The 113,489-nt window shown below is 36.1% G+C and overlaps 1 protein-coding gene and 16 non-coding genes across 17 annotated transcripts; 16 read left to right on the top strand and 1 right to left on the bottom strand.

Moving 5' to 3' along the window:
• Nucleotides 1–17,986: 17,986 nt before the first annotated feature.
• On the top strand, nucleotides 17,987–18,058 carry Trnap-ugg. The gene has a single exon. It is a non-coding gene; the product is annotated as a tRNA-Pro (tRNA).
• Nucleotides 18,059–18,154: 96 nt separating this feature from the next.
• Trnap-ugg lies at nucleotides 18,155–18,226 on the top strand. Its single transcript has one exon. It is a non-coding gene; the product is annotated as a tRNA-Pro (tRNA).
• Nucleotides 18,227–18,322: 96 nt separating this feature from the next.
• Nucleotides 18,323–18,394, top strand: Trnap-ugg. Its single transcript has one exon. It is a non-coding gene; the product is annotated as a tRNA-Pro (tRNA).
• A 96-nt stretch (nucleotides 18,395–18,490) lies between these two features.
• Nucleotides 18,491–18,562, top strand: Trnap-ugg. The gene has a single exon. It is a non-coding gene; the product is annotated as a tRNA-Pro (tRNA).
• Nucleotides 18,563–18,658: 96 nt separating this feature from the next.
• Nucleotides 18,659–18,730, top strand: Trnap-ugg. Its single transcript has one exon. It is a non-coding gene; the product is annotated as a tRNA-Pro (tRNA).
• Nucleotides 18,731–18,826: 96 nt separating this feature from the next.
• On the top strand, nucleotides 18,827–18,898 carry Trnap-ugg. The gene has a single exon. It is a non-coding gene; the product is annotated as a tRNA-Pro (tRNA).
• A 96-nt stretch (nucleotides 18,899–18,994) lies between these two features.
• Trnap-ugg lies at nucleotides 18,995–19,066 on the top strand. The gene has a single exon. It is a non-coding gene; the product is annotated as a tRNA-Pro (tRNA).
• A 96-nt stretch (nucleotides 19,067–19,162) lies between these two features.
• Trnap-ugg lies at nucleotides 19,163–19,234 on the top strand. Its single transcript has one exon. It is a non-coding gene; the product is annotated as a tRNA-Pro (tRNA).
• Nucleotides 19,235–19,330: 96 nt separating this feature from the next.
• Nucleotides 19,331–19,402, top strand: Trnap-ugg. Its single transcript has one exon. It is a non-coding gene; the product is annotated as a tRNA-Pro (tRNA).
• A 96-nt stretch (nucleotides 19,403–19,498) lies between these two features.
• Nucleotides 19,499–19,570, top strand: Trnap-ugg. The gene has a single exon. It is a non-coding gene; the product is annotated as a tRNA-Pro (tRNA).
• Nucleotides 19,571–19,666: 96 nt separating this feature from the next.
• On the top strand, nucleotides 19,667–19,738 carry Trnap-ugg. The gene has a single exon. It is a non-coding gene; the product is annotated as a tRNA-Pro (tRNA).
• Nucleotides 19,739–19,834: 96 nt separating this feature from the next.
• Nucleotides 19,835–19,906, top strand: Trnap-ugg. Its single transcript has one exon. It is a non-coding gene; the product is annotated as a tRNA-Pro (tRNA).
• A 95-nt stretch (nucleotides 19,907–20,001) lies between these two features.
• Trnap-ugg lies at nucleotides 20,002–20,073 on the top strand. Its single transcript has one exon. It is a non-coding gene; the product is annotated as a tRNA-Pro (tRNA).
• Nucleotides 20,074–42,600: 22,527 nt separating this feature from the next.
• On the bottom strand, nucleotides 42,601–42,673 carry Trnar-ucg. Its single transcript has one exon. It is a non-coding gene; the product is annotated as a tRNA-Arg (tRNA).
• Nucleotides 42,674–43,284: 611 nt separating this feature from the next.
• On the top strand, nucleotides 43,285–43,357 carry Trnar-ucg. The gene has a single exon. It is a non-coding gene; the product is annotated as a tRNA-Arg (tRNA).
• Nucleotides 43,358–63,061: 19,704 nt separating this feature from the next.
• Nucleotides 63,062–63,134, top strand: Trnar-ucg. The gene has a single exon. It is a non-coding gene; the product is annotated as a tRNA-Arg (tRNA).
• A 26,274-nt stretch (nucleotides 63,135–89,408) lies between these two features.
• On the top strand, nucleotides 89,409–90,110 carry LOC123675483 (40S ribosomal protein S2-like; the record flags this gene model as incomplete). Its single annotated transcript, XM_045610841.1, has 1 exon — nucleotides 89,409–90,110. A coding segment is annotated over one exon (702 nt), but the record flags the coding sequence as incomplete, so codon positions are not given.
• Between the last annotated feature and the right edge of the window lie 23,379 nt (nucleotides 90,111–113,489).

Here is a 113,489-nt window from a genome sequence, read left to right as displayed (position 1 = left end):
AATTCATATCCTTTCATTATTTTCACTGATGCTGAAGGTAATTCGATTGACTTTTCAATAATTCCATACAATTGACCTTTTTTGTTAGTACGTCCGAAAAAATTTAAAAAAATACCAGAATGGGCTATAGCTCACAATATGTATCAGGTTTTGTCAGCTGAGCATTTTTTGAGGTCAGAATCAGGATATGAAGCGAAGCAGGAACTCTTGACCCGGAAAAGGAAACTTCCAGCTATGACCTTTTATTTTTCCATAAGAACAAGGAACTCTTCAGTAAATACATGTATACTAAGACCAGATATGAGACAAGAACGCAGGAATATAGGTATCCAAAGTATATGTTAACATCACCGAAACAATTGAGATATAGATGCATAAAACTCTATAATAATTCACCATCTAGCATACAGAAAATGGAGAACCATAAACGATTCAAAAAGGAACTATACAAATTTTTGGTTGATTTGGAACCATACACATTAAAAGATTACGATGTAGATAACTAAAATCTTTAGCACCTGACACTATTTCATTTTTTTTTGTGTTGTAACATAAAGTGATTTGAAATAAAGACTATTATTATTATTACATCCATCTCCTTGAATAGAGACATAATAAAGAGAAAACCTGAGGTCGGATATGTGCGAATAACCATAGGTCTGCTACACAATTCTGGCAGGTAAGACTTTGGAGATGTAACCCAAAAATACTGTTTGGGTGTACTTCTTGCTTATGAGACCGATAATAACTTATGCTGCAAAAGTCTGACATCCGAAGAAGGTTAGAACTCCACGAGAAGAGTCCTCGATAGAACATTAAGATTAGCCTGTTTTGTCACCATTGGAGCTATGAGAACGTGTCCAACTAGGGAATTGGAGATCATTATAGACCTCACATCTCATGATCTTGTGATAGATGGATCAGTCCATGAAGCTATTTTAAAACTATCCGGGGAAGGTACCGGCAATGAGGGTATGAGGAATCAGAGAGCCTGGTCCTATCTGACCTTACCAGTGAAGAGATGGCGCTGGAGTATTCGGATCTGCCACCAATTGCCCAATACACACCACATTCACATAGTAAGCTTTCAATAGAATTCCATTTGAAAGGCGTACTTTTTCAACGACCACGAACAATCCTAAGTCGATTTAATAAAATACACAAAATTTTTCTAAGGAGATTGAAACCTCGAACTTTCTCTGAAGGATCAACGATTAGACTTTTGTTGAAGACATTACAAGAACTCCATTCGAAACGCCAAATTTCCTTGTAATTTTCATTAGAATGCAGGAAGGTATTAATCCATGAAGGTTTTCGTGACTTTAATCTGGCAGTTCTAAATAGTATCTAGGAGGTAAGGTACAATTGGAAATAAGTTCGGGTAGAAATGAAATTTTTTGAAGATTTCTTGACTGAGTGCTGTCTAAGAATATGAGGACGAAGTATATGTGATAGCACTGGTAACCAATGTGAAGGTGTAGATCTATATTTCTACTGATAATTCTCATAGAAACATTAAGCTGTCCATCAATTTTATGAACATGAGCACTATTGAACCAAACAGAACAACATCATTCAGCAGCAGAAAAAATCAAGGCCAAAGCTGCCATACGAAGACTGATGACATCAGAACCCCATGAAAAACCAGCTAATGTTTGAAGGAATTTTCCAAGTGGACCTTGAAATTCTAAGAAGAATCAAGTTTAACTTCAAGATATTTGGAATTAGGATGACACAAAGATATCAACTCAAGCACATGATACATCTGGCAGTCAAATCATTGCGAATCTAATGTTCCATCTTGAATTAACGCTATCCACCTAGCGGAAAACCCGCATTTCCGGTTCTCAATCTCGACGACATCTGATCCGAAGCGTTGGAAAAGAGAGCACGTGAAAAACCCGCGGAAAAATTCCCGAAAAAAAGCGTACATTCGCGCGGCTTATCGAATAATTAAAATCAAAAGAAATTAATTGCTTCGGGCGGAACACAGCCTTCCTCCTAATTGTTTTTCATAATCACGGACTCTTTTTAGGGACAAAAGAAAAGAGCAACCCTTTGATGTGTGGGTAAACAGAAGGAAAAACTGATAAATATGAACTATGCCCCGTTCGTTCCGCTTCCCTCTGATGTTGAAGCTCCTGCTTTAATTAAAAAAAAAGAAGAAAAACCAGGCGAAGAATCGATCTCCGAAAGGTATGCGTATTGAAATTACATGATTTGGAAGAAATTAATTGCTAGCGAGTGGATTTGACTCGTCAAAAGAACATTTGGCTTTGCCTTTGGGATTTTTATATTTTTCAGTTACCTCGCATAGATCTCGCAATGAAAGAACCCCCGGATGAACGTGAAAAGACGTCTGAAGTAGAGTTACTAATTGATACAGGAAATTTTCATGCGGTAAAATGCCTTGCGGCAGGGAGATTCTTCAATGGATTTATGTCGGGAAGATTGTGGATGTTCGCTCATTATGCATACTGGATTGCTGGTATGTATGTGCTCCTCATCCAACTAATATGTTTCCTACTTTTTCAGACACGTCTAGCTGTACTGCACATGGCCTGTCTGCCTTCAGCATTCAAGTGGGCTGATTGTCTCATTCGAAATTATCCATTCGAATCAATTTTCTCCAGCTTCTCTGGGTCTGCAAAGGGTAAACCTGAAGAGCAATGGAGTATGTTTTCCATGATTTTTGTCGATTTGAATTAATGTTATTGGTATAAAACTACATATACCCAATATGGTTTTCCTAAAAACCGTGAAGATGTCGATGCAGTTGTGAAATTTGTAAAATATGTCATGTTTCGAGAGAGGACTTCTCAATTTGTCACTGTTCGTGACTTACCCTAGGCATTCGAATGTGTGCAGCATGTTCCACTTTTGGGTAAGCTGATGAGATATGGATTCGATGGAGGAAGTATAAAGTCATAACATCATATTTGAGAGGTCATAGTCAGTATTGATATTGTAATGGGTGTTTTTTACGAAAGTTTGATATCAGAATAGGTGTCTATCAGGGATCCATTATAGGTCCTTTACTTTTTCTGATTTAGAAGATTATTCACCGCGAGGCCGTTTATGGAAAACTAATCATTTTGTATTGAAAATTTGCATTTTGTGTTTGGGACAATTCCTCGAAATATTCTCAAACCTCTACATCTTCCGGTTATACCGTAAACAGAGAACTACTTCCTTATTTCAAATGGCACACCCGGTATATAATTGCATCATTAGATAGCTCATTTGATGACAATTTCAGCTATAATATACTTTGATATGAACTAAACGGTTCATGAGTTAATGTGATTCTTATGAAAAATATGATTGCAACCAGGACGAGAACATTTTTTTTCAATATTTTCGCAGAAAAAGTTTTTTCGAAAAAACCTATTTTATTTTTGGGATTCCTTATCATTATAAGGGTGTTTTCTGTTTAGACAAAGAATGTACAGGGTTTGTATCAGAAGATCATGAAAAAATGAAATTCATCAAAACTCAAGATTTTCAAATCCATTCACAAGAGCTGATATTGATATATTGAATAACCTTCATCAAGTAGACTCAATAAACTTATATATTTTGAAGTAATCATTTATTGATTAAGAGTCATCATCAACCAAAGGATAAATTCAAAATTTCTAAAATTTTATTTCAATTGTAAATGTCGATTTGTATATGTAATCCACGAGAATATCAAGAAAGAAATGTATGAGTACCTAATGTAATTGTTTTCTCTGCGAATCCTCACTAGAGAAACAGTTACGTTTAGTTCGTTTGAAGTTCCTCAATTGCAATTTTTTTGAAGTAGATATACAAGTGGTGAGTTGGTTAACTCAGTAATTTTTTTGAACAATAAGACACTGCTGAAGAAAAATTGTTTCAATAAATACAAAAATACTGAAACGTACGTCTGTCTAGAAGTCAATTTGGTTATTCAATTTGTCAACCGTTTACTCAATTTGTACAGTTTTAGTTATTTTGAATTTTCTTTTGATTGGTTATCAATTTTGTCCACTTTAGAATTGGAATTTAATTTCAAGACAAAAATAAATCGAATATATGATAAAGATATATTATTGTAAAGGGAGTGACAACTTTTTGATATTCAACTGTACTGTATATAACCAAAGAACATAGTTCCATCAAGATGGCTCAAATTCACACAGGTCCAACCTATCTTTGTCATGCCTTAGTGAAACTTTTCAAAGAAAATTCCAGGAGAAATGACATTCCTTGCCCCCCTGCAGAATTGATTTAACGCCTATGTACTTTCAACCTTGAGAGTTTTCTAAAATCTATAGTTTATCTCAGTGAAGTAATTTCGCTTTACAAGATAAAACCAAAGATTCGTCATGAAATGGGGACATACTTGCCAAGTCGTCATCAGGAGTTTTAGTGTTAGATTGGATGGGTGTCGTAAATGTGTCGTAAGACATTTGGACGAAATTATTTCCGAAATATGAGTTCACAAGTAATGACCAGTATTTTCGACACTCATTTTTTTTGTTTGCTTTTAAATGAAATTTCTTTTGAGATACTTAGTGATACGCGCCCTGGAAAGCAAGAATATAATATTCTATCATCGAAGAATGGTATGAACAGTAAAAAATTTTTCATGTATAATATTCTTCATTATTATCATAATTTTATCTTTAGTGTTTCTAGTACTTGAGTTCACGATTTTTCCGGTAATCTACACGAACTTCGTAACTTGACTTCGACTCCACCGCAGAAATCGGCCAAGGAAACCAATCTCGGCCCTCCTACCCATACTCGTAAATTAATAAAATAAACTATCATTAGAGGCGTAATTTCGGGGACGATCGGAGGTCGAAATCGCCAATAACCGCCCAGGCGTAGGATTCATAATTCCCAATATCCGGGGACAAGCCAAGATACGTAACGACGTCCAGCGCCGATATTGAACAGAGGATATTACTTCGGACGAAACCCCCGGACGTCGTAAAGATGCCGGTTTAGAGCATTAGCGGGATTTTTACGGGATTTCGCCCTGTCTGGAAATCAAACCGATGAGTCAATTAATGGGCTTGTCACTGGTCGGGGACTGATGTTATAAATTTCCTTCATCATTTCATTTCGCGTCCAAAATATAATAATTTGTTATTCGAATTGGTTTACAATTTTATATTCATTATTATAGCGTGTTAGTTCATAGAAGTTGTAGACTACTTGGCCAATAGGTTCTAACCAATTTACAGCTTGATATATAGTTAGTTATCATTCGAAGGAATAACACAAGGACCACTAGCCTTCTCTACTGACGTTGCAGTAAATGATTCCAGTATGTTGAGATGTAAATCAATAAACTCACATAAAAAGAATGAGTATAATTGCCAAATGTTCTCGCTTCCACAACACAAAAAGTCTCCACATAGAAATACTCGTGAAGCAACTGTCCAAGGCAGTTTTGAATCCATTCATAGACTGGGCACTCACTATAGCATACGGAAGTAGATTCCACGTATGAAAAACTCTTTTGGAAAGGAAGTGTTTTCTGTAGTGAACCTGAACCTATTCTTTTAGAATAGTTAGGCACATGAGAATGGAAGTTAATGTTTATCACTTCGGAAATGGTATGTGTAGAAAGAGTAGATAGATAGATAGTATAGATAGATAGATAGATAGATAATTTATTGATGCTCCTTTACAAATATTCATTGTATTGCACATTGTATGTCACAGGATTCGATGAAAAATACAACTTCGAAATGATATAAATCATTTCTCATCATTGTCAGAATATAAAAATAGTAGAGATAACTTAATAAAGTTATACAATTCTTGAATGATACAGAGTATCATTGTCAAAATATAAAGGTATTACTCAATAAAGTTATAACTTCAAAATTGTATAGAGCATTTCTCATCAATGTCAGAATATAAAAATAGTAGGAATAACTCAATAAAGTTATACAATTCTTAAATGATACAGAGTATCATTGTCAAAATATAAATGCATTACTCAATAAAGTAATACGACTATGAATGATATAAAATACCATTCCTCATTAGAAACATTACAACACAAAGAATAAATTAATTTAAAAGAGATTAAAATTCAAATTACTGGACAGGAACTCTTGGACACTCCAGAACGCATGTTGCCGCAAAAATTCACCGACAGTTTGCTTATACTTCTTGAGACTGAGCCCCTCAATCAAGTAATCTCCATATATTCGTGCAAATAGTCCAGAATTTGAATATTCAGAAATTATAAATAACTATGAGACCCTATCGAGAATTGGTAAATCATGGGTTTGTTCACAAATTGGCGAATGCGCAGGTCCAAGCATTTCGCCTTATTCAAGTTGGGCGGATTTAAAAGATTACTGTTCTACTTTTTATTTGACTTCTGAGCATTTCGATTATAATTTTCGAGAGCTCATTCTCCTAACCAATAGCTCTATTATTTCGTCACTATGCCTGTAATTTCCTATTACGGAAAGCGGAAGCGGAAGCTGCAGAGTTAATACGATCAATGATGCCACCTCAGATAACTATTCTATAGCGAGGTCACTATTGAAAGAAAGATACGAAAAGAAAAGATGAATGATTCATACGCATGCAAAATTAATATTTCAGAATACTTTTAGACAATTTTAATAAAAATATTAAATCATTGAAAGCTCTCAATCAACCCATTGAAAGCTGGAATACTCTTTTAGTTTATATATTGTCATTAAAATTAGATTCAGTTACCAAAAGAGAATGGGAAGAATTCGTAAACACAAATTCAGATACCAAACCACTACCCACAATATCATTAACAGAATTTCTGTCTAAAAGGTGTCAACTTTTAAAAATAATAGAAAATAAAAATAAAACTTAAAGCAATTCCTATCGAGAACACAAAATATACTGAAATATACAACCTGTAATTGGAACTACATGTTAACTCAAGGATGTGAAAGCATCCAATCCATTCATACATTGTTGAGAGTATTCATATTTTGTTATGATTTTATCAACAAAATTTATTAAATAGTTATAAAACTTATTTTTCTCTATACTCAACAAAAGCCATAAGGTATTTAGATAGTCCCAATGGCATCATATACTCAATGCTGACATTGGTAACTAAGTAATAAATCAAAAATAACAAATTAAGTAGAACACGAAATTATTTTCATCTAGTATGCATATAAAGGGTGTTTTTTTAGAGCTATAGAACTTTAAATTGCAATAAAACAACGATAGATTATTCGATTGATACGAATTTATTTATCCGCAAGATAATCTTGTGGCATAACATTTTAAATATGATTTCTGGTATATGACCGCCACGGCTGGTTCGGATGTAGTCCGATCTGGACGAACAACTTTCGATGACTTTTTCCAACATTTGTGGCCGTATATCGGCAACATCACGGCGAATGTTGTCCTCCAAATGGTCAAGGGTTTGTGGCTTATCCGCATAGACCAATGACTTTACATAACCCCACAGAAAGTAGTCTAGCGGTGTTAAATCAAGATTCACAAGAGGCCAATTCACAGGTCCAAAACGTGAAATTAGACGGTCACCAAACGTGTCTTTCAATAAATCGATTGTGGCACGAGCTGTGTGACATCTTGCGCCGTCTTGTTGGAACCATAGCTCCTGGACATCATGGTTGTTCAATTCGGGAATGAAAAAGTTAGTATAATCATGGCTCTATACCGATCACCATTGAATGTAACGTTCTGGCCATCATCGTTTTTGAAGAAGTATGATTCCACCAGCCCATAAAGCGCACCAAATAGTCAGTTTTTCTGGATGTAACGGTGTTTCGACATACACTTGAGGATTAGCTTCACTCCAAATGCGGCAGTTTTGTTCGGAACCTCATCGCTAATAGATATAGTGCGCGATATGTATTCCGCACAGAACCATTATTTTCGAAATAAAATTGCACTATTTGCAAAGGTTGTTCAGGCGTGAGTCTATTCATGATGAATTGCCAAACCAAACTGAGAATAAATCACTTGACAGCTGTTAAATCGGTCGCCATCTTGAACAGAAATGTCAACTTAAAGTTATATACCTCGAAAAAAAAACACTATAGTAGAATGAAATAGTCGCGCCTTTGTAAATAATATGAAACATTTTTAGTGGAATATTCAAAATACTTCAACAGAAGATACGAGTATGGACACATTCTTTCTGTTATGTCGTTTTATGCAATCTTAAGATTTATAGTCGGAAGGCCAAATGAAGAATTCTGGAATAATGTTCAATCGATATCCGCAGGCTTTTGAGATTCACATCATTGTATAAAATTAAAAAAATTCCGAACCACTTACTCTATCCTCATCTCCCACCCCGGGCAGAAAATAAGTGCACGACAACTTCCGTCTCTACTTCGGATATCAATATGGCGTTTCCGCACTTTATTGCTTTTAATATGTACACAATATAAAGTTTGACAAGTTGCAACCGGCAGAATTCATTCCGAATATTGAGAATTCCGCGAGGCGTTGAAACGACACTTGTACAACTGCTTCCGGAGGCTGTGAAGGCTTTTTTGACGGGTTCAATTTCGTCTCGAGATGATTTCCGTTTGTTGAGTACACGTGGCAGTTATCAGTTCCGGGGGCAGAGAAAGTTTGAGCGGGGATAAGAATGGGGTTGATTAGTTGAATTTAGGAGGGAGATCAGGTAAAAGTAACTAGTAATATCTTATATTTCCACATATTATAAGGCTTATTGGAAAATTGATAAGATAAACCAGGCTTATTCTAATATACAGAATTATTTTGAATCAATTACCAATGAAGAGCTGATATATTAGAAGTAATAAACAGAAATTCATTATTTTTCCAATAGACGGCTTTAGTTATCTTTATCTCGCGTTGTATGAGTTCGATAGGGTTCCACCAGATGACATCAAAAGATGAGATTTCGTACTACAATAACCTTTCGGGCAGTTTTGTGATAACTTGACTCAGTTCAGTTTGAACGCACGTCGAAGATGGACAATAGCGAAGATATTCGATTTGACCAAGGCTTTTGATTCCATCGAGCATAGAACCTTATTGGCTAGACTGGAGTTATGTGGGATTAGGGATATCTCTTTGAAATTTGTTGAGAGCTACCTAATCGACGTCAGAAGGTTGCCCTCACTCTAGAAGTGCAGTCCACTCCTCTGGGGAAAGATCTCTTACTAGGGGCGTTCCTCAGGGAAGTGTATTGGGTCCTTTGCTTTTTATTGTTTTTGTGAATTCCCTTTGTTATATTAAGATCTCTGCTAATTGTAAGTCGATTCTTTATGCTGATGACAGCAAGTTTTTGATTTTATCAGGTGATGTCGAGTTCTGTAGAAGGGCTGGAATGGATACAGTTTTGTCTGTTGATAGTTGGTGTAATGAAAGTGGTCTCATTTTAAATCATGGCAAGACTCAGGGTATTTTCTTGTATGACGGCCAGTCGGTGAAGAACTATCCACCTTTTTTGTGTCATGGTAACGGTCAAATTAAATTGGCGGATTCTGTTAATTTTCTGGGAGTTGCTCTAGATAAACACCTGCGATGGGATCATCAGGTGTGTAAGTTGGGAAAACCTCTACTTTGCTAGTTTCCAGTCCGTGCTATCATATGGAATTATTTTTTGGGGCAGTTCGTCTGGTTCTGATGAAATTTTTCTCATTCAGAATAGAGTGAAGAGAACAATGAGTAGGTTGGGCTTTCGTGAGTCCTGTCGCGGTGTTTTCAGATCCAATGGAATCCAAACCGTCTTTGGTCTTTACATTTATCGCCTATTTATCTTTCTTAGGCCTATGGAAGACTAAAGGATATTTTCAAGGGTAATATTCCTATCCACCTAAAAAAAAAGGCGTTTAATAAGTGCGTGCTTCCGGTTTCAACATATGGCGCCGAAACCCTAACATTGACAACTGCAACTGCCAGAAAACTTGAAGTGGTGCAAAGAAGGATGGAAAGGTCTATGCTGGATGTAACTCTGAGAGATCACATTAAAAATGAAGACCTACGAAGGAGAACTGGCGTAGAAGATGTTATCACCGTTGTGGCCAAACTTAAATGGAGCTGGGCAGGTCATGTCGCACGGATGAGACGAGAACAGTGGACAAAGCGATTGCTGGAGTGGAGACCACGAGCAGACAAAAGGAGTAGAGGAAGACCGCCTACACGATGGACGGACGACATAAAAAGAATTGCTAATAACTGGATTCGAACAACGCAGGACAGAAGCGAGTGGAATAAAATGGGAGAGACCTATGTCCAACAATGGACGCAAAGGGTTGTATGATGATGATGATATCTTTCTTAAATTATTAAAGCTATTTTTTTCCATATGTCAATAAAAATAATACTCTGCAAGTTCATCCTTTCCTTCTTCCTATTCACAATACTGCTAGGTTTGAAAGGGGACCACTTTATATGGCCATTTGCTTCCTAAGCAAATACAGGTTGTTGGAGATATAACCTTGTTTAGAAGGCGCATTTACAATTTTATTTTGGATTGTGAACCTTATTCAGTTGATGAGTTTATTTCATTTTGTAGAAAACAAGCTCTTTTATGACTTGTCTTTATTTTATTCGTTTGCATTGATTTTTTGATAATGGCAAAAATGCAAGCCAGGCAGCTGAAAATGTGATTAAAGTTCATATTACTGATGCTGTAACAGCCATCGACTCGAAATTTTTGGTTTCGTCGATTCTTTTACGGTAATTTTCATGTCAAAGATGCACCACGCACTGGAGGGACAATTGTTAAAAATGTCATGTGGCCACTGTTTCCATTACCCAAGAGCTAAAGTTTACACAAACGACCGTTTGAAACCATTTGCATAAGTCTGGTATCAGGGAGAAGCTCGGTGTTTGGGTCCACACGAATAAACTTCAATAGGAGAGGAATTGGGTTCCACCAAGACAACGCCAGGCCACACACAATAGTGACTCGGCAGAAGCTCCGAGTGCTTGGTTGGGAGGTTTTTATGCATCCATCTTATAGTCCGGACCTGGCACTGAGTGATTACCATCTGTTCCTGTCCATTGCGAACAATTTTACTGGTTAAAAATTGGCTTCAAAAGAGGGTTGTGAAAATGACCTATCTCAATTTTTAGCCAATAGAAACGAGGGCTTCTATGAGAGAGGCATAATGATATTTATGACCTTCAAAATGGCAAAAAGTTATCGAACAAAACGGCGCATATTTGACATAATTCATTGGAATTTACAATCTACTTCTCCTAAGTATAGAGTTTATGTGATTACTTGTAAATTAACATTAACAAGTATCAATCAATATCGATACTCCTGTACGATACTTTAATTGAAGTCAAATGGCCAAGTTCGTTATGATCTTCTGTTGTTTAAGACATTCTAAGCCAGGCTGTTGACATGTCATCCCAAGTTTTGATGGACCTTTTTTGGATCCTAATTTCGTCATTGTCAAAAGGTATCATTGAGTCATTTTGTATGGTGTAGTTGGATACATACCATGGCGCATTAACTATCAAGCGGAATATTTTGGATAGAAGTCTCTGCATTTTTCTATTATTGGATTTCTTAACGGAATTGAACACAGTATGTCCATATCGGTTTTAATTATTGCTTTATAGAGCAGTATCTAATTCTGTTAAGGTCTCGGCGCCGCAGGTCACATCTGCTAAGAAGCTCAGAGTTGCGCAACGTAAGATGGAAAGATCGATGCTCGTTGTGTCACTTCGTAACCACGTTAGAAATGAGGACTTACGGGTGAGAACAGGAGTCACAGATGTTATCTATCAGATAGCAAGGCTCAAGTGGAACTGGGCTGGGCATGTAGCACCGATTGTAGATGGACGATGGACAAAGAGGCTGCTCGAGTGGAGACCAAGAGCCGACAAAAGAAACAGGGGAAGACCTCCCTCGCGATGGACTGACGACATCAAGAAGATGACCACAAACTGGATGCAGAGTGCTCAGAATAGAAGACAGTGGGCAGAAATGTGGGAGGCCTATATCCAGCAGTGGATGCAAAGGGCTGGATGATGATGATGATGATGATGATGATCTAATTCTGAGAGGACTACTTGGATTTCCTTCCTATTAGCCAATACATCTGTCGGATTTTCATGTTCATTTGTATCTTTTTGTCTAGGATGTATGATTTTCAAGTGAGGTGTTGATCCAGATGAATGCCAAGGTATTCTGTTTCTTTTTTGATGGGTAAATAATTTCCATTTATTTTGACTGAAGGACTTGCGTTTGTTTTCTGGTCAATTTGACTTGTACCAACTTCGTTCCATTAATGGTAAGTCGCCATTTACGATATAATTTTCCCAGCTCATTCAGGTGATTTTGGAGATTTTCTGAGACTATATGTGTCTTTATATTAGATAAATTTGTCGCTAAATCGTCTGCAAAAGACTCTTATATGATATATGGATTTCCTGGAATGTCGGATGTATAGACCAGATAGAGCAATTGACTTAGTTGTGAAACCCCTGCTTATATTTCATAAGGGCTTGATATAGTCTCTCTATATTTCACATCGAAGTATCAAAATAAGATAATACGACTAGAGAAGAAGTTTCTCGATTTTGAAGAGTAGAGGAATCATATTTCTGATGAATTATTATTCCAGAGGTGAACCCTAATGCTGCAAAAATTAACCAGAATATCTACAAATTCTCGGACTGATTATTACCATCATATAAACTGAACACAATGATGCCGTTCCTAATTTAAACCCCCACGAGAACGAAAGAGGCCCCAGTAATTGAGACATTAACGAAAGACCTTATCCAAATCTCCCCATCAAACCTTTAGGGCGAAAAAGCAACTTTTTCATGAATAAATAATACCATACCTCACCGTTATGTTTGGTCAGAAAATATCGTTTTGTTTTTAGCAAATAGACCTTCGTCTCCCCCACCCCTCACACAACCGATACATTCATTTATAAACCTCCTACGTCGGAAGGGTCGATGAAGGGTTTGCATAAGTAAAACGGGAAAAAAAGGGTTGGACGAGATCAAGAGTCGGGATTTGGATACTTTAAATATAAATGGACTCTTTTCGATAAGCTGGGAAGTACGGGCGGAATTTCAATTGGAAGATGTATTTAGGGATACGATGGCGGTCACGTTTCCTTCGAATGGTCTCTCGATTTTTTTTTATTCGGTCTTCTAGACGACTAATTGAGGAGAATTAAGTCGAAGGGTGATCTAGTATTCGCTGGCTAAATGGAGAGGAGACGGAACGCATTCTAATCAGTGAAAAATCCTTTGCGGTTTCGGAACTTTAAGGAAGTGAAAAGGATTCTGAATATAAGACCATTTACTGGGCACTGTATAGGTACCTATTTGTGCTTGGATCTGAAATTGAAAAGAAATAAGTTCTCAAAAGTTTGAACTTGAAGACAGCAATATTGGAAGCCAACTCAGAATTATATTTATGAAAGCACAACTTACACTTTCTTCAATTAACGAAACACTACTTGCAATCACATCAATTACTTCAGTACATAGTCATTTTGGATCTGCTTGTCGGTAACAATATTTACATATCCAAAAGAGTGCTAATCATGAGTAGTAGTACATCATATCCTTTTTGAGCTAGCTCCGTCATTGAGCTAGCTTTAGCACTATCAAAACGAGTATTGGAATTACAAAAAGATCATTTCAGTTAATATTTTTTTGAGAATACTTTTTTGAAGTCAATCAATATTGAAAAGTGTTAAATTAAAGAATCAAATAGAAAATATGTATGTCCCTAACCTGATTCCTAAGTTTTCTGAGAAATAATACACAATTTGCAATTTGCTCCTTCAGACACTGAAAGTTTTACAAATGGTACAGAGTATTTTCATGTGAATTCAGGTAAAAAAAAGGGTGATCGTAAAAACCAATTAAGAGCTATATAATTCGGTAAAGACGGATACATTTTTGACCGTTATGCGAATTCAGGTACCTATTATTTGAAAGTTTTGACTATCTTGGAATAACACAATGAAATGGAATATTAATAATTTAGAAGGGCGTTGATATGAGGGGTACTGGGGGTATTCACCCCCTCAAAGATTTCCACAATATAACATTTCAGAATTCTCGCGAAAACGAAATATAATAGTTAGTCACTCCAATACGAGATATAATAGTTATTTATAATACAAATGCAGAAGGCATTGACATTCTTCCACGAGTTCAAAATTCAAAAACGAGCCACGAAGTGGCGAGTTTTTGAATGAACGAGTGATAGAATGAACCTTCTGTACGAGTATTATACATTATTTTCTTTAATTCTTTGCATTTTTATTGAAATTAATGAAATATTTCCATAAATATCAATTAGTGATTTTTGCATTGAAAAATGTTGGTTGGCAGAACAGATTTCTTTAAGGCAAATTGATGAATTGACAGATAAATCCGTGGCGGAAAGTTCGGAGTACCAACATATAATAATAAAATATAACCATGAAAACTATGCGTTTCTGATATAGTCCATTCAGGAATTATTGACATCCTGGGTGGCTTTGGAAAATCGAAATTAAGTTGGTACTGGCTCATTCAGTAACATTTTGAATTGCAGATTTCGGGATGGCATTCAAAATGCCATTGACAGGAGGTTAGATTTCAGTTTGTTTGTGTTATTGGTTTTGATCGAAGAAATTTTGAAACTTGAAAGTTGTATCAATTTCAAACACACATTGATTAGTTTATTCGAGTATTTCTCACAGTACTGTTTGAAAAAAGAAGAAGGCAAGTCATTACAACCTGGATTATTAATGGAAGAAAACCTGTGCAATACGATTTCACCTTCAAATTTAAGAATCATTGAATGATTTGATTGTTACCAAAAGCAACCAATATATCAGTCCGGATAAAATTCGACCGAAAAGCATCTGGATTTTAATCAATCAACGTCAACATTACATAAACTTAATTGGTTACAAGTTCAAAACAGTTAATGAGAGGAAAATTCTCATTGATGAACAGAAAAATATAATAAGTTGAGTACGATTTTATGGCGAATACAGAGAATATTCGCAACAAAATGTGAAATTCATTTATCTGGAGGAAACTAGGTTATTTGAAAATGGCAGCATCATTCAACAGTGGACTCTAGAAAGAAAACAAAATGTTTTTCAAGTATATTCAAGGGTAAAAGTAGAAGGAGCACTATTTTGAATGCTGGATATTTGGATTTTTACCTGAATGTTTTGTTTTGACAGTGGTGATCATGAGGATCATATAAATCTATGAAGGGAGAATTATTTCATAATTGGGTTGCTAAACAAAGTCTTGGCATTGCATCTATAGTTTATTTATATTCTATATTGAAATTAAGTATTGTTATATCTGTTTTCTGTTCTTCAATGAGTAATCCAAAAATCTAATAAATTCCAATTGCTTTATAGAATTTTTACTGAGTATTTAATCGAAAAAAATATTCAGAAGAAAAACTTCAAGAATTCGTTCACCTCTTACCCATTTGAAGATAATAATATAATGCAATAAAATTTTAAAATTCACAAATTAAAAATAATTTCATGCAAAAATGCTTTTAGTGAGTGAGTTAAAGCTGTTATGGGCAAAATACTTTATGTAATTCAATAGTAACTAGTATAAAAACATTTCAATAAAAACCAGAAAACTTGAGTACAAATAGTACCTATATTTTTCATACAAGTTTAATCAATCATTCATGTCATGAACAGTTTCAATAAATAGTGACTTGAGAAAGTAATTTACACATCGGCTGATAAATTGGTTCCAATTTTGAAAGTTATAGTACAACTGTGATGTCAAAATTTTTCAAATACTAAATGGATTCTTTGAATTTATTTCTGTCTTATTATGATATAGCTCTTCCATTCACTAAGCTACACTATTTAAATTTATCAGTTTTTTCTGTTTTCTTCACCAGTTTAGACACAACAGTTAAAATGATCCATAAGAGTTATTTGATAAGAATTTTGCAAGCAAGTTGGTATCCAGTGTCCATCAGTAATGTAACAATTTTTGAAGAGCCTTTGGTGAAAAGGAATATGCATATTTGAATGATCTTCAATGGGATCTTTCATTTTGCGACTCTTAAATAAATACATATCTCTTCATTGGATTTCCTTGAAATGAGATAGCATTTCACTATATCTTTACGTTATATAATCTGAATTTCAATTTATGAAATCATGACTGTAGGCGTCCTTTCGTAATAATCTTAATTTCAAAAATTCAGGATCTTTCGGATACAAAAATGATGAAAATAATTTGAACTGGTTATTTCTATGATGAACCATAGCAATTTTTAGTGATATTTTTGTAACCAGAAATAAAGCCGCGACTATACGTTCAAGACCTATACTTCGATGTCAATAATTCCTGAGTGGACTGTATATTCTCGCACGATTTTGTTCTACAAGATGTCAAAGAATGAACGGAATAACCACAGAATTAAGGAAAATATTTTTCACAATATCGATAAAATACAAACAACATAAACGAGCGAATCATTCGAGCATATCCATCATTTCCCGAGTAATTGCGAGTATCTTCCCATCGATCTTTTCCTTCGTCCTTTCGAGCGCACATAAAAGGACATTATTACCCCCAACCCGCTCATTTTCAATAGATTTCTGGCATGTTTTTCAGGGTTTATTGACGCGAATCTTCGCTCAGATTGCTTGTTATAGATTTCCACCCCGTCGACTTCGACCGATCGTTCAATAGGGGATGATACAGGGAAAACCGCGTCCTCCTAAAGGGTTTATCGACTGAACGAAGATGATGAATACCTTGTTAGGGAAAACTCGAACGAGATGCTGTTCATTTCTTACGCCAATGAGGACAGGGGATGATGGGGGTGGTTGTTCGATCTCTGTGTGCGTCATCGGTTTGAGGGTAATGGGGGAATATGTGACTTTGTATGATGGAACAGGAAATAGAATATTATTTTTGAGGAATTCAAAATGCGACTCTTTTTGTATAAAGACTCGAATGTTTAACACCACAAAAAAGCTCATCTTTTATAAAAATATTCTAGTCTTTCAACCAGCTGTATTTGAACAAAATAAATTGTAGGAATTTTAAAAGGAATTCATTTTACGGAAATCGATTTCAATATTCGCCTCTAAGTTAGATTTATGAACAAGATTTGTTGAGATTTGTAGAGGCTGAAAATCATCTGCTGAAGGAGGTTGATTTCATTCCTGGTAAAAGTCTTAGAAACCAGTTAGAACTGATTTATTTAAGATGAGTTGTCTGATTTTGTATGGAGTGAAAAGGTAGAACATTGAATATTTTGATTCATTGAATTTTTTTGTAAAAAGCTGTGCAGGAATTTCGTTGCCAAATTAGCAAAATCACCACTAGAAAATTGTATAGATGATACTATTTGACAAATTTCTAAGGGACGCGACGTTTGGATTATTTTTCTCATCTTACAATAACTTTTGCCTTTAGTTCATAGAATTTTGAAATTATTTTTTTACAAGTATGTATGGTTTAACCTAACACATTTATTTTCCGAAATGCATATGCAGTATACAGGGTGATCTTTTGAACTGCATGATAAAATCCAATTTTTCCACTTTTCTAACTTGAGTTTCTCGTGTAGAAAATTTGAACGAAGAATAATAACCCAGTTAGATGTAATAGAAAAGTGTACTGCCAGCAGAAACAGATTAATCGCAAGTACTTATCTCGAAAACAGTGGAGTACAGAGCAAAAATGTGTTCGGTTTTCACTTTTTAGTTATACAATATAAGTCTTTCACAACTATAGCTGACTGAATGTTGGACACCTTGTATGTTAATATATCGTTAGAATACAATCTAGATATTATTACGGAACATGATATAATTCGAAAGGAACACTGATTGGATAGCACTTCCATCCATGCATACATTTCATTACTATCTATTTTAAACCGACATTCACTTGGCAACACTGCATCTGTAACTGTGCTACTTTCTTCATTGGAAATAGTGAAAGACTTACCAATTTGACTGTACGATAGCTGCAGACATTATTTTATTAATTCGGCTCAATGGTCTAGGGGTATGATTCTCGCTTTGGGTGCGAGAGGTCCCGGGTTCAAATCCCGGTTGAGCCCAGTTTTTTGCAAGTAGAATGTTTGTATGGTACTGTATTTCATCGAAGCCGAGTGAAAGTATAAGAAGAAGATATCTTCCGCTTCTTCTTTCAATCAGGCTCAATGGTCTAGGGGTATGATTCTCGCTTTGGGTGCGAGAGGTCCCGGGTTCAAATCCCGGTTGAGCCCAGTTTTTTGCAAGTAGAATGTTTGTATGGTACTGTATTTCATCGAAGCCGGGTGAAAGTATAAGAAGAAGATATCTTCCGCTTCTTCTTTCAATCAGGCTCAATGGTCTAGGGGTATGATTCTCGCTTTGGGTGCGAGAGGTCCCGGGTTCAAATCCCGGTTGAGCCCAGTTTTTTGCAAGTAGAATGTTTGTATGGTACAGTATTTCATCGAAGCCGAGTGAAAGTATAAGAAGAAGATATCTTCCGCTTCTTCTTTCAATCAGGCTCAATGGTCTAGGGGTATGATTCTCGCTTTGGGTGCGAGAGGTCCCGGGTTCAAATCCCGGTTGAGCCCAGTTTTTTGCAAGTAGAATGTTTGTATGGTACAGTATTTCATCGAAGCCGAGTGAAAGTATAAGAAGAAGATATCTTCCGCTTCTTCTTTCAATCAGGCTCAATGGTCTAGGGGTATGATTCTCGCTTTGGGTGCGAGAGGTCCCGGGTTCAAATCCCGGTTGAGCCCAGTTTTTTGCAAGTAGAATGTTTGTATGGTACAGTATTTCATCGAAGCCGAGTGAAAGTATAAGAAGAAGATATCTTCCGCTTCTTCTTTCAATCAGGCTCAATGGTCTAGGGGTATGATTCTCGCTTTGGGTGCGAGAGGTCCCGGGTTCAAATCCCGGTTGAGCCCAGTTTTTTGCAAGTAGAATGTTTGTATGGTACAGTATTTCATCGAAGCCGAGTGAAAGTATAAGAAGAAGATATCTTCCGCTTCTTCTTTCAATCAGGCTCAATGGTCTAGGGGTATGATTCTCGCTTTGGGTGCGAGAGGTCCCGGGTTCAAATCCCGGTTGAGCCCAGTTTTTTGCAAGTAGAATGTTTGTATGGTACTGTATTTCATCGAAGCCGGGTGAAAGTATAAGAAGAAGATATCTTCCGCTTCTTCTTTCAATCAGGCTCAATGGTCTAGGGGTATGATTCTCGCTTTGGGTGCGAGAGGTCCCGGGTTCAAATCCCGGTTGAGCCCAGTTTTTTGCAAGTAGAATGTTTGTATGGTACTGTATTTCATCGAAGCCGAGTGAAAGTATAAGAAGAAGATATCTTCCGCTTCTTCTTTCAATCAGGCTCAATGGTCTAGGGGTATGATTCTCGCTTTGGGTGCGAGAGGTCCCGGGTTCAAATCCCGGTTGAGCCCAGTTTTTTGCAAGTAGAATGTTTGTATGGTACTGTATTTCATCGAAGCCGAGTGAAAGTATAAGAAGAAGATATCTTCCGCTTCTTCTTTCAATCAGGCTCAATGGTCTAGGGGTATGATTCTCGCTTTGGGTGCGAGAGGTCCCGGGTTCAAATCCCGGTTGAGCCCAGTTTTTTGCAAGTAGAATGTTTGTATGGTACTGTATTTCATCGAAGCCGGGTGAAAGTATAAGAAGAAGATATCTTCCGCTTCTTCTTTCAATCAGGCTCAATGGTCTAGGGGTATGATTCTCGCTTTGGGTGCGAGAGGTCCCGGGTTCAAATCCCGGTTGAGCCCAGTTTTTTGCAAGTAGAATGTTTGTATGGTACTGTATTTCATCGAAGCCGAGTGAAAGTATAAGAAGAAGATATCTTTCGCTTCTTCTTTCAATCAGGCTCAATGGTCTAGGGGTATGATTCTCGCTTTGGGTGCGAGAGGTCCCGGGTTCAAATCCCGGTTGAGCCCAGTTTTTTGCAAGTAGAATGTTTGTATGGTACTTATTTCATCGAGGCCGAGTGAAAGTATAAGAAGAAGATATCTTCCGCTTCTTATTTCAATCAGGCTCAATGGTCTAGGGGTATGATTCTCGCTTTGGGTGCGAGAGGTCCCGGGTTCAAATCCCGGTTGAGCCCTGTTTTTTTGCAAGTGGAATGTTTTGTATGGCACTGTATCTCATCGAACCCGAGTGAAAGTATCAGAAGAAAAAGATATTATACGATTCAGGCTCAATGGTCTAGGTATATGATTCTCGCTTTGGGTGCACAAATTACAGCAGTTTTTTTCTTTTATTTCCCTGTAAAAACAACGAGATCTTAGATTTATAAAAGAATACTCGATTTGTAAAAATTTCAATTTTTGTAAGGTACTACAATACCACATAAAAAGAAAGATAGGTAAACATCTCATGTAGGAAATATCATTATATAAAAAAATATAAAAACTATTATGTATATTGTGTGTATTGTATATATTTTAATGTTCAATAAATCTTTTCTGATTCTGATTCGCTTTAGGTGCGAGAGGTCTCGGGTTCAAATTACGGTTGAGCCCATGTTTTTTTGAGTGGAATAATTTGTCTGGCACTGTATTTCATCGACACAGAGTGAAAGTATCAGAAGAAGCAGTTCTTGTACGATTCTTCTTTCAATCAAGCTCAATGGTCTAAGGGTATGATTCTCGCTTTGGGTGCGTGTAGCTAGCGTCTTCCATGAGAGTCAGATATGAAAACAAATCCATTGAGTGTATCAGCTTCCAAAACATATTTGTATGAAATTTCATTTCGGCAAAATCGTAAGAAATGCGTGAATTTTATTTTTCTTCAATGTCCTTCATCTTGAATACAGATGGCGTTACGAAAATTTTTTATTGAGCAAACCCCAATTATTTTTTAGTTTTCTACGTATCCTAGAGACGGGTCCACCTTTTTTCAAAACATCCAGTATAGTAGCGTCATGGCATAAAAGATTCCCACATATCGGCATCAATTTCGCATGTTCCAAGCCCGGCTGAAATTTTCATGCGGATCATAAAAATCCCAAACCCCAGCCTCCCCCGACCGATATCAATAAAACGCTCAAACGGAAGACAATCATCCCTCCCCTCATCGCCAACCACCCCGCGCCACGTAATGCGCTCATAAAAATCCGCGAACACAGATATTAATTATTTGCCAACATTGTTCGGCGGCTTTATTAAATTGGCAAAAGAAATTCGGGCGGCGGGCCGTGTCCGCCGCTGCCGAGTGTACATCGGGGGCGGCTTGTAAGCCGATGTCAAAGGAAGCCCGATTTAATTGAAAACTTCAAAACGTATTAAGCTGCGGTTATCGCTTAAAAATCGCGGTAGCGATTTCGACTTTTGACAGCGGAAATAATGCCGTTCCCGGTTTTTTGTTTGCTGCCGAACAAGGAATTTAACAGGGTGGTGGGGGTCGGAAGCTTTGGCGTCACGGGGCGGGAGGGGGAAATAAATATCAAAGGCTCAAATTGTTCGGAAATATCGATGTTTGTTTTTCCCCCCGATTTTCATTTGGTGTGAGTATCCGAGTTTCTGTTTTTTTTAATTTAACAGGATAGGATCTTAGAAATTATTTTCCCCAAAAGAACTTTCAACTCGCAGGAAATTTTCAACAAATTATTTGATCACCCATTCCCTATTCGAACCTCCCCTCAGAATTGATAGCAGTAGTTAAAGAAAATATAAAATGGGCACTCACAAATGGTTACAAAAATCTAAATATTCCTTTTGCACGATAGAGCGACTTTTGTTAGTTACTACATTTGTTGCTAGATGGGTAGATTATTTTTTTACTGGTTGCTAAGGTAAACAGTATCACTTACCGTTCAGCGAAAAGGAAGTAATAGTGACTAAATATTCATTGAATTAATGAAATAATCTACAAACAATTATATGTATATTATATACGTGGATTCTTCGACGAATAGATACATTATTAATTTAATGTGAGAGTATAATTATTACAATTGCTGATTGAAATACCACTGGCTTGAGAAATAGCTAAATTCTCTGAAACTGTTGCTGAATTCAAAATTTGTTATTTCAACACGCTACGCTCTGTAGTACCTTTGCAGTATTTTTTCAGCAAAGACCCTTCTATTATATTCCTATACAGCTATAACATTAGTAACGTTACAATTGCCCATGAGACCCTAAGTCTGATTTCTAGGGGTGGTTTGGCTTATTTGGCAACAAAACTCTTGCCTAGGCTTTAACAAAATTAAAAAAATAAAATCATACAAATATCGATTCCTTTCACTCCAAACAAACAATATGGAAACAAAAACTTAACTTAAATCAGTTTTTAATTAATTACTCTGCTATTAGGATGGAACCCCTGCTGTAGATTATTTTCGGCCTTCCAAACAACAAATCTTAGCAGGAAGCTATAGTACTCCAATTCCCATTCAACGAAGTTGATATAATAACGCCAGGTATTACGCAGGTATTCTCTCAGTTTCAGGAACTACAGTGGTTTGACGTACGTACTATTCCAAATTCTGTATCTCTAGGAAGTACTTCTTGATATTTTTCAATCCCAAGAGCGGTTTCTGTTGTTCCAATCCCACGGGAGGTGCTTTAGGAAAATGAACAACGATATAAGAATATGTTAACCTGAATTTACAACTGCTTCTCGGATTTCTATTCAAGAAATTATAAAGAAATGATTAAATTTATCATGAAATAAACCTGAGAAGGAGTTTTGCTAAAATCATTTGACACAAAAGAATTCTACCAAACCTGAAATACGTTTTCACAAGATGGATCACTTCGAAAAAAACTTCTGTTTCAAAAATTAATCAATTCGTACTGGTGAGATTATACTTGTTGAATGCAGATCTTCATGTCAACACTTACCGAGAATCCCGACACAATTCTCGCCGAAAAATTAAATTCGAAATCTCAAATTAAATTAGTGATGGCTGAAATCTAAAAAAGAGGAACGTATCTTTTCTGAAGTCTGGAAAATTATTGAAAATCTTTCAGAAAATTCTCTCTGTTTCCTTCTCTTGATACGCGCATCCGTTGGCGCTTCCTTGGCGACCAACGGCATACGATGAATTGACAAATTACCGCGTCTTTGAAAATTCCAGTAGCCTAATATGAATTGAAGCGTGCAAAATCGTTGCACATTAAAGTCATGAATGACTATTTTGAATTTTTGATGGATAATTAGTTTGTAATTTGAGTAAAAAGTGTGTCTATCGTGCAAAAACGAGATAAAGTTGATTGGCGATAAAAAATTGGATATTCTTGTCTTGTTTTCTATTACATTACATTACTCATTAATTAGTTATTCAGTCATTATCATCCTTTGATTTGAAGAGAATTACTCTCATTGAACACAAAGAACCAATTCGCTCCTAGACCCTGTATACCCATCTTGGTCATCCCGAAACAAACAAAATCCCTCCTTCCCAAAACTGCGGGGCAAACCATTACGACAAAGCCGAAAGTGCCATAAATTAATTCGCCACTAAGTAGATCCTAGTTCATCTTTCATTAGTGCCGTATGAACTAGTGATGCGGAAAAATTAATGTCGGCCTCATACGAAACAAATGAAATAATGCGGGGGCCATAAATAGAAGAAGAAGATAACAGATAGAGCGGCAAAGTATCGAAGCGGCAGCAGACGGTCCATATATAAATATAATTTCGTGGAAAAGGAGGCCGGTAAGAGATGGGATGGTTCTAAGTGGAAAATATGAAGACCCAATACTGCATTATGTTGCCGGACACATTAGTGGGTCAGTTTCTTAGGCAATAACGACGCTTTCCTTTCACGTCTGCCGTCTCTCGTGGACGTCGATCCTTTTGTGTAATTACGTTTTATTAGAGGATACTTTTGATCTATGTTTATCCGATTTCTGTGGGGGAGAATGTTGTTCGGGAGAGGGATAGTATTTTTCGCCTCCGCAATATGTGGGAGAGACTATAAAATTACCCTTATTTCAGCGTTTCTTTCGAAGATATGCGATTATTTCCTAATCTTATTTCTCATGAGAAACTTTTTAGGACTTTTTAGGTCTAGTTAAATTGATGATATTTTCAAATACAAAATCCATAGGTTAAGATTGTATGCCAAATGTATTGTGTGAAGTTTCCAAAGATTTTGCAATGAATTGAATTAGTGGTGACCAATTAATTTCATCATCGACTAAGAGTAAGAATTCTCTGCAGCTAGTCATAACCATTCTTCAATGAATCTAATGGGTTTTCTCTAAAAAATAGTTTTGATCGAAAAAAACTAGTAAATTTCAGAAGAAATCAATGGAAGCTTATTTCATTGTGGAGATGAAGGTATGTTTTCGTTATCTTTTAGAGATAATATTTGGTCTTGTTAGGAAGGAAAGTTTTATACCTGACATCTGCTAATACAACAGAATATTCAAAACGAAACCTCTTGAAAAACCCTTCACAACTTAATGATGAAATGATGAAAACTGGACATAATTTTCTTTATAGTTTCCTAACAAATATGGTTGACAATATTTTCATTACTTTACTAGATGAACTGAGTTCATCTTCTGTGAAGAGTTTAATTTTAAGTTTATTGTAAATTTTATAATATTGTAGTTCACAATTTTTATATTTCAGATTTTTATGTCGCATGAAAGTTATTATAACGGGTGTTATTTTTAGAGGTATATAACTTTAAGTTGGCATTTCTGTTCAAGATGGCGACCGATTTAACAGCTGTTAAATGATTTATTCTCAGTTTGGTTTGGCAATTCTTCATCAATAGACTCATATCTGAACCACGCTTGCAAATATTGCAATTTTATTTTGAAAATAATGGTTCTGTGCGGAATACGTATCGAGCACTACGTCCATTTTATTCTGTTTAGCGATGAAGCGCACTTCTGGTTGAATGGCTACGTCAACAAACAAAACTGCCGCATTTGGAGTGAAGCTTATCCTCAACTGTATGTCGAAACACCGTTACATCCAGAAAAACTTACTGTTTGGTGCGCTTTATGGGCTTTATCATTGGTCCGTACTTCTTCAAAAACGATGATGGCCAGAACGTTACAGTCAGTGGTGATCGGTATAGAGCCATGATTACTAACTTTTTCATTCCTGAATTGAACAACCATGATGTCCAGGAGCTGCGGTTCCAACAAGACGGCGCAACATGTCACACAGCTCGTGCCACAATCGATTTATTGAAAGACACGTTTGGTGACCGACTAATTTCACGTTTTAGACCTGTGAATTGGCTTCCAAGATCTTGTGATTTAACACCGCTATACTATTTTCTGTTGGGCTATGTAAAGTCATTGGTCTATGCGGATAAGCCACAAAGCCTTGACCATTTGGAAGACAACATTCGCCGTGTTATTGCCGATATTCGGCCACAAATGTTGGAAAAAGTCATCGAAAATTGGACGTCCAGATTGGACTATATCTGAGTCAGCCGTGGGGGTCATATGCCAGAAATAATATTTAAAATGTAATGCCACAAGATTATCTTGCGGATAAATAAAATTCATGTCAATTGAATAATCTATCGTTTTTTTATTGCAATTCAAAGTTTTATAGCTCTAAAAAAAACACCCTATACCTTAAATATGTATTAATGTGAAGCATGAAAACTGCATATTATCGTATCTCATCCACCCTATATATTTATTGAATAGAATTTTCATTAAAAGTCAGTACTCCGTGGTGTTTTCCGAGGCGAGATTGAATAAATTAATCGAGCTAAAGGTCTCCGAACAATTTTGCAAGAAAATTGTAATCAATGATTCGGAAAAGCCGTTTCGGCGACGGATCCGTGAATTAAGATTGCTCCCACGACCTCGTCTCCTCCCCCGTTTGTCTCCAGCCCCACAGAAAAGAACCTGTTAAAATTAATGCGGTCATCAAATATCGAACCGGAATTAAGGAGACTTTCTGCTTTATGGAGCGTTGGAAGATATATTGAAATGTGTTGGAAATCAATGATTTCATGGCTGGGTGAAGATTTCTTTATGTAAAATAAGTGTATCTACTCACTAAGATTGTATAAACTTCAAAAAGCTCAAAAAAGTCTATTCTGATGAATAAAAATACTCAACTTATTTTAGTAGTGTGTGTATGTTCCAAAATTTTTTATTTTTTATTTCATCATTTTCTTTAAATATGAGAAATTTTAAATATACCCACTTATCTCAATAATTTTATTGTCCATTCCTTTATGAGTTTCACAGTTCCTGTTGAAAATTTAATTTTAATTTTTGTAGTACAAAATCAGTTCCCTCAAAAAATTGAAAAAACACAGATCAGTCAAGAATATGGCTTCCTCGAACGTCAACCACAGCTTGACAACGCCCTTGCCTACTTTTGATCATGAATGTGTGATCTCATCATATCACCAAACGGCAAAATTTATGAGTGGACAGGAAAAACCCCACGCACAACCTAGGTTTCTGTGGGTCCACCTGTTTATTCGTGAAAATCATTTTATGATGCTGATATTCGTTAATATGTGGTATGATGCAGGAACAATAAATATTGTTGGTGTTATATTATGTTGTTGATAGTATATTGTCTAAATTAGGTTTTCTTCATGTACGTCATCATCGTTGTTCCTGAAATTCTGTGGAGATCAGTTTTTCAATTGTTATACTTTTTAAATTTACTATTCTACCCACGCACAAGTTTTACTTTTGTGGGTCTTCTTATTTTTATTCACCATTTGTTATATTATATATATATATTGTATACTTAATTTCAAATTTTTGGCAAATAAATATTATTATTATTATTATTATCATACTGTTGGAGTAGTCTTGATCAACTTCTCTCCAGAGTTGCGTAGAAGCCTTCTGAGTTCTTGATGCATATGAGGAGGTGGTTAGTGAGAATCTAATGCTCTTTGTAGCTGATACTGTGTTCAATGAGATTGAGATCTGGCGACCAAGGTGTCAAGGCCAAATGCGGAATACCATGGATTTCCAGAGCTTCATCGACAAATCTCGTACGATAGGGTGGCGCATTTCAATCCAAAAATAAGAAAATTGGCCCGATAGCAGCATGAAACAAAGGGATGATATTGTCAATGACTTGTTTCATGCAAATCTGCGCTTTGATGGTAGCATCGAGCACCAACAATTCTTTACGTCCATTGACGAAAATGCCTTCCCCCAACAGCCTTATTTGGTTCATTTCCACAAATTTACGTCTATCCATTATTGCAAAACAAGTTTCCAGAATTTGATTCACTTGTGAGAACGTAAAACAACCACTTATCCAAAATTTCGCAAACGACAAGAACATGCCCGAAACTGAAAAAGTTATCCAACGAGGAGCAAAAAAACAATTTAGATATAAAAGAGAAAACATCATATTTCCCATAAATGCACATTTGGTAGATAGGAATTGGCAACTTTTGAAACCACAACTTATCCAAAATTCTTAGAAACGCAAACGACAAGAACATGCCCGAAACTGAAAAAGTTATCCAACGAGGAGCGAAAAAACAATTTAGATATAAGAAAGTAAACATTATATTTCTCATAAATACATTTGGTAGATAGGAATTGGCAATTTTTGAAAACACAACTTATCCAAAATTCATAGAAACGCAAACGACAAGAACATGCCCGAAACTGAAAAAGTTATCCAACGTGGAGCGAAAAACAATTCAGATATAAGAAAGTAAACATTATATTTCCCATAAATGCACATTTGGTAGATAGGAATTGGCAATTCTTGAAACGGTCACAAAATTTTTGGACTTAAGTTTTGTGGAGCTTTATAAGTCTATTTCGAGTGGAGCAGTCCTATCGACAAGCTCGAAACAGTGGTGTTTGCTTCGGAATGAGTGAATGACAATAAGTCACCAAAATCTTTCAATATTCAATTTCAATGTCAATTCTCCTTTCGTCAATATATTTGAATGTTTAACTTTCATATTGATGTACCTAATACTCAGCATCATTTTTATTGTCCACTTACGTCAATGTGCAGGAGTTATAATAATCTTCTGAGTGTGGTTATATTTTTCTTGTCTTTATACCAATTTAGGCATTTATTGTTCAGTGCACTTCAGAATTGAATTATATTTAAAAAAAATTTTGTAGTAAGCTTATTATGATTTGTTTCTTTTTGTTGTGATAGTATAATTATTGTATAATTTTATAAGAATAATATAAGAAAATAAGTTTAATTATGTACACCTGTAATTTGGATGAATTATTTTCAAAATAAAAATGAAAAAATAAAATAAGAATAATATGAATGAAATATGAAAATAACGAATTTTCTCAACCCCTAGGTAATCACCATATTTTTGAAAGAGTTATTGGTTTGAGACCTTTTTTAATGAAGAACTATTTTCTTGACATGATTGAAGGTCAGGTTGTTGGAACAAAAACCACCTCTCAGACCTTTGCCGACATGTTTCGACTTTATTCTAAAATCTTCTTCAGGGCTCTATAATTTTTTTTGAAACTTGGGAAAACGAATATCCATGTTCAAAACGTTTATCACAACAATTTTGAAGAGCTATGCAAAAAAGCATTTGCTGCATTCCACCTTTCTCTTTTTCCCTTTCTCGATTATTTTCATATTACAAAAACTGTCATGAAAACCATTCAAAAAACTTTAGTGCCCTTAGTCTCAACAATTTTTCAACTAAAACTAATTACATAATTACGACTTATGATTTGTATTCATCACATTGATGCAATTAAAACTATGCACTGCAGTATCACTGAAAATTCATATAATAAAGTAGGAACCGCATATGAAAATGTTTAAAATGATTTCTGAATATATTTTGTGTCCAGAACCACAAGGTTTTTTTATACTTACCATACTAACCACATGAAAAGAGGAACTAAGCGAGAGAAATTGCAGCAGCAAAGTAACCCCGTCAACTTGGCCTCTCTTTTGTGAGAAAAAACCGCACAGAGCAGTGTACGGTAGAACGCCCAAACCGCAACTAATATATATTATATCTATTTGACAAAATATAAAAATGGGGAATGCACATGTACAAAAGCAATAATTTTCAGTGTTCGGTTTACGGAACCCGTACAGAGAGCTCTAGTCGCAATTAATATTCATTGTAGAAAACCGCACGTGTTCTTCTTTTTTCATGTGTAAATTTCTGTGGTTTTTGTACGGCGCGGTATATCGCGTATCATAAATTATCGTTGAATTAATCAGTATTCAGTCGGAGAAACGGGCAAACAGAACATTCCTAAAAATAATGGGCGAACTACACGTATAATATGTAGATACAGAAAGTAATTAAAAGAATTTAATGTTCCAAATATAAAATTCACCCCATCCCTCCGACCCTCCCGGAACCGCTAACCCCTTCTTTTTTCGTTAGTTTGCATTCGCCGGTGGAGCGAGTCCTGAGGCCCCTCTCACCTTGTCGTTCGCTATCGTTCACTCTCCCGTTTCATTTACATCGTGTTTTATGCGACCGACCACGTTCCGAATTATTTTCGTGGCTTTTTTTATACGCGTTGGGAATGGTTAAGTGTTTCCGGAACATCCTTGCGAATCCGATTGATTTCGAATGATTCCCAAAAACCCCAAAAAAAATTTTTTTTTCGACTCCCTAGAAATGATCGATTAAAACATGATTAGTGCGAAAAATGATTAAATACGTTGTTTACATAGGCGTACAACTTTGCTTCCGTCGTTTTTTTCGAAATTCGAGGCTTTATTGTTAAACACCAATTATAACGGGTGTTTTTTTTTCGAGATATATAACTTTAAGTTGGCATAACTGTTCAAGATGGCGACCGATTTAACAGCTGTCAAGTGATTTATTCTCAGTTTGGTTTGGCAATTCATCATGAATAGACTCACGCCTGAACAATGCTTGCAAATAGTGCAATTTCATTTCGAAAATAATGGTTCCTTGCGGAATACGTATAGCGCACTACGTCCATTTTATTTTGTTTAGCGATGAAGCGCACTTCTGTTTGGATGACTACGTCAACAAACAAAACTGCCGCATTTGGAGTGAAACTAATCCTCAAGTGTATGTCGAAACACCGTTACATCCAGAAAAACTGACTGTTTGGTGCGCTTTATGGGCTGGTGGAATTATTGGTCCGTACTCCTTCAAAAACGATGATGGCCAGAACGTTACAGTCAATGGTGATCGGTATAGAGACACGATTACTAACTTTTTCATTCCTCAATTGAACAACCATGATGTCCAGGAGCTGTGGTTCCAAAAAGACGGCGCAACATGTCACACAGCTCGTGCCACAATCGATTTATTGAAAGACACGTTTGGTGACCCCCTAATTTCACGTTTTGGACCTATGAATTGGCCTCCAAGATCTTGTGATTTAACACCGCTAGACTACTTTCTGTGGGGCTATGTAAAGTCATTGGTCTATGCGGATAAGCCACAAACTCTTGACCATTTGGAAGATAACATTCACCGTGTTATTTCCGATATACGGTCACAAATGTTGGAAAAAGTAATAGAAAATTGGACGTCCAAATTGGACTACATCCCAGCCAGCCGTGGCTCATATGCCAGAAATCATATTTAAAATGTAATGCCACAAGATTATCTTGCGGATAAATAAAATTCATGTCAATCGAATAATCCATCGTTGTTTTATTGCAATTTGAAGTTCTATAGCTTTAAAAAAAACACCCTTTACATTAATGATTCAAAGTATTGTTCATCGCTGTTCACTACTTTCTATCATCTTTCGGGCAGCGTAGGCATCCCTCGTTGAAAAAACTTGTCATCTTTTGAAACGATTCACGAATTGATCCAATTGTTTTACTTCTTCATAACGCCGGAAGTGCTGGTCAGCCAGGCTGTGTGCCGTTTATCCAAACAAGTGAAAGTCCGAGAGAGCAACGTTTAAAGAATACGGCGGGTGGGGTAAGACTTCTCATTTCGACGTTTCCAAGTATGTCTTGACTACTTTCGCAACATGGGGTCGAGCATTGTAATGCTGTAAAGTTACTTCATCATGCTTCTCGTTGTATTGCGGCCGTTTGTCTTTCAATGCTCGGCTCAAAAGCATTAATTGTGTTCGATAAGGACCACATGTGATTGTTTCAGTCAGTTTTAACGACTCATAATACACTACGCCGAGCTGATCTCAACAAAATACTGAGCACGACCTCGAAACCGTGAATATTTGGTTTTCTGTCGACGTGGAAGCATGATTATCATAAGGAACCCATTTTTTGTCTCTAGTCACAATGCGATGCGAAAATCCCTTTTGTCCTTGCCTTGCAAGCAGCTGTTCACAAGAGAAACATCTCTCGGCTTCAACTCGTACGGCTGCCAATTCCCTTGTTTCTGAATCATTCCCATGATTTTCAGGCATTTTGAAATGGCTTGTTGCGTCACTTCCAATGATTCTGCCAATTCTTGTTGAATTTTACAAGAGTCTTGATCAAGTAATGCCTCCAATTCTGCATCTTCGAATACAAAATCCCTGTTCTTGAAGCGTTGAAACCACTCTCGGCATGTTTTTTCTATAAGATGTAGTTGAGAGCATTCGATGAGACTCAGCTGCAGATTTTTTCACATTAAAGCAAAAAATTATAACCTCCCGCAAATGACGAGAATTTGGCTCGTAAGCTAACATGTTTAATCGAGAATAACTTTATGAGGCAGACACAAATCGAGTAATATTTCGATGGCGTTATTTTTAGAAATACTTGAGCTTATTGTATGACATCTACGATCCATTTATTTGGATAACCACCTACCGCAACAGCCATCTATTGCAAAACGGCGGAAGCAAAGTTGTACAACTTTCGAGTTTAAAAAGTTATATCTTATGGCTGGACAAACTTGAATGTGCGGGTCTTCAGGGCTGGCATAACTCATTATAAAAAATTTAAATGGCTATATCTTTTCATTTTCATCGGAAAATATGGTAAAAGAATAAAGTGCCCTTTTTGACCTCAATAATCTACTATTAAAATATATGTACAAGTCAAAGAAACACGCTCTAACTGAATACCTATAAAAAAAAAATCACAGGGAAATGAATTAATTATAGGAAGGATCTTGTTGAAAAAAAAACTCTCTCCTCTGAAATGTTCGAATCACACTTCCTGGATTTAGAATTTAAATAGAAGAATCATTCCATAAAAAGTTGATCATATATAGCACATTTCTCAATACTTAGTGAAGTAATTTGCGTTATGCGCATAAGTAATATCTTCTATGATTTATGCTTTTTGTTTTTGTGTACAGTTTTGGGATAAGCTCTATGTATGCTCCTTTTGTTGATGAATAAAATACATATCAAAAGAACGAATACAGAAAGTGATGCGTGATGAAGCCGAATCCCTTCGCTAATCGAATAGGCCGCAAAATCAGCCGTGTGTAACGAAATCATTAAGAAAAAGGGTCTGACGTTCTGTCCGTCTGTCCGTACCTAGGCCAGAGACCGTCGAACGATTCGGTGCCTTTATTTCCATCAGAGACACACGGACGAGCCGCGCAATAACGAATTCGCTTTATATTTTCGCAGTAGGCTAATGGAATTATCAATAATAAAGGCATTTTGAATTTTGCAGGACGAGCGAGAGGTCCAAGGAAAATCTCGCCCAATTAATGACTACTGATTTACATGCGGAATACGTTATCGCTTTGCTTGCATGCGGTAGCGTCTGAAAATTGGGATTTATTCGACGGTATTTTACGAATGGCCGTAGAGGAAAGACAAAAAAAAAGTTGCTCCACAATCTACGCAAGCAAATAGGGCTGATTGAAGTATATTTTAAGCTGCAGTTTCCCATCTAGAGGAAGAGTATAGAACATATTCATTGATGAGGAGATTTAAAAGGGAACATGAATCAATCTTCCATAAATCATTTCCAGAATTAAAGAATATTTTTAGTTATATCTTCATGATATTGTGATATTTATTTGAGCTGAATATGCCTAGTCAATCAACAACTACAAATCAAGTTTTAACACTGATTAAGACTCGTGTCAAATACTACAAGAATTGGCAGAATCTTTGGAAGTGATGCAACAAGCCAAGGAAATTAGGTGCCGTACGAGTTAAAGTTGAGAGATGTTGAACGGCGTTTGTTTGCTTGAGAACAGCTGCTTGCAAGGCAAAGACGAAAGGGATTTCTTCTTTCTCTGTCAAACCTTCTACCTTTATGCGCAGAACGTTTTCCATTGTTTCAACGAATAGTTGGACAATTTATGATTAATATTTCATGTAAATGTGTAATGGAACGGATACATCAAGGTCTTTCAGACGAAAAACTGCAATATGGTGGTACATACCTATTTGAAATTCCAAAGTTGATCCCCGTACTCCCCACAAGAGTAAATTAAATGGAAGGGGTTCTGGCATAGGAGGACTTTTTCTTCAAAATCGTTAACTTTTTATTCGAAACATCTTTCCGTAGGAATTTCTTATTCGAGATTTTTTACTGATTCAAATTGAAAAAATCAGCAGGTATTGATTCACCTTCTTCTTTCCCTCATAGTTCTCTTGATGTCCTCACGATAACCCTTACGTGGTAACTAGTTAAATGAGAAACAAAAAGGGAAATTAGTGAATTGTAAATTTCATTTTAAAAAACTACAAACTATCTTATACAGATTCAAATACCTTAAAAATTTTTTACCAACGCACCACCTAAAAATGCTATACTACGCACTAGTGGAAAGCCATCTCCGCTATGGAATACTAGGATGGGGAGCTGCAGCGAAAACCCACATTCACCTCCTGGAAATATGTCAGAGACGTTTTCTCAAACTAATTTTTTCTAAAGATCGACTGAACAACTCTGATCAACTATACCTAGGAACTAAGATAATGGACACCAGACAATTATACTTTTTCCACACGCTCATTAGATATCACACTACAAGGCAGACATCACTGGTAACTAATCATTCATACAATACACGAAATCGAAATCAACACCTAGTTCCCTATATGATGAAAACAATAACACAACGTTCCTTCAATTACTTGGCACCAAAATTTTATAATAGTTTACCTGAACAGATGAAAACGTCAGTATATCCACCTCAATTCAAAAAGGCATTGAAGGGATTCATTCTTGAGAATCCAAGACAATTAGTTCATCGCCATTTCGATGCTTACGTGAGCTGAACAAATCATATTCATAGTATGTTACAGTTCACTGCTTGCATAAACAGGGAGAAACATATCATAGTTCTTAATATTATGTAGGTATTTATGTTATTTCTGTTGTTATTGTTATTTTTTGGGTGGATTTTTGTTATTTCTATTTTTGGGTTCTATTTATGAGTATGCTTTTGTGTAGTGATTCTATTGACCTTTTATATTTATGCGAAACAAGTGTAACAACACTTATCGCTAGTCAACTTTATTCATTCATTTTATTTTTTGTGAAACACTTCTTTTTCTGTAATTGTTGTTGAATTAGGGTTATTATTATTATATGAATCATTATCGAAATCGAATGAATATCAATTCAATAGATTCCGGAATCATTGTCATGAAGAGAAAGAAACTCCGTCTAAAAAAGACCACAAAAACTCCGCACTTTGATTTTATTCGAACTCTATCGGAAAAAATTCGCAATCAAAGATTTCCAACGCCCGCAACTTCGCCGGAAGGTATACGCATCAGAGTAGTCGAAAAATCCAATTAGTCGACCGAATTGACTATCCCATCAAGTATAGAACTTTTTTTTAATTCGAAGGAAAAAATTGGTCGCAATCTAATCAGGACGTCTCCCGGCTACGGACTCATAAATATCTAATTGGAAATTTTCTTGAATTATGTATTGCAATTCGCGGAGATCTTCCGGAAAATATCGTCGTTGAATCGATTTTTCACCAGGAAAAATTAGACGGGAGGGAATGGAGAGAAGAGGGCGATTTCCGTTCGAAGTTTCGAATTTAATGAGAAAAACGCGGATCCGAAAATTTGATGAAGTGGTTTGCGGCCTCGTTGTTATGATAATTCTTGGGGATTTCTAATTCGGGGGCGAGAAAATGCCAATTTCGAAGTGCATTGAAAGCATGAGCAGTAATTAGGTTATCTTTTCGTCAACAAGTTGGGTCCACTTTTGCTAAAAGTTGCGTTTGACTGATCGAGATATTATTTTTTTCAGGAGTTTATTAATTCATTTAAATATATTCCCAATGAATGGTTTCGAAATTTAACGAGTTCTTTCATTTGAATTCCGTAATTCGAATTAAGATATTCTGAAACCATCACTGCTAGGAATTTGCGGTGAAAAATATTGTATACAATATCATAATGTTTCCAATTTAATTTTATATTTTGTAGCATTCACCAGAAATGATTTCTTTTTATTTTGTTTCTTTTATTTGGGCCTTCAGAATTAACAGATTTTGTTCTTGAGCAATTTGGTAATGGAAACGATTTGTTCTACATTCCATCCAAATACCTAGCTCCGATAATTTTCAAGAGAAGTTTCGAACGACGCCGACGAACGGATTATTTTATTCGAATTTTTGTGTTCTAAACATTACGAAACGTGAACTGTGAAAATACATATTGCATAAATACTGAATCAAACAGATTGAAATAAATTATTGAACAAAGATATTCCAATGTTTTCAGATATTCAGAAGATTATTAATAGACGTACAACTTTGCTTCCGGCGATTTTTCCGAAATTCGAGAGTTGATTGTGAAAAACTGGTTATAACGGGTGTTTTTTTTCGAGGTATATAACTTTAAGTTGGCCTTACTGTCCGAGATTCTCAGTTTGGTTTGGCAATTCATCATGAATAGACTCACGCCGGAACAACGCTTGAAAATAGTACAATTTTATTTCGAAAATAATGGTTCTGTGCGGAATACGTATCGCGCACTACGTCCATTTTATTTTGTTTAGCGATGAAGCGCACTTCTGGTTGAATGGCTACGTCAACAAACAAAACTGCCGCATTTGGAGTGAAGCTAATCCTCAAGTGTATGTCGAAACACCGTTACATCCAGAAAAGCTGACTGTTTGGTGCGCTTTATGGGCTGGTGGAATCATTGGTCCGTACTTCTTCAAAAACGATGATGGCCAGAACGTTACAGTCAATGGTGATCGGTATGGAACCATGATTACTAACTTTTTCATTCCTGAATTGAACAACCATGATGTTCAGGAGCTGTGGTTCCAACAAGACGGCGCAACATGTCACACAGCTCGTGCCACAATCGATTTATTGAAAGACACGTTTGGTGACCGCCTAATTTCACGTTTTGGACCTGTGAATTGGCCTGCAAGATCTTGTGATTTAACACCGCTAGACTACTTTCTGTGGGGCTATGTAAAGTCATTGTTCTATGCGGATAAGCCACAAACCCTCGACCATTTGAAAGACAACATTCACCGTGTTATTGTCGATATACGGCAACAAATGTTGGAAAAAGTCATCGAAAATTGGATGTCCAGATTGGACTACATCCGTGGCAGCCATATGCCAGAAATCATATTTAAAATATAATGCCAGAAGATTATCTTGCGGATAAATAAAATTCATATCAATCGAATAATCCATCGTTGTTTTATTGCAATTTAAAGTTCTTTAGCTCTAAAAAAAACAACCTGTATATTTATGATCCAAAGTATTGTCCATGGCTGGCCACTACATTCTCTCATCTTTCGGGCAGCGTAAAAAACGGGTAATCTTTTGAAGCGATCCAGGAATCGATCTAATTTTTACTTCTTCATGAGTGCTGGTCATCCAGGCCGTGTGCCATTGATCGAAACAATTGGTAGTCTGAGGAAGCAACTTCTGGAAAATACGGCGGGTGGGGTAGGACTTCCCATTTCAACGTTTCCAAGTGTTTCTTGACCACTTTCGCAACATGGAGTCGAGCAATGTTAGCTGTAAAATAACTTTATCATGTATCTCGTTTTATTGCGGCTGTTTGTCTTTCAATGCTCGGCTCAAACGCATAAATTGTGTTCGATAATGATCGCCTGTGATTTATTCAGTCGGTGACAATTCATAATACACTACGCCGAGCTAGTCCCACCAAATACTGAGCATGACTTCGGAACCGTGAATATTCGATTTAGTTGTCAACGTGGAAGCATGACCGGGATATCCGCATGATTTTCTGCGCTTGGGATTATCGTAATGAACCCATTTTTCGCCTCCAGCCACAATGCGATGCAGAAATCCCTTTCGTCTTTGCCTTGCCAGCAGTTGTTCACAAGCAAACAAACGCCGTTCAACATCTCTCGGCTTCAACTCGTACAGCAACCAATTCAGGCGTTTTGAAATGGCTTGTTGAGTCACTCACAATGGTCTTGTCAATTCTTTTGCGTTTGACACGAGTCTTGATCAACTGATGCCTCCAATTCTGCATTTTCGCAAACCTTCTCTCTTCACGTTCATTCAACAATAGCAGCGTCATCATAGGTATTTGAGAGCATTCGATGAGCATCAGTCTCACATTTCTTCATATCAAAGCAGAAGACTAAACTAAAACCTCTGGCAAATGACGAGAATTTGGCTCAACAACTGACATATTTAATCGGGAATAACTCTACGATCCACACACAAATGGACTAATATTTCGATGGCGTTATGTTTACAAATACCTAACCACATTGTATGACATCTATACGATCAATTCATTTTGACTACCACTAACCGCTACAGCAATCTATTGCAAAACGGCGAAAGCTCAGTTAAGTAAATAATTACTTATTTGATCACTATCGATTATCAGCGCGTAGATCAACTTGTGAATCAAGAGAAAATCAATGAAACTTTGGATTGAAGTCACTTCTGGTAACAGCTCAATCAAATCCTTTAGTACAGGTTTCTTAAATGAAGTCACCGCTCATTTCTCTATTGTAATAGTTCTCTATTTACATTATTTCCCTCGTTTCATCGCTCTAATTTCGGTACAGATAACAGAAAAACCAAATAACAAATAAATCACTGTCCACCTCTGTTCTAATCCCGACAATTCCCAGTTGACGGACAGGATCGCATCCCCATCCATCTTTTCATTTCATTTTACTGCATTCGGTAGAAAGACGTCAAAAGATTTTATTGGTATTTGATGGGGCTGACGTATTAGTAAGATGGGACATTGCCAACTTTACTGTATGATTTTTTCTTGTATCGGGGTTTTATTCTTCAATAAAAAAGTCGTGAATTTTTTGTTACCTCTCGTTTAGGTCTACGCGACCGTAAACGTATTGTGGCTTGAGTGATTTTGTCGATTATCGACCGATACTTCCTAACGTAATTTTTTTAGGTGATCCGTGACAATAGCCAAATCTAATTTATAGTCACAAATGGTGGAAACACTGGAAATTCTACATTAAGGTTCAGTAATCTGATGGTCAATGATATCTACAAATCATTCAAGAATAAGATTTGAACTTTTTTAGCTGAGCTAGAGTGCTAGTACCAAATTACATGAGAGTTATCAAGGTTTTGAATACAGAATTATGGGCACTCAGGAGTTTTTCGCTCTAATAACACCCTTGAACACCTTATATACCTACACCTATATAAAATTTTGGGGTCTCCACAGGTACGATTGGCGCATAAATGACGAGTGCTCAAATCTTCCTGATGTTACATAGGTAAGTATGTACTATTATAATTCTTTCAGACTCGAAATTAAAATTTAAATTGAATAAAAACTATTACATCGAGAATATAATTTCATCGAAAATGAGAAATTATGATTGACTGAGTGGATTTAATTGTAGCGCACCATTGGGTAGGAAAAATTAATAAGGAAGCTGAAAGGAATTTGAATATAAGTTAAGTTTTGAGTTGTCATTATAGATAAAATTTTTTTTGATAATTGAAATAAGAGAAGATAGTTATGTTAGCTATTTTAGTTAGGTTGGTTGTTCTGTTGAAAATAAATAATTCTAAATTTTTTAATTTAAAAATTTTATTTTTAGATTGTGACTTGAATCCATCCCAATTTTCGAAATTTAAAATAATAAATAATCAAAATAAAAAGATAGATTCAAGAAATTGAATGGTGCCCCACGTTGGGCGCCAATTGATATGATTTCAATTATCCGTAGGTACTGAAAACCTGTACAGTTATTCATGAAACACCCTAAGAAAATACGAAAGATTTTTTGAATTAAAACTCTTCGGTTCTTCTTTGAGATAATGTGAATGGAAATTTCAAGTAAGGTATAATGTAGATTTTACAGGATATGCTAACGAAAATTTGCCCCCCCAGAACTCAGAAACGAAGAATTTTTCGAATATTTAAAAAAACAGGTCAACTTTCGTTTTGAGGGGGACGAATTTCCATCATGAGTTTGTTCCGGAAAAACCACCCTCATGAAGGTGGCATCAACCCTTAACATTTTTGGATAGGAAAGAGATGTCGAGTGTTGGTTTGTCTCAAATTCAAAGAGTTTTAAAGAATTCAAGAATAATTTTCAAGTTCTGTATTGGGAGGAAGAATTCCTATGACAACATAACCACTTGAGGGTGGCATCAACCCCCAATTTTTTTTTTTCAATAGGAAAGAGACTGCGGATGTGAGACTTTTCAACTAAACCACACCCTATCAAAAAATGGTGGGGGTTGTTGCCACCCTCAGGTGGTTTTTTCGGAACAATGTCCTCAATGGAATTATATCTCCCTAATACCGAAGTTCACAATTAATTTTGATTGTTCAAAATTCTTAAGTTCTTGTGTTTGGGTGGTTCAACTGTCTGTTCACCATCACCTTTTGAGGGTATTTATTTTTATATTCCGTGAACACAAAATTTATTACAATTAGCTCTTTCACGCAACGTTTTTTATAAAAAACAAAATAAACATTCTACATTTCAATTTCATTTGAACCCGGGATGAAAATTTTCCACACACTCGAACAAGTCTTAACAAAAAAATGATTTGAGCCCGTCACCTGAACTTTCGTTCATGTGTGATCGAACTTCCTAGGTTCATATAATTTGTGTAAAAAGCAAGATTCATAGTAAGATAATTTAAACATAATTCATGAAGCAAATGAAATTACTCAAAAGAAGATACCACGAAAAGAGATTGAGATCCAATGGGACAGAAGTCTCCCCTGCCCAAACAAACACCCTCAACAAAACGTTGTCCTACGAACTTAAATGAGCCCTCAATAATTTTTTGAAAGATGTCAATCTGTTCATTTTCGTTAATTCTCTGAGGAGGAGCTGTAGAGTTCTGGACGGTAATAAAATATACTTCTTTGGGTGATGTTCTTGAGGGTAAGTTCAATATTATATATATAATATATAATTTTAACTGGGTTGTGTGGAGAACATAAGTAACTTTCAAACGAACCAACACACTTGATATCCATTCCCTATTCAAAAGTTTTGTGGGCCGATGCCACCTTCATGAGGGTGGTTTTGTCGTCCCCCTAAAAACAGAAATTGACCTGTTTTTTTAAAATCTTCGAAAATTCTTCGTTTCTTAGTATACAACCTGTATACATAAAGATGAAAGCATTTCAAAGTTTCAGCGTATCCAAATAAAATTATCGATATATAGGTCAAACCAAAAACAAATACTGACGGAATACGTAAGAATATTCCACGAAATATATCCGCGTTGTAGAGTGGCGTGAGAGGGAGGTTGGTAATACGTCTGATACGCAAATTGAAAGGCGTGTAAACAGAAGGATGAAACATAAAAAGCCGTGATTGGAAAAGCGGGAGAAACTTCACCGGCAGCATCAGAAAGAATTAACGATTCCGACGATTTCCACTCTCTTTACCCATCCGAAAAGCTATCCGTCTGTTGCAAATAAGGACTTCAGATGCGGATTAGGGAGATCTACCGGAGGAGATTTGATGCATCGTTATCCACTTCAATTCATAAATTCAAAAAATATATTCAACAAAATTTCTCTTCATATTGTGCTTCGTAAATAGCATTTCAAATTAAATACTCACTTTTCGATGCACTCACCCAACAGTGAAATTCCAGAAAACTGGAATTTTCGAATCACTACTCTACCAGGTAGAAAATTGTTCATACTACAGATTGACGTTAACAAAGTCGCATCTTCGAAGACCCTTTTGAAGTGTCATTTGCTTTGTTCAATGAAGATATAAATTTTCTATTGGTAATCCGAATAATTCAAGAGCTTTTCCTTAACTCCTGAAATATGAGAAGGTAGTATTTAGCGCTGAAAAAGTTTTTGAGCAATTCTTGACCTTGTAAAATTCAAAAATTGGATACAAAATTCTTCCATCGCTCTCCTTTCTCAGATGAAGATGGAACATAAAATAAAGTTAATTAAAAATTGTGAAATTTGTATGAATATAAAGGGGGTTTTTTTCGAGGTATATAACTTTGAGTTGGCATTTCTGTTCAAGATGGCAACCGATTTAACAGCTGTCAAGAGATTTATTCTCAGGTTGGTTTGGCAATTCATCATGAATAGACTCACGCCTGAACAACGCTTGCAAATAGTGCAATTTCATTTCGAAAATAATGGTTCTGTGCGAAATACGTATCGCGCACTACGTCCATTTTATCGTCGACAAAATCGTCCATCTGAGCAGTTAATTCGATTAACCATGGAACTTTTTCGCACCACGTTTACTCTTATTGATAACTCGCATCACCAGAGACGCCGTACGGTGCGTACAGAAGAAGCTATTGCTGCTGTAAAGCGTATCATGGAGGAAGACCCGAATGAGTCTATCCGCCATCGAGCACAGGAATTGGATCTGTGTACATCCACTTTATGGAAGATTTTGCGGAAGTATCTTGGTTTGCGTGCAAAATCCAACTCGTGCAAGAATTGAAGCCAAACGATCATCAAGTAAGGCGTAGATTCGTCGAATGGGCCCAAAATGAGATTGCCGTTGTTTCCGATTTTCATAAGCGAATTTTGTTTAGCGATGAAGCGCACTTCTGGTTGAATGGCTACGTCAACAAACAAAACTGCCTCATTTGGGGTGAAACTAATCCTCAAGTGTATGTCGAAACACTGTTACATCCAGAAAAACTGACTGTTTGGTGCGCTTTATGGGCTGGTGGAATCAATACTTCTTCAAAAACGATGATGGCCAGAACGTTACAGTCAATGGTGATCGGTATAGAGCCATGATTACTAACTTTTTCATTCCAGATTGGACTACATCCGAGCCAGCCGTGGCGGTCTTATGGCAGAAATCATATTTAAAATGTAATGCCACAAGATTATCCTGCGGTTAAATAAAATTCATGTCAATCGAATAATCCATCGTTGTTTTATTGCAATTCAAAGTTCTATAGCTCTAAAAAAAACACCCTTTAGTTCCTTCAGATGGGATTTCTTCGATTATTGAGAAAACAGAAATGTTCAGACCCTGAACCAATTCTGAAAATGTCATTAAACAATAAAGGCTAGAATTGACTGAAAATTTCAAATATTTGCAATAAATTACACCGCTATCTTCCGTTTTCCTTGCGCATAGTAGCGAATTCACATAACAGTTGTACGTTGTACGGAAGGAACTCTTTTATCATTTTTCAACATGAGTTCCGTTGTACAAAGACGAATCATCATCGCTCACCCCTGGATCCGCTAGTGTCGCAACCAACAGCAGATACGACTAAGTTAAAATTTTTTGTGTAGATGTAACAAATCAAACAATTGGATATATAATTAAATTATATTAAATAACGGATCTACCAGCATCTATTTTTAAGAGGATCAAAATAAAAAAAATAGTGCGACCGTGACAGGACTCGAACCTGCAATCTTCGGATTCGAAGTCCGACGCCTTATCCATTAGGCCACACGGCCTCCTATTAGGGGATGCGTATTCGTTTGCACTCAGATCGGAGGGTTGATTCAGGGTGAGCGGAAGTCTCATCCCTCTTTGTTCGATAAAAATCAATTCTCTAATCCAAAGTGAAATATATATATTATAAGCATTGAAATGGATAACATTTCCACTTATTGATCCAGGGTTATTTCTGATCCATCACACACGGATAAGTTTTGGTAATAAAAAGTAGGTACTATGTATTAATAACAATCATATTCCATAAAAATATCTTCTCGGCATATTATTTATGTAATTGGTCAGAAGGTAGGAATTCGTGGTGGCTTTTTTTGCTGAGAGATGCAGTGGCGACGCTAGGGAGGGTCTAGGGGGGTCCCGGGCCCCCCTAAAATTTTGCTACACCCTTCCTAAAATTTGACATACTGAGGCTAAAATAATTAACAAATTAGCTATAATTTCGCTTTATTTTGGCCCCCCCAAAAAAAAAATTCAGACCCCTCTTGGTCAACCCTGTTTTTGAAACCTGGCGTCGCCACTGGAGAGATGGCGAGGAGGCTGCATAATTTTCGAAAGAAAGGCACCGCTTGAAGAAGGAATCCAATCGTTTTACGGCACAGCAAAGACAAGGGACCGTGTGGCCTAATGGATAAGGCGTCGGACTTCGAATCCGAAGATTGCAGGTTCGAGTCCTGTCACGGTCGCAAAAATTTTTAGACATAATTACATGAAAAAAATAATAAAGAATCTGAAAATTTATTCCATTGGATATGACCTCAGAGTGAAAAACATGGATAGGGGAAGTAATGTCATTTTCAGTAAGCAAATTTTGTCCCCATCATGAATAAGTAAATTTCTCCAGAAAGAACGAACTTCTTATGTCCCATAGTGAATCAACGTTTCATGTTCATATTAACTCGAAATATATTCAAATAAATACCTCAATACAGGGTGGCCAAGAGATTAACGTAAAAAAAAAGGGTCGCTCGTGAAAAAGTTACATTTCCACTATTTTTATCAAAGTTACGAAGCTGGTTATTTTATGTATAAAAGTAAAGTTCGTGGAGATTAAGTTACAAAAAAAATTCACAGAAAAGACAAGAAAAAAATCATAAATTCAAAAAAGTACTGCCTTGGCTATAGTTTTTGCACACTCGTGTAGAAATAATTCTTCTCAGGAAATATAGATCTTAAATTTCAGAAGAGTTAAATACACACATCGTCAAAAGTCTTGCCCCCTCTCTAAACTCTCAACTTGTTGAATGTAACATGACAATTTCTGGTATGTAGAGTCTTCACTATCTTATCATTTAAATGAAAACAATAAACCAGCAAAAAATGTTTCTTGTTCAGGAGAATTCAGGTGTTCTCGAAGTTAATCCGTTTTCAGCGAATAACGAGAGTTGTAAATATTGTAGAATATTCCGTGGTAAATGCCAGGATATCCGATTTCTCAGTTTAACAAGAACAGTAGCCCTCCATCAAGAAGCTTTGTCGAACCATCAGATTGCGGAACGTTTGAATAATGCACGGACTTCAGTGAGACGCATTGTGGCCTTTTTTCCTGGAAGCGGGCAGCGTTGCTGGTCGATCCAGAGTAACATTTGCAAGGAAAAACCATTATATCGCAAATTTCACTCGAAGGAATCGAACGATACCTGTAACAGTACTTCGAAGTCATTTTTTGAGGACCTGTAGACGGGTAGTCTCAACCAGTACTATAAGGAGCCGGTTGCATTCCCCAAAATCAAGGGCAAGAAGACTTTCAAGAGTATCTCGGATATCATCTGGACATACAGCTACCCTTCGGCAACGGGCAGAACACCACCAAAACTGGCTTTTACCACAATGGTGCAACGTTTCTTTTTCGGGCGAGTCATCCTTCGTTTTACAAAGTGATAGTAGACTAGAGGAGAGATCCAGACAGTCTAGAGCGACTCAATTTTACCCTGGAAGTTGTACCCTGCTAATATTCAGTTGCCGTACCCCTCATTGGTGCCATCTACGTAGAACACATCATTGAACCAATAACTGTTCCTCTGCTGAACGAATTTGGGGATAATTTCATTTATTAGGATAATAACGTCCCACCACGCCACTCACGAAGGGTTCAAAATCTTCTTCAAGAGAACAATATCCAGAGGATGAACTGACCACCAAACTCACCAGACATTAATCCAATTGAGCACATAAAGGATAACTTAGGGAGAGCAATACCCAATCGCCAAAACCCACTTTTTACTTTCCAGGAATTGAGCTTAGCCCTTCAGGAAGGATGGAACGAAATTCCTGAAAATTTCATTAATGACTTGATTCGTGCAAAGAGTAACAAAGAATTTATATCAAATAAATGGTGTTTTTTTAGAGCCATAGAACTTTAAATTGCAATAAAACAACCATGGATCATTCGATTGACATGAATTTTATATATCCGCAAGATAATGATGTGGCATTATATTTTAAATATGATTTCTGGCATATGATCGCCATGGCTGGCTCGGATGTAGTCCAATCTGGACGTCCAATTTTCGATGACTTTTTCCAACATTTGTGGCCGTATATCGGCAATAACACGGCGAATGTTGTCTTCCAAATGGTCAAGGGTTTGTGGCTTATCCGCATAGACCAATGACTTTACATAGCCCCACAGAAAGTAGTCTAGCGGTGTTAAATCACAAGATCTTGGAGGCCATTTCACAGGTCCAAAACCTGAAATTAGGCGGTCACCAAACGTGTCTTTCAATAAATCGATTGTGGCACGAGCTGTGTGGAATGTTGCGCCGTCTTGTTGGAACCACAGCTCCAGGACATCATGGTTGTTCAATTCAGGAATGAAAAAGTTAGTAATCATGGCTCTATACCGATCACCATTGACTGTAACGTTCTGGCCATCATCGTTTTTGAAGAAGTACGGACCAGTGATTCCACCAGCCCATAAAGCGCACCAAACAGTCAATTTTTCGGGATGTAACGGTGTTTCGACATACACTTGAGGATTAGCTTCACTCCTAATGCGGCAGTTTTGTGTGTTGACGTAGCCATTCAACCAGAAGTGCGCTTCATCGCTAAACAAAATAAAATGTACGTAGTGCGCGATACATATTTCGCACAGAACCATCATTTTCGAAATAAAATTGCACTATTTGCAAGCATTGTTCAGGCGTGTGTCTATTCATGATGAATTGCCAAACCAAACTGAGAATAAATCACTTAACAGCTATTGAATCGATTTCGATCTTGAACAGTAATGCCAACTTAAAGTTATATACCTCGAAAAAAAACACCCGTTATATTGCAGTTGAAATAAAGGATTAATTTCATTTCCAGAACATAGATGGTTGGCTAGAGGGCCAAGGATTTTGACTATGGTTGTATGTGTATACGCACCAATAAAGAGAATTCTATTTCAAAGGGCAAGTTCTTCCAAAGGCTAAAACACGCGGAAGTCCTGCCCTGTCGAACGCAGTCGATTTTCACTGTCGACTTTGATCAAAGATTAGCTTTGAGTAAGTCTGATGGGTATGATTCCATGAAATATTAATGGATCGAAAGGTAATGGAATAAATTAATTTCTAAAAGCAATATTTCGCATCGCACTCCAAGGATTAGACATAGCACCCGGCCAATCGGAACGGTCCGGAAATTAAAGAGAATGCTTAATCAGCACATGTTTGAATCAATATATTAATTGATCCGGATTTCGGCAAGACGCCTAGATCTGTTAATTATCTGATGAATTGGGAATCAACCAAATTCTTGGACTCAAAAAGATTTGAAAGCATTCGTTCGCGATCTACTTTGAAGAATGTGATTGACGCTCTTGTTGTTGCTGTATGATTAGCCGATAAACTTTGTCCAGTGAATTTAAATCCGTTACTATTCTATAAACATTGAAGATGAAAATAATATTAAGTTCGTTTGAATGAAGGTATGCCAACGTTCAAATTGTAGCGATTTCTCTATTCCGAGCGTTGTTAATTCTCCATGTTAGATGGCGCCTCACGTTTCGATTGTGAAATTGCCATGTCTTGAGTTCTTTTCAGAATGGAATATTACCAATGAGTCTCAAAAAATTGATGCGTTCACTTTAGATAAAAAAAACCTTGAAATGAAAATATTGTATATCAATATAAAATTGGAAGAAAAATCGAGGAAAGTGCAAACTAAGGGCAGTTTCTTAATAAAAATCAGTTGAGAATAATTTTATCTCTAATTGAGTGAAATATATTTAGGTGAATAATATCTATCAACATGAAATATTTAGATTGCTTGCTGAAAGTTATCAAATATGGAGCGTTGGTATGCTCGCGTTTTCGTCAGTGGCAGATTTACAGATTAACTGCCTTTATGCTATTCAAGTTTCGCCGCCTCTGAACTTCTCAATTTCAGTCATAATAATTTTCAGAAATTTAATTTGACAATTTGCTGTCATGATAAGCCCATTGATATTATCATTATACTCCTAAATATCTTGGTATTGAACTTGATTCTTCTTTGAATTCCGAAGTTTCCTTGGAAATTTTGCGTATGGAATTGAAGTCGCATATTCTTAAAAAATTAGCAGGTTCTTCATGAGGTGCTGATGCCAGCACTCTTTTTAGTAATTATTCATGTAAAGATATTGAAATCTTGAGTATTTGGCTCTGTACAGGGTGGGCAAATTTCGATGTTTTAGCACTACAACTTTTAAACCAGAAGAGACAAAATCTGATACCCCATTCTCGGTCTCTTTTTCTGGGAAACTAACAAGGGTAGTTCATTTTTGGCCACCTTCTTTTGTTTTCGAGTTATAAGCGAAAATTGGAAAAATGTTTCCCAATTTTCACTTATATGTTTACGTTAAACTTTATGTTAACGTAAACGTGAACGCTAATATAAATGTGAACGTTAACGTAAACGTAAACGTTGACACTAACGTTAACATGAACATTAACGTAAACGTAAACGTTACGTTACGTATACGTTCACGTTTAGGTTTACTTACGTTTATGTTACGTTAAAGTTCAAATTCACTTTTATGTTTATTATTATTATTCCTTGTTCTCTATCTCGTTACTTGAAGTTACTTCAAAGTTTTGTTAGCTGGATACGTGTTTTTGGTTGAATCGGTCAACTGTAATTCTATTAAATTGGGATAATGAAACACCGGATTTCTTAACAAATATATTGAATTTGGCTGTACAAGTTATGTGTTTACAAGGTTACAGCTACGAGCGTACTGAATATTGTACCCCGATTTCCTGGGGATGTTAAGCATCGCTTTGGATTTTGCATACCAAAGCGCAATCCAAGTCCCTGATTGGTCCACGTCTTCGTTCCTTGCCCTTAGATGTGACTTCAGGATGACCATATATAGCGCCAATGTGGCGCCAAGGATGTTCCTGTTCTATTTTTAGCCCCCGCTGTACCTGCTGGGGTTGGTTTTCCAACCTAAATGCGTCTCTCTGAATATTCAACTGCGCGTTAAGTTTGCGTGAAATTCACTTGACCTTCGTATATGCTTTCTTCAAAATATTTTCTTCTTGTGAAATCTACAGAATTAATTCGGCCTAGACCACTTATCTTCTAGTGTCCACTCATAGGAGCCATCCATAACATCATCAGTGCGGCCAGCCCATTCCCCACAGCCTCCCTTGCCGTTACAGCGTAACGGACGCGCCAACTGCACCATCGTCGGGGGATAAACCCGACCTGTCGCCAATGTTCGGTTGGCCGTGTTGAGCGGAACCCGATCGCATAATAGGCCTCGATACCTCTCCTCTGTCACAATAATCGTGCCGGAATGATCCTTCATGTCGACCTGCCGAGCGTGTTCGAAAACGATTACGCGATCGACTGGCAATTGGGCGTCGGGCGGCTCGAAACAATGCATTATCGGCATCAGCTGTTACACCTCTCGCGCGATGAGTCCTGTTCGCGCGTTCTATCCGATATTGGCAATAATGTCGAGGCAACATGTGGCCCCGTATCGATTTTTCGCGTTGGGCGCCGCTGGGTATCCGATAGGCGTTCATTAACTTACATGTAATGATGTTCATTGAATTCGTTATGTTATTAATCGAACATTTTTAAAATTAATTTTTAATAGTCCTCTACCTTGTAATGTTACAATTGCCCATGAGACTCTAAGAGTGATTTTAGTTTCTTATTTGGTAACAACACTCCTAACCGGGTTATTACAAATTTAATAAAATTAAAATATATAAAGATCGATACTTTTCACTCTAAACAAATAATATTGAAATAAAAACCTAACTTGAATCAGTATTTAATGAGATACTGTGCTGTTAGGATGCAACCTCTTCTGTAGATTATCTTCACCCTTCTAAACAAAAAATCTTAACAGGAAGCTATGGTACTCCAATTCCCATTCAGCAAAGCTGATGTAATAACGTAAGGTATTAAGAAGGTGTTCTCTCAATTTCAGGAACCAAAGTGGTTCAACGTACGTACCATTCCAACTTATATATCCCTAGGTAGTACTTCTTGATAATTTTCAATGCCAAGAGAGGTTTCTGTTGTTCCAATCCCACAAGAGGTGCTCCTGGTAAATGAACAACGATATCAGAATATGTTAACCTGAATTCACAACTCCTTCTCGAATTTCTAACCAAGAAATTGTATAGAAATGATCACATTTATCTTAAAATAAACCTTAGAAGGGGTGTTGCTGAAATTATTTGACACAAAAAGAATTCCACCAAACCTGAAATACGTTTCCACTAGATGGATGACAAAAAAAAGGACTGTTTCAAAATTAATCATTTCGTCCTGTGAGATTATTACTTGTTGAATGCAAATATTCATATCATTACTTACCGACAATCCCAACACAATTTTCGCCGATAAATTAAATTCTAAATCCCAAATTAAACTAGTAATGGTTGAAATCTAAAACAAGGTACGTTTCTTTCCTGAAGTCTCGATAATCATTGAAAATCTTATAGAAAATTCTCTGTTTCTTTCTCTGAATACGCGCAACCGTTGGCGCTTCATCGGCGACCAACCAAATACGACGAATCGATAAATTGAAAATTTCAGTAGCGTAACATGAATTGAAGCTGTCAATTTTGAAACTTTCATATTTTGACATTCGAATAGTAAAAACTAGCGATACATGCTTCAATAACGCACTGAAATTCTTAAAATTCGAAAAGAAAAGATGAAAATCTTTGCAAACACAGTTCGCGATATAAAACACTTTTGTGTCGTCGTGAAGCACCTTCTCGGACGGCAATAGCAAACTTGGTGGAAAAATTTGAGCTGTTGGGACAAGTACGTGAAGAAAAAAATCAAAATCTAGTGCATCGCTCAAAAATAACTGAAATTATTGTTGCTGTAGCCTTCCACAGATGTCATAAACAACGTATTTTGCATAAATCCTTAGGTCTTAAAGCAATAATTGACAGCAGTCCGACCATTAGTTTGTGAGATATTGCGTTGTGAGTGAAACTACTTTTGTTATTCGAAAAAAGATGAAAAAAATAGAATTTCGTGTGATGATAAAATATTGCATTTTGAATGGAAAAATACAGTTGAAGCCAAATCTTGGCTTGATGAAGAGTTTCCGGGGTCTGCAACAGGAAAATCAACCATCGTTGATTGGTATGCTAAGTTTCAACGTGGTGAAATGAGCACCGAAGATGGTGAATGCAGTGGACATCCAGAAGAGGCTGTCACCGACGAAAAAATCAAAAAAGTTCACTAAATAATTTTTAATGACCGTAAAGGCCAGGGGATCAAGATAGCAGATATTGTGAAGATATCATCTGGAAGTGTACATCAAGTGATAATATTTGTACATGAGAAAGCTGTGTGCAAAATGGGTGCCGCGGGAGCTCACAATCGATCAAAAGCAAAAACGTGTTAATGATTCTGAGCAGTGTTGGAAGCTGTGCGATGAACCTGAATTTTTGCGTCGATATGTGATCCACCATTTCACTCTGGTATCCAATCTACAATCAGCTGAGTGGACTGCATTCGATGAACCGAATCCAAAGCGAAGAAAAATACAACAGTCAGCTGCAAGGTTATGGCATTAGTATTCTGGGATGCGCAAGGTATAATATTCACAGATTATCTCCAAAAGCACCAGATCATCAACAGCGATTATTATATAGCGTTATTGGAACGTTTAAAGGATGAAAAAAGGTGCTGCTTCATGAAGACAATGCGCCGTGTCACAAATCAATGAAAACAATTGCAAAATTGCAATTGCTACGAATTGCTTCTGCATCCACCGTATTCGCCAGATCTGACCCCCAGCGGCTTTTTCCTGTTCTCAGACCTCAAAAGAATACTCGCTTGAAAGAAATCTATCGCCAACGAAGAAGTAATCGCCGAAACTGAGGCATATTTCGAAGCGAAAGACAAATGGTAATACAAAAATGGTATCGAAAAGTTGGAAGATCACTTTAATCGCACTATCGCCCTCGAAGGCAACTATGTTGAATTATTAGATAGTTTTTCCAAAAAAAAAAATGTGTTTTACTAGAGTAGGCCGGGAATTTTCCAATTGGCCTGTTATGCATAGGTGTCACTTGTAGTTCATTATATTCGTCAAATTCAAAAAATCTTCTAGTTAATAATCAAATTCAACAAATTATGTGAAAAATAAAGTTACACTTACACCTATAAATTCTTGATTTTAATCAGTTCTTTGAGTGTGGAAACAAAGTATGTACCCGAACGACCTTTTACCGCCATATCGAAAAATCCAGAGGAAGCATTCCCGATCAGAAAAAAAGACAACAGTATACCGGACTTATGAAGCCATAAATATTGCTTAGCACCCAGATATACCCTCAGAGTATCCTTGCGGTAATCCATCTCCATGAAAAAAAAAAAAAACTGGTAATGCATCGGTTATTTATATTTTTATCGAGCGCTAATGCCTCCAAATGGCACCCACAATGTAACATTAACAAAATACTAATCTTAATAAATGATCGGCGTGAAATCAGGTAGCTGCGAGGCCTTCGGCGATATAATAAACATCCTGTCCTTTGTGAGTACACAATCCCTAAATACGTTATTGAGAAGCATGACTAGGCGATGAGTTGGAATATCGAAACCCTTAATCGGTCGAGTCGCTCTGTCTGGACCGGTAAAGGATCTCCGATCGAACCTTTTTTGTTATTGGGAATATTATTCGACTTTCGACGGATCGTGACCTCCAAAAGGTAGGAGAGTATTTGCCTGTTGATTATCATTATTGATTTCGTTGAATCGTAAGCATTGGCACTGTTATATTAGCCGCGTTTTATTTTGAGTATAATATTTTGAAGAACATTTCTGTCATTTCTCACATGAGGGTAATGCAATTTTGAAAAAATAGCAACGGTTAAAACACCTCAAAAATATCCCATCGTCCATGAAACTACAAGAAATACAGTTCACACTATTCAGGAATGATATGTAAATAACTTCGTGCATGTTTAGATAACGCGTTTTTTCGTCCAATTATCTTATTATTTTTATTCTCTTGTGATGCCGAAAACATGTTGGAGAAATTTATTCGAGCTATAGTCGCAAAATTACTTTATTCCGAAAATAAAATTCGCGTACGCACAACGCGCGATCCGCTCCCGAGAAACACTCCATAAAAACTAAAGAAGCACTAGTAGCTACTGGTGCTTTTTCTAACTCCTTATCAAAGTCATCAGAAGAGCTACTGTACTGTTATGGGTCGTCTGTATTGTTCATCTTTCTGAATATTTGATTTAGAATTTAATATTTCGATCCAATAACCAATATAATTTTGAATTTGATGAAGACTCTTTTCTCAGTAGTGTTCAATAATTGAATTTAATAAATAAGAAATTTAATTAATAATGAAAATTGGATAATTCAACTGATGACAAATACCTATCTAAAGTAATTATAAAATTACTTTTCTAAATCTTCAATTATCCCAAATTATGATTAATATTTTCCCCTGTGGTATTTTGTTCTCTATTTTTCTGGATCATATTGAAGCTAACCTTAATCTTGAACCTTATGTTTACCCTCAATATTTGCTTATATGTCGTATTCTGTTTTTATACACTCACTTTTTCTTTGGAATCTTTATTCAAGCGATGTTAGCTTTAATATGGTTGTGCACTGAATGAATTTCTGCTTTGGATCTCGTTTATTTATAGTTTTTCAAATTTTTCTTGAAATCTGAATTGCCCTGGATGTCAAAAATTATCAAAATTATGATGCTTTCGTAATTTCCTTTCCTGAGGTAAGTTTTCCTTTTTCAATCATGTTCTAGAATATTTCTCTACTCTTTTTTTCCATCTTTTGATAACACATATCCTACATTCTGTCGATTCTTAGTCACAAAATTTTAATCTTTTCTATACAAAAATTTGAAGTATTTTCTAACATTAATGATTTCATTTCAAATGGAGACTAATATAACATTTTTGAATTCTATACAGTAATTCAATATATCAAAAGCTATTCCATTAAAACTAATATGGGAGATAAAAATATGATTCATTTTAAACATTGTGAAAGAAAATTGAATATTCAGTCCATTGATACTTTTAACATTATAAATATGATTTACAAATTGTTTCTAATCTTAATTATATTACAATTCCATAACAGTACATTTAGGTTATTAGTGTACTCATAATAATTTGAATGATCTAAATATAGTCCGCGTGTTCTCAAACCACAGTGAATTGACGCGTCGACTAGGGGTCTTTACATGAACCCAATTCCAATCGACGCGTCAATCCTGTCTTGCCATCGTTACGTTGCGTCGACAGTAATATGTTTTAGATTTTTTATCATTTATATTGAATGAAGCTTATCTATTCAAATTATAGCGAATTGAAAACGATTTGTGTCGATGACGCTGGTTTAATGGAGGATTTTCTCTACAAGGATAGACGATAGTATCGATTGAAAGTCGAAAGTTGATTAAAATGACAACCCGCCTTAATTGACATACATTGAACAATGCGAGACTAAGGTGTTCCAGGAAATGTTTGAAAACTGAAGGTAATGAAATACTATCTGAAGTCATGGTAGAACTGTTAATGTCTCAACGAATCGCAAGGAACTAAAACGAAAGTCAAGTTAAAAGATTCGAACCTCACTTCGTCATAATAGTGATATAGCTACACATTCTGTACATCGGGCTCATATCTAAAATCTATTTTATAAATTGGGTCCATTAATATCAAATGAAAATATTTGACCCAAGAACTTCTAGTGTGAGTTTATTGAATTATATATTTCTATCTTCTACACTATGAAGAGACTGTTTTAAGCTAACCTAACCTAACCTAATAACCTAAGACTGTTAGAATTAAAACTGATCTGGTTAATAATTTCACCCACATATTTTTAGTATTCTTGCTGTTTCCTCTTTTATTCTACTTGTTTTTAAGTTATTTGGTGTTTGATTCTAACGGGTTGTATTTCAGAGGCTTCCAAAATGGCTCCTTATTATGTTCGTCCCAAAACCTCATCCGAATTCTGGGAGGAAGGATGGGATATAATAGAATAGATTACGTTGTCACTTCCAATGGATGCAACTATTGCTAATAACACCAGATAATTCCACCGGAAGGAACCATCTCAGCCCGCCGAGACAAAATGTGCTCACAAAAGAAATTTACAGCCGAAGCCCGAAATATATGCCAGATCATTTACAACCTTAAGTTGTTCCCAATTTTCGATTTCACGAGGATGTAAAATATGACTTCCTCGATGACTCTTCGATGAATCGATTTCTTGGCGCCTCATACGTCTCGCGTACCATCCGAAGCCGCCTTTTATCTCCCGTGATGCTTCCCATGGCCGTAAATAAAATCCACCATTTTTATTATGCTATCGCCTGTCGATATTCGACTCTCGTAAACCGTTCCAGTGTACGTGCATATGTTTGAGATGTTCTTTAATTATTGAGATTTTGTTTGGGGTCGTAAAAATGGCGAAGGTGGGTGGTCCGCAGAGTTATATCCGTTTTATTATATCCACTCTCCGATACAGATCTCTGGAAATGTACAACATGCGGTAATCGGCAGAAATTTGTTCGAAAATTATGTTGACTTAAGGCGCGTTACTCGAACCGATGCTCCAGATAGTAAAGAACAAATATCAGGTAACCAAAGACGTACAGACACATTTGATAGCAAAATAAAAAAAATATTACAGATTTCCACTGAATGACCTTTTGACAACATGACCCTAAAATTTTTATGCCACAGCTGCAGATATATATGATCGAAATCAAGACGTAATGAGAATACGAAATGTATGTATCATCTTTCGTTGATCGATCAATTCGTTGATATTAGTTTCAGGTTTATCCAAAAATGAATTGAAATTTTTTGAATTAATTTATAATTACAAACAGCATGACTTACCTACATAAAAAGTTACTTATCCGAATAAAATATTTAATTTTTATTTTTTTTTCCAGGTCCACCTTCAAATTAGATTTGTATGAACGATCGTTATAATTGATTGATCAATGAAAAATTTGCCTAGTTACGGTTGTCACGCAAAGTTAATTTCGAAAGAAATGTATAATAGTACATAGTTGTCATTGCCTAGAAATAATAATATCCTTCAAAAATTAGCTGGTTCTTCATGGAAGTGCTGATGCCAGCACTCTTCGCACGGCAGCTTTGGTATTGGTTTTTTTCTGATGCTGAATACTGTTGTTCTGTTTGAATCAATAGTGCTCATGTACATAAAATTGATACACAGTTTAACGTTTCTATGAGAATTATCAGTGGAACTACACTGCGCAAAAAAATTAACGCACATTATGGAAATTCAACGTTTTTCTTCAATACAGATGTTTTTTCCCAGCAGGAATAAAAAAAGATGAGATTATCAGATTTTGAATGTATTGGTTCCATTCTGAAATCAGTTGTTCTCGATCAATTCTAGTGATCAATAGTTTTTCTTTCGTTTGATTTTCTACACTCGATCGCTATGCAACGCGAAACACGCAATTTGACCCAAGAGGAATGTGCCCAAGCGGTAGTTTTGGAAGAAGAAGGGTGGACATACACAGGAATTGCAGAAAGGTTTGGAGTTCCCCATATAAGTGTGCCCAGAATGTTGCAGCGATTCAGGGAGACAGGTATGAATGCCCGAAGACCAGGACAGGGTAGACCACGGGTAACAACTGCCATTCAAGAACGTTACTTGAGAGTTTCTTCATTGAGACAACGGTTTGCAACCGCTCGCCTCCTTCAAAATCAGCTTGAGCAAACTCATGGGGTGCAAATTAGCACTCAGACAATAAGAAATCGCCTCAGAGAATATGATTTAAGGCCTTGCGTCGCGGCAAGAGGCACAGCTCTTACCCCAGCCCATCGAAGAGCGAGTTTGGATTTTGCGAGAGAGCATATCCATTGGGAAGAGGCTGATTGGGGAAGAGTTCTCTTCACAGATGAGTCTAGATTCTGCCTCTACCATTGTGATCGACGTTCCCTTGTATACAGACGTCCACATGAAAGATATGATCAGTGCAATTTCCTGAATACTACTGGTTTCGGGGGAGGATCGATTATGGTATGTGGTGGAATATCTTTGACTGCTCGCACAGACCTAGTGGTCGTTGATAATGGAGCTATGAATGCTGATTGGTATATATGGAACATTCTTGAAGAGCATGTAGTGCCATTTGCCCCATACATTGGTGAAAATTTCATTTATATGAACGATAATGCCAGACCCCAACGTGCGCGCATCGTTCAGGAGTACCTTGAAGAGGTTGAAGTCTCTCGAATGGAATGGCCAGCAAGAAGTCAAGATCTCAATCCGATTGAGCAGATTTGGGACAACCTCAATAGAAGGCTGAGAAGTTCAGAAAATCATCCAGCTACTCTTAATGACTTAGGAATCCAACTCAGAGAAATCTGGGAAGGATTAGACCAGAACATTTTAAGATCACTCATTTTGAGTATGAACTCTTCTTTCACATAAGATTCGGTGAAATCCTGAATTTTTCTTTCATTTAATGTGTATTGTTTCGTTCAAAACCTTCCCGAGAGAACATAAAAAATGAGTTATAAAGTCAATGTAGAGTTAACTTTCATTAAAATTGAGATTTTCAGAATGTGCGTTAATTTTTTTTGCACAGTGTATAAGATCTACACCTTCACATTGGTTACCAGTGCTATCACATATACAAGAAGAAATCTTGAGAAAAATTTCATTTCTATCCGAACTTTCAATTGTATCTCAACTCTCAGATATTAGAACAGCCAGATTAAAATCACGCAAATCTTTATGGATTAACACCTTCCTTCAATCTGGAAGTGACAAGGGAATTTGGAGTTCGGAATAGAGTTCTTGTAATGTAATAAAAGTCTTATCGTTGATCCTTCAGAGAAAGTTTTAGGTTTCAATCTTCCCAGAAAAATGTGTATGTATGTATATTGTATGTGTATTTTGAATCGACTTAGGACTGGTCATGATCGTTGTAATAGTATGCTCTTCAAATGGCATTATATTGATAGCCCACTATGTCAGTGTAGTCTAGGAAACACCATTGACCACTGGGTTAGCTAACTCCAAATCAATATAATGGAATCTAACATTGATTACTTCTTTCTGGTTCTTTTCTTTTTTGTTTTCAGATTTAAATATAAAATCGTCAACCGTTGGTGAAGAGAAAGGATGGAGAAGATTTTGTTTGGATGATGAGGAAGCCTTTCAATATAAATATGTCAGGCTTATTTTGTGAACAAATACACAAACAATCACTACTCCTATACAGGGAGAGAAAGTTTTGCTGAGGTTTTACTTGTGCTCTTGTATCATACGTTGAAATGTAGATATGATGTCCCGTTTACATTTCCTCTGCTAATACCGAGGCTAATACTGAGATTACATCTACACATGCTTTGTTATTTGAGTTGATAATTTTTTATATTGCTATCTCAAAACAATATATAGATAGAAAGCCAATCTACACTTACACGAAGAAGTACTACTTTTCAATGATCTTATCAATCAAAATGTGTTGTAGTATTTGTACGTTTGAAAAAAAAAATATTACTCGGTATCTCACAGTATAATTTACAATGAAAACTAATGAGGTTTCGAGAAAAGTAAAACAAATATTTAGTCGATATCTACAGAAACTAAAAAAATGCTAGAATTACCAATTTTTAACCTTTTCGGCGAGCTGTTCCGAATGTTGAAACCCCCTCAAATCCCCTCACGTCACCCAGTGAACCCCTTCCGTCCCACCCTCTAATTCTGACTAATTGTTGTCAGTTGCCAAGGTGACACGTCGAATAATTATCAATAGATCTGATTATTATTGATGGAGGCATCGCAGGATGCCGTGCTGTCGGCCGTTCGTTTGTTTCTGCGTCGCCTACGGCGATTATTGTGACGTCGCAAGACCGCAATTCCGAATTTTAATTGGCACGGTATGGATCCGTGCCAAAGTCGGCTAATGAGACAACGGGGATGAAGGGGCAAATTGAAGGGGTAGAGGGGGCTCTATAGAAACCCGAAAAAATTGCCTGCAAAACGGTATGTGATTATATAATTTTTTTCACCACTTTCGCCCAAAATGAAAATCAATTGATTTAGTATACAAGGTGAGTCAAAAATATGTACCGAATAAATCCAAAAAATCAGGTAAATGGAGAGTGTAAACAAAAAACGCCATATTTAGGCTCAGAAGCCGACAACCAATCAAAAACGAGACCACTCGTGTCGTCACTGTACCTTAATCCAAAACTATACCTGAAACGAATATCCAAGGGTTATCGAGGAAGAACTTTAAATGAGGAAAAACCGCAATTTCTAACTGAGTGGAGGAGTCTATGACTTCTATTGAACAAATAATGATGACACATTGATTTCATCAGAAGACAGAAATTACTGAATACTTAACAAGCCTTCATTTAGCCATTCTTTCGAATAAGAGCAATTTTTATTCAATAAGTGGCAAAAGAAAAATCAATTGCATTTCATGAAAATAAAAATAAGTACAATTTCCAATAGAGTAATAATATATTTTTTTTTTCATCAATTATTTCCAAATATTAGCCGTTTTATTTGCAATTGCATTTTAATTGGAATAATCAGGTAGGTAATTGGCATATTACTATTGCAGATCAATTCAAAGACATATAAAAAGTGTAGTTCGTGTTTCGTTTTGAATCGAGTGTTCAGTATGTCTCACACATTTCAATGCAGTCTGTCTTGCCTGATGCTTTTGTTCATACTGATACGTCTTGTTTGATGTGGTTCTAATGATTTCGATGTATTCGAATGATTTATAACCGTTATTCATAGGCCTGATGAAGGAGCTAAATGCTCAGAAACGTTGCCATTGAATAAATTGTATACATCTGTTCCTTGTGACTGATATTCCTCACCATCGAATGAAATGTGTTATTACAAATCTACAATAATATAGAAGTATTGTCGAAAATCTTTCACATATTATTCTTTGGTATAATTAACTACCCCTTACCTGTTTTCTTGATCAATAAAGACTGTGGATCTATACCAGTTGCATAGTTCTTGGAGCGCTTAATATTGTCTTCATACTTAAAAAACTTGGAGACCTTTAATCTCACTTAGTGAATTATATTTCGAGTCAATAATGATAGCTATTATATTCGAGGAATAATAGAGAGCTAAAATAGTCATAACTATAACAAGTATTAGGTACTACCAACTCGTGCCACCAAGACAGTGAAAAAATTCGAAGAGACTGGATCTGTAACACAAATATTAAGGCCCGGAACTATAAACAAAATACACGTTTGACTGAAAATATTGCTGTTGTAAGTGAAAGTGTTGACGAAAATTCATTCACTTCTCGGTTCGCACAATATTTGAGCCTCTCTTACGGCACGCTATGGCGTATTTTCCAAATGGATTGCATCTCCATCTTTATAAGATTCAGCTGACCCATGAACTAAAGCCAGCTGACCATGGGTAGAACATTTTCATATTGGGTACTCGAAAAAAAAACGTTTGGATGACGATTTTTTGCATCAAATTTTCTTAGGTGACGTAGCACATTTTTCATTCGGTGTAAAAAATCTAAACTGTATCATATGAGGCAGCGAAAGGCCTCTTGTCACTGCTAAGAGGAGATACTACTACATCCACAAGAAGGAACTGCATCGTGTGCAATTTAGTCTGATCCAGCTATTGGCCTATACTTCTTTCAAACTGAAGAAGGTGTCAAGTGTCACTCAAACTGTGAATTCTCAACGCTATAGCCAAATTTTTTGCCAGAAATGAATGGTATGGAAAAGGAAGAGAAGTGATTCTAGCAAGATGGTGAAGCAGCCACACAATACGTCCCCTTTACCCCTTTTGACTTTATTGCAAGAAGAACTATCAGGATCTTCGGTTACCTACACTCGATATATTCTGTTATGTGTGTTTTTTTTAGATCTATAGAACTTTAAATTGCAATAAAACAACGATGGATTATTCGATTGACATGAATTTTATTTATCCGCAAGATAATCTTGTGGCATTACATTTTAAATATGATTTATGGCATATGACTGCCACGGCTGGCTCGGATGTAGTCCAATCTGGACGTCCAATTTTCGATGACTTTTTCCAACATTTGTGGCCGTATATCGGCAATAACACGGCGAATGTTGTCTTCCAAATGGTCGAGGGTTTGTGGCTTATCCGTATAGACCAATGACTTTGCATAGTCCCACAGAAAGTTGTCTAGCGGTGTTAAATCACAAGATCTTTGAGGCCAATTCACAGGTCCAAAACGTGAAATTAGGCGGTCACCAAACGTGTCTTTCAATAAATCGATTGTGGTACGAGCTGAGTGACATGTTGCGCCGTCTTGTTGGAACCACAGCTCCTGGACATCATGGTTGTTCAATTCAGGAATGAAAAAGTTAGTAATCATGGCTCTATACCGATCACCATTGACTGTAACGTTCTGGCCATCATCGTTTTTGAAGAAGTACGGACCAATGATTCCACCAGCCCATAAAGCGCACCAAACAGTCGGTTTTTCTGGATGTAACGGTGTTTCGACATACACTTGAGGATTAGCTTCACTCCAAATGCGGCAGTTTTGTTTGTTGACGTAGCCATTCAACCAGAAGTGCGCTCCATCGCTAATGCGCGATACGTATTCTGCACAGAACCATTATTTTCGAAATAAAATTGCACTATTTGCAAGTGCTGTTCAGGCCTGAGTCTATTCATGATGAATTGCCAAACCAAACTGAGAATAAATCACTTGACAGCTGTTAAATCGGTCGCCATCTTGAAAAGTAATGCCAACTTAAAGTTAAATACCTCGAAAAAAACATCCGTTTGTTCTTGATGAAAATGAGAAAATGTGACTACGATTTTGTTAGGTTTGATAAGTGGTTAGGATAGGTGTGCTGAAGATTGAAGCGCAATTGCGATCTCAATCCCATTTTTGTAGTTTTGACCTATGCAGACTTCGAATAAATAATAAAAGTGTAAATATCATCACATGTGTATGATGATGGAAAAAATATATAAATATAGATAACATCGATTCCCCTCTCAAAATGTTTTAAACATACCTACTTCTACTTCACCGTCTCAAAATGTTTTGTTTGCTATTATCTTCTACAAACTCAAACAAATATCCATTGACGAGCTGTCCCTGATGTTCAAAAATTCAATAAACAGTGGAACATTCATTCCTTCAGTGTGATAAAACGAAGGAATTGTAAATTCAATCCCTGGGTGTTTCTCATTTTCATATCCTTTGTCGGAAATGCCACATGTTCCAATGGCGCCCCAGATTCCGAACATGTGTGTACGGATATGCATTATTAGCGTTATATAGTTTGTCTATAAATATAGTCCCCAACGATGGTTATTAAATGATGATGGCAAATCCGATTAGATGCAACCGGGAGTTCGTTCACCACTAGGAATTAATGGAATGCAAAATGTTCAACAACTGCGGGTAACTGAAAACTGAATATCCGATGATTTTGGGAGATATACTGATTACCGTATTCGAAACACCATAAGTCACACTCACAGAGTAAAATGATATTGAATATCGAATACGAAGAAGGGGAAAAATTATGGATTGTGAGTCAAAAGTAGGCAGTTTAGTAATTTTTTATTCGAACACTTTGAGTTTTTTTTATGAAAAATAAATCATTTATTCTGATCCACCTTATTTGGTCAATTACAACCATGACCCTGAAAATGTAATGAAATTGCGTTCCACTGAGTATCTAGGTACCTACTTTACGTTTCAATCTGAAGACGATCTTGTATCAAGCTGGAATTTCCTGGAGACGTCTTCTGTAGCAGTTAGATGTGCCATCTATTGCAAAAGAGGTGAAAATAACATATATCTGTTTTTGTAGGCCATTTCACCAGAAGTTGATATTATATCGAAATGAAATTTTCTGAAAAGATCTAACATCGTATATGCTGACTTTGGACATTACTCAGAATCTATTGGAGTGGGGAAAGCAGGTGAAAATAACTTTTATCTCTGTCTTTTGCGCTAATCCACCTCCACTAGAAGTCGATTTTGTATTCGAATGATATTTTCTGGTAACATCTGCTATCGTTTATACTCTTTTGTGAATTATCATTAGTTTTTTGCACTTTTTAACATAAAATCGTTCTTCTATGATAAAGAAATTTTCTGAAAACATCTGCAATGGCATATGCTTCTCAAAATCTGTCACAGAAAGACAGAGAGGTAGAAAACCACCCTTTCTTTTATTTTTGCGCTTTTTCATTGAAGTCGGTCTCGTATCGAAATTAAATTTGTTCTTCTTATATTTTGAAGAGAAAATGCAGATTTGAATATCGATCCAAACTGTTGAACATTATTTCTCCGCAAGAATATATAGAACGTAGGAAGTGGCGACGCCAGATTTCAAAAACAGAGGGGCCGGATATTTTTTTTTTTTGGGGGGCCAAATCAAGTCAAAATAATACGCGAAAATTGATTGTGCCACCTCTGAAGCTGTTCCATGCCGACGCCCAACAGATGTACTTGATTGCGGATCGTTGGAACACAGGCAATTGGTCCATATTTATATTTTTTCTGACCTTATTACATATCCATTTCGTACACTCAATTTTTCGATTCAAAATTTCTGAATTAACCCAAAAATTGAGTCGAATTATAGTGCTGCTGATCTTGTAATTATTTTAGCCTAAGTAGGTATATCGAATTTTAGGGGCCCCTCTATCTCCCTTCCTAGCGTCGTCACTGAACGTTGGTATAGAATTATAATATATCTAATAATACCCTCCCAATCATTCAATATCAACATATTATGTTAAAATGTGAAAGCAAAATTATGCTTTCGTTGTTTTCAAACTCATTCAAATTATATATATTCGTTTCATAGAATGCATAAATTTTCATTGCACGTTCATATTGCGCCAATAACATATCGCTTACGCAAGACCGTGTGGCCTAATGGATAAGGCGTCGGACTTCGGATCCGAAGATTGCAGGTTCGAGTCCTGTCACGGTCGCGACGCTTTTTTTGTGTTTTTTCGAATGTGCATGAATTACTTTTGGACAAAATAATCAATAACTATGTATATGCACTCATTGACACTAATAAGTAGACAGTTTTGTTCTCTAGAAAATAAATTTTCTGTTATTGTTTCTTTCAGTTTACGTTTTGAATATTCTATGTCGGGAAATAATTCAAAATGAATTTACTCCTTAAACTCTGCAGATGAGAGCGATTTGGAATCAACATAATATATTTTCTTGTTATCTCTCTACAATATTCTTGATTTTATATTGTATAGCTTATTACCCAAAAAAATTGTTCTATATCAGCTATAGGTACGGCTACGGGTTTAATTGCTAATGGACGAATAAAGTCCTTCATTCATTCTGATAATGATAAAAATCAATATATTGTACTGATCTAAGTAATTTATTTTTAGATGTAGGCACTTACATATAACAAGGATAATGTAAAAATTATTTTTCATCAATATAAACGATCAGTTACGTTATTTTTATTCTTTTCAGTAGATTCCAAAAATGTTACTAATATCGATTAGAACGCAGCATTGCGTTACATTTTCCATAAATATTGGAAATTTATTGAGAATCTCATTGGAGAATTTCATTTCAATTATTCAGTTCTTTTAAAGAACCTACTTAATATATTTGTTTACCAGTGAGCACTATTCAATTTAGCAACTGTTTCAATGAAACTAGAAGTTTTGATCAATATCAATCCAACGAACATTTTTTGGTGTTTGTCTTTTTATTTACTTTCTAATATTTTATCTACCCAAATATGACGAATATAGATAGATAGATATATTCTGTATTTCAAATTAAATTTCACACTAGGAAAAACATTAAATGAAACAGAGTCCTCAATAATTCACAACTACATGAAATAATCCCTGAAATTATACAGTTTTTTATTTGAAAAGTCTGTAATTTAGTATTATTTTAAGATCATTTGGCGAACAGTTGAAGATTTTAATACACATATAGGATGAATTTTTTTTCTGTTGGAGATAATATATACTGTGGATAATTTATATTGGCCCTTCTCGTATTTTATATGAGATTGGTGTTATTTCTAAGAAATTCTTTTTTGTTTTTATGTAGGTAGGGAACGCACTCACGCAGATATAGACAATACACTGTTAATAATCCCAATGACCTGAACTTGCCCCTGCAGGAATCCCGTTACTCCATAAGTATTTTTTTCTGACTTATGAATAAAATATGTACAGGATGCTTAACGAATAAACTATAAATGCTTTCAGTGCAGACCCTTCACTTTAGATTTTCTAGGGATTCTTAGACTATGTTCGAAATATGTCCTAAATATAAGGTGTGTCAAAAACAAAGAAAATTATTATGGACATGCCTCTAGGAAAAGTGGATAATCCCAGCCAGCCAGCTGGGTAGCTGGGTCCACCAAGCAGAGAAGCCAGAGGCACAGAACCAACCAGGCCGAGGTCATAAAGGTAGATGGAAATTATTGACTGGTCTAGCAGAACGAGACACAGGAGGTCAAGAAAGAAGCCAGAAGATGCCAACATTTGGCTGTGCGTACGTGGTAGAATAGGGGCTAATGCTGTTTCCGCGGGCACCAGTTTAAGACCTTGGGTGTAATTCTCGGTGGACTATTCGAAGAGTATCTATGATTTTTATGCTCTCGAATCTCAGGAAACGAGGTAAACACACAGTATGTTAGCACTTTGCTCAACACCACTGCTCTCAGTCAAAATCACTAAACCCCATCAAAAAAATGCCCTCTTGGCTCGAACTAAGGTGAATCCTATGCTCTGAGGACTTAGGATTTGCGTTAGTCGTGCTAGTTCACAAGACCCTCGGGTAGAGACCAGCTTCAAGAGACGTCTCCTTTCACTGTGATTGAGTTCTAGGGGAGGCGGCTTGCCGACCAAGTCCCTGTGGATAACTACATCAGGCTTGAGTAATCAGAGCTATGGGGGAAATCACGAGGGAGCTCAAAGGTGATTAGTTGCCTCAGGCTTTTTAGGCTACCTACTGGATGGCTCTACCACGAATTGCTCTTGCCCTATCCCATACTCCATCAGGGCAGGAAAGTGTACCATAAATCTGGACATTCCACCGTAGAATATCAAACCCTTGGTGAACCGGCCATACAATGGCTCATCACGCGAGGAAAGGTTGGCATCCTTGGATTCTACGTGTTCACCAAGGTGTCAATGGAGGTTTCTAGCGAGTATGCTCTTAAGGTGAGCCTCACACTACACAATGGTGCTGACAGGAATTTCACACTTGTCGAGATTTGTCCATCAGGTGGATTTCCCTCCATTTGAAAAAAAAAGGTTAGATTAGATTAAAGAAGATTTTTGATGGTTGTTAAGTGAAGTTGGTGAATATTTGTTGATTTGTTTTAGGTATTTTTTTAAATGGCGATCAGAGTTTGTTGACTTCGGGTTCGTAATCATAACCATCACAAAATTAATATGATAAGTCTGGAAAATTTCATCACGTTCGAAGCAGTTTGTCATAAAGTGAATAATTACCTTATTTTGGATGAATCTTTTGATTTGGTAAATGATTTTTCCTTGGACCTAGTGTGTTATATTGGTAGAGCCCTACTTTGAGATTGGTTGAATAATCAACTCTTATTGCTTTTTTGTGGTAGAAAGACATCTTTTTAGTAACATTCAACAGCATTATTATTAACAGACAATAACTCAAAGTATCAGCATTAATGAAACGAGCCTTTCAGGCCAATTCATAACACATTCAGTCCTGTACTAGACAACCCAGCCGTTAATTTCGCAAACGCCGCCACTTCATCAAAATATCGAGTTTAAATTCCCATCGTCACGAACGTCCCGTAATCGTAAAACCCCCGCGGGCCACTAGATTCACCGGCAAAAAGCAATAAAATCCAGCCGAATCAATTACAAACTCAACAACAAATATCTGTTTCGGATCCCGATAACTCCCGCACGAGGGCGATAAATAATAAACAATTCATTCGGAAACAAGTTCCGATAATCGGCGGCGCCCGGGCGTCAGGCGTTCCCGACGCCCGGGGCCATAATTCCTTCCGTCGATGTTTCAATTTTCGAGCACCGATTCATAAACACCGTTTAACAAGTCAATTGGTTCGTTCCGTGGCGCGGTTAGCGTTTGTTTTCGACTTATGGACGGATCGCGGCCGATTTTCGATCGCTTCGAGGGCAATCGGCACTGATTTATGCCACGGTGTTGGCGGCAGACGCACCAAGTGCGCGGGGAACTGGTTCGAGCGTCGACGGTTTACTTGCGGTGTCATCGGCGTTCGGGTATCTGGGCCTTTTTGAGTTTATTTTGATGGTTCCACATTTCAGGTAGGGCATCATAATAACGGGTGTGTTTTTAGCTGGATGAGAAATTTCGATGGTTGTTGTCTATGGTTTGACAGTTAATAATGTCAAACTATTTTGACATTTCTGTTCAGTAAGGTTTACCAATCGTTCAACGCCAGAACAACGCTTCCAAATTCTGGAAATATACTTTGAAAGAAATAAATCTGCTAGCGAATTCACTTCGTCCATTTCACGGTGAACATAATCAGCCTAGTGAGCAAACAATTCGTGCAGCTATTGATCCTTTTGCCATTAATTCTACGCTTCTCGATTAAAAATCCCAATATTCAAAAAAAGAGACAAAACCGACCCAGCAAACTACCGCGGTATAACATTACTGAGCACCTCGTTGAAACTTCTGACCAAGATCATCGCAGATAAAATAACTTCAATATTATCTATGAGGGAGAAACAACAGAGATTTCGAAACAACAGATCTGCTACAGACGCATTGTTCATACTAAAACAACTGGCAGAAAAATCCCGACAGTACAACACCCTTGCCTATCTCTGTTTTGTAGTCTCAACCAAGGCCTTCGACAGAGTGCAAATTGAAGACGTGAATACTATTCTACAGAACGATGTAGTGCCGAAGGAATACATAGAAATCATCAAGGACATAAACGCAGACACATCTCAAATGACAGGCATCCCCCAAGGTGACAGCCTTAGCTCTCTGCTATTCAACGCAATCATGGATGAATTGATTAAGGCCGTAAAGAAAACTGGACTTGAATATCGCATGGGAAGACACAAAATAGGCATATTATGCTATGCCGAAGACGCAGTTATTCTCGCAGAATCAGATAATGGCCTCCAAACAGGGCAGAACAACTAAACATAAAAATCTCCACGCAAAATACCATAGCAAGTGAGCCGGTACGATGCACACTGAAAAACATTATGATTGAACAAACTATGTCATTTGAATACCTCGGATGCAAAAAGCTCAGATTTTCTAGAAGGTGAAGAGCAAAAAACGAACCAACAAAGCCGCTACCATCTCTGGACATCTGAGATATCCAATCTGAGCAGACATCTGAGTACAGAATGTAAGTCAAGGATATATAAAACATGTGTAAGAACAGTTATGATATATGGCGCGGAAACAAAAGCTAGAACATCTATGACAAAGAAAATCTTAAGAACAACCGAGATGAAAACCCTGAGGACAATCACAAGATACACACTGAACAATAGGCAGAGGAATACAATCATTAGAGAAAAGTGCCTAATAGACGATGTAATGAATAGGATAAGAGGGAGAAGAAGGCAATGGAACCAGCACATGGATAGAATGTGACCAGACAGGATGACCAAGATTGCAAGAGACAACATACCTCACGGAAAGAAGACCATGGCGACTCCCACCAAAACAACAGCGAGACAGCTGACAATTTACATCCCTGGAAACAAATACATGAGGAAAACCAGAATTAAACAGGCCATGTGCCTTCTAATAGAGAAAGAAGAAAGAAAACTACCAACAAGTCAAAGAAATGTGCGCACCGAAGAGAATATTGCTGATGGAGCGCGAAGTGTTGGAGAAGACGACGAAATGTCGATACGTCGTCCATCTCAACTTGTTGGCTTTTGTCTTTCGATTACGTAGAAAATGTTAGGTATGGATCTTAGCTTATGTGCAATAAAATACAACTCAAGCAAAAATGAATGCCAAAGGATTATCGTTTACGTCGCATTTTTCCTGATTGGGCTAATATGAATCTGGCCGAAGAAAGAGCATTTCAACCTAAGAATTTTTTTCAGATGAAGCTCATTTCTGGTTGAATGGCTCCGTCAGTAAGCAAAATTGTCGTATATGGAGCAAAGATAATCCTCATGGCATAAACGATTCACAATTACATCCATTAAAATTGACTATTTGGTGAGGTTCAGACGGAGATAGCATCATCGGTCCTTATTTCTTTCAAAATAAGGAAGGACATGAATGGCGGAAGCTATCGAGCCATGCTGAAAAATTTTCTGTATTCAAATAAACATGGACTACGTTTGGTTTCAACAAGACTTGCCCTACAGCGCACTATCAATTTATTGCAAACTCATGTTGGTTACAACTTCATTTCCAGAAATGGTCTTGTTAACTGGCCCCCTCGTTCGTGAGACTTAACGCCTCTCGATTACTTTTTATGTGGCTATGTCGAGTCATTGGTTTATGCCGACAAACCAGCAACTCTTGAAGCATTGGAAGCCAATATCCAAGTCACCATTGATTCCATACAGCCAGAATTTTTTGAGCTATCCTTCGATCATTTTGTCACAAAGTCTGTATTTTTGAATTTTTAACTTGGGCATGGTTTCAAACTCACTGATAACAAATTTTGTTATCACATCGAATTCTGTCCATCCATTCGAAAATATGATAACTATTATCGGGGAAACCCAAAAAAATTTTCAGAATGGGTATGTCCAATACCAATAAATTCTTCAATTTTATTCTCCCGATAATGGGAAAACTAGGATTTGGATTGAGATGAAACTACAATATCTCAGTCACAACATATCCAACCGTGTTGAAATTCTGCTTCCTGTTGAAAAATAAAAATTTGATGTTTCGTGTAATATTTCATGTTGATTGCCTCATCATCAGGTAGAATATAAAAATAGGTGAATAATACAGAAAATAAAAATTTCTCTTCATACGCACAAATAGTAACTTTGTTTCGAAATAAATCAAAAAATTTTATTGATGGTAAAATATGGAACTGAATTCAATTTACATGTACCAATCTTTGAAAAATAAATTATTTTATTCAATTTTTTAATAGCCGTTCCACCTAGTTATTTATAATACTATTTCTACAACGTTTTGAATGAATTTCATTGGAAAATCAGGTCAATAATAATAAAAATAATTATTGAATAAAACTCTTGAAGTTGTGTACGAGCTGTCTGTACACAACCGAATTGTCCGTCCAACTGGCGTAAATTTAAAGTTTCACGAACGGCGTTGATGAAATCCACAACTGCATTTGTCTAGAGACCATAAATTAGTGAAAATTGATATAAACTTGGCAAGAAAAAGCACTTAGACGATTTGACTTTGGTTGCATTTGTTGTTTACAATAAATCCGAGTTTTCGATGCATTTCTAGCATGTCACGAAATAGAATTTTTCGTAATTCGAAAGGATTTATCCTCTTGATTTCCTTGCAAAACGAAGTGCTGAGAGATATTTACGATCTGAGAGAGAAATTTTCAAATACACAACTTATTTCCACAATTTCGAATGACAAAGCGTCTGAATGTTAGGAAAATAGAATTTAGGAGGAAATCATAAACAGGTCAAAACTTTTTTATTGTTTTGTAGCAATATTGAATAATAAAAACAATTCTTATTATTGCGATTAACAATATAATATGTTCTTAGGTTGTTAGATGGTTCAAAGAATCCTTTGAAAATCCCAGTGCGAAATATCATTGGGCCTTAAATATTGAAAAACAAATGTAGCTACCTGTACAAATCACTATTTTATTGTTCTGATGAAACTTTTCAATTCTGCATGAAGATACCGCACACTTTATTTGGGAAAGTGGTCTCCTTTCAATTTGGATGAATTTTTGATATATTATAGTCCGAGTCATTTCAAACAAACATTTCAATAGGCAAAAGTTTTTCTATAGGATATTCTTGACGCTAGAGGCCGCTGAAAACTCTCATTTGTTCTCCATTGTTGAGCAATACAAAACGTTTTCCTAGATAATTATCACTGGATTTGAAACTTGTCGGATTTGAAAGAAATATTTATTTTTTCGTTGATATTTTGCTTGAATTTCCTTAAGTTGTGGTAACGCGATCGAACAGAACTTTTTACCTACATTGAATTTTTTATTCTAAAGGGTTTTCCTATTGAATATTGAATAGCCCACTGTCTGGACAGCTGTAACTTTTGAAGTTGTCATTTTTCACAATTTTGCAAATAAAAACTACGTCATTACTAAAATGGAACGATACACGCTTCAACAATTGAAATTTACCACAAAAATAGTGAAAATTTTGCAATCACAGTTTCCAAGACACTTTTGATTTGGCGTGAAGCACATTCTCGGCCAGGAATAGCGGGACTATTGGAAAATTTAAGCTTTTGGCCAAACGTTTTCGAGCCAAGTTACGAAATGCACCCTCTCCCAGGGGTTTGGTGTTCTGTCCCGAGATCGCTGGTGGACTCTTCAGTTAGGCTATCGAGCAATCTCTGCCTAAGATACACCTTCTCACACCATCGTGGAGAGGTGACTCTGTTGCAACGCGACGACCCCTTTAAATCCGCCGGGGCAGATGTAGTGTGGCGCGAACAGCCATAGTGCCATCTGAGATTAGACAGAGTCACTACATAACCGAATATTCATGGTTCCAAGATCATGCTCAGTATTAGGTGGAGCTCGGCGTAGGGTATTATGAGTTGTAAAAACCGACTGAAACAATCACAGGAGATCGTTATCGAACGCAATTAATGCGTTTGAGCAGAGCAATGAAAAACAAATGGCCGGAATACAACAATAGACATGATAAAGTGATTTAACAGCATGACAATGCTCAATCCCATGTTTGTGAAAGTGGTCAAGACATACTTGGAAACGTTGAAATGAATACCCCAGATTCAGACGTTTCTGCCTCGTACTATCACTTGTTTCGATCAAAGGCACACGGCCTGACTGACCAGCAGTTCCGGTTTTATGAAGAAGTAAAAAATTGGATAGATTCGAGAATCGCTTCGAAAAATGACCAGTTTTTTCAACGCGGGACTCGTACTCTGCCCAAAAGATGGGAAAAAGTAGTGGCCAGCGATAGACAATACTTTGAATGAGAAATGTATAACCATAATAATAAAACCTCGAATTTAGGAATAATGTAATTGATCATGATTTCATCATCAACCTGAGGAAGATTTTGTCTCAAAATTCGATGTATACGAACATCTTGACGAAAAAATTCAACCTCAATTGTTTGGAAGTTACCAAATCATAAATATCTGAGTAATAATTTTTTACATAGTAACAGAAGTCTTTTTTCGAGGTATATAACTTTAAGTTGGCATTACTGTTCAAGAGGGCTACCGATTTAACAGCTGCCAAATGATTTATTCTCAGTTTGGTTTGGCTAGTCATCATGAATAGACTCAAGCCTAAACAACGATTGCAAATAGTGCAATTTTATTTTGAAAATAATGGTTCTGTGTGGAATACGTATCGCGCACTACGTCCATTTTATTTTGTTTAGCGATGAAGCGCACTTCTGGTTGAATGGCTACGTCAACAAACAAAACTGCCGCATTTGGAGTGAAGCTAATCCTCAAGTGTATGTCGAAACACCGTTACGTCCAAAAAAACTGACTGTTTGGTGCGCTTTATGGGCTGGTGGAATCATTGGTCTGTACTTCTTCAAAACCGATGATGGCCAGAACGTTACAGTCAATGGTGATCGGTATATAGCCATGATTACTAACTTTTTCATTCCTGGATTGAACAACCATGATTTCCAGGAGCTGTGGTTCCAATAAGACGGCGCAACATGTCACACAGCTCGTGCCACAATCGATTCATTGAAAGACACGTTTGGTGACCGCCTAATTTCACGTTTTGGACCTGTGAATTGGCCTCCAATATCTTGTGATTCAACACCGCTAGACTACTTTGTGTGAGGCTATGTAAAGTCATTGGTCTATGCAGATAAGCCACAAACCCTTGACCATTTGGAAGACAACATTCGCCGTGTTATTGCCGATATACGGCCACAAATGTTGGAAAAAGTAATCGAAAATTGGACGTCCAGATTGGACTACATTCGAGCCAGTCGTGGCGGTCATATGCCAGAAATCATATTTAAAATGTAATGCCACAAGATTATCTTGCGGATTAATAAAATTCATGTCAATCGAATAATCCATAGTTGTTTTATTGCAATTTAAAGTTCTATAGCTCTAAAAAAAAACACCCTTCATAATGTGCAGCACCCGAAGAAATGCATTATCGGAGAAATCTATACTCCTGCTGACATTTTATATCTACCTCCTTCAAATTTGGCAGACAATTATTATGAAACGCCTTATATTTCAACAAAAACATGAGCATTGATCGCCACAAAGTCATTACGCCCTGAAGAACAAAAGCGCAACTTCTTTTTCTTCCACCGACGGCCGCCATCATCAATATCAATTATCGGCAACTTCCGATATGCACCAGGCGATATTCAATTATCGCCGCTCTGAGACGAATCCCATCGTCGACGAGGACGCAAGGGGGCGCTCAAGGCGCGCAGAGATAATGACAAAAACACAAATTGCGATTTTTTAAATTACGTTTTTGTTATCTTGCACTGTTCAGAAATGAAAATGATACGTGCTTGGGGCGTTTTTAATTTTCGAGAAATGATCGCGAATGTTAACAGTAATAAGGAGCTTGAAGAATTCTCCTCTTCTCCATCTTTGTCTGATACCTGTCGTTCGACTAGCGACGTTGTCAGGTTGTGCCTCCCGAACACAAGGCGAATTTGAGAGCGTTCAAGAAATGGAATTATTTTTATCGCCAATATTAGAATTGCTTCAGAGCAAAACGTGTGCGCAAGATTGGCTTTTAATGCAGAGAATCTCTGACGAATTTTGATCAAATCAAGGCAGAAAATGAGGGTCCAATAACACATTCCACTTTTTTCCTCCACACTTTTAATTTTACTATTTTAATTTATTTCTTTGTTTTCTTATAAATAGTCGTCATAATTTTATTTATCACAAAACTGGATAACGTGGAATAATCTGTCAGTTAACGCATCAAGTGGTACCACCTGTTGCAAAGGGTTCGTTTGTGGATACACAATAAGAAAAAAGATAAAAAGTTCAGGTTGTCCAATTTTGTTGTGTTGAGATATATCATCCCGGGATCACTGTTGGAATCATCTGATCAGTGCTCCCTGCCTTATTCACCTACCCATCTCCAGGTTAAGCGGGTGACTGATTAGACATACAAAAATGAAAACGGTACGTGTTGATATTTTTCATATCTGATGCGATGATCAGAGAGAATCCCATTAGTTAATAATGTCAATATGATGTGGATACAACCATTTTTCAAAGATTTTTTTGAGGAATGGGAAGTACACGTATTTCAGTGTGAGGCAACTACTTCCTTTGAAAAACTTATTTTGTTTTATTCATGCTAGTCCATATGTATATAAACAAATGGCTTACTTGAATATTCTCTTCATGCTATCACCAAAATCAATCGAAATCTTATGATCAGGCGATTATTGGAATAGGTAGATTATTATATGAATTTCCAAATAGCTCATTTTCAGGAGCCCTATTTATATTATGAAGTTTTCACATACCAACAATGTCCAGTGGCAGAATATATCCAGTCTTGATTTTTACTGTTCCATTTCCAGTCACAAAAAATGCAATCAAATCTACATAACAAACGTGATGCTTCTCGACGGAGATCTAACAAGCTGAGTTCAGAAGAGAAAGAATAATATAGTGTCACTGTAGGTTTGTTAGTTGTATGCAAATTTTGATAACCCACTCAGATCGTGCTAATATATATTTGTTAATTATACATGGTGATGAGAAGGATTTATCAGGGCTCACAATTTCATTTAGGTTCCTAGTTCATTTTGAAGGATCATGATAGTGATATAGAGTTGAAAAAGGTGATGCAATATGAAAAACTGTAGATTTAAAAGCAGTTGTACATATATGCATGATACATAGAAATTAAAGAATCATCCTATTGATCTACAACGAACACAATCACAAGCCATCTCATAAAATAGGGTTTATTTGTCCTTGAGGTACACTTGAGAGCGAAGCAATCTTTTTGGATATTGTTATAGAATGTTTCTTCATAAAACACAGCCAAAAACCAATGTTGTTTTTTTCATGCGTTTAAATAAATAAACGTTTGAAATTGAAATCGAGAAAAAATATCCTTCAAAAATTAGCTGGTTCTTCATGGGATGCCGATGCCAGCACTCCTCGTACGGCAGCTTTGGCCTTGGTTTTTTCTGCTGCTGAATACTGTGCTGTTTGGTTCAATTGTACTCATGTTCATGAAATTGATGCACATCTTAACGTTTTCATGGGATCTATCAGTGTAACTATTAGATCTACACCTTTTCATTGGTTACCAGTGCTATCACATATGCTTCTACCTCATATTCGTAGACAGGTTTTAGTCAAGAAATCTTGGTAAAAATGTCATTTCTACCCGAACTTATTTCCAATTGTATTTTTCCTCCCAGGTACTAGAACTGCCAGATTAAAGTCACGCAAACCTTTATAGATTATACCTTCCTTCAATCTAATGAAATATAGGTACAAGGAAATTTGGCGTTTGCAATTGAGTTCTAGTAATGTCTTCAACAAAGGTCTTAACGTTGACCCTTCAGAGAAAGTTGGTTTCAATCTTCCCAGGAGAATTTGGAGTACTTCTAATCAACTTAGGACTGGTCATGGATGTTGCAATAGTATGCTCTCCAAATGGCATTTTATTGAAAGCCCACTATGTGAGTGTGGTGTAGAAGAAATCATTGACCACTTGGTGAATACTTGTCCAATTTATAAATTTCATGGTGGTTTCGAAGCTATCCATTCAGTTTTAGATTCTTTTTCAGAATGGGTCGCTTATTTCTAATCGACATAATGGAAACTATTATTATCACTTCTATCTGTTTATTTTTTTTTCGGATTTAATGAAGGTGCAACTGTTTGTAAAAGGGAAAGGATGGAGAAGATTTTGTTTGGATAAAGAGGAAGCCTTTCATGCCGACATTTGGGCGTTTTTACGTCGTTTTTACAGGATTACTTCTATATCAAATATTCTAGATATTTTTTTAGATATTTTAAAAGAGACAATGTGACTGAAATTACTGAATGAAGACGCAGAATTGCAACTCAAGGAATATCACTCCTGGTTTCCTTGCAATGCCCATTCTTCTGGCAAAATTCTCAATAGGAGGTTTGGATTTAGGTATTGGACAGAATTTTATTGATGCAGCGTCCAGTTGTACCCTTCAAGGATGGTATTAATGTCATCAAACTGAAACAAAATATGATCAGAAAAATACTAATGTGAAGCCGTCAATATTCTCCAAGTGATATGACAAAAGCCACCATCCTGCTGAAATAATATTTCAAACTAAAACAACTTAAGATCTCCATAACACACTAAGAATTATTAGTTGCTGCATTATAACCTGCATACCAAATAGTGAAGATTAGATTTAGATTTAATTAAGGAGGTTACGTTTCACTGCGACCTAATGGTCTATTGTGCCCCCATCAAAGCTATTATCTCCATAACGTGATCTAAAGCTCGCCTTTCAGTTCCAGAGTTCTAATGAACTTTAGTATGTGGGATGGCTTCAAGGAGGCTAATTCCTCACTTCTATAAGTTTCGTGTCCAAGGCAGGTTTTGCGTTGGCTAGAGATGGCGAGGCATTCCGTCACCAGGTGATCCGGAGTTTCTTCCTCCTCCCCACAGAATCCGCACTCGTCATTTTCTGTTAGACTACCAAATAGTGAAACATTTGAATGTAATCATAGTTCTCACTGAGCCCTAAATGGGTTATTTTATCTGTTGATAAAACACTCATTAAGTCTGTGAAAATTGTATTCGAGGATCTTGAGCTCAGTTCATTTTGATGGGGAAATTCTTATCCTTTCCTCAACACTTGAGCAGACCTAATTGTCTAGACTTCAACTCCAAGTAAGTTGTAATAACTAATAGTCTCTAGCTTGGACTAATTTACGCACTTTATAGGTGAATAATTTCCTGAATTATTGCAAAGGGTAACAGTAATAAATACTAAACAACTTACTCGGTAACAGGTTTATTTTCTGTGAGGTAGAAAATATTGGTTGAATACTTTCGTTGAATACACGTGTAACGGAGTACACGTGGAATACAAGATGAAAAGCAGAGAATATACAAGACATGAACGTTAAACTAGGTTAAGTTCGGCCATATAACCTCAACCGCTTCCTTCCCAATTCTTGTCCTTGCATATATAGAAAATCATATATTATTATACAAAATTATATAATAGTAAAGAAATGAATGTAATAAATATAGCAAAGTGATAGTATCAGATGAATAAGATAAACGTGAATAATTATACAAACAAAGCAAAATAATAAAAGTGAGGATATTTGGGTAGGCAATCCAAAATACATATTGGAGAATTGTGAGTAATATACAATTCTCCAACACATTTTCAATTTTCAAATTCATTTACATCCAAAAATCCGAAAGAGATTCTGCAGTCAAGACCACCATCCGACAACACCGCCTTGATCAGCTCGCATGGATGACATAGCCCCCGGCCGATAAAGCAGAATTCCACTACTACCTATAACATCGCCTAGGCGGCGTCGCCGAGATGAACCTCGCGACACCTCTTAGGTTAATTGCTACCCTGCTCTGCCCTTCCTTCTGTGCTGCCAGTCTCTTCTGCCATTTTTGCAATTATCGTACAATGCAAATTTTCCGATATCGCGTCTCATCATTACGGTCGTTACGTGGAACGTGTATATGCGATGAGATTTTTAATGAATGTCTCGCTGCTGCCTTCGTTTCAGTTTTCGCGAAAGCGCGCTGCCGTTCGAAAGGGTTCGGATTGAAAGGGATGACGAGGGGGTGGGGGGTTTAGACGTATGTGGAGGTTTAATGACCTAGAATTCGGGCAGTTGTAACGTATCTCTATCTCTCGCGATTTGAAGTTCTCATTAGAATTGGAATTTTCAGGTTTCATGATTTGCGATATACAAGTTGTTCGAATATGTATTATATATCCAAAGTCACTTGGAGGAAGCCAGAAAAATTCAGCCCTACAAGGGTTTTCCAAGTTCCCAGTCGTTTTGAATGAAACCCAGTGTGCTGGTTGATCGTCTATCGAAATAGTATAGTATATGTCGATTTGGTTACTTTCATTGCTATAAATACTACACTTGATACCAAATGACAATTTGATCTCTCTTATTGATGGGAGATGTGCTAATTTTCCACATATCATTAATAGAACTGGTTTGGGAAGTTATTAAGAGCCGTTCAAGAATATTCAATCAAAAATCGACGAAGGATTCTACCGTCACCGAGAAAATGAGAAAGGTTTTTAGTGATTTCGACATTTTCCAAGCAAAATTGCAAGTTTTCTGGGGTCTCCAAGTAATGAGCCTTACACTGGGCATTCATTCAGGAGAAGTTCAACTACTTTGTTAGCCGATACTGTAGTCAACGTGCTTGCACGATACATGAGGGCTTGAAATCGGATACCCAATAACAAAAATAAGATGGGCAATAAGATTTCGTACAGCAGTCAGCAATAGTTGTCATACATCAGATAAAATATCAAATTGAACTCATACACAGATATATCATCTATTGAGTCCGTATTACCTACATAATTTGCATAATCTAGAAGATTGCAGCAACAAAATTTCACCTAATTTTAAACTTTAAGTTTGAAAATTGTAACAAATAGATCAGAAAAAAAATAATTTCTGATTCAAATTTTACTTATTAATTAGAAGGAAGTTTTCACTTACTTTCCATTGTCAAAATCCCAGTAAGTACTAATTTCTTCCATCAAATAGTAGCAGATTACTCACAATGTCAGTAGTGGAAAATTATTTTTTCCTTCAACTGCTATGGAAGTAGCGTATTCTTCATAGCTTAGACAATTTTAAAACTATTATTGCCCACACTGTGGAAAGTATTATACCACACCTCGCTTGGTAGACTAATGAAATTGGGTTTTTGAGAAGTCTTTTTTAAGGAAACGCAATAAATGAACATAAACTGCCAACAAAGGCGATTTTGAATGAAATTAGGTTTATTACTAAAATTATTTCCATTTGTGCAGTTGTAGGAAATAGTATATTGTACAAGTGGGGAAAGTACAACTTTTCTCACGAGTGCCGCAAAAACACGAGTGAGAAAAGAACTTTCTCCACATGTTGCCCACTATACTTTTCCTACAACTGCTATGGAGAGTAGCTAATTCTGCTCAATTTCAGAACCATGTATTGCTCATAGTGTGAGAAATATTAATACACACGACACTTTATCCTCACCTTGCTTGGTAGACCAATGTAATTGGGCTTTTGACAAGTCGTTTCTATGGAATCGCAATTAATGAATATATGAATGTCAACGAAGGCCATTGTGAGATGAATTAGGTACATTACTTGAATTATTTAAATTTGTGCAGTTGTAGGAAAAAGTATATTGTGCAACAAGTGGGGCAAGTACAACTTTTCTCACGAGTGTGGATGATTGTGGGAAGAGCCTGAAAGGTGAGTGCCGCAAGCACACGAGTGAGAAAATGATTTTCTCCACATGTTGCACACTATACTTCTCCTACGAACGCTATGGAAAGTAGCGTATTCTTCATAGTTTACTCAATTTCAAAACTATGTATTGCCTATACTGTGGTCTGTGAGAAATATTGTTCACACACTTTGCCCACACCTCGCTTGGACTAATGAAATTGGGTTTTTGAGAAGTCCTTCTTATGGAAACGCAATAAATGAACAGATACAGTCAACGAAGGCCATTTTGAATTGAATCAGGTACATTACTTGAACTACTCAAATTTGTGCAGTTGTAGGAAAAGTATAGAATGCAACATCTCACTCGTGTGAAAAGTTGTACTTTTTCCACTATTATTTTGTACAAAATATTTTGCTGCATTATTTAGATGAGCGTTGATAAAAATACTTACTTACATTGTAACGAAATGATTGGGTGAATTTTCGGAGAACTATCGCTGAAAAATTTTTTTTGATTTCAACGATTTGAATTTTCGAAATATAACATTCATCATTCAAGAAAGGAAGAACCAATAACAGACTGGTTCCTTCGTAATAAATGCCTTCTATGATATCGGTAACAATCTGCTTCAACACTTCGGAAACGATCCCGCAGGAGAAGAATGAGAAAAGGGATGAAAGGTACACCAATAAAGCCTTTCGACAAACAAGAAGTGTCGATTTTCCCAAGAAAGGTTACGCAAGGGGTCCCGGAGTTAACAGGGCGGAAAGGATCGGAGATTTTTCACAACGCCCTACCACTCTCTTGTATACCGATTTCCTTATTCAGGAGCTCGGCTAGGGTCAATTGGACCCCTCGACCGCGGTATTTTTCTTCCCAATTTTTCCTGTCAATTCAATTTAAACCCTTATCAATTTTCCGGAGGAGCCGAACGGACGGAACGGTGTTCCGTTAGAACGATTTTCCGATGGCTTTTCCGAGGTTTTCGCATTGATTTATGTCGGGTGATATTTTCTTTGTCCCGGGACGAAGGGTGTTCCATTGTTTATTTCATCTTTTAGATTTAAAATCGGGTTTTTCCTTTAGATTCAGTTTATCCATTTAAATAGTAGTCGAGTTTGAAAGAAAATATTCTTCAGAAGAAGTTCGAATATTTGAAGTCCTTGAGGACTTCCTTCCTTAGGACTAGAAGCTACTGGCGCAGGAGAATTGATACAAATACGGAAAAAGGGGAGATGAAAACATCAATGAAGAATAGAAGCTCGTTACTAATGTTGAATTGATTTGTAGTGACTCTGCATGCCCAAGAGTTGTCGTTACTGGCTTCGCGTCACATTTTATCACGGTTTCGATGGGTTCATAAGACTCACTGCACTAGGAGGATCTAAGGTGACTCTACTATGGGTACCAGGGCACTGTGAGGTTGAAGGAAATGAAAGAGCTGATGAGCTTGCAAAAAGTGCATCAAGGTTAACACCTTCTGGACCTGAGCCTTTCTGTGGGATAGGAAAGACCAATATACAGGGTCTTTCACGAGGAACCTCACCCATATTTATACGGGAAACTACTGAACGTATTTTCATGAAATTTAGCACTTATAAGTATTTCACGATGCTGATGAAATCCAAAATATTTTCAAGGCATGAGCACCTCCGGTTTTTCCGAAAATGACGTCAACTTCCGTTTTTCAAATTAGAACACCATTTTTTTATTGCAGAAATAGATTCCTTAGAAAATTTCAAGTTATTTTGATGTAACATTTTTCAGTTTTGGTTGGAAAATTCTCTCTGAGCGGGAAAATTCGAAAAAAAAATCGAAAATAGAGCTCCGCTGAAACAAGAATAACTTCGAGGTTTTTGGATGGAAAATTTTCATTTTTGGGATTTTTCAAGATGTAAGATTGATGTATCCACTTTAAAAATCGAAATCGTGATTCATGATACAGGGGGTGAAAAAATCGCTTTCAAAGTTAGGGATGACAAAATCGTGAAAAATCAATTTTTTCAAATTAGAACCCCCTTTTTTTATGGCAGATATTGAATCTACGTTAAAAAATAATGTGAGTGTATGCATCACACCCTTGCCCTAAAGTGGATATTTTCTGAGTTATTCACAAAAAACTGTTTTTCGTCTTGAATTTTCAGCTATTTCTTTTCCCTTCACGCCAAAAAGATGAAATTTTCAGGAACTGTTACTTAAACCATGTTTTAGATTTTACTACCCTAATATGCAAGAGAAAAAAGGTACAGGTTGTTCCTAAATAGATGGCGAATTTTGATTCGAATTTGTATCGGAAACCTCTTTATTTCAACTAATCGGCCATCGGTTTTCTCTCCAGTGATAAATAAATAATTCCTTATGAACCATATGCAAAAACTTACCATGTTTTACATTCTTTTTGTTTTAATGATAGATATCATTAATTACATCTGCCAAATTCCTCTTTATTCAGTAGCATTTTGTGTTTACTATTAATTTGGTGATAATTCGTATTAAGTTATAAAATCGATCACTATGCCTAATTTTACCAATGAAGATTATTTAAATCTCATTCTACTTCATGGAGAATGTAATAAAGTTGTAGATAGAACGATTCGACTGTTCATTGAGAGGTTTCCTGACCGACCCAGACCAACGAGAGATACCATTAACAGAACCTAGTTATAACTGCGAGAGTTTGCCATGGTTCTCCTAATAGTAACTTGAAGTCGGTTTCAAGAAGGGGTGAAAAATCTACAGCATGGTTCAAATAACAGTTCCTGAAAATTTCATCTTTTTGGCGTGAAGGGAAAAGAAATAGCTGAAAATTCAAGACGAAAAACAGTTTTTTGTGAATAACTCAGAAAATATCCACTTTAGGGCAAGGGTGTGATGCATACACTCACATTATTTTTTAACGTAGATTCAATATCTGCCATAAAAAAATGGGGTTCTAATTTGAAAAAAATGATTTTTCACGATTTTGTCATCCCTAACTTTGAAAGCGATTTTTTCACCCCCTGTATCATGAATCGCGATTTCGATTTTCAAAGTGGATACATCAATCTTACATCTTGAAAAATCCCAAAAATGAAAATTTTCCATCCAAAAACCTCGAAGTTATTCTTGTTTCAGCGGAGCTCTATTTTCGATTTTTTTTTCGAATTTTCCCGCTCAGAGAGAATTTTCCAACCAAAACTGAAAAATGTTACATCAAAATAACTTGAAATTTTCTAAGGAATCTATTTCTGCAATTAAAAAAAATGGTGTTCTAATTTGAAAAACGGAAGTTGACGTCATTTCCGGAAAAACCGGAGGTGCTCATGCCTTGAAAATATTTTAGATTTCATCAGCATCGTGAAATACTTATAAGTGCTGAATTTCATGAAAATACGTTCAGTAGTTTCCCGTATAAATATGGGTGAGGTTCCTCGTGAAAGACCCTGTAGAGCTGCGGTCCAGCTATGGGAGTTGAACAGCAGGACAATCCACTGGACTAACACTCCTAGACTTGTTCAGGCAAAAAAGTTCGTGAAGATTTCACTTACCTAAGCCAAAAAGCTCCTGAAGCTGTCGCGAGCCGAGTTTCGGGTGATGGTGGGACTGCTGACAGGGCACTGTCGGTACAAACATCATTTGTACCGTATGGGAAAGTCAGCAGACGAGATTTGCAGGCTCTGTGGATCGGAAGCAGAAACAGCCGAACACTTGATATGCAAGTGTCCGGAGCTGGCTGGCCTAAGAACCATTCACATGGGTTAGTCGATTCTGGATACCAGGTAACGGCCAAGGCCCCTAAGGAGGTTGTCAATTTTATTAACGTCATTGACGACCTCCCTGGGTTTCCATGAATGAGTAGGGTAGTGAACAAAAGATCTGCATGGTCGCAGTTCCCGGAAGGCTTACCGAACCAAAACGACCCCAGTTCAAATAATAATAATAATAATAGGAGGATCTAATGAGAAGCTGTAGCATGCTTTTGCTGAGATCCAGATGCTTCTTAGATCTCGCAGAATCAAAGTTTCAAAGAAACTTTTTTGGAATGATCCAACCCAAAAAAAATCCATCATCCTCTTTTGATGATTTTCTCCTCTTGAAACTCTTTCTTGTAGGTACATTAACCTACACCACAGAAAGGTTCTGGGCCAATGAATGGAGTTTGTGCTCTTCTGGTGTATTGTCATCTTGATTTCCTTCAATTTCCGAGGGACCTGGAACCCATCCAAAACAGACCTTGACTCCAGTATCATGTTAGAATCGATGATACTTGAATACAATACTTTGATTCCACCAGAATTAGAACTGTAATTTGTAAAGCACTACCAAATAAGAGGAAAGAAAACTACGCATTTTCGGCCGCATGATGGAGCTTCATTTCGAATCATTCTCCTCAGTTAGGGCAACGTTGCATCTATATAATCGAAATCTATGGTCCTCAGACCTCAACTCAGCCTTGACGCAATGGTCTATGCGAAGTCTCCCTACTCGTAGTGAAGATAGACCCAAGACTGACGCTTATTCTGGTGACGTTTACTTGGCGAAGAGAAGATCATATCGCTTGATAGGTCGAATGATATTGATTTTAACGGAGATTTTCACAAAAAAAAACGAAAGGAGGGAGATACGTTAGTTGATGCTCGGATGCTCGAAAGAAAAATTGGAAGTCGATTTCGTCAATCAATGCCTTATAGAAATGCTCTCGAAAATAGCGAACAGAAGATTATATTGTTGATCCATCTTAGTTGAGCCCAATAAGTGGCATAGCGCTAGGTGGTCTCGTATTTTTTATATTTGATCTCGACGTGAGAATGTCATCATAAATGACCCTTCACAAAGAGTTGTTCCAGTGAGCTTCAATCTAAGAAAGCACTTCTTCTTCTTCTTCTTGGCAATTGTGACCGCTGCCTGGCAAAGCCCAACTCATTGAGAAACAAACTCTTGATGTTGTGTTCAATGAAATTCTTCTCCTGCGCAGAACCTGCAGTATCAGCTGGAGTTAAACATATCTTGACTCATTTCGCAAGATTTGAGCCAAAATACTCCAGTTCTCTTCTCTTCGCGTTATGGATAATTTCTAAATTCTTGTTCATGAATATTCACATCCTATCATTAGTTTTGTGTTCTGTCTAACTGATTCGGAACATTCTTCTGTAGAGCCACATCTCGAATGCCTCAAGTTTTTGAGACGTTGCTTCCATAAGCGTCCATGACTCCATTCCATAGAGAATTACCGGAAATACATTTAGTAGGCCTATTTCTCCCATTTTGGTTTCCTTGTTCTGGTCGTGGTAAGTGAGTAATTTTTTAATTTCAATGAATACTGCTCCGGCATTTTGGATCCTGGCATCGTAGTTCCCTCAAGTGAAGGACCATCTGATGGTGAAAATGAATAGTGGAAGAGCTAAGGTCTTATGTTGCAGTTCAATTTACCATTGGAATCAATGTTTCGTCTATATGTATTTTCAGACTGTATCATTGCTACAGAGAAAAACAAGCAGAATAGGTATAAGTTGAAGTGACAAAAACATATTAATAGAAGGTAACCGATTCGAAATTTAAAATATTAACTCACCAAGTTCATTAAGTCGAAATCGAATAAAGATAATTAGTTCGAGTACAGAAAGTATTGGAAATCAACAGCAAGACTTTGTTATATGTATAGAAACCAAGGAAGAGCGCGATGTACACACTAAAAAGTCTATTATAAAATTGCAATTACTGTCAGAACAAACTTCTGAATGAGTTATATTTTGATTTTCATGCGGATGTCATGTCATATGTCAAATATTATGGGTTGTGGAATTCCCGAAATTTGTCTAATAAATTAGAAATAAATAGATATATTAACATATTATGTAAGGTCGTAAATATGTTAACACATAAACTCTGTATGAAAATTAAAATATTACTAGAGTTTGTTCTGTCAGTGATTGCAAATTCGTATTAGACTTTTTAGAGTGTATGTCTTTCTTTTTTGGGTTTTATACATTTATCAAAGTATTAAATATCAATTACCAAATATTCTCTTAACTCGAAATAATCGTTTTTATTCGGCAAAATGAACTTGGTCCTATTGGTAATATTTTATACTTCAACTGTGTTCCTTTTATTCATGTATATTTGTCACTTTTACTTAAACCTTTTTTGTTTGTTTTTATCCATGGCCTTATTACAATCTAAATTTATAGACGACACGTTGACTTAGTCCAAATTGATTGCCTGATTTCAATGGTCCTAACCCTATAAATTTAACTACAACATGTTCACTCAAGGACTTGTAAACACTGAATCGATAAGTTGTTATTTGTTTCACATTTGAGCTTTGCGAGCATTTTATGACGAAGAAAAAAAAAAACAATCGTCAAATGTCCAAGGCATGTCGAGACGTACAAAAACAAAAGCGTCCAATCACTGGCCAATCTGCCCCCCAAAAACGACACCCTGCACTACTTTTTTTTTCACACAGTGTAATAAAATCGTGGGTTGCGTCTCATATTCCGCCGTGAAACTTCCTCGGTGGCCTCCAAATTTCGCCCAAATAACCAATATGGACGCCATAAACATTTTATGACACTGATACTTCGGCAGATAATAAAAGAACCGACGACGTTACCAAATTGAAGTCCTAAAGTCGGCGAGCATCTTTGCGTTGTGGGAGATTCGAACTGAACTACTGTCGAAGAATGTTCCTAATCCCATATTGGTTTGATATTGGTGGTGACAGCGTTTACGCTCACGTCTTCTTAATACTTGGCGTTCAAGAATTGTGATAGTGATTGTGTATTAGGGGTAACATCCTTCTTTTTTGTTTCGTGATACGTCAATTAATTATCAAGTTTTTCTAATTCTGTGGCAAATCCGTTCATTCTGCCATACCTTGAAGAACAAACACACAGTTATATTTCATAATTTTTTGTCGGTACTCGAAATTCTCCTTTCGCGGATTTCTCTATTTTCTGTCAATACAGTGTTCATTCTGCCTACCAACATTTTTCAATGCAAAAATCACCGTCAGTTTCAATCAAAATTCAGCGAATTAAGAAAATTTTGAACTCGTGGAGAATTTCAATGCCTTCTGCACTTTTAAAGGGTGTTTTTTTTAGAGCTATAGAACTTTAAATTGCAATAAAACAACGATGGATTATTCGATTAACATGAATTTTATTCATCCGCAAGATAATCTTGTGGCATTACATTCTGAATATGATTTCTGGCATATGGCCGCCACGGCTGGCTCGGATGTAGTCCAATCTGGACGTCCAATTTTCGATTACTTTTTCTAACATTTGTGGCCGTATATCGGCAATAACACGGTGAATGTTGTCTTCCAAATGGTCAAGGGTTTGTGGCTTATTCGCATAGACTAATGACTTCACATAGCCCCACAGAAAGTAGTCTAGCGGTGTTAAATCACAAGATCTTGGATATGTTGCGCCGTCTTGTTGAAACCACAGCTCCTGGACATCATGGTTGTTCAATTCAGGAATGAAAAAGTTAGTAATCATGGCTCTATACCGATCACCATTGACTGTAACGTTCTGGCCATCATCGTTTCTGAAGAAGTACCGACCAATGATTCCACCAGCCCATAAAGCGCACCAAACAGTCAGTTTTTCTGGATGTAACGGTATTTCGACATACACTTGAGAATAAGCTTCACTCCAAATGCGGCAGTTTTGTTTGTTGACGTAGCCATTCAACCAGAAGTGCGCTTCATCGCTAATGGATGTAGTGCACGATACGTATTCCGCACAGAACCATTATTTTCGAAATTAAATTGCACTATTTGCAAGCTTTGTTCAGACGTGAGTCTATTCATGATGAATTGCCAAACTGAGATCATTTGACAGCTGTTAAATCGGTCGCCATCTTGAACAGTAATGCAAACTTAAAGTTATTTACCTGGAAAAAAAACACCCGATATAAGAAGTAGATTAATTATTATGTTTTAAAAAACCGATTTTTATTTTACTTAAAAATTGCTTCAAATGTTTCGGTTCTTGAAATGCATAGTAGGTATTTTGGTTGCACTTCGTAATTCACAAAATATTAATGTTTTTGTTTTTATTAATAAAAAAATACCAGGTCCCTATGTGCTATCATTGTATTCCAAATAAAATGACACTCAATTTGCACCAACAATATACAGGGGGTGCCATTTGAAAATAAAAAATGAGGGGTAGCTACCACAGGGCTGTCAAATGTAAGAACCTTTTTTATACAACATTGTGAAGGTACTTTGATGTCATTTCGAGCATTTTTAAAATTTTTTTATTATCTTGTCAAATGAGCTAGATATTGCTTGTATACGATAACTCAGGACACCCGGTAGATGGGCAGCAGTATAATTAGATATATTCAAAGTATGATAGCTCACTTAAAATTAATCTATATAGTTTGAATCCTAACAGTTACAATTCATTTGATATTAGAGAAAGTATATCAAATTATTTCAATTTTTTTTCATGTTCTCGTGAATAATTGGAATAAATTTAATTTCTAATATCCGCAAGCTGTCATATTTTATGATTTAAAAGATGAAGTATCTGAAAATAGAATGAAATCACTTGCACAAACATTATTTCCTGGAACTATTCTAAATTACTGATTATCCCACGAGTGAAACTTAGCAAGTCAATAATTAACTGGTAAACGGAAAAAGAGTTGTATTCCAACGATAAAACTTTAATATTTTACTATCAGGTAAAGCGCTTCCGGCTAATTGTAACATTATAAAATACTAAAGAAGGTTATATATAGTCTTATCAAATTATCAATATTATTATAGAACCTTTTCAAAATTTTCATGAATAAGGCAAATTTATGAATTTTAAATTGGGAAGGGAAAAAATTTGATAATTGTCATACAGCGTTTTTCCAATTCTTCCATTACCAATTGACAATTACGTAAGGTTCCAAAAATGAATTGTTCGAAGTGTATATAAACGTAGTCCACTCATTATATCACTCAATGCTTTCAGACATGTAATAGAGGCCCTTTTATAAGTCACTAGGGTGGATCGGAGACAGGATGACAACAGGCTACCAACATGTGGACACTAAAATCTCCAGACCCGTCCCTTTATGTCGATACGAAATGGACACAATAAATGTATTTCAACGTCTCTCTCTCCTTTGCTTGCTCACTGTCGACGTAATTGATTATGGACATTCGATTCGGGCCAAATATATGCGTGGGGGGACCGAATGGGGGTTCCGGAAGGAGATATTCGGGGGAATCTCGAATCTGCATACCTCAGTGACGTGGATAACGTCTTGGGGTTTGTAGAGATTAGTCGGTTGGAATTCGAAGCTATTAATTTGATTTCCGGTGATTTGCCGGGCGTTTTCAATCAGATCCTTGAGAGGAGACGCCTGGTTGAATGCTGATCTATAATCCGGGTTGGCCTTGGAAGGTGGTCAACTGTGATGGAGTTCCGGTGAATTATTCAGATGAAATTTATTGCCAGCCTGCTGTTTTTATACAAAAAATGTATATTCAGAAAATTTTTGAGTGTTTGTTCATTCATGCACCTATTGCGTCCAAAGCACTATATACCAAAAAAAATGTATATGAGATGTGCATATCAAGACGTCAATGTTATCCGATCTTTCATCTTGACGTAAGGTCCTGACGATAACATCCTCCTGAAATTCGGCACGAACATTCAAGTGATTAATATGCATCTACAAACTAAATACCATTCTAGTCGGATCAGTTGTTACAGAAACATTGGGTAATTTGGTTATTTATTCTGCTCAAATTTTATGTGATTCTGGAGACGTGATTAACATCAAATTAACTATTGAACATCTACACTCAAAATTTCAACTCTGTCGGTCCTGTTGTCACTGGAATATGAACCTTTTTCTTCGACATTCTGCATGATTTTCTCTGGATCTTCCTAAAAAAAGACCACATACTAATTAATTAACTGACTGACTTAGAGACTATCTACTGAGAGACTGAATATTTCTTATTGACTGACTCAAAAACAAAACATTGCGTTATTTATAACATTGTTTTATCTCTATTGGAAAAATGTAGTTTGATCATAACCTGCGAAATGATAGATTCAGCAAAATACAATGTATCTGGACAAAGTATTGAAAATTCGATGTATTATTGATTAAGGCAATTGATTCGCCCACATATTGTCACGTGCATCAAAACAAGGTTAGTTGACAATTTATATATGAGATATGTAATATTGAATAGGGATTCGAAAATATGTCTTATGAACAGAATGGGGCCAAATTACATAATTATTTACCTATGTACACGCAAAATCATAACCTAATGGTATCTGTTTTCAGTGAAACAAGTACAATTTGTCACATTTTAGAATGTTTTTACTGTAGGAATTTTTACTAACACGAGTGTATCAGACTTGGACACTACAAATTAATCAACTGAAAGACTGACTAACACCCAATTGAAGGAAAGTTCCTTGAAATTGAATGCCGCATTAAAATTTCAATCCTCCGTTGTAGGTAGCCAATAGACTTCTCCTATTGGACGATTGAAATTTTAATGACGCCATTGAATTTTAAGGAATGTTCCAGCAACTGGATGTCAGAGACTCTCTTAGAGCATGATGGACTGAATAATTCTTATTGACTCAATAAAAAACAACACATTGGGTTATTTATAACATTATCTCATCTAATATCTCTAGTAAAAGAAGGAAAAATCCAAAACTTGGAACAGATCTATCTGTTCTCTATGCCAAGCAAAGAGTTTGATATCATAGATTACTTTATCGGTTCAACTCTCAAGGATGAGGTTCTTAAGATTTTGCCAGTACAGACACAAACCCGTGCTGGTCAGCGTACTAGATTCAAGGCTTTTGTAGCTATTGGTGACAGCAATGGTCACATTGGTTTAGGTGTAAAGTGCAGCAAGGAAGTAGCAACTGTCATCCGTGGTGCTATCATTCTTGCCAAGCTTTCTGTTGTTCCAGTAAGAAGGGGTTATAGGGGTAATAAGATTGATAAACCCCACACAGTACCATGCAAGGTAACCGGTAAATGCGGTAGTGTTACTGTGAGACTCATTCCAGCACCTAGAGGAACTGGCATTGTGTCAGCTCCAGTTCCCAAGAAGTTGTTGCAAATGGCTGGTATTGAAGATTGTTATACCTCTGCTAGGGTTTCAACTGGAACACTGGGTAACTTCGCCAAAGCAACTTTTGCTGCTATCGCCAAGACTTACTCCTACTTGTCTTCTGACTTGTGGGCCGATATGCCTCTTATCAAGACTCCTTACCAAGAGTATTCGGATTTCCTCGCGACCGCCAAAAATGTTGCTGAATGTAATGGTAAAATGTGGTGTGATCACCTGCAAAAATAATAGCTTCAGCTATTATTGTATCTGAACAAAGCATGAAAAATACACGACATATAATTGAATAAGTTGATTGATTCACCCACACATTTCCCTTGTGTATCAAAATAGCTTAATTGACAATTTGTCATGAAATATGCAAGATTAGGTAAATAGGGATTTTAAAATGATTAGAATGGGACCATACTACATAACACGGATGCACGGAAAATTCTATCCTGATCGGATCTGTTTTCAGGGAAATATCGGGTAGATATTCAATATATTTCTCTTGAATTTGGTGAGAGCTAAGCTGAGAGTTTTTTACTATTTCTCGAGTGAGTACAGGTGTAGAGATTCGTTTGTGCCTTGGAACATTAATAAGAAGAACGGAAATCGCCTTGTAACTGATGCATTTGTTTTGATGCCAACATTCGTCACTCCTTGTCTGACGGTACAATATAGCAGTAGCGTAACATAATTTTATTGATTTCAAAATTATCAATTGATGCTCAAAAATAGTTGACAATGTGATTTATTCATAAAAATTCTGAATAAAGGATTCTTGATAAAGCATTCAACAATCAAATCAGGATTCTCCACGCCTATGGATCGCAAACACAATCGGCTTGTTCGATTGTGATTGGCGAAACTAAACTTCCATCTCTCTTGTATTCGGGATCGAGCACAAATGTTTACTTTTCGCTCCTTCTATAGATACATATTCTAAGGTTTGTGTATTTCTTCACAAAGTGAGCTGATATATTTATATTGAAGGGCCTCTTCTTCATCCAAACGAAATCCCCTTATCCTTCCTCTTCACCAAAAGTTGACGACATAGGTATATAATTATAATTAAATCTGAAATCCAAAAAAGGAAGAACCAGAAAGAAGTTATGAATATAATAGTTTTCATTATATCGATTCAAAGTTAGCGACCCATTCTGGAAATGAATCTGAAATTGAAAATTATAAATTTAGAAATGACGATGAAATTTATAAATTAGACAAGTGTTCATCAAGTGATGAAAAGTTTCTTTTACACCACACTCACTTATTGGGCTTTCAATAGAATGTCATTTGATGAACATGACCAGTCCTAAGTCGATTTAAAATACAACAAATTTTCCTAGGGAGATTGAAACCTGGAACTTTCTCTGAAGGATCAACGATTATACTTCTGCTGAAAACATTCCGAACGTCGAATTTCCTTGTCACTTTCATTATATTGAAGCTAAGATGTCTAAAAACCAGGTGTATGGACTGATTAGCTTTTGTTTTGCCAATTTTGAGAATATTAGTTAAGCTTCGTTATGTCAACTGTAGGTAGCGCTATCAACAAATTAAGATTCTTGTTATTTATTATTTATGAGTTTTGTGCCATTATGTATCTATATATGTATATCTTTCATTATAGTTATGATCTATGGAAGCAATTCTTGTAATTGAAATACCAATAAACTCTCTCTCACTCTCTATTTCGAATATTTGAATTCATTCCAGTAAACGTTTCGTGTTTTGTTTCACGACTTTGCACGATCATACTCGTTTACACATCGCTTTTGATTGGTCAGTGTCGGGTTTTAATTAATGTATCCAATCAAAATCAACGGAAAAAGATCGAAATGACAAGTATGACATTGCGGCGCCGCCACGAACTAAAACTAATATTTTCAATTTGGTCGAATGTCATTGCATTCAAAATTTGAGGAGTGCATACACCATGGTTTTAGGCATCTTAATTGAAGCAAATCATTAATCCATAAAGATTTGTGCGACTTTAATTTGACAATTCTCATAGAAACGTTAAGCTGTGCATCAATTTTATGAACATGAGCACTATTGAACCAAACAGGACAACAGTATTCAGGACAAAGCTGCCGTACGAAGAATGCTGTCCTTAGCACCCCATGAAGAACCAGCTAATTTTCGAAGAATATTTTTCATTCGCAATTTTTCGAAGTGGAACTTGAAATTCAAAGAAGAATCAAGTTTAACTCCAAGATATTTGGGGGTATAATAATTATGATTCATGACGAAATTATGGAGAGTTGCTTTCAATTTTCTATATCTTTGCTGGTTATTCAAAGGAAAACAGGGAACTTCTGTTTTAATTGGATTAGAAATAGGACATAAACGCCTCTCAAGAAAATATTTATCCATAGTTTTTGGATCTTGAAAAGTATGGGAGACGTTTTGAAACTACTACTTTCGCCATCAATAAAATCAGAGATACTTATGAGTTTTGATGAAATTGTAGTTGAATTGATTAATAAGACGATACAAAAGGTTCTATCGTTTTATTGTTTGATTGAACTACAATTTCATTTGTTTTATTGTTTTCGCATTAAACCTTTGTGCTGCTGATTCCAAAAATGTTTCTGCAGTCTGTCCACCTTGCAGTTTCGAGGCAAATACAAGATAGAACGACATTCGTTCGAATGCTGGCTCTCCGATTAGATAGGAAGCAATACAGATCAAATCAGATAGAACCGCAAACGTCGTTCAGGAGACCGTGAACAGATTCCTCTCAGGATTCCGCGGTGCGCCCGGAATGTCTGGCTTTGGTAAATAACCGATCGACGTTTACGTTACCCCTATTTATCTTTAACTACATTGGCAAACCCCTCGCCTCACTCTGGATGGGGTTCCCACAAAGTCATTCTCGAAACATTTTCGACCATATTTTTACTCGAGTTCTCAAAACAGATGCAGATTGCATGTTTGTCTTTATATTTTAGAGATGGACCAACTTGATGTTGATTGTTCAATGATTAATGTAGAAAAAACTGAAAATATACGAAATCCTTTCATTGAATTCTACCGACAAGAAAGCCTTCAATTTGTTTCACGAAGACTAGTTGCTTACCAATGGTACTAATGGTATTTAATCCTAACTTTCCATCAATCAGTAAAACCATATCATATTTGGTTAGTTCATTTCCGGTTCATAATAAACACATTGCTTAAATTTGAATACTGACATTCACTTAGAATGATTACGCAGAAAAAGCAAATTTCTCAACTGATGGAGGTCAGATAATATATTCGACTGGAGAAATGAAATCACAGTTCTGAGTTAAGCCAGACTACTATTCAGGAGTTATTATCACTCATTTGCTGTCGATTGGGCCATATTTTCTCGGCAATTTTTTCTACATTGACCAATTTTCGAATTATTTTCATCAGAAAAGGATATGCTGAATATGAAAAAGCAAAACCATGCATGTATCTCAGATTGGAAATGATATAATTTTTATCATTACCATGAATACAGAATGAGTTCTCAAGTATGAAAATAGATGGAAATGTGAGTAGTTCAAGTTCATTGGAATCCTGTTTGCACATTCTCTATATCCCATTCACCCCAGAATTCTAACTGCCAGTCTCTACAGTCTTACACTTTTCAGGTTTGACACAGTTTCCCCATAATCATATTACCCCATACTTCCGTCTAGACTCCAACAGAACAAAGTAGACTGACCTTAGCGTTCTTTCAGATAGTAAATATGAAAGAACTCTCAGAATCTCCATTATGTTAGTGTTATCTCTGCCGTTTCTCAATCTCAGACTTAAAATAAGATATTGTGTCTTGCTTTCGTTCATGCTTAGACCATTAGCTATGAACCACTCGAAAGTCCTCGCCAGAATAGTGTATACAAACTCTCAATATCCTCTGATCCAATGTCAACGATTGTGTCCTCAATCCTTCAGGAACATTATCAGGCAGATCGTTAATATATATTAAAAATGAAGCGGGTCCAAGATTAGAGCCTTGTGTGACTCCAATGGTCAAGTCTCTCATACTCGAATAATTCCCATCAGCAAAAACCATCTTCCTTTTTTCGCTCAGATAGGAATCGATGAGTTTTATCGCTGAAGAATCGAATCCATATCTTTTCAACTTATGAAGTAGCCTATCTGCGGCAACGCAGTCAAAAGTTTTCAACAGGTCTATGAACGAAGCCAAACAATGTTCACCTTGCGCAAAACATTCAATTGTGAAATTAACGAAGTTTATAATCGCTTGTGTCGTGTTTTTTCCTTTTCTATATCCGAACTAACTACTCGAAAACAGATCATTTTCGTCATAGTAGTTTACTACTTGGGTGGATATTATTTTGTCAACAATTTTGGAGAATATTGGAACTAATTTTTCTGTAATTACTTTTATCGTTATAATGGATTTTTCTGTGAATAGGGATTATTTCAAAGATTTTCGAGTATTTCGGAAAGTATCCTGTTTTTAAAACAATTGTTTCTTAGTTTAGTTAGAGGAAGGATGATTCCGTTTTTATTGGTTTTTCAACGATTTTGCCGGCTTCAATTCATGTTACGCTACTGGAATTTTCAAAGAGGCGGTAATTTGTCAATTCATCGTATGCCATTGGTCGGGATGCGGATGAGCGTATCTAGAGAAGGAAACAGAGATAATTCTCTGAAAGATTTTCAATAATTATTGGAACTCCAGGAAAGATACGTACCTTGGTTTAGATTTAAGCCATTACTATTTCAATTTGAGATGTAGATTTAATTTATCGGCGAGAATTGTGTCGGGATTCTCGCACCGCCCGTAGGATTGGTACAAGAGAAACCTCTCTTGGGATTAAAAAATACCAAGAAGTACTTCCTTGAGATATAAAAGTTGGAATAAACCACTTTAGTTCCTGAAACTGAGAGAATACCTGCGTAATACCTGGCGTTATTACATCAACTTCGCTGAATGGGAATTGGAGTACTCTATAGCTTCCTGCAAAGATCTGGTGTTTAGAGGGCTGAAAATAATCTACAGAAGAGGTTCCATCCTAATAGCAGAGTAATTCATCAAAAACCGATTTACGTTGAGTTTTTATTTTAATATTATTTGTTTAGAGTAAAAAGGATCGATCTTTGTATATTTTAATTTTATTAAATTTGTAAAAACCTGGGTAGGAGTTTTGTTGCCAAATAAGCCAAACCACTCCTAGAAAGTCTCATGGGCAATTATAACGTTACAGTTTCAATTATCTGAACTGATAGACCGGACTAGTCTGTGCTTCTGCTATTCTTCATATTTTTCACTACTTCGCTCACCTCGTTGAAACTTACCTCACGGAATCTAAACTTGATAACGGGCGGTACTTGTATTTTGAAAGATTCATCAAATTCTATAGAAGGTCTGGGAAGATGCGAGTGGGACGTTCAATTTAAAGCAATCTGTATTAAACCAAGAGCGGTTTGGGCTCTGAAACACAGCTCAAACATGGCGTCTCATCCAATCCATGGAACATTCAGACACATCAATCCGCTAATGCAACCACGTCCTTGCAATCAGCGCTAACGTTTTCGAGAACACCTTTATTATTTCCCCAATTTTTCATTGCCGTCCCGCACAGATTAAGCCGCGGCCGACGGGCCACAGAATCGTGTCGGCGGGCATAGAATCCGGTCGCGCGGAGAGCAATCAATATTAAAAGCGTTCGACCAGCGACTATGGCCTCCTAATATGATTATAATGATAAGTTGCGTCGGCAGATATTGATAACTCAGCGCGGTCGGACGACGATCAGGGTGTACTTCGGGCCCTGCTGATAATCAATCAACTTCTCTCTCTTCGGTTCGCCTACCTCCCCCCTCTCTACCGCCCGCACTTCTTCGTTTCATGAACTTTTCCGATTTTTCAACGGCTCACTCGATTATTTCTGTATTAGCGAGCCGGGCCTCGATGGTCGAGGCGCGTTGTTCTGTGGATGATTGATTGGGTAGGTTCATGAGGTGTGGGACAACTATATGGAATTTTCGTGAATTAGGTGAATTCTAGCGAGGTTTGTTATCGAGGAGATGGCTGGGTCGGGATTCGAAGGTGATCAATTGGTGCTTTATGATTTATTCGCAGAATAACCAATCACAATAATGTTTTGAAAATTACATAGAAATTGTTTTAATAAATAAATAAATAAATAAATAAATAATGATCTTTATTCCGAAAGAATGTCCAATATAATACATTACATACAATACAGTACATTAGATGGAATAGTGTCAACTAACAGAGTTGTTAAATCCTCACTTCTTTGATTTTGTATTCATGAATGGAATAAGGTTCCATGTTAATGAGCATAATTTTCACATCATCCTTAAATTTATTGAGTGTTGTACTTCTTTTTATATTATCCGGTAATTGATTGAAAAATTTTATTGCTGCATATGTTGGATGTTTCTCATATTTGACTAATCTATGTTCAGGATAAAGAATATTTACATGTCTAGTACTGTAATCATGGACTGAACTACTGTATACAAACTTATTTCTATTCTTGAATAAATAAACTAAACATTCATATATATACAATGCAAATACTGTCATAATCTGATTTTCCCTGAATATACCTCTACACGATTCTCTGTGTTTGAGTCCAAATATAGTTCTTATGACTTTCTTTTGAATACGGAAAATCTCCAACACCCCTGAATCCGATCCATAGAAAATCAAACCAAACCTCATCAAACTCTCAAAATTAGTGGAATAAAAAATTTTTAAACAATTTTCATTTAAATATTTACTAATGACTCTTATGCTATAGCTGACTGAATTTAATTTTTTTCCTGTACTTATAATGTGGTTGTTCATGTTCAGATGTTCATCAATTTGCATACCAAGAAATTTAGTACAATGTTCAGGTCTCATGCTCAAATTTGACAATTGTATTTGTGATGGTGTTGTGATACTTTGTTGTTTGGTTCTAAAGAGAATAGAAAAGAAGTTCTAAAGAGACTCAAAAGAAGACCATTCCTTTCAATCCAGTCTTCGATTTTATTATACGAAATACTGGCTTCATTTATTAAGTTTGGGTAGGTGGATCCAGCAACCAACAAATTTGTATCATCTGCATAATTGGTGAGAAGACTCGAATCGGACATCAATGCTCGTTCCATATCATTTGTGAACAAAATGAACAAAATAGGGCCTAATATGCTTCCTTGAGGTACACCGGTATAATTAATTTTTATGTCTGATTTCGTACTTTTTCCGTTTTTCATAACTTTAACCCTCTGCTTTCTGTTATTCAGATATGATTCTAGCCATTTCAAAGCAGTTCCCCTTATTCCGTAAGCTTCGATTTTTGCTAACAAAAGTGGTCGATTAAGGCAGTCAAACGCTTTTGATAGATCTAAAAATATTCCTAGAAGTATCTCATTATTTTCGAACGATTTTATTATATTTTCAGTGAATTGAATAGTAGCTGTCATTATGGATCTTCCTTTTATGTATGCATGTTGGTTATCATTCAGTATATTGTTCTCCAATAGAAAGTTAACTAGACGGTTACACATTGCCATTTCAAAAAATTTTGAGAAACTTGGTAGTACACTGATGGGTCGGTAGTTTCCAAAAGACTCGCGATCACCTTTTTTATAAACTGGTGTAATCACAGATATCTTCAACTGACTAGGAAAACTACCATATGAGAGGGAATTATTAATTATGTAGCATAGTACTTCTGCTAAATTTTTTATACAAAATTTTATCAAACTAATAGGTATATATATATATTTATATATCGAAACAGTTCTCGAATTATCATCTTAGAATTTAAATCAAAGTTTCGGTAGGGAGATTGAAGCAGTGGAGGGTGTGGATACCCTTCAGTAAAGCAAAGAAACCAGGAGGCCTTACCCGAGAAAATATTCAACATTCAACTGTCAAATAACGCTTTTTAGGCCGTTCTCAACTCTAAATCAACAAAAGCTCAAACGCCAAAGAACTATAATTTGACATTGGAATGTTCATTGAAAAGTGGCTCTATTTTTAAGTCATCAAAATGAAAGAATTGAACAGTTGAAAGTTTTTTACCTTTTTATTTCAAGAATGGAAATACTTTTTCTGGTAAATTGGTTCACTTTGGAAATGAACACATAGACAATACAAATAGACTTGAAAAGTTTGATATAACGTGAATCTGTATCCTTAGAAAACAGAACAATAAATGACCAAATCTAAATAACAAAATGCCTTCTTCTGTTTTTTTCATAGCACTGTTGTTTTGCTGAATAAGTTAATCCGTGAATACTATTTATAGATAATCCCTGTTTGTATTCCTTGTACAATAAATAAATAAATAAAAACCATATTTTCATATAGTTTCAAAGATTCAACATCTATTGTCTCAGTTGTTGAGGTGGTATAAAATATTGAAGTGTTCCCAGAATCTCTTTGTAGTCGCTGAATCTGCATCTGAGGTCGTCTAGGATCGGTTTTGCCACCGATATTCGAAAAAGAATTTCAGGATATTCAGTAGCATAGTTACTTCTAAGACGCTAGCGAGTTTTATTAAATGAATTTTTTCACCAACAAAACTCATTGATGTTTTTGGTGTTTTGATAACCTTGAAAACTCAAGATCGATTAATTTTCGAATGTATTCAAACTACACAACTATATTATAAATGTGGTCAACTGCAGCCAATTAACAAAAGCAGATTACAAATTCACTAGCAAGCAGAGAGTATGATATGCTCCTCTTGATCATTTTTAGGCAAACAAAAAGAAGTGAAGAGCGCAAAAATCTCAGACCATTCTTTTTCCAGAGGCTGTAACGCTACATTTGACTAGCAGAAGTTGGGTCATTTCAGTTTAAAATAAATACAAAACATTGTATCTGATATCGAATGCTGTATAGAATTCATAACATTGATCAGATGTGATATCATGAAATGAAAATAAAGTTTGTTAGGTCCTGATTTTAAAGTATTGAATATTTGACTACTGAAATAACAAAAACATCTTTTTCTCTCGTCATTTTTTCCGATTCGGCTAGGTTGAAAAAGTACAGGCTGTCGAAAATCCAAATAAAGAATATTTTTCAGTTTTATTTCTCAAATGATTGTATCGAAAAAAAATATTTTTGGAATATGATGAATTTTTCCCCAATACAAAATTCCATCCAAATCTTCCAGTTTCTTCATTACATTCCCTTAATATTGAAAGTAATTTGAACACTCATTAAAGAATATTCAGCCATTTTGAAAAATCAAAGTATTTCTAATATATTTTCGTAAAATTCACCGTTTCCGGGTAGTTTGATTGAAGAAAATCATCTGTTATTCAAAAAACTTTGGCTGAATGCAACTCAATTTTTTTAATAACTCAAAATGGTATAGCACATACTTTGGACAATTTCAGTGTGCGGTTTCCAGGGGTGACAGAGCTCATTATGAAAATTTGGAATGTCTATATCTTTTCATCTAGGCCTAATCAGAAAAAATAGTGAAGGAAAAAGGTATTCCTTTTTGTCTCAAGATTATACTGTTAAAATATTTGTACAAGTCAAAGACTCGCCCTGTATATGTGTAGATACTGTGCTTGTATTCCGAAAATCCTATAATATATCCTAATGACAGTAGCTGGATGTGAAACTTTCGAATATCGATGTATAAATTACTAGGAATATTCATTCCTTTCTATTTGGTTCTAAACCAAAGGATGGAAATCAGAATTTTTCAGCTAATACCCCCTCAAATTTTGTTGTAGGTTTCCAACAATTCATAAGCTCTATATTTTAAAAATCGATGCTTTGTTATAGACTATTTCCAAAAATTCAGATGACTTCCTTGAATAGAATAGTTGTCAAAACCACTTCTAATTTTTGTTATCAAGTGAAGTTTGAATATCAATTGAAGACATTTCCTTTTCTATGATGTGAGATATTCCATCAAATATTATCGAACTATTAAATTTAATCCAAAAGAATAAGTTCCGAATCACATTAATTATCTTTCAAAACGGTCCACTTTTTTTCTCGAATATTCTCAAATAATGCATATGAAAACGTGCATTGCCATTAACTTTCTATTTGAGTACTCTATTCACCATTAAAAGGATCTAATGTCTTGATAAGAAGTGAAAATTCAAATTTTATCGTAAATAATATCATTCCGTATAATTCCGAAGTAAAATAAAATCTCCAAAAAAAAATACTATGAAAGATGGGACACACCAGACCGTGAATATCACCTTTTTTTTCAAATGCTATTCTAACAGGAATTTCCTCGGTCAGTTTAACGTCTCCCACACCTAATGAATTAGCCAACTAGATATCGATGCATTCCTGTCGAAATACCATCCTTTTTATCAGATATGCAAATTTTTCAAAGACCAACGTTTCCTCAACCATCGAAACGTGTGATTCGATTTGCATACTGGGCGATTAGGTGTGCGCGTCCACATCTAATTAAACCATCAAGAAGACGTTCATCCGTCTCTCTTCCATCAGGTCTCCGACCAAATGGTCTACCATCCGATCTAATCTAGCTAACCACGAATTATTAGTCCATTGTTTCGGTTAGTTCGAGTTCAGATATTATCGAAATATTTCTTTAAAGTAACGTTTATCTGTTGTTTCACATGATTATCATAATGATTAAATGGAAATGTGCTGTTTTAATGGCGATTTGCCGAACCAGTGGCGTCGAATGTGGATAGTAACTTCCCGAGTAAAATAATATTTAGATCATTAAATTTTTATGTTTTATTTTTATGCTTTCTTCATTTTTCTGATCTGCACAGAAAATTGAAACCACTAAAATAAATTTTCGATTTCAGATTGAAATGAATGTCCTTTCTGCATAATTTGGAATCTGCTATTTTTCTCTGGTTTAATTTTTGGTTTCTCATCAATTCCTATTTCAAAATCTATTTCTTCATTTGTTTGATCTGATTGGAGAGTGTTCATCATTGGTTTTTTTGCAGAATGTGCCAGTATACAAGCTTTGCTTGGACTATGCATGTTCTAGAACTCAAATCGGTTTTTTTTTTCTTGAATGTATTCTTTCTTTCTTTATAATGAATAAATTGAAATTAAAAACAACAACCCCATTATCTTCTCATTTTCTCAACGACACATAATATTAAAATAACTTTTATTTCATTTCAACAATTGATGTGATAAATATGTTAAATATTTCATAATTTTCTCTAGATCACTCTTTAAATACTTCAAGCAGAATCAGTTATTGTGAAGTAATTTGAATTGTGTAATACTATTCTGTTTTTTATTTCAATATACAGGGTGTTTCCAAATTAGACGTGAACCTTGAAGCAGGTCTTAGTATCACTCATTTGCTGTCGATTGAGCCATATTTATTGATAACCGAAAATAAACAGTAGAGATATTTGAGTTCTTCTTCTATATTACTCATATAAATTTACCTGCAACTTCTGAATTCCACAATTTATTCATGACAAAATTATTTCCAAAACTTGGCAAATTCCTTCTTTAATTCCTAAAAAAGTTTTCGTTAGAATGCAGCCACAAGATTTTTTTCAGCTGATATTTATTTGAAATGAGAAACAAACAAAGAAAAAAAAGTTTCACTGCAATTGAACTCTTTCAGTAGAGAATGTATTCATAAATTATTTTTGAAACGACCTCCATCATTCCTCATAAAAGCACGTGCCCTCTTTCTTATTTCTTCAGTTGGCAGTTACCGCCAGAGATGTACTTACAACCTTCCTGCTGCTTCGTCTATTCTATGGATGTAAGGTCCGGACTTCTCGCTGGCCACAAAAACAATCTAAAATTATAATCAAATCAGTTCAACGTGAAAAGAATTTATGAAGAAAGAAGTGAGGAGAGAAATCTTTTGAAAATCATAAGAACTCAAAAATCACCTAAACTGTTGATTTTTGATTATCACTAAATATGGCCCAACAGACAGCAAATAAATTATACTAACATGTCGTCCAAGGTTCACGTCTAATGTTGAAACACTTTATATATAATGTAGAATAACCATTTCAACCAGAACCATAGAAAATATGAGAAGATTAGAATATTCTCGTGGGTCGAGATTTTGGGTGTTCTTATAAAGGGTGTTTTTTTAGAGCTATAGAACTTTAAATTGCAATAAAACAACGATGGATTATTCGATTGGCATGAATTTTATTTATCCGCAAGATAATCTTGTGGCATTACATTTCGAATATGATTTCTGGCGTATGACCGCCACGGCTGGCTCGGATGTAGTGTGGCCGTATATCGGCAATAACACGGCTAATGTTGTCTTCCAAATGGTCAAGGGTTTGTGGCTTATCCGCATAGACCAATGACTTTACATAGCCCCACAGAAAGTAGTCTAGCGGTGTTAAATCACAAGATCTTGGAGGCCAATTCACAGGTCCAAAACCTGAAATTAGGCGGTCACCAAACGTGTCTTTCAATAAATCGATTGTGGCACGAGCTGTGTGACATGTTTCGCCGTCTTGTTGGAACTACAGCTCCTGGACATCAATGTTGTTCAATCTGGGAATGGCCATCATCGTTTTTGAAGAACTACGGACCAATGATCCCACCATCACATAAAGCGCACCAAACAGTCAGTTTTTCTGGATGAAACGGTGTTTCGTTATACACTTGATTAGCTTCACTCCAAATGCGGCAGTTTTGTTTGTTGGCGTAGCCATTCAAGCAGAAGTTTGCTAATGGACGTAGTGCGCGATACGTATTCTGCACAGAACCATTTTTTTCGAAATGAAATTGCACTATTTGCAAGCGTTGTTCAGGCGTGAATCTATTCGTGATAAATTGCCAAACCAAACTGAGAATAAATCATTTGACAGCTGTTAAATCGATTGCCATCTCGAACAGAAATGACAACTTAAAGTTATATACCTCGAAAAAAAAAACCCTATAAAACATCAATTTCAAGCTATGTGATAAATTTTATGCTAATCACACCAAAAACATCATTAAAATTCAAGAAGAAGAAATAACCAATACTTCTATGACATTTAATAATAAATAAATAAATGATAATACAAAACTAAAACTGTATAGTGGTAATCGTAGTTATATTTTGGTTTGTTCCTCCAGAAATCATATGATCCTAAGAAGCCCTTAATGATAGTTAACTGTTCACAACTGATAAATTTTTGTGTATATGTAGTCTGAGTTATTGTTACTACAAGTTTCAAACATTTTGAGACATTAAAATATCAGTTATTATTATTTTTTTCATTTCTGAAAGGATCAATGCTGAGGATCAATGAATTCTAGGCTAGTATAAAAATTCTCACAGGTTACCAAACTCATCACAGAATGAACTCGTATGTATTAATATCAACACAAGAACAGAAGCAGCTCATCACTGAAGTTTTTTACCTGAATTTTCACATATAATTTTACATACCTACTTCAAATTCCCTTTCTATACAAACATTTTTCAAATTCAAATATTCCAACACCAGATATGAACTTCGTCAAACAGATCGGACTCAGAAAAGCTTCTGCCCTGTAAAAAATTTACACAACACAGAAAAATTCGACTAAACTAAAAAACTATTACGAAATCCAGATGTCATGGAGATACCTTTAATAGCCGTTAAGCTTTGATAATTTAGTGAAAGTAATACTCACATTGTGTTTTGTGATGATAAAAACCTCGGAAAAAAAATTTTCAATGTATCCCTACCCGATTTTTGATTGGGCAAGCAAGATCTGAATGAAAATCATAAATTTATCATCTTTCACCTCTTATATCAACCAGATGAGATCAACAGGTTCTTACATGATAGGCACGACACTGGTACCGATCATTAATGAACGTCGTATCAAAAAATTAGTCTACATCATAATCGACCACATACGATCAAATTACGCGTATTCCTATAGATACCTCACCTAATTGGCCGGTACAACCGAATAATATTCTTTTTGTTTATCCGAACAATCTGATGCTTAATTAGATTCGCATCCGGAGTTTATTGTAATTTTTCTCGAATTCAATTCGCCCGTTCTAATCTTGATTTTTAATACTAATTACCGGTTTACGTGTACGTGTGATCTGAATATATTAATCCGGTAGTCCTGCCTGAGAACAATGGGATCTAACGGCTCTTTTCGTTTATCGAATTCGAATTGAAGGATCCGTGTTAAGGTCATGAAGATTAATAATATTAATTTGATGACTGGATGGATTTTTCCTGATTTAATTTTAATTGGATTATTGCTGGGAGAGTGTGGAATATCTACCGTTTTGTCGTCGACATATGTAAATGTAACCAGATAATGTTGTTACTAGTTGTAATCTACCTATTGTAACAGAGAATAGGATATAACATTTCAAATATTAATTTAGTCAGTCGGTTATTTGTTGAATAGGAATAGAGGAAAGCCTCTAAACTTCACAATAGTAAGATGCATAGTTAGAATAAATGGACTAGATCACGTTATGATATCAGTAATTTTTTTATTCACTAGGTACTTCTTTGTTTATTACTGATGTGAAACACAATTCTAAGCGCTGATACATTCACGCCAAAAGCTCTCTTGGATATACCTATATACGGGTCTCCAAAATTTCGAAAATAATGGTTCTGTGGAATGGAATACGTATCGCGCACTAGGTCCATTTTATTTTGTTTAGCGATGAAGCGCACTTCTGGTTGAATGGCTACGTCAACAAACAAAACTGCCGCATTTGGAGTGAAGCTAATCCTCAAGTGTATGTCGAAACACCGTTACATCTAGAAAAACTGACTGTTTGGTGAGGTTTATGGGCTGGTGGAAACATTGGTCCCTACTTCTTGAAAAACGATGATGGTCAGAACGTTACAGTCAATGGTGATCGGTATAGAGCCATGATTACTAACTTCTTCATTCCTGGATTGAACAACCATGATGTCCAGGAGCTGTGGTTCCAACAAGACGGCGCAACATGTCACACAGCTCGTGCCACAATCGATTTATTGAAAGACACGTTTGGTGACCGCCTAATTTCACCTTTTGGACCTGTGAATTGGCCTCCAAGATCTTGTGATTTAACACCGCTAGACTACTTTCTGTGCGGCTATGTAAAGTCATTATTCTATGCGGATAAGCCACAAACCCTTGACCATTTGGAAGACAACATTCGCTGTGTTTTGCCGATATACGGCCACAAATGTTGGAAAAAGTCATCGAAAATTGGACGTCCAGATTGGACTACATCCGAGCCAGCCGTGGCGGTCATATGCCGGAAATCATATTTAAAATGTAATGCCACAAGATTATCTTGCGGATAAATAAAATTCATGTCAATCGAATAATCCATCGTTATTTTAATGCAATTTAAAATTCTTCATCTCTAAAAAAACAGCCTTTATAAAAAGGAAACTGATCTTCCAGTAACAACAGATGCTACTGGGTTGATATTTGAAAAGTCAATTGCGAATAAAAAACTAATACAAGGAGTGCGATGAACATACAAAAACGTAAAATCTCCGTTATTACCATATCTCGTATCTACTCTATTTGTTCTATAATAATGAGAATTGATTGGATTCAGTTCTTCTGGTAAATAGATACTCTTCTCCAATGTCCAATCCTAAAATACTCGGGATCCCAATATTTCACGTTCTAATAGAATTGTTGATCAAATTTGGTATGAAGGTATTTAAAATTTTCATGAAAATGTAACCTTTCTTTTACAGTCTGCATTTCACATGCTCGAATTTGCAGATAAACGGGCGACAAAACCGAAATAACTAAGCAGTATCCAGTAGTCAGCTGCATAGTTTATAGAAACGAAGGACAAGGAAACATATAGCCATAAAAATTAGCAAAGAATTCCAATATTTATTTCAAAATAAATAGCATCCTCATAACCCTGCTACGTTGCAGACAAACTAAAATTTTTTTTAGAATGACAACCACCTACTATTGAATATAAAACACAATAACTTACGAACCGTATATAATCGATACCTATTCCTATAAATCAAACCTCAACCTCTTCATGCGTCCGAAACAAAAGCTCCAATAACTCTCCACCCAGACCCAACGCCACCTCTATTCTTTTCTCGAGAATCAAAGAGACTTTATCCCACCTGTTCTATGCTCCGAACCCCCTGGCTTCCCCACGCACCCCACCTGTTGTCATTCATGCCGAATTTATGCCGGTCAGGTCCATTTCGACATTTCGACCCCCCGATATTTATTGGTATTTGATTCCGGGCTATTTTTATTTCCGCCTGGATGCACCTAAGCGGGGAATCAAGAATTCTCACGACGACGTATCTATGTTCCTTCTTTGATTCGTTTTTGTCAATGGTATTCGGGTCTGGTCGCGTCTTAAACTCAGTGATTCTTTTCTTTAAACCGTTCCCGATCAGATCACTATTCTTTTTCACGGTTTTTTATCGATTCAGAAGGAGATTGGGGTCCAATTGTACGTATCTTGTGAATTGTGACACTTCAACGTCGAGTTGGTTTGAATGTGGCTTAAGGCTTTTCGAGGATTTGGATTTGACGACTGAATGGGTTTTGATTCTGTTCGAAGGTTAGAAAGGAGAAAGAGATTATCGAGAATGTATCACACTTATTTCGCTTGAGCTCAACTGGATTCTCTATACACAGCATGATTCGTAAAATATGAGACTCATTTTATAAAGAAATTATTCGAAAAAATGTAGAAACACTGACATGAAGTCAAGAACTTCTGCCTGCCCATTCATTTAAGCACCAGTTGCAACATTGGAGGCCACATATACCCACCAATTTACAGTTATGTGGTCTTCAAGGCTGCAATTGATTCATACAAACAAACGCTCAAAAAGTTCTGAATGCACTACATTGTTTTCCTCATTTTCTTCGATACCTCTGTGCACGACAATTTCCAAGGAAGTATCATCTTCAGTCTTTCATTCTATTCTGTTTTACAAAAACTGAGAATTTTCGCAATTAGTTCAACTAACGAATAGTATCACTTTGCTGCGTATCATCAACGCAGACATGCATAACTTAAGACCGGCCTGATGGTTGTAAGGAAGAAACTTGTTGGAAGGACACATTTTGCTGCTCTTGCAAAGTAGCGGTTACAACGACGCCGATGTTGTCTTACCCTTCTTCACAGCTGATGTGGCTTGTTCTTTCCAAGTGGGCTTCTTATCAAGTATCACTTCCAGATACCCAGCTTTGTTTTTTAATTCTTCCTACCGAACATACCTTTTTTGCTTGAAGCAAACAGCCTTTCTTTTCTCAGAATTCCCTTCGTTTCTTCATCGAGGGAACTAGGATTGAAGTCTTGACATAGCTCTTTGCAAAAAATATGGTATCGTCATCATAAAATGTAACATATAAAATAACGATGACAGCATAGATTCTTGCGGGGCTCCTCCTGAATGTCTCTTCTCTGAAGACAGTAGGTACTCTGTCAACTATGACTCTCAACATTTGTGAGAGGCTACCAGAGGATAAAGGGGAATGAAAATCCGTCTGCAAGTAGTTTGTTCTGCAGTATATCATATTATATCAAACGCTTTGGTCATGTCCAAAAACAAAGCCTCCTGTCAGAATCACCACCTGTGATTCTGAAGGTAACTGAGGTCAATGAGTCTTCTCAATGAATTCGATGAAACTTCATGGAACAAACACGTACAGCCATGTTTCGAACCATGATGGGTTCATCTTCAGTGAAGGACTGAAAGAAAATGGGATAAAAAACTATTACATCCAAAATTTGTTCCAAGACTTGGAGTAATGTGGCTTTGAAAACTGAACTGCTCCAATTGTATGATCTTCGTCTCTTTTGTCATTGAATTCTTTTTTTTTTGGAATGAACGCTTTATCTATCTTTCCTATGAGTGAGAGAAGACTGATCAGGAGGTAATTTTGTGGGAATTTGGTATCTTTGCTGGCTTTAGAGATTCAAACACCTCTTTAGGGAAATGCCTTAATCTTAAAATAACACTGGCTATATTCGTCAAAGGTAGGTACTAAGATTTTCCGTTTTTCTAAGTTTTTATTCTATAATGCTGCGTTGTTGCAATTACATAACTCCATACCGCATGAAAACTCCGCCTTTGTTGTCACTTCTTAAACTTGACATTTTTTCTGTCCTCGAAACCAATGACTCCGTTCTTCTGTTATTCAAAACGTTATCACATGAAAACAAATAATCTTTATGAATAATTATTTGAAAAAAAAATTTTCATATCTCATAGTTCGAATTACTAACTTTATATACTTATAAAATTTCAAAATCTGTCAGACGTATAGATTTTGAGGTTTCAAAATTTATTATATCTATAATTATTATTTATTTTATCACAAGATATCTAATTTGAATTTTGGATGAATATTCGTATCGATAATTTCCAACAGATTGCTTAATTTTAGATCAATCAGATAGATCGATAGAAATTCGATTATTTGGAAAACAAACATTCATATGAATCATCTCCATCACTATTCTACGGATTCTGCCCTACCGAGGCCAAAGGGATAAACAAAATGAATTCAAACCTTGAATTACTATCCTTGAGTTGAAACCAAAAGTTTAAGACAACTGTCGACTCAAAATTCGATGAACATGTGATCCCCCGGTAGAAGGACACATAAACAATCTGGAAGATTTTCCCCATTTAAAATTTATTTTAAGATTGGGAAATTTGTAAATATCTTTTTTGGAATTCTTCAAATCGTTTCAGCGGTTGGTTGAAATCTTATCTCTCGCGTTACTTTCCTGATTTTGAAAGTATTAAAGGAATTTCGACCGTAATAACAATAGAACATCCATAGATAATCGATTGCGCAAGATGTTTCACCTGAATATTTCCCTCCTGTCAAAAATTCTATATAAATGGAGAACAATGATCGAAAACTACAGCGAATATTTCCCTCGTGTCAAAAATTCTATGTAAATGGAATGCAATTATCGAAAATTACAGCGATAATTGCATTGTAGGAGGCGAAATAGCACTGCGATAATTGTTCTGTTCATAGATGCATAGTTTCTATGCATCTTACACAGTTCGAATCTATGGCAATTCCATTCTACATCAGTTTGACAAGTGATGTAACAGTTTATTCGGGAAATATTCCCCCGAATTACACTCGTGCATCAAAATGACCGGATAATTTCGCTTTCCAGCGTGTTTTCTTTGAAAAACTGCATTCGGTCATTTTCATTTTTGGAGAAAGAGCCCGACACCGAAGGTAGACAACACGCTGTCATGCAAAATTATCGGTAATTTTGATGCACTTGTGTAATTACTTACGAATATTGTTCAGTCAAAGAGTTTTATGGTGAAAAATAAGGCCTTTATAATTGAAAAAATTAAAATTTCAAAATTTCTGGTGCCTGTTACTCTGCCTTGAGAGTTATTGTATTTTTAACGGACATGATAGGATTCAGTGATAGCACCCATCATCTCGACTAAATATCCAAAATAAAAGAGCAATCTAGTTCAGTTTCTTAATATTAGGGTTATCATTGATATTTAGATCAAAATTTGTGAAATAATGTAATTTTCTTTCCATATTCAATTAATTTCTTCGTATTCATTGCTTTCTGAAAATTTCTCTCTGAGTGAATAATAATTGACCTCTATCAAGGTATCTTCCGAAGATGTTCGCAGCTGAAAATTACCATAAACATCATTTTTCGGTTCATAAAAGTCCTTAATGGATATGACCCGCTGATTTCCAATGCGAAATTAATGCATCTTTTATTCCGGTATTAATCACAGGCAGCCAGAGTGCAAAAATCTCCAAATTAATCATTCGAATGAAGAATAAATATCGTTAAACTTCCTACACTACTATCAGTAAACATCGGAAGAAGGAGCGAAGGAAATGTTAATTTCGAAATTGGTTCAGTGACTTTACACCGAAGATCGAGATATAATGAGCGGTTTAAAATTAATTAACATATAATGCGCGTGTTTTTGTTCACTTATTCGGAAATTTCCGACGATTCAATGGGTTCCACTTGTTCGTATCTCTGCCCGTTTCCATTCAGTTGTCAAAAAACGAAAAAAACGTCCGATTTATTCCAATTTACAGTTAGGTGAGATAGAAGATATCTGAAAGTTTGAAGATTGATGCGAAAATAAATTATTTGGGAAAAACGAAGAGTAGCATCAAAATTAAGACTCAAGCGATACCCAAGTATTCAAGGAACCACGAGTCAGAAACAGAAACCTAGGTTAATATATCTCAGGCACCATTAAGGGTTCAAACTAATTTTTTCACTAGGTTTCTCAGTGCAGATTCATTTTGATTCTGTGCTGAAATCGCTTGATAGATTCTTTCAATTTTTTGGAACCTTCAATTGGAAGTTAAAAATCAACTCACTAATTCTTCCGAAAAATAAATTTATGGTTTTTGTTTTATCACTCGATTTCAATTGTCTCCCAAGAAGAATTGCTATGGATATCGATTAAGAATTACACTTGGCCGCAAGAAAAAATTTGATACAAATTTGTACGCGATAGAAGTGAAGCATTTCGATTTCTTAGATTACGATTCGATTCATTCATTTCTATTCGATTTGGGGATTACGGTCCATTTTCAAACTGAGTTTTCAGCTAGGAAATTATATTTGTCATGTTATGTTTGTATGTGTATATTTTTTCTAATTCTGCACACTATCTAACTCAATTTTCTTCCTATTATTTCTTATCAGTGTTATTTTTCTCTTCAAATTTTGCTTTCGGTACAATATTTGTTCATTATTTTGATATCTATGCTTTTAATATTAATCATATCTTAAACAGGCTTTTTCTATCTTGAAAGTAACAAGGAAAATGAGAGATTCCTTCGATAATATTGAGAAAAAAAGTCCCATAAACAAGGATCCGCCAACGTTTTGTTTTTCGAGATACAGGGTGTTTTGGTATTCCTACTTTTTTGTGATGACAATACCAGTTTATCGAATCTTCGCTGTCGATTGGGTAAATCATTACCAAAACTCACAATTAGTTTATTCATTATAGTTATAGTTAAACTCACGAACTGGATATTTATAATGATTTGGATATTCCTGAGTATTACTGGAGTATTGTTAAAAAAAATTTTCTTGGGTAGCGGGTACGGCAAAACTATAAGAAATCAAAAAGTTAAGTACTGGACCAAAGTTTTTTTTTAGCTACCAGTGATCCACCGTAAGAAGTTCTGGAGGAAAGAAGCGGGCACTGTTCCAGAAAAAATATTCAGATTTGTATTAAAAAATAGCACATCACATGAAAATAACTCTAAATTGTAATATTCATACCAAATTTCAATTAAATATCTTGTGAAATGAAGTTGCTATGAGAAAATATTATTTAGGAACACCTTGTTTTCAACTTGTTATCTAAGAATCCCTTACTTAATTGTTCAGAGGTTTGGTTCTATCATAGACTCATGGATTTCCAACTGATATCAATGAGTTTATAAAACGATCAAAGTTCTATAGAATCTACAGTAAAATATTTTCTGTTCTCAATCTGTACAATTGAGAGAAATTATAGGAAGGAAATTCAATTGAACAAGAATGTGATCAACGATTTTGAAAAGAGAAAATATAAGTGCCTACTTATTAAACTGTTCAAAGTGAGATTGCGGTGAAAACCCAAAATTATCGTACCAAACAAAGTATTCATGATTATTTTTTTCACATGTCAAAATCTGACATTTTGGTAGTTTCAACTAATAGCAATGCATTATTCCAGCCAATCATTTGGGATTATACTGACAATTTTCCTCCTGTCAAAAATTCTATGTATATGGAGAACCTCGTGGAGAACACTTATCGAAAATTACAGCGATAATTGCATTGTAGGAAGCGAAATAGCCCTGCGATAATTGCACTGTTCATAGATGCATAGTTTCTATGCATCTTACACAGTTCGAATCTATGTCAATTCCATTCTACATCAGTTTGACAAGTGATGTAACAGTTTATTCGGGAAATATTCTCCCGAATTACACTCGTGCATCAAAATGACCGGATAATTTCGCATTCCAGCGTGTTTTCTTTGAAAAACTGCATTCGGTCATTTTCATTTTTGGAGAAAGAGCCAAAAATGAAAATGAACTCATGCAGTTTTTATGACAACACGCTGTCATGCAACATTATCGGTAATTTTGATGCACTTGTGCAATTACTTACGATAATACCACCTCCTCATCGATAATACCTTGTTTACATTGAAACGTCAAAAGTTTACTTTGAATTCGTCATTATTGACAGCTTAAAGTGCATTCTTGAGGAATGAACACAAACCGATTGAGTGCCATCACCCAATAAAATATTGAACATTCAAATTGTTGAAAAAATAGTCCTCTCAAATACAACTCGTTCTTCAAATTTTATCAGATAATTTTTTATTTTCTTCACTCAAATTTTTTTATTTGAGGCAAAAATATTCAAAAAAACCGAATATAGACAAAATCGGTTTGTTTTCATGTTTTTGCCAAATAAACAAGTTTTCGTGGAAAAGAAAAAATTATCGTAAGTAATTGCACAAGTGCATCAAAATTACCGATAATTTTGCATGACAGCGTGTTGTCATAAAAACTGCATGAGTTCATTTTCATTTTTGGAGAAAGCCCGACACCGAAGGTGGAGGGCTCTTTCTCCAAAAATGAAAATGACCCAATGCAGTTTTTCATTGAAAACACGCTGGAATGCGAAATTATCCGGTAATTTTGATGCACGAGTGTAATTCGGGGGAATATTTCCCGAATAAACTGTTACATTACCTGTCAAACTGATTTAGAATGGAATTGCCATAGATTCGAACTGTGTAAGATGCATAGAAACTAAGCATCTATGAACAGAACAATTATCGCAGTGCAGTTTCGCTTCCTACAATGCAATTATCGCTGTAATTTTCGATAATTGTTCTCCAGATACATAGAATTTTTGACAGGAGGGAAATATTCGATAATATTTGAAGCACTCGTGGTATTACCTCTGATAATTATCGATAAGAGCAAATACCTATTACCGACATATTTGGTCAGTATACAAAATTGGATAACGCTAACTGATATAACATCGAATAAAGGGATGAAACACGCAATTGATAAGCCAAAAAAAACGACCGAAAAAAACCCGCAACGTAAAGCACAAAAGCCCCCAAACGGGGATTTCTATTTTCGCACCATCAGGTCCAATTGGCACGTACAACAAGGGTATTAAAATTTGACGAATGTTCTCTCGAATTTCAATTGTTTGCGTAGGTAGAGAGACTGTCGGTTCAGTCATTGATATGCCATTTTTACCCCGGAGGAACACAATGGCTTGCCACCTGTTGAGCATCCCCTATCGATTGTATCCGATAGATTCGATTTCGATAGGAGTTTCTGTTGTGATTTATTGATAAGTCGTCCTATTAATGAGTCAATGTGAGATAGGGGTTGTTAGTTATTAGTTTTTATTTCAATATGAAACGAGAAAATTTTGCATTAGGATAAAGCGATAAAGAAAGGTTCGGCGAAGTTTTGGAAGCTTTCGCATCATAAGATGTAAGGAGAAGACTTTCCAAAGTAGTTGACATCTTCAATATCAGAAGATTTGCATATTTAATTATAACAGCTTATTACATTATAGTGCTTAAGGATTTTCAGTAAAATTATAGAGACACGCAAAAAAAAATGAGCCTTGTGACAATTGTAACGGG

Source organism: Harmonia axyridis, chromosome 3 (genome assembly GCF_914767665.1).
Source record: "Harmonia axyridis chromosome 3, icHarAxyr1.1, whole genome shotgun sequence".
Taxonomy (NCBI): domain Eukaryota; kingdom Metazoa; phylum Arthropoda; class Insecta; order Coleoptera; family Coccinellidae; genus Harmonia; species Harmonia axyridis.
Note: the sequence above shows the minus strand (reverse complement) of the source record. Positions and strands in the feature narration are given on the sequence as shown.